This window comes from Ranitomeya variabilis, chromosome 6, assembly GCF_051348905.1.
Source record: "Ranitomeya variabilis isolate aRanVar5 chromosome 6, aRanVar5.hap1, whole genome shotgun sequence".
Taxonomy (NCBI): Eukaryota; Metazoa; Chordata; class Amphibia; order Anura; family Dendrobatidae; genus Ranitomeya; species Ranitomeya variabilis.
The window spans coordinates 56045654-56189832 of record NC_135237.1 but is presented as its reverse complement, the minus strand read 5'-3'; the positions used below and the strand labels follow the sequence as shown (position 1 = coordinate 56189832).

The 144179-nt window shown below is 46.6% G+C and overlaps 1 protein-coding gene across 1 annotated transcript; it reads left to right on the top strand.

Moving 5' to 3' along the window:
• The first annotated feature begins 36537 nt into the window (after nt 1-36537).
• CUL2 (cullin 2) lies at nt 36538-115572 on the top strand. The gene is made up of 21 exons (XM_077268531.1): nt 36538-37029; nt 56835-56976; nt 63714-63816; nt 64360-64454; nt 67806-67911; nt 69025-69107; nt 70240-70336; nt 70440-70550; nt 71915-72077; nt 74531-74655; nt 75348-75455; nt 79568-79627; nt 86921-87049; nt 90077-90163; nt 93303-93455; nt 96281-96358; nt 97177-97243; nt 97527-97729; nt 98618-98719; nt 101972-102088; nt 114910-115572. Exons 2-21 carry the CDS (start codon nt 56858-56860, stop codon nt 115039-115041), a joined length of 2238 nt encoding a protein of 745 aa, XP_077124646.1. The 5' UTR covers nt 36538-37029; nt 56835-56857; the 3' UTR covers nt 115042-115572.
• Nucleotides 115573-144179: the final 28607 nt, after the last annotated feature.

The window sequence follows — 144179 nt, the reverse complement described above, 5'->3', positions numbered from 1 at the left end:
GATTAGCTCTGATTTCAACGATGCCAGGCATTGAACTGAAGGTCCAGGGAGCTTATATAGCAACGCCCCTGAACTAACGGCCCAGGTGAGGATATAGGAAAAGACAGAAGCTCCAGAGTCAAATCACTAATGACCACTAGAGGGAGCAAAAAGCAAAATCACAACAGTACCCCCCCCCTTAGTGAGGGGTCACCGAACCCTCACCACGACCACCAGGGCGATCAGGACGAGCGGCGTGAAAGGCACGAACTAAATCGGCCGCATGAACATCAGAGGCGACCACCCAGGAATTATCTTCCTTACCATAGCCCTTCCACTTGACCAGGTACTGAAGCCTCCGCCTGGAGAGACGAGAATCCAAGATCTTCTCCACCACGTACTCCAACTCGCCCTCAACCAACACCGGAGCAGGAGGCTCAGCAGAAGGAACCACAGGCACAACGTACCGCTGCAACAAGGACCTATGAAACACGTTGTGGATAGCAAACGACACAGGAAGATCCAGGCGAAAGGATACAGGATTAAGGATTTCCAATATCTTGTAAGGACCAATAAAACGAGGTTTAAATTTGGGAGAGGAAACCTTCATAGGAACAAAGCGGGAAGAAAGCCACACCAAATCCCCAACACGTAGTCGGGGACCCACACCGCGGCGGCGGTTGGCAAAGCGCTGAGCCCTCTCCTGTGACAACTTCAAGTTGTCCACCACAAGATTCCAGATCCACAGCAACCTATCCACCACAGAATCCACCCCAGGGCAGTCAGAAGGTTCCACATGACCCGAAGAAAAACGAGGGTGGAAACCAGAGTTGCAGAAAAACGGCGAAACCAAGGTGGCGGAACTAGCCCGATTATTAAGGGCAAACTCAGCCAACGGCAAGAAGGTCACCCAATCGTCCTGATCAGCAGAGACAAAACACCTCAAATAAGCCTCCAAAGTCTGATTAGTTCGCTCCGTCTGTCCATTAGTCTGAGGATGGAAAGCAGACGAAAACGACAAGTCAATGCCCATCCTACTACAAAAGGATCGCCAGAATCTGGAAACGAACTGGGATCCTCTGTCTGACACAATATTCTCAGGGATGCCGTGCAAACGAACCACATTCTGGAAAAACACAGGAACCAGATCGGAAGAGGAAGGCAGCTTAGGCAAAGGAACCAAATGGACCATCTTGGAGAAGCGATCACATATCACCCAGATAACAGACATGCCTTGAGACACCGGAAGATCAGAAATGAAATCCATGGAGATATGTGTCCAAGGTCTCTTAGGGACAGGCAAGGGCAAGAGCAACCCGCTGGCACGAGAACAGCAAGGCTTAGCTCGAGCACAAGTCCCACAGGACTGTACAAATGACCGCACATCCCTAGACAAGGAAGGCCACCAAAAGGATCTGGCCACCAGATCTCTGGTGCCAAAAATTCCTGGGTGACCTGCCAACACCGAGGAATGAACCTCGGAAATGACTCTGCTGGTCCACTTATCAGGCACAAACAGTCTGTCAGGTGGACAAGAATCAGGCCTATCAGCCTGAAATCTCTGCAACACACGTCGCAGATCAGGAGAAATAGCTGACAAGATAATACCATCCTTAAGAATACCAACAGGTTCAGCGACTCCAGGAGCATCAGGCACAAAGCTCCTGGAAAGAGCATCGGCCTTCACATTTTTTGAACCTGGTAAATACGAGACAACAAAGTCAAAACGGGAGAAAAACAATGACCAGCGGGCCTGTCTAGGATTCAGGCGTTTAGCAGACTCGAGATACATCAGATTTTTGTGATCAGTCAAGACCACCACACGATGCTTAGCACCCTCGAGCCAATGACGCCACTCCTCAAATGCCCATTTCATGGCCAACAACTCCCGATTGCCCACATCATAATTTCGCTCAGCAGGCGAAAACTTCCTAGAGAAAAAGGCGCAAGGTCTCATAACAGAGCAACCAGGGTCTCTCTGCGACAAAACGGCCCCTGCTCCAATCTCTGAAGCATCCACCTCAACCTGAAAGGGAAGCGAGACATCAGGCTGGCACAAAACAGGCGCCGAAGTAAACCGACGTTTCAACTCCTGGAAAGCCTCCACGGCAGCAGGAGCCCAATTAACCACATCGGAGCCCTTCTTGGTCATATCCGTCAAAGGTTTCACAATGCTAGAAAAGTTAGCGATAAAACGACGGTAGAAGTTAGCGAAACCCAAGAACTTCTGAAGACTCTTAACTGACGAGGGCTGAGTCCAATCAAGAATAGCTCGGACCTTGACTGGGTCCATCTCCACAGCAGAAGGGGAAAAAATGAACCCCAAAAAGGGAACCTTCTGTACACCAAAAAGACACTTTGAGCCCTTGACAAACAAAGAATTTTCACGCAAAATTTTAAAGACCATCCTGACCTGCTCCACATGCGAGTCCCAATTATCAGAAAAAACCAGAATATCATCCAGATAAACGATCAAAAATTTATCCAGATAGTTCCGGAAAATGTCATGCATAAAGGACTGAAAAACTGAAGGGGCATTAGAGAGCCCAAAAGGCATCACCAAGTACTCAAAATGACCTTCGGGCGTATTGAATGCGGTTTTCCATTCATCCCCTTGCTTAATGCGCACAAGGTTGTACGCACCACGAAGGTCTATCTTGGTAAACCACTTGGCACCTTTAATCCGGGCAAACAAGTCAGACAACAGCGGCAAAGGATACTGAAATTTGACAGTGATCTTATTTAAAAGCCGATAGTCAATACAAGGCCTCAAAGATCCGTCCTTTTTAGCCACAAAAAAGAATCCCGCACCAAGAGGGGAAGAAGACGGACGGATGTGTCCTTTCTCCAGAGACTCCTTGATATATGAACGCATAGCGGTATGTTCAGGTATCGACAGATTAAAAAGTCTTCCCTTAGGAAATTTACTGCCTGGAATCAAATCTATTGCACAGTCACATTCCCTATGAGGAGGCAATGCACTGGACCTGGACTCGCTAAAGACATCCTGATAATCAGACAAATACTCCGGAACTTCCGAAGGCGTAGAAGAAGCAATAGACACAGGCAGGGAATCCTCATGAATACCACGACAGCCCCAACTAGACACTGACATAGCCTTCCAGTCAAGGACTGGATTATGGGTCTGTAACCATGGCAGCCCCAAAACAACCAAATCATGCATTTTATGTAGAACGAGAAAACGTATCACCTCGCGGTGTTCAGGAGTCATGCACATGGTAACCTGTGTCCAATACTGCGGTTTATTTTCTGCTAATGGCGTAGCATCAATACCCCTAAGAGGGATAGGATTTTCTAATGGTTCAAGAATAAAACCACAGCGCTTAGCAAATGAGAGATCCATAAGACTCAGGGCAGCACCTGAATCTACAAACGCCATGACAGGATAAGATGACAGTGAGCAAATCAAAGTTACAGACAGAATAAACTTAGGATGCAAATTACCAACGGTGACAGGACTAACAACCTTAGCTATACGTTTAGAGCATGCTGAGATAACATGTGTAGAATCACCACAGTAGTAGCACAAGCCATTCCGGCGTCTATGAATTTTCCTCTCATTTCTAGTCAGGATTCTATCACATTGCATCAAATCAGGTGTCCGTTCAGACAACACCATGAGGGAATTTGCGGTTTTTCTATCACATTGCATCACATCAGGTGTCTGTTCAGACAACAACATGAGGGAATTTGCGGTTTTGCGCTCCCGCAACCGCCGGTCAATTTGAATAGCCAGGGACATGGTATCATTCAGACCTGTGGGAATGGGAAAACCCACCATAACATTCTTAATGGCCTCAGAAAGGCCATTTCTAAAATTAGCGGCCAGTGCACACTCGTTCCAATGTGTCAGCACGGACCATTTCCGAAATTTTTGGCAATACACCTCAGCCTCGTCCTGGCCCTGAGACATAGCCAGCAAGGCTTTCTCTGCCTGAATCTCAAGATTGGGTTCCTCATAAAGTAAACCGAGCGCCAGAAAAAACGCATCAATATCAGCCAATGCCGGATCTCCTGGCGCCAACGAAAAAGCCCAATCTTGAGGGTCACCCCGTAAGAAGGAAATAACAATTTTTACTTGTTGAGCAGAGTCTCCAGACGAACAAGGTTTCAGGGACAAAAACAATTTACAATTATTCCTGAAATTCCTAAACTTAAATCGGTCTCCTGAAAACAGTTCAGGAATCGGAATCTTGGGTTCAGACCTAGGATTTCTGGTAACATAATCTTGTATACCCTGCACACGAGCGGCAAGCTGGTCCACACTTGTAATCAAGGTCTGGACATTCATGTCTGCAGCAAGCTTAAGCCACTCTGAGGTAAAGGGGAAAAGAAAAAAAAAAATGAGAGAGGAAAAAAAAAAAACTCAAAATTTTCTTTCTTATAATCCCACTTCTGCAATGCATTAAACATTTAATACTGGCCTGGCATACTGTTATGACCCCAGTGGACAGGGTCTCAGAGGAACGTGTAAGTCTGCGAGATTCAAAAATCCAGCTCATAGGGCTGTGGTAACTGGGTTGACCAAATAGCTACTCCTAACGCCAACACTAGAAGTAGCCGGGGATCATGCCTACGGATCGCTAGATGACTCGCGCCAGCCGGAGAATCTAACTACCCCTAGGAGAAGAAAACAAAGACCTCTCTTGCCTCCAGAGAAAGGGACCCCAAAGCAAGATACAAGCCCCCCACAAATAATAACGGTGAGGTAAGAGGAAATGACAAACACAGAAATGAACCAGGTTCAGCAAAGAGAGGCCAGCTTACTAATAGCAGAATATAGCAAGATAACTTATCTGGTCAACAAAAACCCTATAAAAATCCACGCTGGAGATTCAAGAACCCCCGAACCGTCTAACGGTCCGGGGGGAGGACACCAGCCCCCTAGAGCTTCCAGCAAAGGTCAAGATACAGATTGGAACAAGCTGGACAAAAATACCAAACAAAACAAAAGCAAAAAGCAAGGAACAGACTTAGCTTGAAATACAGGAACCAGGATCATAGGACAAGAGCACAACAGATTAGCTCTGATTTCAACGATGCCAGGCATTGAACTGAAGGTCCAGGGAGCTTATATAGCAACGCCCCTGAACTAACGGCCCAGGTGAGGATATAGGAAAAGACAGAAGCTCCAGAGTCAAATCACTAATGACCACTAGAGGGAGCAAAAAGCAAAATCACAACAGGGTAATTAGTCCTCCGGCTGTGTCGAGATGTCTAGGAGTGACAGGTACATTCCACGGCTACTTCTAGTTGCGGTGTTAAGTTCAGGGTCTGCGGTCAGTACAGGTACCACCTTCTCCAGAGTACGTCCCATGCTGCTCCTAGGCCACCAGTTCATAACAGTCCGCCACCAGCTGATGCAGTGTAACCTCCTGTAAGGATGAAAACCTCGGAACCACGAGTATGTAAATAGTTGATTGTTTGTTTCCCTGCTTTTTGCTTCTAATACCCGATCAGGGTTATTCTTAAAGGGATCCCTTTGTTTACCGGGGATCCCTATTGCTTTTTATTTTTGCTCTTGTTTTTATTTTTGCTTTTGTTCATCCATGTTACAAAGACTGCCGAATCATGGATGGTGAATGGTTCACAAACTGTATTGTAAATAGTTTGCACCTTCTTAAAGGTGCCCTTTACTGGTTTTACAAAGGAGAGAGCTTTTTGAAGAGACTGTTCCTGAGTACAGCATGGACGCTCTTGCCTTAACTGGACTTGCAGATAGAGAGAGTCTGCATTACCTCAAAGAGACTTGGTTCCCTCTTAAAGGGAAGGTTCACTAGTTGTACTTAAAGTATAATGTTGCCTTAAAGAAAGTAGATAGTAATAATGTTTTACATAGAAGTAATATGTAGTTAGCTAGATAGTTATAGAGAATGTTTGATAATGTTGCTAGAGATTGAGGACAGGAAAGAGTTGAAAGCCGAATTTCAGTAAAGTAAACCCGTAGGGGTTAGATAGTGAGTCCTCCTGAGAGCCATGAAGATATGGCTCATTGATCCTGTACTAAGAAAAGAGGCAGTAGGCCTGGGCAGATAGACAGGCGGTCCTATGAAAAATCAGAGAGTAAAAAGAAGAATGTTGCACTTAGAAAAAGAGAAATAAAGAAAAAGTTAATTTATATTTTAGAGTTTTATAGTCAGCCTTTAGTGGGTTCAGCTTACACGTCCTTAAAGGAAAAGTTAAATTATTGTTCAGAATTTGCACCTAGTAGAATACCTGGCTGGGTAATAGAAGTTATTTATAGTATGTTATTTAAAATATTTAACCATGTTTTGTTTGTAACATTCAAGAGTCCTCACCTCCCATAAAGGGAAGCACTGTTATATTTACTTGTTCATTGCATTTCAAAATTTTGTATGTCTTTTGCTGACATGTATTGTTGCTTTCTTCCCAGTCCGGGAGTACTGGATTTAACCGGGGGGGAGTGCAGCGCCCCAGAGTCCCGGTCGCTGCAGTACTGACGCTCCGCCACTAAGTGGAGTGATGGTACGTCTGATGGCACTTAAGGAGTTCACCTGACCAGGTATCACAGTCACACATTACACTTCACATTCTGGCCACCAGGGGGAGCAAAGGGTTCTATGTATTAGGCCACTCCTCACAATCTGGTAAAACTGGAGGCTGGATAGGAAGTTAGTGAGAAGCTGACTGGGTTGGATCCAGGCAACATCCTGTGGCAGAGGGTGTTGCGGGGGAAGATTCAGGGGGGTCTCTGTCAGGGTTGGGATCCTGACAGTGGCCTAGCGAACAGAACAGAACGTTACGGAGCCGCGCCTGCACCCGTTGCGGTGGCATCCTAAGAAAGGAAACGAAGCGAGGTTTATTGTGGAGAAGTGAGAAACGAGATCGCAGCAAAAAGGAGATAAAGCCAGTAGGAGTCGTGCCTTAAGATCGTGGCAACATCCTACTGAGGCGCCTAGCCGGTGGCCGGAACGCCGAGGAAGTATTGGGCTCCAAGCATTACTTCAAACAGCGGCAGGACAGTTAATTATAGGTTGGCTGTCTCACCTAAAACACCTAAGCAGACATAGGGGGCAATTGTGGGAGAGGGGCGACGCTAGGGTCCCGGAAGAACTCCAGGCCTACCCGTCATACGGGTGCGTCCTATCCATATCATCTGGGGGACGGAGAAGAACATCAGAACAGATACGAGTTGTGAGGAAGAACATCAGAAACAGACACAACAGTTGTGAGGACTATCCCGTGGTGCTCAGCAGGGAAGTACTACAACACACAGGCGCTAGAAGGTAGGCACTGATTTCCACCTGCAAAGGGAACTCTGGAGGTGCCATCGGACCGGCCGGTCTCAGCCAGCCCTGTTAGCCGTACTCTGGATTGCAGATCCTGAAGCCTTCAGTAAAGAGGTAAAGAGACTGCAACCCTGTGTCCTCGTTATTCATCGCACCTTGCACCACGCACCACCATCACACCTTTCATTGGACACCCCTTAGCAGGGTCATGGACCGGGTCTAGCCACCGTGACAACCCCAGGACCGAGACTGAGAGGCCCGGTACCGAGTACCCCGCGGCCCTGCGTCTGGGGGCGCTCCACTTCAGTGTATGAAGGGCCCATATAATGCTCCATATATAATGGGCCCCATATATGATGCTCCAATGTATGATAGGCCCAATATACAGTATGATGCTCCTGTATATGATGGTCTGCATATAATGCTCCAAACATAAAAAAATGACCTACGCACCTCTCCTCTCTGGCCGGTGCTCTGCTCCGGACTCCTCACCATCGCCGTCTTCCAGGTTTCTGCAATGTGACTGTTCACCCAGACGACACACATACGTCATCGCGCCCTCTGATCTGATCGTCACAGTCGGAAGACGCCGCAGCGGTGAAGTGGAGAGAGGTAAGAATGCAAGTGTCGGGGCCCTGAGCTAGCACTGGCACCGGGCCCCATAACATGCCAAGATCGGTCTTGGGACCATGTCCGGAGAAGAGACTAGTCCTCGGTTGTACCCGGCTGGCTTTTCGAAGCGCCGCTCCAAATGATTGACAGGTCTCTTCCATGTCAATCGCCTTCAGCACTGCTGGGAGAAGGCGTGAATCAGAACCTGGCTGCAAATGTGTGTTTTACTGCAAGGCTCCAGCATTTGTCAAAAAATATCATTTGAATATTCACCCTGGGACTATAGTCGGAGACTAGACTAGTCCGGCGCTAGACCCGGCTGGCTTTTCCAAGCACCACTCCAAGTTATTTACAGGTCTTTCCCTATGGAAGAAACCTATCAATCGCCTGCAGCACCGCTGAGAGAAGCCGGGCAGGATGTGGTTCTGATCTCATCTCTGCCTATGGTCCCCAAAATACGGTGGTTTGGACAACATGAATATAGTGACGGGTATTCCTATCCCAATATGTAGTAGGTGTAACAATAATAATAATAATAATAATATTCGTATATATCTCCAACTATAAATGTAGTATAGTTCTCCTGATAACTTTACGTCACTTAGCCTATCTGTAGGGCATTTCAGTAGCTTAGGTATGTATGGTTATGATCACTAAGAGCTGTCTGACTAACTGTCACTATATGAGTGGTTGTAATCACGGATACCTGAGCTACTGCAATGCCCTGCACATGGGGTAAGCGACATAGCGAATCAGAAGAACTGTACTACCTTTCTAATTGGAGGTTTTTGCTAATATTATTATTAGTACACCTGCTACATATAGGGATTGGATCTTAGAGATGGGAATACCTCTTTAAGACCTGAAATAGTAGTGTCATCATTTATTCACAAGATCCTTAGCAAGTCTGACTCAAGCTATGGTGGACAGCAGCAAATGACGAGCAAAGTACAAGAAATGCGTGAGCTCAGACTGCAGTGATGTCAGGGTGTACTGATACAGTAACAGGCGGGGTGCACAATATTAAACCCTACAATAAAGATCCCCAGCAGCAATTAAAGGCCCAGTCACACCTAGAAATGAATGCTAGTGCTAATGATTTTTAAATATTCCAATCATTGGCAACAGCAATTTCTAATTATACAAAATGTTGACTGATAAAACTATAAAACTCTTACTCTTTGATAGAGGCGGATCATCCATTCCGGTGATCACTGTTATTGTCTACAGGCATTACCTGAAAGTAGATCTGATATCAGATTTCACTATACAAACTGCCTACATTTATTAATAGATCTGTTAGACCTGATGCTCGAACTTTATAAACCAGTGCCATAATATCTGATCATTTTAAACTGGATTTTGAAAGTAAGTACACCATCCTCATCAGGTCTACGATATCTATTTAATAATGTATTCAGTTTGTTTTGTGAAATCTGGGGAATGATCTGTTTGACGCTCCTAGGACCCAATACAAAATCTGCACCTGGTCCATTACCTACTATGTACCCTTTATAATACTCCATATGTAGCAGAATACCCTTGTGACACATATGTGTGACTGCTATATGCACCCCTTATAGTCGTTCCCCATTGTCATAGCATACACCTCCAATTAGAAATGTAGTACAATTCTTCTGATTAGCTATGTCGCTTACTCCATGTGCAGGGCATTGCAGTAGATTAGGTATCCACGGTTATGATTACTAACAGCTAACTAACTGTCACTATATCAGTGACCGTAAGTGTAACCATAGATACCTAAGCTACTTCAATGCCATGCACATGGGGTAATCGACATAGCTAATCAGGAGAACTATACTACATTTCTAATTGGAGGTATTTGCTAATTTTATTTTTTATTACTACATATTGGGATAGGATATTGTAAATGGGAATACCCCTTTAAGTCAGATTTTCCACTTTCTGGAACTTTCTTAATGACGAGTCTGACTGTGACAATCGCTTTAAGGCTGGTTAAGATGACAATTTCTGGCATTTAACCTTGAGGCACAAGAACTAAATGAGATATTCCAACCTTAGACCCACAGAATATACTCTAAATGTCTAGGACCGCAGCTATTGAAGCATAAGGCCTAGAGTTGAGTGAAAATATTCACAGGACTCAGAAACCCGGAACAGAGCCCTGCACACCCATTAATACCTGCCAGCATCCCTGGTGCTTTTATGATTAGTCGCCCCGTTGAGCGTGACGTTGTGCCGGACCTACCAATCAGAAGAGGCACCTGGAATGCCGGCAGGTAGGAGCAGGTACTGAGGACTCTGGTCCGGTGCCCACAGACCAGAAATGTGGCCATTATACCAGGGTCTTACAAATCTTTTTTGTTCAACTGTAATAGGGTCCATACTTACTACAGGATAGTCAGGCGAACACATGGATTTTGGCGGTTGCGGCTCACTATCTAATATAACGTATATATGGAATCATGGAATAGAATACCGCAGCTCTCACTGGTCCTGGGGTCAGAAATTCCTTTATTCAAATGCAAGTATACATACAAATCTTCACGGCACGGGGGAGCAGGGCAGTGGAAGCAGTGCGCAGGAGGAGACGACGGCCGTTTCGCGCTTAACACAGCGCTTCTACGGGTCCCGATGTGCCAGAGTGCATGTGTATGGGGTAGTTGGAAGGAAATCTGAGGAGTATGGTCCTTCTATGTGATCCAACAACATGGTGGCACTGACATACTCCTTAGAAGTCACTGGGCACAATACAATCCATTCATTGACCTCTGTTGTAAGAAAAATCTGCATAAACTCACTAAGAACACTTGTCTGATAGACCTCACACCCATATAGTGATGATCCTACCCGGTGGCCGAGGAGGCCCTTCTGTGGGAGAAGCCGATGTAGGCATGGCGGACTGGGTCCCGTTCTCTGGACATTGCTCAGAACTCTCTTCGACTGCAGTGTCCTCAGAGGACCGATGCTTCAAAACGCCCCTAGATGACAAACAGAGGAGAAGGGATTTATCAAGGAATTAATGGAAGGAGTACGTAGAAAGAATGGCAAAATCCTTCATTATGAAACATTATTTAAAGTAAAACTTGGGCTTAGGTATCCATGGTTAAGACCTCATACAATTATCACTATGTAGAATAGCCGTAACCATGGATACCTAAGGTCCTGTAATGCCCTGCCCATGAGGTAAACGACATAGTGAATCAGAAGAACTATACTACATTTCTAATTGGAGGTATTTGTGACTATTATTATTATTACACCTACTACATATTGGGATAGGATCTTGGAAATGGGAATACTCCTTTAATTTTAACTTTTCCTCTCACACCACTACAATTAACCCGACTCAACTCATGAACTAACCTCACTAGAAATAACTACCTTTTAATCCAATTGTGTGATGAAGAACGTATATTATTCTCCGCATTTTGTACTTACTTATATGGATCACATTCTCTTCTATTATAGTCTGGTTCCGGTAATTCTAAAAACTTCCCAGGGTTTCTCGATTTTTACCTACAAAAAGGAATGTAGAAGCAAATGAACATACCAAGCGCAGACACAAAGACCTCAATTCGTCGAGTCGATTGTACCAGAATTCTGATGTAAATCGCTTAGAAAAGGTGCAAAAATGTTGGGACTTTTGGCCTTTTCACAGCAGTTTTGCCAAACTCCGAAAAAATGAGCAAAGCTGGGGTGGAACAGAAGCGGAATAGGGTGCGTGATGCCACAGCTCGTCTAATTCATGACGAATTGTGGCGTTTCTTACGCCAGAAATCTTAATCAAGTCTGTGACTGGAATAAGATTTGAGGCGAGGCGCACAGAGGTGCAGTCACTCGACAGATGCTCCTGATTCCTTAAGAGGCTCATGACAATTAATTAATTCGGTGCGTTTCACAAGTGACATGTGCAGCACCCCAGAGTCCTGGTTGTTGCAGTACTGTGGCTCCGCCACTATGGGGAGCTATGGTACGTCTGATTGCACTAAAGGAGTTTCTCTGACCAGGTAACACCTCACTACACTTCACACTCCGGCCACCAGGGGGGGCGGTCCTATCTAGTAGGCCACTCCTCACACTATGGTAAAACTGGGGGTTGGACAGGAAGACAGGGAGAAGTAGCTGGGAAGAGCTAGTGAGAGGACCTGTCAGGGATGGGATCCTGGCAGACTCCTCAGAGCAGAACTAACCAGTGCACAACGGGAATACAGTAAAGAAGTATTGGGACCAGAAGGAGTCGTGCTGTTAGACCGAGGCAACATCCTTCTGAGGCGCAAACAGTCGGTGGCCGGAACGCCGAGCAAGTAAGAGACTTTAAGTACACTGCAAACCACGGCCGGACAGCCAATTACAGGTTGGCTGTCTCACTTAACACCTAAGCAGACAACGGAGGCAGCTGTGGGAGAGGGGCAACTCTAGGGTCCCGGAAGAACTCCAGGCCTACCCCGTCATACGGGTGCGTCCTAGCCATATTATCTGGGGGACGAAGAGAACGAACAAATAGAGACAGACAGAAACAGTTGTGAGGACTATCCCGGGAGCTCAGCAGGGAAGAACTACAACACCCAGCGCTAGAAGGTAGACACTGATTCCCACCTGTAAAGAGGACTCCTGATGTGCCTTTGGACCGGCTGGTCTCTGACAACCCAGTTAACAGCGCTCTGGACTGAGGTCTCCAAAACCTTCAGTAAAGAGGTAAAGAGACTGCAACCTGGTTTCCTCGTTATTTACCGCGACTTGCACCCCACAACTGCACCATTATTACCGCTTATTGCACCGGACGTCCCCCACTGACAGACAGGGCCACGGACCGGGTCTAGCCACCGTGACAACCCCAGGACTGAGACCTAGAGGCCCGGCTCCAGGTACCCCTAGGCCCTGCGGCGGTGTGGGGGCGCTTCATTCTTGGCGTCACGAACAGGATCTACTTAAGCCTGAAGAATCAGGTCATGTGTGCCTTGGAACTGTGATTTATTGTGCTTGGACTGTACTTTATTGAAAAGACTGTGTGCTGTGCCATTTGCCGCCAAAATTCGCCATTGCCGCGCACGGAGGGAGGAGCCTTAGCTACGTGGGCGGAACCAGCCAAAAGAAGCGCGGAACGGAAAGTGCGGTAAGGCGCCAATCCCGGAAGAGGAACTCCGTCCTCCGGCAGGTTAGTGGGAGGAAGGTACAGCCATGTCCGAGTCGGGAGGAGAGGAGGTGGCAGCCGCGGACGCAGGGGCAGCTCCGGTCCACGCAGCGGGCGAAGCCGCGGCCCTAATACCACCATCGGTTGCCGCAGAACCCGCTGTTCCCCTCAGCCAGCCGGACACTGCCGCTAGCACAAAAGCCATAATGCCCTTTTCTATGCCGTACCTGCCTGGAGCGGCCTGGCTCCCACGATACTCTGGGGAGTCGCATACATTCACTGACTTTAAGGAAGGGCTCTGCAGCCTGCTCGAGTTCTATCCCCTGACAGAGCCCCAGAAGGTTCATATGATAATCGGCCAACTCTTTGGGGCGGCTCTGAGAGAATTGAAATCCTGGCCCGCTGAGGATAAAGGAACTGCACAACAGATTTTTGCCAAGCTTAAAGCCACCTTTGATACTCGCACTGCTACGGAAATTAAACTGACTTTTTATGGATGCAAACAGAGGCCACAGGATAGCTTGCGGGACTATGCCCTTAATCTCCAGGAGGCGATGCGGGCCATTAAGCAGAGTGACCCCGGCAGCATGCAGGATGAGGATAAACTTCTGAAGGAGCGGTTCATTGAGGGGCTCCTGTGCAGTCACCAGCGGGGCCAATTGCACTTTCTGGCCATGCAAAATCCAGACTTGACTTTTGCGCAGTTCAAAGATAAAGCTATCCAGGCATTGCAGGAGCGACAGCCCAGCCGCGCAATACCATCCAGGCGCCCCGCTCTCACATACCACCAGGAGGTGGCATCGGATACCCCAGTTGCCGCGGAGGCCGACGCCCAGAGCTTCGAGGACGACTCCCCTGCAGGACTCCGTCTTCAGATGCAGGAGCTGACCAAGAGCGTTGCTGCCCTAGCCCGGACGGTGCAGTCCCTACAGGAGGCCCCCAAGAAAAAGATCCAGCTAGCCTCCGGACCAGAGGATGTTCCTTGGACGTGACAGAAGAGGACCCCACCGACCAGAGGCCGGGACAGCGATCGTTTCCATCAGGACGGACGACCCATCTGCCGCCGATGTCACCAGGTGGGCCATCTTGCAAGGTACTGTCCTTTAAACGAGCAACCCCTGGGGCAAAGGGCCAACCCCCAGGAGTAGGACGGTCAGGCCCGCAGCATTGGAGAACCAAGTATATTGGAGGACGACCAGTTCTCCCTGTAGTGATTGATGGAATCCCCTTGAATGCTTTGCTGGACACCGGTTCTCAGGTGACGACTATACCTTACGTGCTCTACAAACGGTATTGGGAGGACGCTGATATTACTCGTGGCCCTGACGGTGATTTCACCATAATCGCCAGTAATGGTCAGCCGTTGCCACAAGTGGGGTATAAGGAGGTCACCATCAAAGTGGGGCGGGTGGAATTGAAAGCCCAAGGGATTGTGATTGTTGATATTGATCGTCGAGAATGTAATCCCATGATGACTCTTGGTACTAATGTTATAGAAAATTGTCTTGCAGAAGTGATTGTTTTGTTGCAACAGGTGGCAGAAACCGCTGGCCACAGTGAGCAACGTGCCCTGCAGAAGGAAATCAGAGCTCTGATGCAGAGACAACAGGTAGAGCTGACTGGTGGTGAGATTGGTCGTGTCACTGTGAGTGATTCAAACCCCATCGCGATACCCCCCAAGAGTGAAATGTTAATATGGTGTAGAGCAGCCATAGGCCTCAGGGGTAAGGACTACCAGGCCTTGGTAGAACCCGTATATTCAGACAATAGGCCTACTGTTCTGACAGCCCGGGGGGTGGTTGATGTCCGTCAGGGGAGAGTGCCCGTACGTGTCCTCAATTGTGGGGAGGAAGAGGTCCACCTAACCAAGTATACCACGCTCGCCAAACTGTTCACTGTCAATAATAGTGTAATACAGACACCTGAACCCTTGGCCCCGTCAAACGTGGCGGAGAACAAAGGTTCTGCAGAGCACTCGAAAGACTGGTGTCGGGAATTGCATGTGGGCACTGACTCTACCCCATCTCATCAAATACAGGGGGCTTACAGGGTGGTACACGAGTACGAACAGGTATTCAGCAAACACCCCTCAGATTTTGGGCAGGTGAAAGGGATCCAACATCACATCCCCACGGGAGATCACCGGCCCATAAAAGAGAGATATCGCCCTGTACCCCCAGCTCATTACCAGTGTGCCAAGGACATGTTGCGGGAAATGAAGGAGGCTGGGGTGGTGAGAGACAGCTGTAGCCCCTGGGCAGCTCCGTTAGTCCTTGTTAAAAAGAAAGATGGTACAATGAGGATGTGTGTTGATTACAGGCAGTTGAATCGCATTACACATAAGGACGCATACCCACTGCCCAGGATTGAGGAGTCTCTGGCTGCCTTAAAATCTGCTAACTACTTCTCTACCTTAGATCTCACCAGTGGGTACTGGCAGGTTCCTGTAGCGGAGGCGGACAAAGAGAAGACGGCCTTCACGACGCCAATGGGTCTCTGTGAGTTCAACTACATGCCCTTCGGATTGTGCAATGCTCCCGGAACGTTCCAGAGGATGATGGAGTGCTGCCTGGGACACCTGAACTTTGAAACCGTGCTGCTATATCTGGATGACGTCATAGTCTTCTCTAAAACCTACGAAGACCATCTGAAGCACCTGGCCGAGGTGTTTGAAGCCTTGTCCAACTTCGGCCTAAAAGTGAAACCGTCCAAGTGTCATCTGCTGAAACATAAAGTGCAGTACCTGGGCCATGTGGTGAGCGCTGAAGGAGTGGCCCCAGACCCCGACAAGGTCACAGTGATCAAGGACTGGCCAAAGCCCAGTGACCTCCACGAAGTCCGGCAGTTCCTCGGGCTGGTAGGCTATTACCGGAGGTTCATTAAAGACTTCACCAAGAAGGCCGCACCCTTGCAAAACCTGTTGGTGGGCCAACCAAAGAAGACCAAAGGGAAGAACACCCCCTTTGACTGGAACGGGGAGCTGGAGGAGTCCTTCACCTGCTTGAAGTCGGCGCTGACGGGAGAAGAGGTACTGGCTTACCCCGAATACGACCAACCGTTTGTGCTGTACACAGATGCCAGTAATGTGGGACTAGGAGCCGTGCTGTCTCAAGTCCAGAAAGGCAAAGAAAGAGTGATCGCTTACGCCAGCAGGAAACGTCCCACGGAAAGGAACCCTGACAACTACAGTTCCTTCAAACTGGAATTCCTTGCCCTTGTCTGGGCAGTGACAGAGAGGTTCAAGCACTACCTGGCCTCCGCGAAATTCACCGTCTTCACGGACAACAATCCGCTAACGCATCTGGGTACTGCCAAACTCGGGGCTTTGGAACAGCGGTGGATGGCCCGGCTGTCCAACTATGATTTCACCATCAAATATCGGGCAGGACACCAGAATGCCAATGCCGATGCCCTGTCCCGAATGCCCAATTTACCAGAAGTGGGAGAAGACCCGGAGGCACTTGAAGAGGTGGAGCTGCCTGCCTTCCATCGCCCCAAAGCCACTCAGAACTCCCACCATGTGAAGAACAGGCACAAGAACCAACCGGATGCCACGCTGAATCCCCTGCCCCACCACGGATGGGCAGAAACCCAGGATAGTGACCCCGCGGTCCGTCAGGTGAAGGAGCTCTTGACGCAGGCTGGGTTGCACCCTGGCCCAGATGATCCACAAGAAACCCAACAGCTGTGGAAGGGGAGAAGCAAACTGTTTATCCATGATGGCAAGCTGTGCAGGAGGAGCATCGATCCACGTACTCATGAATTGGTGTGGCAGATAGTGGTGCCAAGGCGAGATGCGCCCATGGTTCTGGGAGCCTACCATGATGGAGCCGGACACTTCGGATGGAGGAAGCTGGAGAAGCTGCTCCGAGGGAGGTTCTATTGGATTGGCATGAAGAGAACCATTGAGAAGTGGTGTCGGGAGTGTGGTCCATGTAGCCTGCGCAGGAAGGACCGTGACAGTCAACGGGCTCCTCTGCGGCCTATCGTCACCAAACGGCCGCTTGAACTGGTCGCGCTGGATCATGTGAAGCTGACACCTAGCCGGTCGGGCTATATCTACGCCCTTACCATCGTGGACCACTACTCCAGGTTTTTGGTGGTTGTGCCTGTCAAGGATCTAACGGCTAGGACTGCCGCCAGGGCCTTCCAGCAGCACTTTTGTAGGCCCCATGGCTACCCAGAGAAAGTACTGACCGATCAGGGGCCTGCATTCGAAGCGGAAGTGTTCCAAGAATTCTGCCAGCTGTACGGGTGTAAGAAGATCAGAACCACCCCGTACCATCCTCAAACCAACGGGATGTGCGAGAAGATGAACCAGGTAGTAATCGATTTATTGAAGACCTTGCCTGTGGAGGAACGGAACCTGTGGCCGACGAAGTTGCCTGATCTGGTGGATATGTACAACCACATCCCAGTAAGTTCCACCAACTGTACTCCAGCGTACCTGATGCGAGGAAGGTCTAGTCGGTTACCCGTTGATCTGGACATGGGGGTCCTAGTACCCGAAGATACCTCGCCGGAGGCAGATTGGGATACAGAAAGGCAGCGAAGATACCGCGAAGTACAGGAGTGTGTAGAGAGAAGTCTCGCCCAGGCTAGGCAGAAACAAGAAAGGGACTACAATCAACACGCTCCTGCGATTCCCCTGTCACCTGGTGAGCAAGTGCTTAAACGAAAGAGGAGGTTACACAAGCTCGATGACCAATGGGAAGCGGAACCGTATACCATCTTGCCATCCGACTTCGACAACACTAAGGTCTGTCTCATCAGCAAGGACAGAGGGGAGACCTCGACAGCGGTATCCAGGGATCACCTTAAGGTCTGCCCCGACAAGTTGAAAGAGAGGGGCACGGCCCCAGAAATCTCCCCGCCGGTGGGAAAGGAGAAAATGTTCCATACTGTCCTTGGTGACTTTCCCCAGTCCTGGACTCAGATAAACCAAGCCGTTGTGGTACCTGTCGTAATGTTTCAACAGCCGGACCCGCCAAAAACAATGGTGGTACCAGATCATCTGGCTCCACTACCTCAACAAGCCTTACCTGATGAAGCCCTGCCAATCGTTGAACCGACAAATCCTCCCTCTGCTATCGGTGAATCTGCTGTACCCACTGTTGATAGCAGCAGCTCTGAGAGCCCTAACCTGCCAGTGCTACCCCGACTCACTAGAAGTGTAGCTAGAAGACAGTGCACTACACCAGCGGTAGCAAGCATAGCGGGCCCTGTTAGGCCAATAGCAACCCCTGTGCTGCGAAGGTCCACACGCAGCACTCAAAACCAAACTCCCCTCCGCTACAAACCTTGGAGGTATTAATAAGGGCTGCTCTTTAGTTAAGAATGTTTTTTGTGTGTATTTTTGTTACAGGTTTTAAATGGACAATAGAGTAATGGACGGTGAATTGCTCAAAAACTTTCATAAGGGGGGACCCCTTTGTTTACCCGGGGTCCCCGCTGTTTCAACCACTGAACTGAGAGTCATAAACTGTGCATGACCTAACTTTTGCAACGTTCAAGAATCCTCACCTCCCGTAAAGGGAAGCATTGTTATGTTCAATTGTTATGCTATTTCAAAAATTTGTGTGTTTTCTGTTAACATGTATTATTGTTCCTGTTTTCCCAGTCCCGGAGTACTGGATTTAACCGGGGGGGAGTGCAGCACCCCAGAGTCCTGGTTGTTGCAGTACTGTGGCTCCGCCACTATGGGGAGCTATGGTACGTCTGATTGCACTAAAGGAGTTTCTCTGACCAGGTAACACCTCACTACACTTCACACTCCGGCCACCAGGGGGGGCGGTCCTATCTAGTAGGCCACTCCTCACACTATGGTAAAACTGGGGGTTGGACAGGAAGACAGGGAGAAGTAGCTGGGAAGAGCTAGTGAGAGGACCTGTCAGGGATGGGATCCTGGCAGACTCCTCAGAGCAGAACTAACCAGTGCACAACGGGAATACAGTAAAGAAGTATTGGGACCAGAAGGAGTCGTGCTGTTAGACCGAGGCAACATCCTTCTGAGGCGCAAACAGTCGGTGGCCGGAACGCCGAGCAAGTAAGAGACTTTAAGTACACTGCAAACCACGGCCGGACAGCTAATTACAGGTTGGCTGTCCCACTGAACACCTAAGCAGACAACGGAGGCAGCTGTGGGAGAGGGGCGACTCTAGGGTCCCGGAAGAACTCCAGGCCTACCCCGTCATACGGGTGCGTCCTACCATATCACCTGGAGGACGAAGAGAACGAACAAATAGAGACAGACAGAAACAGTTGTGAGGACTATCCCGGGAGCTCAGCAGGGAAGAACTACAACACCCAGCGCTAGAAGGTAGACACTGATTCCCACCTGTAAAGAGGACTCCTGATGTGCCTTTGGACCGGCTGGTCTCTGACAACCCAGTTAACAGCGCTCTGGACTGAGGTCTCCAAAACCTTCAGTAAAGAGGTAAAGAGACTGCAACCTGGTTTCCTCGTTATTTACCGCGACTTGCACCCCACAACTGCACCATTATTACCGCTTATTGCACCGGACGTCCCCCACTGACAGACAGGGCCACGGACCGGGTCTAGCCACCGTGACAACCCCAGGACTGAGACCTAGAGGCCCGGCTCCGGGTACCCCTAGGCCCTGCGGCGGTGTGGGGCGCTTCACATGAGCCTCTTCACAAATCTTACTCCAGTAAGATGGAGTATGATTTCTGGAGAAGGAACTCCACAAGTCATCATAAATTAGACGAACTGAGGTGTCACTGCCCCATTTCGCCCCAGCTCTGCTCGTTTTGGTGGAGCTTGGCGAAACTGACGTAAAAAGCCAAACCATGACTCTCTATCCAGTCCAGAAAAAGAGGGAAAGGCGGGAAAAGCTAGGAAATGGAACCACTATTCTAGTGATGGGTGGGAGACCCCCCAACAATTTATCACCTATTTTATAGACAGGTGATCCTTTTTGGGGGGGAAGGTGGAACTGGAAGAGGAGTGAGAAACCCTCTTTAAGGACCCTGTTAGTGCTGTCCTTAAAGGGATTTTCCAACTGTTTTTTAAAAAAAGAGTCAAAGTTATTTCTTGATTTTTCTTCTTCTCAGCATTAGGAAAACCATAGTTTTATTTTTACATTGACACAGTTGAGTCTTGTTTTTTTTTGTGGGACGTGTTGCATTCTTCAATGCCACCATTTTGGCGATACTTATATAACCTAATACATTTTATTAATTCTTTCTGGGATGAATGGTATGCCGTTGTTGTTTTGTTGCGTACTGCCTGAAACACAAGAATAAAACCACTGTTACCATAGGGATCATTAATTTCTGACAGAAATGCATTGTGAGAACCCATTTTCGTACTACATGTACTTGTAGCCCAGCAGGAAGCATTTATTGAAATGGGTCACATAAAAAAAGGAATTTTATGCATTATGTTTTTATGCATGATACTTCTCTGGTCAGTAGCTTAGTATCTTTAGTACAGAACTGTGGGGTATGCTGCAGCTTGTTATTATGTCGCAGGCTGGCCACTGACCCCACAGAAGCCAGATACTTCAGTAATCATCTCATCATCACAGACAGAATGACAATGACAGAGAACACCTATATACACAATAGATTATACAGGATCCACCCTTCAAGATAGAGGATTCCCTCTCTGCGCAATGACCTCTGCACAGATCACAGAGCATGCCCACTCTACTCTCCTATAGAAGTCTATGAGAATGTGTCAAGTTAAAGAAGACATTTCACCAGGTCAGAAGAGGCCAGTTTTGACTTAATTTATTCCTGCTCCTGATTATTTTGTTTTTGTTTTTTTCTTTAAATCAGCCATACGATTTCAAAGATATGGGTCTCTTTATCTAGTGCAAGTTTTAATGGTCTTTACTTAAGGGACTCCTGTGTATAGTGGCAGCTCTCTGCACACAGAATGACGAAGCGGCATCAGGCGGTTGCCGATGCTGACAGGTAAGGGAGATGAGAGCACACACAATGTCATACAGGGGGCGAGTGTGTGCACACAGTGTCTTATTTTTCTCGCTCTCATCCCCCTCTCTTGTGTATAGCAACCGCCCGCTACACTCAAGATCACACAGCAATGTGAGGACACTATATATAGGAGAGGGAGACTAGAGCATGCACACACTCACATTGTGTACGTTCTTATCGCTCTCCTGTCTTGCAGCTTTGTAATCCTGTGTGTAGGGCACGGACACCATTCACAGGAGAGGGGGGCTTGAGAACTCGGCCCCTGCACACACTGACGGTGTGTATGCAGGCGCTCTGCCGCTCCATTGTCATTATGAGTGTTACATACTTGTTTTGGATCCGAGCTTTGCTCCTCTCACCCTTATCCGCTGAATTTTGTTGTGCCCCACATCGGGCTTTGCAAGTGGCCCAGCGTGCTCCAATGTAATTGTCTGCCTGGGCCGATATAAGGATCACCAAGACACACATCTGTATCTTGGTATTAAAGGCTGAGTCACACATAACGATATCGTTAACGATATCGTTGCAACGTCACGCTTTTGGTGACGTAGCAACGATCCCGCTAACGATCTCGTTATGTGTGACAGCGACCAACGATCAGGCCCCTGCTGGGAGATCGTTGGTCGATGGGAATGATCAGGACCTTTTTTTGGTCGCTGATCACCCGTTGTCATCGCTGGATCGGCGTGTGTGACACCGATCCAGCGATGTGTTCACTTGTAACCAGGGTAAATATCGGGTTACTAAGTGCAGGGCCGCGCTTAGTAACCCGATATTTACCCTGGTTACCATTGTAAAAGTTAAAAAAAAAAAACAGTACATACTCACATTCTGATGTCTGTCACGTCCCCCGGCGTCCACAGGGTTGACTGTGTCAGCACCGGCCGTAAAGCAGAGCACAGCGGTGACGTCACCGCTGTGCTCTGCTTTATGGCCGGCGCTGACACATTCAGTGCAGGGAAGCTCTCGGCAGCAGCGCGCGCATTACCAGCGCTCCTGCCGAAAGCAGTTTTAACCCTGTGGACGCCGGCGGGGGACGTGACAGACATCAGAATGTGAGTATGTAGTGTTTTTTTTTTTTACTTTTACAATGGTAACCAGGGTAAATATCGGGTTACTAAGCGTGGCCCTGCACTTAGTAACCCGATGTTTACCCTGGTTACCCGGGTGCTGCAGGGGGACTTCGGCATCGTTGAAGACAGTTTAAACGATGCCGAAGTCGTTCCCCTGATCGTTGGTCGCTGGAGAGAGCTGTCTGTGTGACAGCTCCCCAGCAACCACACAACGACTTACCAACGATCACGGCCAGGTCGTATCGCTGGTCGTGATCGTTGGTAAGTCGTTTAGTGTAACGGTACCTTTAGACTTTTAAGTACCTGTGCTATCTGCTTCCCGGTCTCCTATCTGTCTGCAGCCTTCAGTACCTCTGCTATCTGCTTCCCGGTGTCCTATCTGCAGCCTCCAGTACCTCTGCTACCTGCTTCATGATCTCCTGTCTGCCTGCAGCCTTCAGTGCCTCTGCTTCCTGGTGTCCTGTCTGCCTGCAGCCTCCAGTACCTCTGCTACCTGCTTCCCGATCTCCTGTCTGCCTGCAGCTTCCAGTGCCTCTACTTCCCGGTCTCCTGTCTGCCTGCAGCTTCCAGTGCCTCTACTTCCCTGTCTCCTGTCTGTCTGCAGCCTCCAGTACCTCTGCTACCTGCTTCCCGATCTCCTGTCTGCCTGCTGCTTCCAGTGCCTCTACTTCCCAGTCTCCTGTCTGCCTGCAGCTGTCAGTGCCTCTGCTTCCTGGTGTCCTGTCTGCTGCCTGCAGCCTCCAGTACCTCTGCTACCTGCTTCCCGATCTCCTGTCGGCCTGCAGCTTCCAGTGCCTCTACTTTCCGGTCTCCTGTCTGTCTGCAGCCTCCAGTACCTCTGCCACCTGCTTCCCGATCTCCTGTCTGCCTGCAGCCTTCAGTGCCTCTGCTTCCTGGTATCCTGTCTGCCTGCGGCCTCCAGTACCTCTGCTACTTGCTTCCTGATCTCCTGTCTGCCTGCAGCTTCCAGTGCCTCTGCTTCGGTGTCCTGTCTGTCTGCAGCCTTCAGTGCCTCTGCTTCCTGGTGTCCTGTCTGCCTGCAGCCTACAGTGCCTCTGCTTCCTGGTCTCCTATCTGCCTGCAGCCTCCAATATCGCTTCTACCTGCTTCCTGGTCTCCTGTGTGCCTGCAGCCTCCAGTACCTCTACCTGCTTCCTGGTCTCCTGTGTGCCTGCAGCCTCCAGTACCTAAGCTACCTGCTTCTCAGTCTCCCGTTTGCCTGTGGCCTCCAGCGCTTCTGCTACCTGTTTCATGCGTGCCTTACCTCCCTGCTGCACTGAAGCCTCTGGCCCATGTGCCCACCCGGACCTTGGGCTTGGAGAATGCACCTCACCAGGAGTGCCCAAATAACATTCACAGCTCGAGAGTTAGCTCCAAAGCTAGCACTGCCAAAGACGATGAGCGGAGGAGTGTAGAAATTGTGCGGGTGGAAAGGTGCGGCGAGCCTTTGGTCACACCAAGGGTCCACCGAAGCTCCCTTATTTACATATGTAATAAAATTGTTTTTCTCTAAAACAAATTTACTAACGTCTAAGGTACGTACTGTATATAATTTTTATAGCGGCTGAGTCCTCTATTTGAAAGTATAAATAGTTCACTTTCAGTTTTGGGGGTGACAGACTCCCTGTAATAATGTTTCTTCTGAATCCTGATAAAATAGTTCAAGGTGTTATCTCCTGAAAAGAAAAACTGCTGATTCAGGAATACTACTATGGTGATCACCTATTCCGGCCAGTGAGACAGCGTGTAGATATATTTCCACTGCAGTGTCCACCATTCAAATGAATGGCCGGCCATGGAATGTGCCATTTCTGCCAGACAGACGCATAGCGAATGAGCACAGATTGCCATCGACTGTCCCTCACTGGTGCTTCCTATTTACAATTTTTTTTTTTAGATGCATTGGAGCAATGACAAATTGGTTCCAAAACGCAGAAAAGAGAATAACCAAGGATGGAGCTATGGATTGCCCTTGGCCTTGCTTATGACTCTGCTAAGAGCCTGTTATACACCTCCTACTCCCAGGAATATAAGTGAAGTTAAAAAAGGGGTCACATTTCTCGCCCTTGCGTTGTATTTCTTTCCCTACATCTGCTGGTGCATGCCTGACTACTGTGCCCTGCTTCCGTCACACGTGCCAATGTTGTAAATAGGATTTTGCATATTTTTAACTAAACACAAAAAGAAAAATATTATTATTTATTTTTAGAGCACCATTGATTCCATGGTGCTGTACATGAGAATGGGTTACATACAAAATACAGATATAAATGACAGAGAACAAACTAATAGTGACAGACTGGTACAGAAAGGAGAAGGCCCTGTCCCTGTGGGCTTACATTCTACAGGATGATGGGGAAGGAGACAGTAGGTTAGAAGGTTGCAGGAGCTCCGATGGTGTTGAGGTGGCAGCGTGGCCTGTGCAGGCTGTAAGTTTTCTTGAAGAGATGGGTTTTCAGGTTCCGTCTGAAGGTTCTGAATCTGGTGAATAGTCGGACGTGTTGAGGCCAAGAATTACAGAGGATGGGGGATACTCGGGAGAAGTCTTGGAGGCGGTTGGGTGAGGAGCGTATGAGTGTGGAGGAGAGGAGGCGGTCTTGGGAGGACTAGAGGTTACGTGTTGGAAGATATCAGGAGATTAGTTTGGTGCTATACAGAGGAGACAGATTATGGATGGCTTTGTAGGTCACTTTTAGTAGTCTGAACTGGATATGCTCGGGAATTGGGAGCCAATGAAGAGATTTCCAGAGGTGAGAAGCAGAGACATAGCAAGGCGAGAGGTGGATTAGTCGGGCAGCAGAGTTAAGGATGGACTGGAGAAGTGCGAGATTGTTAGCAGGGAGGCCACAGAGGAGGATATTGCAGTAGTCGAGGCGGGAGATGATGAGGGCATGCACTAACATATTAGTAGATTCAGTGTTGAGGAATTGACGGATTCTGGAAATATTTTTGAGTTGGAGGAGGTGGCAAGAGCTTGGATGTGCGGTTTAAAGGGTGGCAGAGTCCAGGGTTACTCTGTGGCAGTGGACTTGCGGTACAGAGAATAGGGTATGTAGTGTGGCGGTGCTCACACTGTGCGATTTAACAGGCAGTGACCCAAGAAAGTCGAACTTGAAGTCTTTATTGTCCAAAAACTCACACAGTTAAAGGTAGATTTATCCTCCGGATCGCAGCGGGGTCGTCCAAATACAGTCCGTATGGCACCTCGTTGCCGTGGCTTACAGCACCGCCGTTTCACCCTTGGGTGCATCAGAAGTCGTGTTGTCCTTGGCTCTGTGCTTAACCTTGGAGTGGATGGAGAGATTCGCCCCACTTCCAAACCTGCAAAGTCTCTCCAAAAATAAAAGCCCAAATCCAAACTCTTTTTTAGTCTGCAAAGACAGGCGTTGCTGTAGTCACAATGCACTCCAGCGGATTCAATGTGTCTCTCAGAGGCGTATCTAGGGTCTCTGGCACCCGGGGCAAGGATTCAGTTTGGCAGCCCCCCTCCCCCCCTTCCCGAACGTATGCGATTTTCACACTTAGTCATGTACCGACGAGCTCCTCTCCCTTAAGCTCTCAATGTTCAGTGAAAAACTGAGAGAAGCAGAAGAGAAGCTCGTTGTCACAGGACCACAAGTATGAAAGTCGCATATGAGTGAAGTGTCCATGTGACGACGACTGGAACCTGCAGAGCTGAATCCTGACATCGCAGCTTCTGAATTCTCACAACTAATGCACTGCACACTTTTAGGATTCTCCCTTGCCGGTGGACGGTTATGTCAGCACAAGCATGTGATTTGTATACTTCTGACCACATTCCGACCAGACGTGCCCGGCCTCACTCAGTTCATTATCATTGACTGAGGTCACACATGTCTAGTCAGCACATGACCGCATGTATGTAAATTGCCAGCACGAGAGAATCCTGACAGCGTGCAGTGCGCACTGTGAGAATTCAGAAGTCTGCAGTCACAAAGAATGACTGCAGACTCATCACAAACCTGGACATCCCCTTTAATGCTCCTAACATAAATAAAAACATGAGAGTTAGTTAGTATCACAAATAACATTTACATCCAGGTACCTTATAGATGACGTCGCCTCTGGAGCTGTTCTCCTTCATTTCTTCATCTTGTCCAGACCCCATGATGAGTTTTCTCATCCACAGTTCATCTCTGCAGACTTCCATCTTCTCCGCTCTTTTGCAGAAAATCTCCACATGACGCCCTTAAAGATACAAGTGTCATTAAAATGCTCCTGAATAAAAAATTGCCCCTCACTATATTGTCTGCATAAAATATGACCTCCACACTGTCCCTCTTATGGTACATGCTCTTTACACGGACCTCCCCTTTCCATACCGGCCCTCTCTTCACACTGTCCTCTCACACTGTGTCCCCCCTATAGGGCCCAGTATTTATACTGTACTCTCTCATCACACTCCCCCTCCTTGGTATACTATTCCCTCCTGGCTGTGCCCTCACAATGTCCCTCCATGCTACGCATGCGCACATCCCAACACCCTCACTCCCCGTACTCTGTCCACATATGTTTTTCACATCGCTACTCATACTGTGTCTGCATACATTCCCCCGTTTGCTCCCCAAACTGTCTGCACCCATCCCCCATACTGTTTCCTCATACATGCCCCCATCTCCCCCCTTTGCTCTTCATTTTGTGTCCTCAGATCTCCCCCACACATTAAATCCCCCCATCCCCATGACAAATCTCCCCCCCACACACATTCAATCCCCCATCTCCACTCCAATTCTCCCCACACACAATTAATACCCCCATCTGCACTAACATTAAATCTCCCCCCACAATAAATCCCCCCATCTCCACTCACATTAAATCTCCCCCCCACATTAAATCTCCCCCCCACAATAAATCCCCCCATCTCCACTCACATTAAATCTCCCCCCCCACAATAAATCCCCCCATCTCCACTCACATTAAATCTCCCCCCCACAATAAATCCCCCATCTCCACTCACATTAAATCTCCCCCCACAATAAATCCCCCCATCTCCACTCATATTAAATATCCCCCATCCAATAATATATCCCCCCCACCCCCCCTCACATTAAATCCCCCCCCACAATATATCCCCCCATCCCCACCCACATTAAATCCCCCCAAAAATATATCCCCCCCATCCCCACTCACATTTAATCCCCCCACAATATATCCCCCCCATCCCCACTCACATTAAATCCCCCCTGCACCTTCGGTGTCTTCAGCTCCACAGGAGCACTTACCACCGATCTGCATCTCCTGCTCTGCCTCTGCTCTGCCGCGCAGGTGAGTGACGTCAGCAGCGTGATCACATGACCTGATCACGCTGCTGGCGTCGCTCTGACCCGGCAGTACAATTGAACACTGGGAGCCGGGGCGCTGCAGCTTCTCTGTGCTGGCTGTCAGCTTGACAGTCGGCACAGAGAACAGCTGACTCCCAGTGCGGGGGGCGGCAGAATGCAGCCGCCGGGGGAGACACTACGGACCGCCGCTTTAGGCGGCCCGACTGCGCCCCCCTGCCGGCTGCGCCCGGGGCACATGCCCCCTAGATACGCCACTGATGTCTCTTTGCACATAGTAGGGGATACATATCGGTCCTCGTATATTATTCCCTTCACTGCCTCACAGATGATATAATTTATTGTGATAGATAGATCAGGAAGGGGAGTTAGGTGAGATGAAGGAAAGATGATGAGTTCAGTTTTGTCCTCATTGAGCTTTAGGAAGCGAGAGGAGAAGAAGGAGGATATGGCTCATAGACACTGCAGATTCTGGACAGCAGAGAGGCGATGTCTGGGCCAGAGAGGGAGATCTGAGTGTCATCAGTAGATAGATGGTTCTGCAAGCCATGGGACTTTATGAGTCGTCCCAGGCCAAAGGTATAAATTGAAACCAGTAGGGGTCCTAGGACAGAGCCTTGAGGGACACCAACAGAGAGAGCGGGATGAGGAGATAGTATGGGAGAGGGAGACGTTAAATGTGCGTTTGGAAAGATAGGAGATCCAGGAGAGGACAAGGTCTTTGATGCCAAAGGAGGAGAGGATCTGTAGTAGGAAGGACAGGTCTAGGAGGAGGAGTATAGAGAATTGTCTGTTAGTTTTGGCTGTAAGTCGTAATTTTGGTCGGGGTAGTTTCGATGGAATGGTGGGAATGGAAGCCGGACTGTAGGTCATCAAAGAGTGAGTTAGATGAGATATGGGAGGAAAGTTCAGCATGGACAAGCTGTTCGAGGAGTTTGGAGGTGAACAAGAGCAGCGATATGGGTTGATAGTTGGACGTAGAGGTCAGGTCGAGGGATGGCTTCTACAGGATAGGTGTGATCGTGGCATGCTTGAAAGCAGAAGGGAAGGTGCCAGAAGTTAGAAAGTCGCCCTAATATGTCAGATCCAAGATTTTTTTTTTTTTTTACTTGTCAAATATAAGTAGTAGCATTTATATCATAAAAGGAGCAATTGGGAATCCCATGGCTCTAAAAAAAAAATAAAAAAATGTGATGTTACTTTTCATGTGTAATGACCTTGAGAAATCTGTATGTTATCAATCTTACAAAAAGAGGAACATTGCTTGTCTTGCTAAAAGATAGGAAATTCTAAAACAGCACCTCTGCTCCATTCAGGACTGGACTCTATAGTTCTCTCTCTCTTTTTTTTTTAATGCTTGAGATAACAGGTGGTTAGATGCCCAGTGATCATAGATAAGGGATAGACTGTGATTTTGATAAAATCCCTTTAAGTTTATTGATTGTGTGATGAAAAGTGACGTTACATCACAATACACCGGTACTTTATGTTTTTAATCAGCAACGACTTAAGGACATCTGCTTCAATGTAATTATTCGCTGACAGCAGGCAGTTCTGGAACATGCTGATTAAGTGAAATATTGAAGATGACCCATCGTGGGTCCTTTATAAAGGAGTTGCTTGGGAGTTTTAAAAATTGGGCCAACATCAGGAAAAAAAAATAATACTCACCTATTTAATCTCCTGCAGTTCCATTGAGTCTATGAGATTGTGGAGCCAATCGTTAGACAATGAATGGAGCTGAGCACATCTGCGACCATTGCTCATTACTAATTCGGCAATTCAGAGCACTGCTCTCGGGATAGTTGGTGTCCCAGAAGTTGGACTCCAGCAATCCGCAACTTTATTATCTGAAATGATTTTCCCACAATGGATAATTATTAGTGATGAGCGAGTGTACTCGTTGATCGGGTTTTCCCGAGCACGCTCGGGTGGTCTCCGAGTATTTGTAACTGCTCGGACATTTAGTTTTCATCACCTCAGCTGGATGATTTACAGCTACTAGACAGCTTGATTACATGTGGGGATTCCCTAGCAACCAGGCAACCCCCACATGTACTCAGGCTGGCTAGTAGCTGTGAATCATTCAGCTGAGTCAACAAAAACTAAATCTCCGAGCAGTTAAAAATACTCGGAGGTCACCCGAGCGTGCTCGGGAAAACCCGGGCAACGAGTATACTCGCTCATCCCTAATAATTATTAGATATCTGAGCACCGGGATTCCACCATTGTGACACCCACTGATCACTAAAATGGGGGTTCAGAGACCAGCTGCACATGTTGAATCACCACCGCTGCACTCAAACTCTGCTCATGAAGTGATGAGGGATTGGGAGCTTGGGATCAGTACAGGTATCAGCAGTGGGGTTCCCTGATAGCTGACATTTAACACCTCAGGCTAGGTTCACACTGCATTAGAGGCATCCGTTAGACGGACTACGTTACACCGTGGCATAACGTGGTGTAACGTAGTCCGTTAACACCGCCATTAAGTCCTATGTCGGACGCATCGCTAGCGCACGCCCACAATGGGTTTGCGCTAGCTATGTGCCGTCATTGAGTGACGGACCCTGGGACGCGGGCTGCAGCGTTTCCGGGTCCGTCACTGCTAGCTCCATCTGCGCTAGCGCGACGACATATCGGCACTTGCATTAACAGCAGCCCGTAACTCATGTGTTGAATGGGCTGCTGTTAACGCAATGTGAACCCAGACTTATATTGGTGTAGCATTGGCTGCTAGCGTCTGGGTTAAGGCAAGAATTGTGCACCCCAACCCAGTAGTAAAGAATAACAAATAGTGCCCCCTTTAGAAAGTGTTAATGCACCTTTAGGGTCCCGTTAAACAGTAATAATGCCAAGTGCCTCATCCAAAAGTAGTAATGCCACCTTTGTGCTATCCCTCCACACAAAAAAAAAGTTTATCCTCACCTAGACCCTCTCCCTGGAGCACAGAGTGGGCACACCGCGGTCACATCATTGGGACGCTAGAGCCTTGCAGTCCATATGTCTATGGTCCCACCGCCCAGGAACAGGATCCAACTGTATCAGTCTCATATTGAGGCCAAAACAGTTTAAAATTGCACTTGCCCAGAGATCAAGGGCACCTGGGAAGATGTCAGGGGCCTGTGCAACCCCCCGGAACTTCAGCAATGGAGGCGTCACTTTTTTTTACTTTTGAAACGTTACATCCTTACAAATTCTGCGCCAGTCATGAGCCCAATACTCTGCCACTGCCGTCAACAGATAATAAATATCATTTGGTGGAAAAACACTTAAAAAGTGGGTGATCCGTAATTATCAAAATTAGGGCTGATCCAGACGTCAGGGCTTATTATACGAGGTATCTGCAGTTGTCACGTATGGGGTTGTGCACATGTACGATTTTTTTCCTCGGACTGAATGGTCCACAGAAAAGATCAGAGACATGTCCAATTATAATCCGAGCCTCGGGAATGTACATCCGTGTGCTGTCCGATTCACAGACTGTCACATACTGTAGGAAAATTTGGGGAATCTTTTTTCCCCTCCAATGAACTGATGACATCCGGACCATACTCTAAAGTCTTATCAAAATATTCGGACCGTTTTTCTCGTAAGTCTGAATGAGCCTTTAGGGTGCTGTCCGACGGCCGATAACATGGACGATGATCGCATCGCAGTGCACGGACTGGCCGGCGGCTCGCCTCACCGGAGCCCGACAGCTACATAGAGAAACCGGCTAGTACGCTTGGGTGAGGCGAGCCGCTGGACAGTCCGTGCACTGCGATGCGATCATCGTCCATGTTATCGGCCGTCTGACTGCGCCATTAGTTAGATAAACGTGTGACAAGTCTCCCGGACCGCACCAAAGCCTTCTAAAAAGCTGCATGTCTTATGTGTGATGCTGCAGAGCTCGGTGTTATCCATCATCCAAAGCAAATGGAGGCTGTGAGAGATATAGCCCGAAAAGGAGAGTAGTTCTGGGGGGAGTTTCGGCAGCAATCATTGCATCTGACCTGTGTTTCCCCAGAAGAGCATTCCCTAATGTCAGCAACGATGAATAGTAGAAAATATATATATATACAGGTCCTTCTCAAAAAATTAGCATATAGTGTTAAATTTCATTATTTACCATAATGTAATGATTACAATTAAACTTTCATATATTATAGATTCATTATCCACCAACTGAAATTTGTCAGGTCTTTTATTGTTTTAATACTGATGATTTTGGCATACAACTCCTGATAACCCAAAAAACCTGTCTCAATAAATTAGCATATCAAGAAAAGGTTCTCTAAACGACCTATTACCCTAATCTTCTGAATCAACTAATTAACTCTAAACACATGCAAAAGATACCTGAGGCTTTTAAAAACTCCCTGCCTGGTTCATTACTCAAAACCCCCATCATGGGTAAGACTAGCGACCTGACAGATGTCAAGAAGGCCATCATTGACACCCTCAAGCAAGAGGGTAAGACCCAGAAAGAAATTTCTCAACAAATAGGCTGTTCCCAGAGTGCTGTATCAAGGCACCTCAATGGTAAGTCTGTTGGAAGGAAACAATGTGGCAGAAAACGCTGTACAACGAGAAGAGGTGACCGGACCCTGAGGAAGATTGTGGAGAAGGACCGATTCCAGACCTTGGGGAACCTGAGGAAGCAGTGGACTGAGTCTGGTGTGGAAACATCCAGAGCCACCGTGCACAGGCGTGTGCAGGAAATGGGCTACAGGTGCCGCATTCCCCAGGTAAAGCCACTTTTGAACCATAAACAGCGGCAGAAGCGCCTGACCTGGGCTACAGAGAAGCAGCACTGGACTGTGGCTAAGTGGTCCCAAGTACTTTTTTCTGATGAAATCAAATTTTGCATGTCATTCGGAAATCAAGGTGCCAGAGTCTGGAGGAAGACTGGGGAGAAGGAAATGCCAAAATGCCTGAAGTCCAGTGTCAAGTACCCACAGTCAGTGATGGTGTGGGGTGCCATGTCAGCTGCTGGTGTTGGTCCACTGTGTTTCATCAAGGGCAGGGTCAATGCAGCTAGCTATCAGGAGATTTTGGAGCACTTCATGCTTCCATCGGCTGAAATGCTTTATGGAGATGAAGATTTCATTTTTCAGCACGACCTGGCACCTGCTCACAGTGCCAAAACCACTGGTAAATGGTTTACTGACCATGGTATTACTGTGCTCAATTGGCCTGCCAACTCTCCTGACCTGAACCCCATAGAGAATCTGTGGGATATTGTGAAGAGAAAGTTGAGAGACGCAAGACCCAACACTCTGGATGAGCTTAAGGCCGCTATTGAAGCATCCTGGGCCTCCATAACATCTCAGCAGTGTCACAGGCTGATTGCCTCCATGCCACGCCGCATTGAAGCAGTCATTTCTGCCAAAGGATTCCCGACCAAGTATTGAGTGCATAACTGAACATTATTATTTGATGGTTTTTTTGTTTGTTATTAAAAAACACTTTTATTTGATTGGACGGGTGAAATATGCTAATTTATTGAGACAGGTTTTTTGGGTTATCAGGAGTTGTATGCCAAAATCATCAGTATTAAAACAATAAAAGACCTGACAAATTTCAGTTGGTGGATAATGAATCTATAATATATGAAAGTTTAATTGTAATCATTACATTATGGTAAATAATGAAATTTAACACTATATGCTAATTTTTTGAGAAGGACCTGTATATACACGCACCGGTATGTATTCTGTATAGCAGAACTACAGGTATCAGGGAGCAATGGCTCCCTCTGGTGGAGCAGTGGTAATACTGCAGCCGCCCTCTCCCTGTGTATGAGGCACTACCGGCCTTGTCAGTGCTGCTATGTACGTCACACACGGCGGCTGTACGTCGGCGGCACGTCAGCTGGGGGGGCTGTGTCCGCTCCTGGGGAGGGGGCTGGCTGACACCACTGCTCTTTCCTGACAGAGCTTTGTTTTCCTGCAGTGACAGCGGTTTCTGCGCCTCTCCTAGCACCAGCCACCTAACAGCCCCTGCTCTGGCATGGCGTCAGTTATTGCCATGGATACCGCGGCTGCAGGTGGCCGCTTTGTAACCTATGCTGGGAGTTGTAGTTCCCTCCATGAGCTGCAGCCTGTGTGTGCTCCGGTGTACCCGGAGGTTTTCCACACTTCATATGCAAGGAGTCATTTTGGAATAAACATTGGCAAGATGAAAAAATGTCTTTTTTTTTTTTTGCAGACTTATTTGTATTTAAAAAATGTGAGAAAATCTGCCCATAAAAAGCTTAAAAAACGCTATTAAAAAATTAACAGAAAGCCTTAAAAAAGATTGGGACAAAAAAAACCACATTTCCTGAAGGTGTCCGCTTGAAAAAAACTCAGCATCTTTGCCTCCATTAGAAATGTAGTATAGTTCTTCTGATTCCACGATGCGGCTTAATTCGTGCAGGCATTGCAGTAGATTAGGTAAGCAACTAACTGTCACTATATGAGTGGTTGTAACCATGGATACCTAAGCTACTGCAATGCCCTGCACATGGGGTAAGTGATATAGCTAATCAGAAGAACTAAACTACATTTCTAATTGGAGGTATTTGTGACTATTATTATTATTACACCTACTACATATTGGGATAGGACCTTGGACATGGGAACACCCCTTTAATGAACGTCAATGTGGCCATTTAGTGGCAGATGACATCACCGGATATTTGCGGTGTAGTGTTTTTTGGTTGACTATGATAATAAAATGTACCTATTTCTTATATTAGTGGTGATCCCTTCATACAGCATGTTTCTTTCCCTGGTTCTTTTAGTGCTTTAATATTCATGCTTTAGGGCTCATTTCCAGTTGCGAGAAACACGTCGGTGTCTCGCATGTGGAAACCAAGCTGTGGCGCCAGTACCTTGGAGCAGAGTGTGCAGCTCCATGTGTTCCTATGCGGCCGCACGCTCCGCTCTGGAGTGCCGGCGCCACAGCTTGGTTTCCACATGCGAGATACGGACGTGTTTCTCGCAAGTGGAAATGAGCCCTCAGGTAGATCCCCTTTCGTTTTGTCTGTATTGCTAGATGGTGCCCTCCATTTTCTTGCTTTATAGTTTATCACCGGATATTTGGTTACAACTCTGCAATCATGACCACAATGTCACCTTTTCACTTGCAATTTTGGGATTTTTTTTGTTTTCTATGCAAATTAGAATATTTTTGCTCATGTGACTTGGATCCAGATTGCATGTAGGTAAAAACAGCGGAACTGCCTGCCCTATCCGTCTGACCCTGTACACACTGTGCCGGTCTTGTGCTGCCCTATCCGTCTGACCCTGTACACACTGTGCCGGTCTTGTGCTGCCCTATCCGTCTGACCCTGTACACACTGTGCCGGTCTTGTGCTGCCCTATCCGTCTGACCCTGTACACACTGTGCCGGCCTTGTGCTGCCCTTTCCCTGTCTGACCCTGTACACACTGTGCCGGCCTTGTCCTGCCCTTTCCCCGTCTGACCCTGTACACACTGTGCCGGCCTTGTGCTGCCCTTTCCCTGTCTGACCCTGTACACACTGTGCCGGCCTTGTGCTGCCCTTTCCCCGTCTGACCCTGTACACACTGTGCCGGCCTTGTGCTGCCCTTTCCCTGTCTGACCCTGTACACACTGTGCCGGCCTTGTGCTGCCCTTTCCCCGTCTGACCCTGTACACACTGTGCCGGCCTTGTGCTGCCCTTTCCCTGTCTGACCCTGTACACACTGTGCCGGCCTTGTGCTGCCCTTTCCCCGTCTGACCCTGTACACACTGTGCCGGCCTTGTGCTGCCCTATCCGTCTGACCCTGTACACACTGTGCCGGCCTTGTGCTGCCCTTTCCCTGTCTGACCCTGTACACACTGTGCCGGCCTTGTGCTGCCCTTTCCCTGTCTGACCCTGTACACACTGTGCCGGCCTTGTGCTGCCCTTTCCCTGTCTGACCCTGTACACACTGTGCCGGCCTTGTGCTGCCCTTTCCCTGTCTGACCCTGTACACACTGTGCCGGCCTTGTGCTGCCCTTTCCCCGTCTGACCCTGTACACACTGTGCCGGCCTTGTGCTGCCCTTTCCCTGTCTGACCCTGTACACACTGTGCCGGCCTTGTGCTGCCCTTTCCCCGTCTGACCCTGTACACACTGTGCCGGCCTTGTGCTGCCCTATCCGTCTGACCCTGTACACACTGTGCCGGCCTTGTGCTGCCCTTTCCCTGTCTGACCCTGTACACACTGTGCCGGCCTTGTGCTGCCCTTTCCCTGTCTGACCCTGTACACACTGTGCTGCCCTTTCCCTGTCTGACCCTGTACACACTGTGCCAGCCTTGTGCTGCCCTTTCCCTGTCTGACCCTGTACACACTGTGCCGGCCTTGTACTGCCCTTTCCCTGTCTGACCCTGTACACACTGTGCTGCCCTTTCCCTGTCTGACCCTGTACACACTGTGCCAGCCTTGTGCTGCCCTTTCCCTGTCTGACCCTGTACACACTGTGCCGGCCTTGTGCTGCCCTATCCCTGTCTGACCCTGTACACACTGTGCCGGCCTTGTGCTGTCCTTTCCCTGTCTGACCCTGTACACACTGTGCCGGCCTTGTCCTGCCCTATCCGTCTGACCCTGTACACACTGTGCCGGCCTTTTGCTGCCCTTTCCCTGTCTGACCCTGTACACACTGTGCCGGCCTTGTGCTGCCCTTTCCCTGTCTGACCCTGTACACACTGTGCCGGCCTTGTGCTGCCCTTTCCCTGTCTGACCCTGTACACACTGTGCCGGCCTTGTGCTGCCCTTTCCCTGTCTGACCCTGTACACACTGTGCCGGCCTTGTGCTGCCCTTTCCCCTTCTGACCCTGTACACACTGTGCCGGCCTTGTGCTGCCCTTTCCCCTTCTGACCCTGTACACACTGTGCCGGCCTTGTGCCGTCCTATCCCTGTCTGACCCTGTACACACTGTGCCGGCCTTGTGCTGTCCTTTCCCTGTCTGACCCTGTACACACTGTGCCGGGCTTGTGCTGTCCTTTCCCTGTCTGACCCTGTACACACTGTGCCGGCCTTGTTCTGTCCTTTCCCTGTCTGACCCTGTACACACTGTGCCGGCCTTGTGCCGCCCTTTCCCTGTCTGACCCTGTACACACTGTGCCGGCCTTGTTCTGTCCTTTCCCTGTCTGACCCTGTACACACTGTGCCGGCCTTCTCACACCTCATCAGCGGTCACAGACTTTACTTCTGTGAAGTGATTCAAACTCTGGTAGCTTTATTATCCGCCGCAGACAGCAGCAGACAGCATTGCTCTCCCATTGCTGCTGTCCGGGCGGACATGTTCCCTCAGGCGGTGCCTCTGCTCTCCTCAGTCCGGGCACTGGCCGCGCAGGAGCCGCCCACCACGGGCTTCCCCTTTCCTGCTTGTCATCAGGGCATGGACCCGAGGCCGCTTGAGCCTCCGCAGCTCCCGTACCTTGGACCAGTCTACTCCGCAGACGGGGGGACGGTAGATACGGCGGCCCCCATCTGCGCACGTACTCCCACTTTTTAGACCGACTCCTTGCCGGTGATTGGCGGGGAATAGTGAGGGCCTTAGTCTGTCCCGGTGCAGGGAAGGAGACCCACCTGGCTGGGGGTGCAGTAAGTAAATGTGCCTGCTCCCCCTCCATGAGCAGAGCGGATGGTACAGGCCGGCATCCCAGGTAATGGCAGCTGAGTGAGCGGCGTCGGTGACAGCTGATGATCTCCCCTGGAGGACTCCCAGGGCCCGTGTGACAGGTACCGGCCGCCCGCCTCTCGTCCTCCCTCCTCCCGGGGCAGCTGGCGCTCTGCAGCCGGAGTCTTCTCGTGCATCCCCCGGGAGCCGGCAGCTCCTCACCGGCCCATGCTCGGCACACATGTGTAGGCCTCTGTCCTCGGGCTGTGCGGCACCATGCCCCGGGCTGGCGTCTGTGAGGGCCCTGTGGGGTATACGGGCTGTCAGCCAGGGCCAGCAGGGCCGGAGTATGGAGGCCATGTACCGTAACCACTGCCCCCTCAGAATGCCCCGGCCTCTGCGTGTGAGGGGCACTTACTAATGAGCGCTGGCACATGTGCCGCCTGCGTGTGATGTGCCTGGATGTTACCTCAGTGTGACTGCAGCCGCGCAGTGCCACCGATGGGTCTGTGCCCACACACCGCCACCTGTAGTGCCACCGATGGGTCTGTGCCCACATACCGCCACCTGTAGTGCCACCGATGGGTCTGTGCCCACATACCGCCACCTGTAGTGCCACCGATGAGTCTGTGCCCACATACCGCCACCTGTAGTGCCACCGATGGGTCTGTGCCCACATACCGCCACCTGTAGTGCCACCGATGAGTCTGTGCCCACATACCGCCACCTGTAGTGCCACCGATGGGTCTGTGCCCACATACCGCCACCTGTAGTGCCACCGATGAGTCTGTGCCCACATACCGCCACCTGTAGTGCCACCGATGAGTCTGTGCCCACATACCGCCACCTGTAGTGCCACCGATGGGTCTGTGCCCACATACCGCCACCTGTAGTGCCACCGATGAGTCTGTGCCCACATACCGCCACCTGTAGTGCCACCGATGGGTCTGTGCCCACATACCGCCACCTGTAGTGCCACCGATGAGTCTGTGCCCACATACCGCCACCTGTAGTGCCACCGATGAGTCTGTGCCCACATACCGCCACCTGTAGTGCCACCGATGGGTCTGTGCCCACATACCGCCACCTGTAGTGCCACCGATGAGTCTGTGCCCACATACCGCCACCTGTAGTGCCACCGATGGGTCTGTACCTACAGACCGCCACCTGTAGTGCCACCGATGGGTCTGTGCCCACATGCCGCCACCTGTAGTGCCACCGATGGGTTTGTGCCCACATACCGCCACCTGTAGTGCCACCGATGAGTGTGCCCACATACCGCCACCTGTAGTGCCACCGATGAGTCTGTGCCCACATACCGCCACCTGTAGTGCCACCGATGGGTCTGTGCCCACACACCGCCACCTGTAGTGCCACCGATGGGTCTGTTCCCACACACCGCCACCTGTAGTGCCACCGATGGGTCTGTACCTACAGACCGCCACCTGTAGTGCCACCGATGGGTCTGTGCCCACATGCCGCCACCTGTAGTGCCACCGATGGGTCTGTGCCCACATGCCGCCACCTGTAGTGCCACCGATGAGTCTGTGCCCACATCCCGCCACCTGTAGTGCCACCGATGAGTCTGTGCCCACATACCGCCACCTGTAGTGCCACCGATGAGTCTGTGCCCACATACCGCCACCTGTAGTGCCACCGATGGGTCTGTGCCCACATGCCGCCACCTGTAGTGCCACCGATGGGTTTGTGCCCACATACCGCCACCTGTAGTGCCACCGATGAGTGTGCCCACATACCGCCACCTGTAGTGCCACCGATGAGTCTGTGCCCACATACCGCCACCTGTAGTGCCACCGATGGGTCTGTGCCCACACACCGCCACCTGTAGTGCCACCGATGGGTCTGTTCCCACACACCGCCACCTGTAGTGCCACCGATGGGTCTGTACCTACAGACCGCCACCTGTAGTGCCACCGATGGGTCTGTGCCCACATGCCGCCACCTGTAGTGCCACCGATGGGTCTGTGCCCACATGCCGCCACCTGTAGTGCCACCGATGAGTCTGTGCCCACATCCCGCCACCTGTAGTGCCACCGATGGGTCTGTGCCCACATGCCGCCACCTGTAGTGCCACCGATGGGTTTGTGCCCACATACCGCCACCTGTAGTGTCGCCGATGGGTCTGTGCCCACATACCGCCACCTGTAGTGTCACCGATGGGTCTGTGCCCACATGCCGCCACCTGTAGTGCCACCGATGGGTCTGTGCCCACATGCCGCCACCTGTAGTGCCACCGATGGGTCTGTGCCCACATACCGCCACCTGTAGTGTCACCGATGGGTCTGTACCCACATACCGCCACCTGTAGTGTCATCGAAGGGTCTGTACCCACATACCGCCACCTGTAGTGTCACCGATGGGTCTGTGCCCGCATCCTTAAGATACATAATTCATGTCTGATCGGTCGGGGTCCAACACCCGGCAACCCCCCTTATCAGCTGTTATTGGTGTCCGGAAGTACTTATTTACCGAGCTGCTCCATGTTCTGGTAGCGGCCAAGGATTGGTACTATAGAACCGACTCCTATTCACATCAATAGGAGGCAGATGTGCAGTTCCCTGCGGCGCCCATTATCAGAAGACGGAGCAGCTCGGCAAGTGAGGACTTCTGGCTGGGGGCTGCTGACACCAATAACAGCTGATCGGTGAGGGTGTTGGGTGGCGGACCCCGACCTATTAGACATTGGTGACATATCAGACATTGATGACCTATCCTAAGGATAGATCATCAATGTAAAAGTAGTGGACAACCCATTTAAAGGGGTATACCCATTTTCCAAGATCCTATCCCAATATGTATTAGGTGTAATAGTGCTATCAGTAAATGCCTCCAATTAGAAATGTAGTACAGTTCTTCAGATTCGCTATGTTGCTTGTACCATGTCCAGGGCATTGCAGTAGCTTAGGGACCCATGGGTATAACCATTCATATAGTGACAGTTAGCTAGTTGACCTGCACATGGGGGTAAGCGAAATAGCAAATCAGAAATGTAGTGTAGTTCCTCTGACTGGAAGTATTTGGTATTATTATTATTATTATTATTATTATTATTATTATTATTACTCCAACTACGTATTGGGATAGGATTTTGGAGATGGGAATACTGCTTTAAAGAGTATGGACACTTGGGGTGTAAGTATTATTAATTTTCCAAAGACATGTATTTTTAAAAAAAAATGTTTGCAATTGGACTGTTGCACCACTTGTCTTTTTCAGTTTGTTTCCCTACACATTGCTTGTTGCAATATGAGTTAACTGGGAATCCGTCAGTGAGCTAGTTCTGATGGAGAGTTTGTAACCCTTTTTATTTCTGTCTGAGGCTAGGGTCAGATGGATGTAGATTCTGTCTACTGAGAGAATCGGGCCGATTATCCAAATAACACCCTGATCATATTTTACTGTCTGTGGAAATTGGACTGCACTCATATGTCATCGGAGTGCAGTCTGATGGTTTCCATGCACCCATAGACTTGATTGGGTGAACAGCATCCGATTTCACAGTGAAATCTTTTTTTCACTGACCGATTCGGTCAGTGAAAAAAAAATCGATCATCGGCACTGCCCCAGTGAATAACATCGGTCCGAGAGCTTGCCGATAAAACATGGGCTAGCACTGGTCTGATGTATCCGCCGGTGTTAGCGAGCCCTTATACTAAGATTCTCTGAGCTTATTTGTAACCTAGTGAAAGTTTATCTGTACTGAGATGTGGTTTGTAGTCATAAGTCAGCAGAGAGGAGCTTAGAAAAATATTTTTTTTAAAAGTTACAAAGTCTCCATCAGCTCACTGAGAGATTCTCGGAGCACTCATTCACCAAGGCATTAAAGGGAACCTGTCACCCCAAAAATCGTATATGAGATAAGGCCACCGGCATCAGGGGCTCATCTACAGCATTCTGTAATGCTATAAATAAGCCCCCGATGTAACCTGAAAGGTAAGTAAAACAGGTTATATTATACTCACCCAGGGGTGGTCCGGGTCCGTTGGGTGACTACCTCTTGAAGCTCATGAAGAGAATGCCAAGAGTGCGCAAAACAGTCATCAAAGCAAAAGGAGGCTACTTTGAAGAACCTAGAATATAAGACATAATTTCAGTTGTTTCACACTTTTTTGTTAAGTATATAATTCCACATGTGTTATTTCATGGTTTTGATGCCTTCAGTGTGAATGTACAATTTTCATAGTCATGAAAATACAGAAAAATCTTTAAATGAGAAGGTGTGTCCAAACTTTTGCTCTGTAATGTGTGTGTGTATATATATATATATATATATATATATATATATATGTATATATATATATGTATATATATATATATATATATATATATATATATATATATATAATATTATATCATATCATATCATAATCACTTTTGTACTTAGCTTTGTTATTAAACTCCCCACATGTCTCCCTATCCTGCCATTTCCTGCCAGTTTGCGTGGAGTCTCAAACAAATGGGACATCACAGGAAGCTGGCACTGCACTCGCTTCTCTGAAGCTTCTATCACCCCTTCTGAAACAGGACGTCATCGGGGTGGCGCTGCGATCACTTACAAAAACTGCTGTCTTCTGCTTACATCCTGCTTTAGTAGAGGACCACAGTCGCCCTCAGTCACTCCTTCTAATACCACAGTGTCTTTCCCTGAAATGAGTTGTCATCAGGGAACGGTAATAGAAGCAAGGTGAGTGACCGTATCGCTGCCTCCTGTGATGATTCAATTGAGGGTGGTGATAGAAGCTGAGGAGCAGCGCTTCTGCCTGTCACTCACCCTTCTTTTATCACCAACCCCTGATGATGATTAATTTCAGGGAAAGTGACTGCATTGTTAGAAGCAGTGACTGTGATGGCGACTGAAGATGTGGTCACTTCTCGATCACGTCTATTGAACCAGGATATCATCAGAGGACAGCGGTATCAGTAGCTGTGGAAAGTAACTGCAGCACTGCCCTCTGATGACTTTTTTTTGTTTTAGGAAGGGAAATAGAGGGAATGGAGTTCAGTGCCAGCCTCCTGTTACAGTCCTGCTCGTCGTTATTAGCACCCATAAAGTTTAAGTACATAATGTGGAATATCTCCAGAAAAAAAATGAATCAAGTGAAAGTTTTTTTGTATAGAGCACTCGTGTTAAATACAAAAGAGCAAACGATAAACAATAATATATATATATATATATATATATATATATATATATAGCATCATGATTACTCGCTAATCCCACTCCCTGCACAGTAGCTCCACCCCCACACATCATCACACACAATCCCGCCCCACCACATTACCCCACACAATCCCGCCCCCTGCACAGTAGCTCCACCCCCACATCACCACACACAATCCCACCACATCACCACACACAATCCCCCCGCCCCACCACATCACCACACATAATCCCCCCCACCACATCACCACACATAATCCCCCCCACCACATCACCACACATAATCCCGCCCCCCACCACATTACCACACACAATCCCGCCCCCCACCACATTGCCACACATAATCCCGCCCCCCACCACATTACCACACATAATCCCGCCCCACACCACATTACCACACATAATCTCGCACCCCACCACATTACCACACATAATCCCGCCCCCCCACCACATTACCACACATAATCCCCCCACCACATTACCACACATAATCCCGCCCCCCCACCACATTACCACACATAATCCCGCCCCCATCACATCACCACACATAATCCCGCCCCCCACCACATCACCACACATAATCCTGCCCCCCACCACATTACCACACATAATCCTGCCCCCCACCACATTACCACACACAATCCCGCCCCCCCACCACATTACCACACACAATCCCGCCCCCACACCACATTACCACACATAATCTCGCACCCCACCACATTACCACACATAATCCCCCCCACCACATTACCACACATAATCCCGCCCCCCCACCACATTACCACAGATAATCCCCCCCACCACATTACCACACATAATCTCGCACCCCACCACATTACCACACATAATCCCGCCCCCCACCACATTACCACACATAATCCCCCCCACCACATTACCACACATAATCCCGCCCCCCCATCACATCACCACACATAATCCCGCCCCCCCATCACATCACCACACATAATTCCGCCCCCCACCACATCACCACACATAATCCCCCCACCACATCACCACACATAATCCCACCCCCCCACCACATTACCACACATAATCCCCCCCACCACATTACCACACACAATCCCGCCCCCACACCACATTACCACACATAATCTCGCACCCCACCACATTACCACACATAATCCCGCCCCCCCACCACATTACCACACATAATCCCGCCCCCCCACCACATTACCACACATAATCCCGCCCCCCCACCACATTACCACACATAATCCCGCCCCCACCACATTACCACACATAATCCCGCCCCCCCACCACATTACCACACATAATCTCGCACCCCACCACATTACCACACATAATCCCGCCCCCCCACCACATTACCACACATAATCCCGCCCCCCCACCACATTACCACACATAATCCCCCCCACCACATTACCACACATAATCCCACCCCCCCACCACATTACCACACATAATCCCCCCCACCACATTACCACACATAATCCCGCCCCCCACCACATTACCACACACAATCCCGCCCCCACACCACATTACCACACATAATCTCGCACCCCACCACATTACCACACACAATCCCGCCCCCCCACCACATTACCACACATAATCCCGCCCCCCCACCACATTACCACACATAATCCCGCCCCCCCACCACATTACCACACATAATCCCCCCCACCACATTACCACACATAATCCCCCCACCACATTACCACACATAATCCCGCCCCCCCACACCACATTACCACACATAATCCCCCACACCACATTACCACACATAATCTCGCATCCCACCACATTACCACACATAATCCCGCCCCCCCACCACATTACCACACATAATCCCCCCCACCACATTACCACACATAATCCCGCCCCCCCACCACACATAATCCTGCCCCCCACCACATCACCACACATAATCCCCCCACCACATCACCACACATAATCCCACCCCCCCACCACATTACCACACATAATCCCCCCCACCACATTACCACACATAATCCTGCCCCCCCACACCACATTACCACACATAATCCCCCACACCACATTACCACACATAATCTCGCATCCCACCACATTACCACACATAATCCCGCCCCCCCACCACATTACCACACATAATCCCCCCCACCACATTACCACACATAATCCCGCCCCCCCACCACACATAATCCTGCCCCCCACCACATCACCACACATAATCCCCCCACCACATCACCACACATAATCCCACCCCCCCACCACATTACCACACATAATCCCCCCCACCACATTACCACACATAATCCTGCCCCCCACCACATTACCACACACAATCCCGCCCCCCCACCACATTACCACACATAATCCCCCACACCACATTACCACACATAATCCCCCACACCACATTACCACACATAATCCCCCACACCACATTACCACACATAATCTCGCACCCCACCACATTACCACACATAACCCCACCCCCCCACCACATTACCACACATAATCCCCCCCACCACATTACCACACATAATCCCCCCCACCACATTACCACACATAATCCCCCCCACCACATTACCACACATAATCCTGCCCCCCACCACATTACCACACACAATCCCGCCCCCACACCACATTACCACACATAATCTCGCACCCCACCACATTACCACACACAATCCCGCCCCCCCACCACATTACCACACATAATCCCGCCCCCCCACCACATTACCACACATAATCCCGCCCCCCCACCACATTACCACACATATTCCCGCCCCCCCACACCACATTACCACACATAATCCCCCACACCACATTACCACACATAATCCCGCCCCCCCCACCACATTACCACACATAATCCCACCCCCCCACCACATTACCACACATAATCCCGCCCCCATCACATCACCACACATAATCCCGCCCCCACCACATCACCACACATAATCCCCCCACCACATCACCACACATAATCCCACCCCCCCACCACATTACCACACATAATCCCAGCCCCCCACCACATTACCACACACAATCCCGCCCCCACACCACATTACCACACATAATCTCGCACCCCACCACATTACCACACATAATCCCGCCCCCCCACCACATTACCACACATAATCCCGCCCCCCCACCACATTACCACACATAATCCCGCCCCCCATCACATTACCACACATAATCCCGCCCCCATCACATCACCACACACAATCCCGCCCCCCACCACATCACCACACATAATCCCCCCACCACATCACCACACATAATCCCGCCCCCCACCACATTACCACACATAATCCTGCCCCCCACCACATTACCACACACAATCCCGCCCCCACACCACATTACCACACATAATCTCGCACCCCACCACATTACCACACACAATCCCGCATCACCACACATAATCCCTCCCCCCCACATCACCACAGATAATCCCCACCACCACATCACTACACATAATCCCGCCCCCCCCCCACATTACCACACGATGCTCCATCCCCCCACATTACCACACGAGGTTCCGTTCCCCCACATTACCACACGAGGCTCCTGAGCGTGCCGAGCGTTAGCTGGCTGGAAACAGCTAGTTTAACCCCTTCCCGACCCATGACGCCTATGCGGCGTCATGGAATGATCGCATCCCTGCAGATCGGGTGAAAGGGTTAATTCCTATTTTACCCGATCTGCAGGGAGAGGGGGAGTTGTACTTCAGCCTAGGGGGGGTGGCTTTGCCCCCACGTGGCTACGATCGCTCTGATTGGCTGTTGAAAGTGCAACAGCCAATCAGAGCAATTTGCAATATTTCACCTATGAAAATGGTGAAATATTGCAATCCAGCCATGGCCGATGCTGCAATAGCATCTGCCATGGCTGGAAATCATGTACTGGCCCCCCCCCACCGCCCCCGATCTCCTCCCCAGTCGTCCGTTATGTGGCCCGGTCCTCTCCGTCCCCCTGTTCGCTCCCCCGTGCTCCTGTCCGCTCCCCCGTGCTCCTGTCCGCTCCCCCCGTCCTCCGATCCCCCCCCCGTGTGCTCCGATCCACCCCCCCCCCACCACCCCCTCATACTTACCGATCCTCCCGGTGTCCGGCCGTCTCCTCGCTGGGCGCCGCCATCTTGGAAAATGGCGGGCGCATGCTCAGTACGCCCGCCGAATCTGCAGGCTGGCAGATTCGTTACAGGTACATTTTGATCGCTGTGGTAGGTTCTACCACAGCGATCAAAATAAAAAAATAATAAATAAACCCCCCCCTTTATCACCCCCATAGGTAGGGACAATAATAAAATAAAGAAAATATTTTTTTTTTCTTTTACCACTAGGGTTAGGGTTAGAACTAGGGTTAGAACTAGGGTTAGAACTAGGGGTAGGGTTAGGGTTACGGGTAGGGTTAGGGGTAGGGTTATGGCATGTGCACACAGAGCGGATCGGCCGCGGATCCGCAGCGGATCGGCCGCGGATCGGCCGCGGATCCGCAGCGGATCGGCCGCGGATCTGCAGCGGATCCGCAGCGGATTGGCCGCGGATCCGCAGCGGATCGGCAGCGGATTGGCCGCGGATCCGCAGCGGATCGGCCGCGGATCCGCAGCGGATCGGCCGCGGATCGCAGCGGATCCGCAGCGGATCGGCCGCGGATCGCAGCGGATCCGCAGCGGATTGGCCGCGGATCTGCATCGGATCCGCAGCGGATTGGCAGCGGATTGGCAGCGGATTGGCCGCGGATCCGCAGCGGATTGGCAGCGGATTGGCCGCGGATCCGCAGCGGATTGGCCGCTGCGAATTCGAAGCAGTTTTCCATCAGGTTTACAGTACCATGTACACCTAAGGAAAACCAAATCTGCTGTGCCCATGGTGCGGAAAATTCCGTGCAGAAACGCTGCATTGTATTTTCCGCAGCATGTCAATTCTTTGTGCGGATTCCACAGCGGTTTACACCTGTTCCTCAATAGGAATCCGCAGGTGAAATCCGCACAAAAAAACACTGGAAATCTGCTGTAAATCCGCAGGCAAAACGCAGTGCCTTTTACCTGCAGATTTTTCAAAAATCGTGCGGAAAAATCTCTCACGAATCCGCAACGTGGGCACATACCCTTAGGGTTAGGGTTGGAATTAGGGCTAGGGTTGGAAATAGGGTTAAGAATAGGCTTGTGGTTAGGGTTACGGATAGGGTTAGGGGTGTGTTGGGGTTACAGTTGTGGTTAGGGTTGGGATTAGGGTTACGGTTGGGATTAGGGTTAGGATTAGGGTTGGAATTAGGGTTACGATTGTGTTGCGGTTAGGGTTGTGGTTAGGGGTGTGTTGGGGTTAGGGTTGTGATTAGGGTTATGGCTACAGTTGGGATTAGGATTAGGGGTGTGTTGGGGTAAGTGTTGAAGTTAGAATTGAGGGGTTTCCACTGTTTTAGGCACATCAGGGGTCTCCAAACGCAACATGGCGCCACCATTGATTCCAGCCAATCTTGCGTTCAAAAAGTCAAATGGTGCTCCCGCCCTTCCAAGCCCCGACGTGCGCCCAAACAGTGGTTTACCCCCACATTTGGGGTACCAGCGTACTCAGGACAAACTGGGCAACAACTGTTGGGGTCCAATTTCTCCTGTTACCCTTGCAAAAATAAAAAATTACTTGCTAAAACATAATTTTTGAGGAAAGAACAATTATTTTTTATTTTCACGGCTCTGCGTTATAAACTTCTGTGAAGCACTTGGGGGTTGAAAGTGCTCACCACACATCTAGATAAGTTCCTTCGGGGGTCTAGTTTCCAAAACGGGGTCACTTGTGGGGTGTTTCTACTGTTTAGGCACATCAGGGGCTCTGCAAATGCAATGTGACGCCCGCAGACCATTCCATCAAAGTCTGCATTTCAAATGTCACTACTTCCCTTCCGAGCCCTGACGTGTGCCCAAACAGTGGTTTACCCCCACATATGGGGTATCAGCGTACTCACAACAAACTGGGCAACAAATATTGGGGTCCAAATTCTCCTGTTACCCTTGTGAACATAAAAAATTGCTTGCTAAAACATCTTTTTTGAGGAAAGAAAAATGATTTTTTATTTTCACGGCTCTGCGTTGTAAACTTCTGTGAAGCACTTGGGGGTTGAACGTGCTCACCACACATCTAGATAAGTTCCTTGGGGGGTCTAGTTTCCAAAATGGGGTCACTTGTGGGGGGTTTCTACTGTTTAGGCATATCAGGGGCTCTGCAAACGTAACATGATGCCCGCAGACCATTCCATCAAAGTCTGCATTCCAAAACGTCACTACTTCCCTTCCGAGCCCCGGCGTGTGCCCAAACAGTGGTTTACCCCCACATATGGGGTATCAGCGTACTCAGGAGAAACTGGACAACAACTTTTGGGGTCCAATTTCTCCTGTTACTCTTGCAAAAATAAAAAATTCTGGGCTAAAAAAATATTTTTGAGGAAAGGAAACACATTTATTATTTTCACGGCTCTGCGTTATAAACTTCTGTGAAGCACTTGGGGGTTCAAAGTGCTCACCACACATCTAGATAAGTTCCCTTGGGGGTCTAGTTTCCAAAATGGAGTCACTTGTGGGGAGTTCCTACTGTTTAGGCACATCAGGGGCTCTGCAAATGCAACCTGATGCCCGCAGAGCATTCCATCAAAGTCTGCATTTCAAAACGTCACTACTTCCCTTCCGAACCCCGACGTGTGCCAAAACAGTGGTTTACCCCCACATATGGGGTATCAGCGTACTCAGGAGAAACTGGACAACAACTTTTGGGGTCCAATTTCTCCTGTTACTCTTGCAAAAATAAAAAAATTCTGGGCTAAAAAAATATTTTTGAGGAAAGGAAACACATTTTTTATTTTCACGGCTCTGCGTTATAAACTTCTGTGAAGCACTTGGGGGTTCAAAGTGCTCACTACACATCTAGATAAGTTCCCTTGGGGGTCTAGTTTCCAAAATGGAGTCAATTGTGGGGAGTTCCTACTGTTTAGGCACATCAGGGGCTCTGCAAACGCAACCTGACGCCCGCAGAGCATTCCATCAAAGTCTGCATTTCAAAACGTCACTACTTCCCTTCCGAACCCCGACGTGTGCCAAAACAGTGGTTTACCCCCACATATGGGGTATCATCGTACTCAGGAGAAACTGGAAAACAACTTTTGGGGTCCAATTTCTCCTATTACCCTTGGGAAAATAAAAAATTGTGGGCTAAAAAATCATTTTTGAGAAAAGAAAAATTATTTTTTATTTTCATGGCTCTGCGTTATAAACTTCTGTGAAGCACTTGGGGGTTCAAAGTGCTCACCACACATCTAGATTAGTTCCTTGGGAGGTCTAGTTTCCAAAATGGGGCCACTTGTGCGGGAGCTCCAATGTTTAGGCACACAGGGGCTCTCCAAACGCGACATGGTGTCCGCTAATGATTGGAGCTAATTTTCCATTCAAAAAGTCAAATGGCACGCCTCCCCTTCCGAGCCTTGCCGTGCACCCAAACAGTGGTTTACCCCCACATATGAGGTATCGGCATACTCAGGAGAAATTGCCCAACAAATTTTAGGATCCATTTTATCCTGTTGCCCATGTGAAAATGAAAGAATTGAGGCTAAAAGAAATTTTGTGTGAAAAAAAAGTACTTTTTCATTTTTGCGGATCAATTTGTGAAGCACCTGGGGGTTTAAAGTGCTCACTATGCCTCTAGATGAGTTCCTTGGGGGGTCTACTTTCCAAAATGGGGTCACTTGTGGAGGAGCTCCAATGTTTAGGCACACAGGGGCTTTCCAAACGCGACATGGTGTCCGCTAACGATGGAGATAATTTTTCATTCAAAAAGTCAAATGGCGCTCCTTCCCTTCCGAGCCTTACCATGTGCCCAAACAGTGGTTTACCCCCACATGTGAGGTATTGGTGTACTCAGGAGAAATTGCCCAACAAAATTTAGGATCCATTTTATCCTGTTGCCCATGTGAAAATGAAAAAATTGAGGCTAAAATAATTTTTTCGTGAAAAAAAAGTACTTTTTCATTTTTACGGATCAATTTGTGAAGCACCTGGGGGTTTAAAGTGCTCACTATGCTTCTAGATAAGTTCCTTGGGGGGTCTAGTTTCCAAAATGGGGTCACTTGTGGGGGAGCTCCAATGTTTAGGCACACGGGGGCTCTCCAAACGCGACATGGTGTCCGCTAAAGATTGGAGCCAATTTTTCATTGAAAAAGTCAAATGGCGCTCCTTCCCTTCCGAGCCCTGCCGTGCGCCCAAACAGTGGTTTACCCCCACATATGAGGTATCAGCGTACTCAGGACAAATTGGACAACAACGTCCGTGGTCCAGTTTCTCCTTTTACCCTTGGGAAAATAAAAAATTTTTTGCTAAAATATCATTTTTGTGACTAAAAAGTTAAATGTTCATTTTTTACTTCCATGTTGCTTCTGCTGCTGTCAAACACCTGAAGGGTTAATAAACTTCTTGAATGTGGTTTTGAGCACCTTGAGGGGTGCAGTTTTTAGAATGGTGTCACTTTTGGGTATTTTCAGCCATATAGAACCCTCAAACTGACTTCAAATGTGAGGTGATCCCTAAAAAAAATGGTTTTGTAAATTTTGTTGTAAAAATGAGAAATCACTGGTCAAATTTTAACCCTTATAACTTCCTAGCAAAAAAAAAATTTGTTTCCAAAATTGTGCTGATGTAAAGTAGACATGTGGGAAATGTTATTTATTAACTATTTTGTGTCACATAACTCTCTGGTTTAACAGAATAAAAATTCAAAATGTGAAAATTGCGAAATTTTCAAAATTTTTGCCAAATTTCCGTTTTTTTCACAAATAAACTCAGAAATTATCGACCTAAATTGACCACTAACATGAAGCCCAATATGTCACGAAAAAACAATCTCAGAATCGCTAGGATCCGTTGAAGCGTTCCTGAGTTATTACCTCATAAAGGGACACTGGTCAGAATTGCAAAAAACGGCAAGGTCATGAAGGGGTTAAAATAAAAACCAATGGGAGGGAAAAATAGAAAAACCTAAAGCTTGCTATGACACTGGTATTGGCACCCTTTACTTTAAATTAGTATGAAAACACATTTTCACTAGCCTGTGATAAATCACAAATGAGAATCAACTGTAATTAATTGTCGGTGCCCAATGTGGCATGAATTTGCCAATGAATGATGATTTCAGTGTTTTAAAAAGCCACATGGCAGGCCACATCACATTGTCACAATGGGGAAGATAAAAGAGCTGTTTAAGGACATCAGAACTGCTGCGTCTACATTCAAAGACCTGAAGGCCAACCTGGAACAATCTGGGGTCATGGTTCCAACAAGTACCATATGCCACACACTAAATCAAGCAGCGCTTTATGGGCGAAGGCCAAGGAAAAGACAATTGCTGAAGAAAAGTCATAAAAAAGAACAGTCTTTGCCAAAGAGTACCTTGACAAACCACAATCCTGCTTGGAAACCGTTCTGTGGACAGATGAAACAAAAATGGGGCTTTTTGGCAATGCAAAGCAACAGTTTGTTTACAGACGGTGCAATGAAGCTTATAAGGAAAAGAACACCCTACCAACAGATAAGCATGGTGGAGGATCCATAATGCTGTGGGGTTGCTTTGCTGCATCCGGTACTGGAGGCCTTGACTGTATCACAGAAATCATGAAATCAGAGAATTATCAAGAGATTTTAGGGTGACATGTCGTAGTATTAATTAGGGGTGCCTTTATTGCTGCACATGATGTTACAATTTCAAAGAATAAACAGACTAAACATGTAAGTTGAAAACAATGTTTTATGGTTATATTTAGATCACTAATTAAAAAATCCTGAGGATATAACCTTGGTACATTTTTCAATTTATTTCTGAAGATATTGTATTGTCTTTGAAAAAAAATGAAGTGGTGTCAGTAACGGTGAGCAGCACTGTACAGCCTGAGACTCCTCTCAAACTAAACGTCATAGGAGGAGAAGATAAAAGAAATGCATATAAAGAAATGGCAGGATAGGGAGAAGTGTAGGAAACTTAATAAATGCTAGTTACAAAAGTGGTTAAGGCTTAGCCCGGGTTCAAACGATCCGGAACTAGCAGCGCTTCGACACATGCTGCCGTCTATTGAACGCAAGTGAATTTGCATGTGATCTCTGAACTGTGCGGATTCACCAGGTTCAATACATTCTGTGGGTGAAACTTCTCTTGCAGAGATGGTAGAAATTCACGTGCTGCGGTCTGGAGAGATGCACCGCATGTCCTTCTCAGCGGGCGTCTCTGGACACGTAGAGGACATGAGATTTCTTGAAATCCCTTCCACTATGCTGTAACACCTAGCCAATGTGGGTTTGACACTGCATAAGTACGCAGCATCCAACCCGCGGGAACTCTGGATCGTGTGCACCTACCCCTAAAGATAGGTATTTATAAAGGGCTTTATATTTACAGGACCATCCCTTTAGCTTTTAAGTCCAAGTGGGCGTCTTCACTGGGGGCGAGGACTTCCCTCTGTATCAGTTGCTATCTGATATCATCCACTTGGACTTAACAAATGTTTACTCAGTAGGAGCAAAATACTTTGGTAATATCTCTGCAACAAAAAAGCAAAATAAAAAAATAAAACAAAGTACACACGAAAAGAAAAGTTTTTCCTGTTCTCAGCCACTATTATGTCGTGTGTTAGGCTCCACGTGAAAAATTGAAAAAATTGGTGAAAGGTCATCTTTAAAGAGGATCCATATTCAGGACACAGCGCCTTAAAGGGGTTTTCTGAACTTTCAGCCCCCCATCTTCCTGCTCCCTCTGCTTTTTGGCGGTTTGCAGCTGAGGCGTTCTTGTGCTGCAGGGCTGTGCCATCTCAGAGGTTGTAAACAATGGCAACTTTCCTCCGCTGCACCTGAGGAGCGCAGGGAGACTGACTCCGGCTGGATGTGTCGCTCCGTCCTGCTACAGAGCAGCGCTTACAAGCTTCCTGAAAGGGCTCCAGTCCTGAGACAACAAGCCATAAACTATAAAATTAAAAATCCCTCTAATCTTTAAAAATGCAGATTTATTATAACAAGTAATTTGCAAAGCTTCCTTGTTTTTACAAGCACTTTGCAAAATTAACTCTTTTTGATAATTGTCATTTTAACGCCTGTTGTAGTGTCAGAGGTGACTGCAGTATGCAACATTCCAAACCAAAGAAATGAGCCGGAGCACACGTGGGTATAAGTGCAATGTGTAGGTGGCCACTAACAGACAGAACCTAGGATAAAGGCAATGAGTAAATACCCTGCAGTAGGTAAATGAACAGTACAAGGAAATAACATGGGGGACTTAGCTGACACTATTCTGATCACAAGCGTATAAAAGCCATCCCACCACGACAAGGGGGCTGAGCAGGACCCAGACCCGACTGTTTAGCACATGACTGTGGAAATATGCAGCAGCAACATTGAGCTGGTTTGGCCAATAACAGACCACATGGCTACACGGAGGGATCGTCACAGCGGAGTGTCCAGATGCCGCCATGTGGTATATCAAGCTCCGCTTGTATTTTGCATTGGCATTTCCTGGTGACAGATTCCCACTTTATCACCTAGCTTTGTTTTTTTTTTTTTTTTTGTTTTTTTCTAATAAATTTAGAGGTAGATGATTACATCTTTTTTATTTTTGCTTATTTCCATTTTTGTATTTTTATTTTTTCTGTACATTATTGAGAGCAACCATCTTGCCTGAATTCCTGTTTTCTGCACTGAAATATTTGTTCTTTACAGCAGCCACATGAACCATAGACAATATCTGGATGTGTTCATTGACTTCTATGGGAAAGTGTGCTGGGCATGCTCTGTGATCTGTGTAGGGAGAGGATAAAGGTGAGCTGTGACACAAGCTAGTACACATGGTTTGCGCAGAATAAATCAGGGTATACTTCAGTCCAGAGCTGGGCAAACTGGGGGCCGAAGGCTACATCTGGTCCTCTGGCTGTTCCAGCCCGGCCCATGGACCGATTAAGCCAAAGGGCTGAACTAGCACCATGTTCTCCACCATCCGCTGTTTCCTGTTTACTCATCCTCAGGAATAGCTGTATGGGGGCTCATACTGTATGTAGGGGACTGTGTGTGGACTATTATGATATATAGGGGCTGTGTGCAGGCTCATATTGTATATAGGGGATGTTGCCATACTTAATTCTTGTCAATACTAAGTGATACAATTAATATCAAATAAATATTAATATTGAGCAGAATGAATTTAATCCTATTGGTTCGGCCCTCCACAACAGTCACAGGCTCTCATGTGGTCCCACAGGAAAATTGCCCACCCCTGCTCTACTCTGGTCCAGTTTTCATACAAGACTAGTGTGTTTTAAGGCTTGGCAGCTCCTACACTGCTGAGAGCGAGCACATGGAGCTTGGCTGGGCTGCTCCTATACCCATCTGCTATGAGAGCGAGCGCACTGAGGCAGTAATGTCCATTGTTTGATGTCATTATTCCGAGTTTTACTATATCTGTGTGAACGTGGCTAAAAGACATTCTAGGTTTGCAGTAGATGTAGATATCTACATACTATCGGGCCATTATGATGACCATGACTGGCACTCGTGTCAGTTCTGTACGTGTCTTGGTCTTCGCACCTCTCACAGATCGCATATGACCATTATTCCCAGATGTAATCACTACGGAAAGCTGTGGCCAGTAATTCATTTCCCCACAGCAGTGACATTACGTGCCAATTTCATGGCCATCTACTGTATGTAATGCGTGAGTTCACCAGGTCTGCCAGCGTGGCGGCCGCGTGTACTGGGACATAGTAAAAGCCCCTTCCATATAACTTCCAGATGCCCCCTCCATATAACCTCCAGATGCCCCCTCCATATAACCTCCAGATGCCCCCTCCATATAACTTCCAGATGCCCCCTCCATATAACCTCCAGATGCCCCCTCCATATAACCTCCAGATGCCCCCTCCATATAACCTCCAGATGCCCCCTCCATATAACCTCCAGATGCCCCCTCCAGATGCCCCCTCCATATAACCTCCAGATGCCCCCTCCATATAACCTCCAGATGCCCCCTCCATATAACCTCCAGATGCCCCCTCCAGATGCCCCCTCCATATAACCTCCAGATGCCCCCTCCATATAACCTCCAGATGCCCCCTCCATATAACCTCCAGGTGCCCCCTCCATATAACCTCCAGATGCCCCCTCCATATAACCTCCAGATGCCCCCTCCATATAACCTCCAGATGCCCCCTCCATATAACCTCCAGATGCCCCCTCCATATAACCTCCAGATGCCCCCTCCATATAACCTCCAGATGCCCCCTCCATATAACCTCCAGATGCCCCCTCCATATAACCTCCAGGTGCCCCCTCCATATAACCTCCAGGTGCCCCCTCCATATAACCTCCAGGTGCCCCCTCCATATAACCTCCAGATGCCCCCTCCATATAACCTCCAGATGCCCCCTCCATATAACCTCCAGATGCCACCTCCAGATGCCCCCTCCATATAACCTCCAGATGCCCCCTCCATATAACCTCCAGGTGCCCCCTCCATATAACCTCCAGGTGCCCCCTCCATATAACCTCCAGGTGCCTTATTTTGGCATATTACGTTTTGAAGTTCTTGAGGTAGGACTGCCTCTTTAAGTTGTGTGTGAGATATTTGCCTGGTGAATATTTTATGAGGTTTCACCCAGGACGGAATAAGAAATGAGCTGAGATTTCACAATTTTACTTAGCGCTGCATTTATTCCAGAGCTAGACCAAGATGAGCAGCCAAGTCACTAATTCATCTGAGTGTGTCACCGCTGTCTAACTTTGTAGGTTATCTTCTCTGTGCCGGCTGGATGGGAGCCCTGTGAACTGCGTCTTACCGGACGGCATCCCAGGCTCTTCTGATTAGTAGGCCTGGCGCGGCATCATTGCATGTGACTTTCACAAGGCAGGCTAATCAAAGGCAGAGTCCTGGATGCCATCACGTAGGTCTCCGTTCTCAGGGCTCTCATCCAGCCCACACAGATTACCAACATGGCTGATGGACCAGTTCCTGTCAATCAGTTCGCACCAGCTCTATTATCAATTTCTATTGAATTTCCTCTTGCTGGACTCTGTAGAGTTGTCTGGTGAACAAAACCCATTTTCATCTACACTATTGGGCTATGTGGTGCTATTTAAGGTGGGTGGGTTCCTCTCCCCGTCTCTTGGCCACAGTAGAGAGCAGTTAAAAAGAGCATCTCTTACACTGGAGGACCGGTCTGGTCCTTCATTACACAAATAACGCATTGATTTGAATGTGCCGTGGTGTAATTCTTCACTTCCCCTGCGGAGGAGCTGTAGGGACATGAAACACTTTGAGCAAATTTTTCCCACAGAATAAAGGTGATGACTGAGCGTGCCAGCAGGAGAACGCTTAGTGATCACCTTAATGTCAAGAATCCTCTCTAACAAGCAGTGGGTATCAAGTTTATAAAGAAGTTTCAGAGCAATACAAGCTGTTCACCATTCAGGAGTCACAGGGGTGAATCCTCTACTGTGAGAAGCCTTCTGGCTCGACAAACCAGCCGGGCTACAACCTCACAAGCCCGTTACAGCCGCGTCATGTGCTCTGTGCAGATGAAGCGGAGGACTAGCTTCACAGCAAATGCCGATGGAGCAGCCAGAGAGTCGTCAATCGAGTCTGTAAGGGGGCGTCCAGCAGGATTTATTGAGAAGCGAGAATAAGAGTAGGAATAAGACAAGAGGTAGAATAGCAGCAAATGTGGGTGATGGAATGGATTCTAATTTTTTATTTTTTATTTTTGCAGGTTTTAACATTTAAAACCCCACCATGTCATTGAAGCCACGAGTCGTGGATTTTGATGAGACATGGAACAAGCTTTTAACGACAATCAACGCAGTTGTCAAGTTGGATTACGTCGAGAGGGCAACATGGAATGACCGCTTCTCGTATCCTTCCCATAATATTCATGTCAGATTTTATAGTCCGGTGTGACTGTTGTTTTTTTGTTTTCTTTATAGACTGATACTACTTTTTCTTTAATATGTGGTAATACAAGAATTTGACAAAAATGCAAAAAAACTCTTCTATGTTTACACTCTGAACGTGTCGCTTCAAAAGCCAAATATTCCGGTGGACATTTAGGCTTAAGTCCTGCAAAAGTTATTGAGCGTTGTCACGTGTTTCCATTTTATGGTTCATAATTTTCTATCATTTTATTCTGCTCAACTTTACTTTAAATGAGAACTGTACTTTGAGCAAACTTTGCATAAATCAGTAGAATAGAAGGAACTTTGTAATCTATCTTATCAGATAATTCTCCTTCTTTCTCTTCCTCTGCCTCCTGACATCCTACTGTAGTCTGAAAAACAAACAGCGTTTCCCAAGGTGACATGTTTCCTTTAAAAGGGTTGTCTGGTCAAAACCACTAAGGGTACTGTCACACAGTGCAATTTTGATCGCTACGACGGCACGATCCGTGACGTCGCAGCGTCGTATGATTATCGCTCCAGCGTCGTAGACTGCGGTCACACTTTGCAATCACGGCGCTGGAGCGATGCCGAAGTCCCCGGGTAACCAGGGTAAACATTGGGTTACTAAGCGCAGGGCCGCGCTTAGTAACCCGATGTTTACCCTGGTTACCAGCGTAAACGTTAAAAAAACAAACAGTACATACTTACATTCCGGTGTCTGTCCCCCGGCGTTCTGCTTCTCTCCACTGTGTAAGCACCATAGCCGGAAAGCAGAGCGGTGACGTCACCACTGTGCCCGCTTTCCGGCCGGCAGGCGCTCACAGTGCAGAGAAGCTGAGACGCCGGAGGACAGACACCGGAATGTGAGTATGTACTGTTTGTTTTTTTTACGTTTACGCTGGTAACCAGGGTAAACATCGGGTTACTAAGCGCGGCCCTGCGCTTAGTTACCCGATGTTTACCCTGGTTACAAGCGAACACATCGCTGGATCGGTGTCACACACAACGATCCAGCGATGTCAGCAGGTGATCCAGCGACGAAAGAAAGTTCCAAACGATCTGCTACGACGTACGATTCTCAGCAGGGTCCCTGATCGCTGCTGCGTGTCAGACACTGCGATATCGTAACACTCTGTGTGACTGCAGACTGATGAATCCCCCCCAGCGCGTACACTGACCGGACAACCCCTTTTAAAGGCAGTCTCAGCACAGAATGACTGTTCAAACCAAGCACAGATGCTCGGTGCATTATGGCGGGGCCAGACATCTAAGTGCACCTTCCCACCTGCTTGTTTCTATCTTCTTCACCCTTCTCTGGGTCTATGAAGCAAGAGCTGTCGATCATAGAAGGGAAGGGTGGAGGTTGAGGGAAACCGAGCAGGTGGGAAGATTGGCCCCGCCATGGTGCACCAAGCGTCTGGACTGTGTTTGAACGCTGCATGTCGCAGCATACAGCCGCCGCTCAGAGTATAGTGATCTGTGACTGCAGCCGCCCTGTGCACCACCCCCATGACTGAAAGCTGTCCACTTCCAGGCGGAAATAAGTTCATTTTCTCCCAGTAGCCACACTTTCAGTAAGGTGGCCGAGCAGTGTTGTAACAACACTTACCTTTAGATTAACCCTATATCTGTATGTAAATGGCTTTTTTCGAGGTGACAGATTCTCTTTAATTCCATCTGGTCAAAACATGAAGGACTGTCAGCACATTGAGATGTCTGTGAGGGATACAGAAAGATCATGTTGAGATTTTTCACAAGTTTTTTTTGCCTTATCCTAGTGCTGACACTTGATGAGGCTAGTATACTTATTTTGAAAATTCATGTTAGAATAGCTGTGTAATCTTGGTATTAAAGCGAGCATTTTGGAAATACAGCAAAAGTATGAAAAGAACTGAGTCCAGATTATTCAGTTTTTTTTTCACATTCAAGCCTTCCTACGGCTGCAGCTTGTACTGAGCTGTGTGAGATTGCAGCAGGGAGGAGGAGCACTGAGGAGCTAGCAATAAGGCTAGATGGATTTAGATTGACTTTAAAGGTGTTGCCGAGTACTCGAACAACCCCTTTTTAAACATTCTGTTCCCCAGTGTCAAATAAAAATACTCTGTACTTGCCTCCCGTAGCAGCGCCAATTCAGCCATGTTGGACTGGTGTACTCCCAAGTCTTTAGTGGCCTTATTATGCCGTGTGTCCTGTAGCCAAATAATGGCCACTATTGAACGGCTGTGCTCTTCCCCTCGACACCTGAGGAGGAGGAAAGAAGGAAGTGTGAGCTCTGCAACCCATTAGCAACTGCAACATGGCATAACAATATCACGAGACCCTCGGGAGACGCGAAGCTGACATCGCTGGAGCGACACCGGAACGGGAGACGATTATGAGGTATTCTTATTTATACAAGGGAGAATATAGTATTTATGAAGGGGTTGATTGCAGAGAATTGGGAGCGCCATATGAAAAACAAAAAAATTCTGTTGTAAAAAAAATTTGTAAAAAAATAATGCACAGATATTTGGACTTAAAATCGACTTATTGTTAAAACGTGGATATTCACTAGAAAATAATTGTAATGTTTTACATGAGGACATAAGGTCACAAGTTCCGTCATCTCAGTTGTAGGCTTTGGACCCCATCCAGGGAACTGCGGAGCACTGAGCACGGTGTCTGGCAGAGCCGTCTGTGAGAAGCGGCCAAAGTGGTGGAAATCTTGGCAAATAAATCTTTCTTGTAAATTTTTTTGCTTTAATTCATTGCTCTTATTCACAAACAATGACTGAGCACTCCCTTTTTTTTATATATATATATATATATATATATATATATATATATATATATATATATATATATATATATATATATATATTTTATTTTTTTTTTACCTATTCATTTGGAAGTTTTACCACCCTCCATAGCGGGAAAAACATCTTATTTGTCAGAGTTTGTAAGTTACCGTAGATCAAGGTTACAGAGCTAAAAGCCTGGCATGGAAAATCTGGTCTGATTAAAAGGGTGATTGTAATGTGGATCTTTAACCAGATTTTACAATGCTTGCTTTATTAAGCAGACCTGATGAGGCTGGCATACTTACTGTGAAAATCCGTGTCTAAATGGCAGTATAATTCTGCTATTATTATAAATAATATAAACCCAATTTGCAATGAGGGTTTGTATCAAAGTTGACAAACTTTCTGCGGTTTACATTGTTCATGTTTGATTGATTTATTGCAAATAGCTCAATGCAACTAATATAACGAGGTTTGTCTAAATGCAGCTCAAATTGCTACTTTTAATGAACACTGCAGTTTCAAAATTATTTAACCCCTTTGTGACAAGTGTCCTTCGTACGTATTAGAGCACCTCTGGCTGTTATGACCTGCTGCAGATGTGATGGATAACTAGACGCCAGCTTCCGGTAGTGTCCCTGAAGAATATTAGTTGTCATGAGTAATGGCCTCCAGTTCACTAATATTCTTAGGATCACATGCTCCGGCTATTTTCTTCAAATCCACCAACTGTTCAAGTCTGATGACTTCGTCCTGAAGAATTCTTGGGGTCATTTTTTTTTTTTTTTTGCAAGGCCCAATGATTCCCAAGCTTCATATTCCTCACTGAAGACATGACATTTTCTCCTAGGATTTCCTGATACTTGATTGAATCCATCTTGTGAAAATCTAGACGCATCAAATTTGCGCAAAAAATGTGACTTCTCTCAAAATTTAAAATGGCCTCGAAAAGTGAGTGTGGTCTTTGCGCAGTTGGATTCTCTAAGTTTCATATATAAGGTGGCGCAACTTTTATTTTATTACTTGTGGACGGTCCCAGATGCACCAAAACTATTAAAGGGAATCTGTCCTGTCCAGAAATGCTATTTACCTGCAGATATGGGGTTAGTCTGCAAGTAAATAGCGTCAAAATCATGCCTACCTTACTAGAAGAGCAGCTTCAGGGAAAAAAGAACTTGTATCTTCCCTGTTGCTGCTTGCTTGCAGTCACTGGGGCGGTGCAGTTAATAATTATGGTCACATCTTACTAGAACGCCATTTATCTGAAAATTAACCCTATGTTTGTGACTGTATAGCGTTCCTGGATATCACCGGTTCCCTTTAAGAGCCTCTCATCTAGCATTGAGTTGCTTGCAGATCACTCCGACTATCTGACAGTGGCGTCAGGATACGTTCCACATAATCGCAATAAAGATAGATTAACAAGTTACCTAATTTATTTATTTTTTTATCTAAAAGTCAACCAAGAACCCAAAATAAAAGAAAAAAGCAAAAAAGAGGTTTCATTAAAAAGTTACCCCCAAATCACTCTGCAGCCCACCCTCACCACTGGAGAGAATAAACCGTGGCTCTGTGGCACAATGAGTAGCACGGTGGGCTTCTAGAATTCCTACATCAGTATTGCGATCACTGTTCATGTTTGCAGGGAGCTAAATAAGTGCGGAGTAGTGATGAGCGAGTGTACTCGTTGCTCAGGTTTTCCAGAGCACAGTCGGGTGACCTCTGCGTATTTATGACTGCTCGGAGATTTAGTTTTTGTTGACGCAGCTCCATGATTTACAGCTGCTAGCCAGGCTGAGCACATGTGGGGGTTGCCTGGTTGCTAGGGAATCCCCACATGTATTCAAGCTGTCTAGCAGCTTTAAATCATGGAGCCGCGTTGACAAAAACTAAATCTCCGAACGCTAACAAATACTCGGAGACCACATGAGTGTGCACGGGAAAACCTGAGCAACGAGTGTACTCGCTCATCGCTAGTGCTGAGAAATCCATAAGATCGCCTCGTTGTTGACGAGACCTCGTGTATGGATTTACCCCGGCTCTCCTGTGGATCCTTCTCCCATTACCGCACATCCGGTGACGTGTATGGATTACGCCAGCTCTCCTGTGGATCCTTCTCCCATTACCGCACATCCGGTGACGTGTATGGATTACCCCGGCTCTCCTGTGGATCCTTCTCCCATTACCGCACAGCCGGTGACGTGTATGGATTACACTAGCTCTCCTGTGGATCCTTCTCCCGTTACCGCACAGCCAGTGACTTGTATGTATTACTCTAGCTCTCCTGTGGATCCTTCTCCCGTTACCGCACAGCCGGTGACGTGTATGGATTACGCCAGCTCTCCTGTGGATCCTTCTCCCGTTACCGCACAGCCGGTGACGTGTATGGATTACCCCGGCTCTCCTGTGGATCCTTCTCCCATTACCGCACAGCCGGTGACGTGTATGGATTACGCCAGCTCTCCTGTGGATCCTTCTCCCGTTACCGCACAGCCGGTGACGTGTATGGATTACGCCAGCTCTCCTGTGGATCCTTCTCCCGTTACCGCACAGCCAGTGACGTGTATGGATTACACTGGCACTCCTGTGGATCCTTCTCCCATTACTGCACAGTCTGTGACGTGTATGGATTACACCAGCTCTCATGTGGATTCTTCTCCCATTACTGCATAGTCTTTGACGTGTATGGATTACACCGGCTCTCCTGTGGATCCTCCCATTACCGCACAGCCGGTGACGTGTATGGATTACATAGGCTCTCCTGTGGATCCTTCTCCCATTACTGCACAGCCGATGGCGTGTATGGATTACACCGGCTCTCCTGTGGATCCTTCTCCCATTACTGCACAGTCTTTGACGTGTATGGATTACACCGGCTCTCCTGTGGATCCTCCCATTACCGCACAGCCGGTGACGTGTATGGATTACATAGGCTCTCATGTGGATCCTTCTCCCATTACTGCACAGTCTGTGACTTGTATCGATTACACCGGCTCTCCTGTGGATCCTTCTCCTATTACCGCATAGCCGGTGACATGTATGGATTACACCAGCTCTCCTGTGGATCCTTCTCCCATTACCGCATAGCCGGTGACGTGTATGGATTACACCGGCTCTCCTGTGGATCCATCTCCCATTACTGCACAGTCTGTGACGTGTATGGATTACACCGGCTCTCCTGTGGATCCATCTCCCGTTACCGCACAGCCGGTGACGTGTATGGATTACACCGGCTCTCCTGTGGATCCTTCTCCCATTACTGCACAGTCTGTGACGTGTATGGATTACACCAGCTCTCCTGTGGATCCTTCTCCCATTACCGCATAGCCGGTGACGGCCTCTTGCCGGTAGGTTACGGTCTCACACGCTGCGGCTCCACCGGCTTCTGTCCGTCCTGTTGCCAGCACCTGTTCCCGTAAAGTGGCGCCTGGAGCGGATCTAATACTAGTTGATGAATGATCCGAGCGTCTGTGTGCGTTCCCATTCTGACGGCTTAGGTCGGGATCTGCTGGCAGGAGCTGCACATGTTGCTTTCTTCCAGGGCGGCTTTGATCTCTAACATGGTGCCAACATGCACTATTTTCAGACTGGCATATCTGTCGTTTCTCCGCCTGCGGGCATGCTGGCACGGCTGTGAGGTATTGGCAGTGCTTTGCTGGTACCTTAGGAAACCTTTTACATACGCTGGAGGCAACGGGTGTGTGCTCCATACTGTCAGATCGTGTAAACATTCCCTATGATAACACTTACTGTCACAGATGAATAAGCAGCCTTACAGTATAGGGGACGGTATGGCAGGGATGTTTTCAGCTGCTGCTTGGGAGGTCCGATAAAGACGCTCTCTTCAATGATTAGGGGTCCTCATCCATGTCTATGCCGGGCCGTCCAGGCCTGTATTTGCTTTTTTACCTGTTTTCTTTAATGGCCGCTCAGCGATATATATGCCCTCTGCGTCGCCTATCCAGAACCTCTTGGAGAAAAGCTGTACTCCGAAACCAAGACCTTCCTGGAGAATCATGTCCTGCAGTTACATGCGGTAAGAGACCTTCACTCTCCCGGTTTATAAAGCTGCAGCTATTATATAATCTTGGCCTGTTGTGTCCCCTTGGACCCCCTGTTTGCCCCCACCATTCCCTTCACAAGCCTATAGAGTGTTTTTACTAAGGTCCCCATCAGTCCTGGCACATCAGGGGTGCACTGGCTGATGTCAGACAGGGTGGGAACTGTTTTGCCGTCGCACCTTGTCCTTTTATTATTACGCACGAGCAGTGATACCATTCACCGTCCATAGACTAGTTGATTTTGTGGAAGAAAGTTGTCCTGTCTTTCTAATCGCATACAATCCCTTTAAGTAAGATTTCTGGACTCTTATTTAAGATACCTAATCGTAGTGAGCGAACATGCTCGTATAAGGTGTTATCTTAGCATGCTCGGGTGCGGTCGACCAGCCACAACATGCAGCCGCGGGGACACTTTTGAGCACGCCAAAGACACTGTTAACACATGAGCATGCTCAGATAACACCTTATCCACGCACCTTCACTCATCACTAATTAATAATTTACTTTGTATTTATCAGAAAGTTTTGGAGTCTGCAGAACAAGTTCTGGTGGTGTATCACCGGTCCTGGGAGGAATACAGTAGAGGAGCCGACTACATGGACTGCCTATATAGGTAAGGAATAGATTACAGTTTGTTATCCCAACTTAGTGTACCTGTTGTCCTTTTTGTTAACAAAAAAAAAAAAAAGGGGGATGGTCTTGCTGTCCTTGTCCCCAGCATCAACTTATAGGACTGGTATGTGTACCAAAATTAGTTTGATGTGCAGCAACTATTTTTATGCTTGTGTTAATTGCCACTCACTAATTTTGAATAGGCAGTTACCCTTTAATCAACATTCTTCCAGCACTATAGGTGTTGGGAGTGTCCTTTAACTTCCCAGCATACATTGCTTCTGTCATTGTCCAATGCTTTGCCTACTCTGAAGGGAAAGCCTTCCTCTCTTTTACGCAGTGTGCCAGAATGGAGAGCAGGTGCAGAGACACAGGGCAGCCCCCCTTGTAATCCTTCTTGGGGTCTCTGCCGCTAGAGACAGATGAGCCTTGGCAGCAGGCAGTGGACGGCAACTTGGAAGAGAGATTGCTCCAACAATGTGATTACTGATGTGTATTTATCATATTATCTGACGGCACTTTGGCCGTTTATACTGAGATCTTGCAAACAATCCAATGTGTTATTCACATGGGCTGTTGGGGAATTTAGCCATCTACCTGGTGCTTTACTTGTCAGTATTACCTGCACTAGGGAACAGTGTGAGAAACCTTCATATTTGTGGCCATCGTGAGACAATGACATGTTCTTCCTTGTAATAATGACAGACCCTAGCACAGTTAGAGGGGCTGTCCAGCATCAATGAAAACTTTACATGTGGCATGGAAGGCTTGGAAGTCACAACATCAGCCACACGTACGTCTAACCACTGGATCCAGTGCAGACCACTCTCGGGGTTCCACTCTTCAACCCCTTTATCTGGCCTGTGATTGGCTGTAGCAGACAGGTGGCTTTTTGTTCCTGACGCAGACCACCAGTGCTACCTGTGCTGGATCCACCAGGGTGACAGCAGGGGTGTTTCTGTGTTTGGGCACGGTAGCGCCTTTGATGACTGCGTTGGGTTTCTTTAGCTCTCACAAGCCAGCATTTCCAAACTTGTCTCTTTGTTCTTACCTGTGAACGCCTTCTCTCGTTCCATCCGTAAGGTAAAACTAGTATTTCCTTCGCTCCCCAGCTATACCCCTCCTACAGGGCCTGAACTTAAGTTTTAGCTTAGTATCTATAGGAGACAGACTTAAGCCCCCCATACACTTTAGATAGCTGTTGGCCAGACTTTGATTCCGGTGACCGCTATCTTTCCCGTCTCACTGCCTAGCACTGCTGTGCTCTCTATGAAAGAGCCGCTGCCAGACGTCTCTGGCGTTGGCTCATCTGTATGAGAGTAATAGGATCAGCAGTCCAAAATCTCCTCCCGAAAATCATCCATTGGGTGGCCCCCATGCGCTTTAGACTGTAACGTACCGATATTGGCAGGTTTGGTCTATGTTAGTCTAATATGTATGGGGAGCTTTTTAGGGTTATTTGACTGTTTCCGTGTTGGTGACTCTAGGTTCAGCACCTGTTCACACTTAGGATTATGGATTATAGCTTAAAAAAACTGACCATGACATCCAAACATAGACTATGTCCCCCACCAATGGTGTGGAGGAGTAATGTACAATCTTTAACTACTTTTGGACCCCCCTAAAGCCCCCGTCTCACTAAGCGAGATCGCTAGCGAGATCGCTGCTGAGTCACAAGTTTCGTGACGCAACAGCGACCTCAGTAGCGATCTCGCTTTGTGTGACACGTAGCAGCGACCAGGCCCCTGCTGTGAGATCGCTGGTCGTGTCGGAATGGCCTGGACCTTTTTTTGATCGTTGAGGTCCCGCTGGGTAGCACACATCGCTGTGTTTGACACCTTACCAACGACCTCGTTGACGACTCAGACACTGAATCGTCATAATAGCTCCCATGTGAGATCGTTGTACAGGTCGCTACAGGTCGCTGGTGAGATGTCAAACAGTGAGATCGCAGCTGCGATCGTTAGTAAGATCTCACTGTTTGACATCTCACCAGCGACCACATAGCGACGCAGCAACGATCCCTGACAGGTCGTATCGTTGTCGGGATCGCTTTAGCGTCGCTAAGTGAGACGGGGCCTTAAGATGTCAGTGTAGATTAAGCATCTTGCAGGAGATTGTGCCTTTGTTGGGGCAGGGAGCCGGCTGTCAAACACAGCCAGACTTCCCATACAGAAGGCAGAGACGGTTTATTACTGGCTGTCAGACACAGCCAGACTTCCCATACAGAAGGCAGAGACTGTTGATTACTGGCTGTCAGACACAGCCAGACTTTCCATACAGAAGGCAGAGACGGTTTATTACTGGCTGTCAGACACAGCCAGACTTCCCATACAGAAGGCAGAGACGGTTTATTACTGGCTGTCAGACACAGCCAGACTTCCCATACAGAGGGCAGAGACGGTTTATTACTGGCGGTCAGACACGGCCAGACTTCCCATACAGAAGGCAGAGACGGTTTATTACTCTTTCTGTCTGTCTGATCGCTCTGTAGACCGCACTGAACCAGCATTGTGTATATCGATTGGGCAATGCTGATGGCTGAGTCCTGGGAGGAAGCACTAACCTGTGATCACTGGGTGTAGGATCATAGGAGACTGTCAGCTCGGCTCTGCAGGCAGGAGGCTGAAGTTCCACTGCAACTGGGGTTATTATACCAGCCACAGTCACAAGGGAAATTGGCAGTAAAAATAATGTATTATGTTAAAATGTTCCCACAAAGGTTTTTTAAAGATTTTATGGGTGGGCAGAGTGTTTAAAATAAACTGAGAAAAGTAAAATAATAAGAAAAAAAACTAAAAAAAAAAAACAAAAAAAAAACACCACCAAACTGTAACTGAAATAGAGGCTGCAATTCCATTTTGCTGTCGATTTAAAAAAAAAAAAAAAAATTCCAGCATATAAAAATAATTTCTGTGGAGACAACCTAATCTAAAATGTATTTTAGCATTCCTTTTTTGGTTGTAAAAAAAAAAAAAATTAAATGTGTGAAATATATATTTCCCACTTTTTCTCCATGGAAGCAAAAAATAAAAAGGAATAGAAAAATGACTTACATATTAAGCCACATGTATCATAATAAAAAGGTAAAAACCATTAATGAGAACATTTAGAGCTGTTGAAAAATCCTGAAATCGTGCCTGGTCATGAGATTTAGATGTCGCCTTCCACCTTGAGGATTGCCAGAGTCGGTGCTGGGAGCCCTTGTCGCTTCCATATCTCTCCTGGGACCATTATTCTCCTAATCTCCTTCTGCAGCTCATTTTCCGAAGCTGTATAATAATAATGGACAGCGTCTGGTCGGGAGCAGCAGCACCGCGGTCTCGTGATGGTAATGATGTCTCCTCCACAGGTATCTCAACACTCAGTTCATAAAAAAGAACAAGCTGACGGAAGCAGATCTGCAGTACGGCTACGGCGGGGTGGACATGAACGAGCCGCTGATGGAGATTGGGGAGGTGAGTGTTGTAGTAGATATCCCAAGCAATGGCCGCGCGCAGGATGAAAACACGGCGTCTGTGCAGAAGGCAGGCAGGTAAATCATGGCCGCTCCATCTTGATGAATCGCTCCGTTATGGTTCTTGTCTTCGTACGAACGTTTCCAGCAACAGGCACGCTAAGTGGCTGTCACTATTGTGAGGGGAACACAGCTTAACTTCATCGGGTTTCCACTTAAAGAAAAAAAAAAACAGTGGTCCCTAAACATTCTTACTTGTAAAATACCAATAAAAGAAAGTCCTCACCCTCCATAGGTCCAGCACCGTCTCTCCAAGCTACTCCTGTCTCTGTGTCTTTGGCTGCAGTGGTTATGTTATGTTACCACTGCAGCCAATCACTGAGCTCAGCGGCTATGCTGATGAAGATTGCACAAGATGCCGAGCTTATTTATTGGCTGCAGCGGTGATGTACCTGTTCTTCTTGTTATTTTACAAGTATAAAAGAATTTAGGGACTGTTTTTGATTTGTTGGCTTTTTTTTTTTTTTAAGTAGAAAACCTTTTTTAATATTTTCATTATTTTTCAATTAATACAGTTACATTTTGATTTGGATTTACCAAGATTTAGAAAAAAATCCTTTTTTTATTTTAGATTATTATTTTGCAGAAACGGCGAAACTTGTCCAAAGGTTTTGTCTGTTATTGCAGTTTAATAATTTTCAAAGGAGGATTGGATGTGGGCCAGGGACAAAAATGACGCCGTCTCTTATAGGAGACTTGGTTCTGAGCTTTTGGCTGACCGCTATTTAATGATTGTAGTCGCATGTGTCTTAAAAAAACAAAAAACAAAACTCATTAGACATCACCACTAGTGAACGTGCTGGGATCAGGTGTTATCTGAGCATGCTCGGGTGCTAACAGAGTCCTTGCCGTGCTCGAATAATAGGTTCAAGTCCCCGCGGCTGCACGACTCACAAATGTTCAACAGCCAAAACAAATGCAGCAAAGACACTCGATTAGCACTGGAGCATGCTCAGATAACACCTGATCCCAGCACGTTCGCTCATCACGTTTTATTAATATGTTCCAATGTGTAATTAATGTAACTGATGAGCGGATCTCCTGCATGTTGCAGTTAGCGCTTGATATGTGGAGGAAGCTGATGATCGAGCCGCTGCAGGAAACCCTCCTTCGAATGCTTCTGAAAGAGATTAAAAGGTAGGTGCGCTCTGTGACTGCGCTGCCGACTCGCTTTTATTTTGCACTCATGAATATTTCGCCCCGGTGACCTGACTGACCGCTCCTGGCAGACATTTCGGAATAACCCTTTAGCTGCTGGGACAATTTTTATACTTTGGAGAGGCACAAATTTTACTCCTTTTTAAATTGCAAAAAAAAAAGGACAACTAGATCTCACAACACATGTATGAATATAAATGGAGGAGGGGGCTGTAAACTGCACATAATGCATGAGATCTGCCGTATCCAGGTGTATGGATAAGTTCAGAGCACTAGTTGGAGGCGCCCCGTAAAAGTCGGGGTCCCGCAGCTTTCTCCTTTCCTTAGTCATCGGCACTTGTCTCCGCCAACGTTCATGTCTGGAAGTCTTCAGTGGATCGTTTTATTAATATATTAGATTGGGCTCAGAAGATTATGCCTGTAAGCACACTTAAAGGGGTTGTCCACTGCTGAACAGACCATCCTTAAAGGGGTTTGCTCACGTACAAAAGTGCCTTTTGATCAATAGATCTTGGAATAATAACAAGTTCCACAATTGGATGTGTGTAAATAAAATGTTCCTGTGCTGCGATAATCTTATAAATGTTCCCTACTGTGTAATGGCTGTGTCTGACCGTACATGAACATGATCTGACAACCCATAACCAACAGGCCATCCCTGCAAGTGTTACAGCTGTCGAACATCCGTTAGACATGCAGCCGTGGGGACTTAACAGATTTCTTGAGCATGCCGAAGTCACTTAGTTAGCACCTGAGCAGAGCATGCGCAGATAACACTTTATCCTAGCACATCCGCTCATCACTATTCCTCACCAAAGTGAAGTCATTCATTCATGAAGTCCTATCATTTATACACTGCTGGACTGCCTTCCTCTGAATGGAGCGATGCCATACTCTGTATATGGGGCTGACGGAGAGCCCAGAGGAGGGGTATCGCCTTCCGCCCCCAGACAATGAGCAGAGCAGGGGCGCACGACTACAGGGGACACCACAGCGCCGTCCTCTGTATCTCACCCCCAGCAATCAGCGATTTTTTTTTTTTTTTCTTTAAGTCTGTTATTTTTCACCATTTTTCTCTTTTTTGTTTTTTGTTTTTTTCTTTACTTTTCAGTGATCGATGTGGGGAAGACCCAAATCGAAAAGTAATCCACGGGGTTATCAACTCCTTTGTTCATGTTGAACAGTATAAGAAAAAATTTCCCTTAAAGGTACTCGAGTCTCGTAGGTTTCTGCTTTTTGTGTATGTTTTGCTGTGTTCCTTCCAGTTTATGGCTTTGTCTTATCTGTTTTGTTTTTGTTTATTTTTTCCAGTTTTATCATGAAATTTTTGAGTGGCCTTTTCTGGCTGAAACAGGGGAGTATTACAAACAGGAAGCTTCAAATTTATTACAAGAGTCAAACTGCTCACAATATATGGAAAAAGTAGGTATTGCCACTATTTTTTTATTATTAACATGTAAACAGGATGATTTTATCTTGACCCATACTTTTCAGATTGGTGGAGGTCAGACTTCTGATACAATCCAGTTCATTTAAAGGGGTTTAAAAAAGGCTTGTCCCCAGACACAATTGTTTTTTTTTGTTTTTTTAAGTGCTTCACACACCCACCTTGGGTCCAGCACTGAGCTTCCACCGCTGCTCCTGTTGTCTGTTATTGTCTGCAGCACTGGTGTCATGGGGACTGTGCTGCAGCCAGTCTGTGAACTCACTGACTTATGCCATCTACTCAGGCAGAGGCACCAAGCTCACTGATTGGCTGCAGTGGAGAGCTGACCGTGGACCCAGGGAGGGTGAGTAAAGCTCAGTTTCAATTCAGAAAACAAACCATATTGGATACAGGATTTTTCTGGAGATAGATAAACGCTATAAGGGCCTGTAACGCCCCAGAAGTAACACCGCTGTATATGTTGTGTAGTGATGCTGCTTGCTGTCCCCGTTCACATGAATTGCAGTACCATTCATGGCCACTACATACTATATGGCGCTGTGCCACGTGCGTTATATCATAGATTCTTCATTCCGCAGCCGATCAGTGGAGATCATGGAGGTGCCAGGAGTCTTGAACAAACCAATATTGATCGGTTATCAATATTAAAGTGCCAGAGAATCTATTTAATGGTGGCATTATAGAAATGAGAAATTTTAAAATTGTTCGTAGAGTTCGTCAGTATACAATGGTGGAAATTATCTGAAAGCTGCAGCTGACCGTAAATGGTCCCAGGAGTCGTACAAACTAAATCTGAAAAGTTGTGATAGTTTTGCTGGACACAAAAATCCAGTCTGTTAGCGGCGACCTTACCACCTACCCTTTAAATGGAGAATGTGGAATGCAAACTTAAACGGGTATTCCCATCTCCAAGATCCTATCCCAGTATGTAGTAGGTATAATGGTTTTAGCAAATTCCTCCAGTTAGAAATGTAGTATAGTTCTTCTGATTCGCTATGTCGCTTACCCTATGTTCAGGGCATTGTGGTAGCTTTAGGTATCCATGGTTATGGCCACTCATAGTGACAGATACTTAGTTGCTAGTGGTCATAACCATAGATACCGTAATGCCCAGCACATGGGGTATCATAGCGAATCGGGAGAACTATACTAAATTTCTAGTTGGAGTTATTTGCTAATATTATTATCACACCTACTACTTATTGGGATAGGATCTTGGAGATGGGAATATCCCTTTAACAATACATATATATGCCTTTTTGTTTCCTTTTTATGAACTATTGTATTAGATTGATCTGCGTTTGTTGTGATGAGGTTTTTTGTTTATATATCCATTTAGATTTTAGGTAGATTAAAAGATGAAGAAATTCGATGTAGAAAGTATTTAAACCCCAGTTCGTATACTAAAGTGATTCATGAATGCCAACAGAGGATGGTCGCCGACCACTTGCAGTTCCTACATGCAGAATGTCACAATATCATTAGGCAAGAAAGGAGAAGTGGTAAGTGGAGCTTGTTGTGCTTATTACAGTGTTAGCAACGGTTGTCCAATGGGTAACTTTTTTTTTTTTTCTTTTGCCAAAAGTTTATATAGCTTTAAAAATATACAAAAGGAGCAATACGCACCTCGGCTGTCACCTACGCCTGTGCTTTAATGTTGACATTTCCCTTACTGTGCCCTACCTCCTGCCACAGTGATATTGTCCCAAATCATGGACCTGTGATCACTGCACAATCACTAACCAGTGGTAGGCGGCAGTGATTGGCAGCAGCCCTTTACAGGATCCTCTTTTTGTATACAATCGTTTATCAATCCAAAATGCCACACTGATTTCTTTCATTCTATTCTTGCTGTAGTCAGAGTTTCTGGTCCCCAGATGTAAACCATGATGCAGGGTGCCATCGCAAGAGATCTTCCTGTTAAATGGAATTTGTCAGCAGGTTTTTGCTATATCATCAGCATGATGTAGGGGCAGAGAGCCTGATTCCAGCAATGAATCATTTAGTTTACTTGCTGCTGCAGTTGTGAAAGAATCACCGTTTTCTGTGCTGCAGATCTAGCAGAGCTTGGAGTGCTGAGCTCTGTGTAACCCCTTACCACTTTACCCACTGTCAAAGTGACATAAATGTGAATTTGGGTCAAGCAGGATCGGGTCCTGAATATGGCAACCCAGCAGTGGGACGCTATGTAAGCGTAATGTCCACTCAAAGAAAGGCAGGCCGCACCCTTACCTGCACTGAGAGCCGAAACATGGAACTTAACCGAAAAAACTTATCTGGAATCTAAGTTGGTATGCGTGCGAAATATGAGTATGTTCACACTGGTCATTAAGCAGACAAAACCGAAGGTAGAAAAAAACATATACCCTGCTGTAAGTAAGTAAAAGCATTAGTGCTTGTAAATAACATTGGGTACTTGGTAAACAGTTTCTGATCACAAAAAGCGTAACAGCCATCCCACCAGCGTCAAGGTGTACCTAAATCGGGATGGTCCTAACCTCCAGTATTAAAACCTTGCTGTGAAGGATAACAGCCGAGGAGGGATCACAGAGATCTCACCGCTGGTACCACTTTGTCACAGATGACACCGGGAAAATCACACTGATCCACCCACTGTCACCAGTTTGTCAAGGGAACAAAACACTGCTGCCTCCAATCGTTAGGATAGTTATGCAATTGCTTGACGAGTGATGAACGCGGCTGCTTCCACTAGTAGGCCAGTTATTGGGGAACTTTAGTGTGCGTATGGTGTATACATTTCCAACACATGGAATGTGTGTGTACAATATCACACTTTTTTCATACAAAAATGTGGCGGAAAATGGAGGGTGCGTCTTATAGTCCAGATGTACCTTCTGTGGTGGGGTGAACAGTATCGGTGGAGCAACGGGTCACAGAGGCAGGAGCCGGCTGCTGCGGCTAACTCCTGTGCCTGCTGCTAAAGAGAAGTGAATAATCACTGCATTCCACGTGGAGGGCATTGAATATTCATTTCTCTTTTGATAGCATCCTCGTATGATTGGCTCCCATCCCCGTCCTGGTATGATTGGCCCTCACCCCCATCCTGGTATACATGGCCCCAGCCAAAAACCTAAAAAAAACCCAACAAACCATTACACTTACCTTCCTGGCGCTCCCTCGCAGCATCTTGTCCCAATGCCAGCAGCTACCGGTACTTTATGCTTGTAAAAGCAGCGCATGGCAGGGACATCATGCGCTGCTTGCAACCCGAAGGGAAGCTGCCGGAATACTCAATGCCGTACCCGCCGGGACTGTATGCGTGGAGGGCAGTGCGTATTCATTGCTCTTTAATAGTGAGCATAGTGTCAGCCGGAGCCTTCCTGCAGCTGCCGGCAGTTAAGTGTGCTGCTACTTAAGAGAAATTAATAATATATATAAAGAATCGGGAAAAAAAACGGCAGCACTCCAAAAATTAAAGTGAAAAAAGTGGCTTTACTGATACATTAGCAGCAACGTTTGTACAGGTTTCTCTGCCTTTCTCAAGCTTGTTCATATTATTCGAGCACGCCAAAGACACTGTTAGCATGCAAGCATGCTCAGATAACACCTTATCCAAGCACATTCACTCATCACTATTCCAAAACAAAAAGGGGTCTCCTCCTCTGTGTTGTCCCGTGACTAGTGATGTGAATGTAGGGGGCTAGCGAGCCACTAAATGCCCGAAGAACAGATTTAAAAAAAATAATCAGCACAAAAATGTGGATATATTTCAGGAAAGGAATTGTATTCACTCATTGTGTATGTCAAGGAAAAGATTTCTCATACAGATCCAATGAATCCTGTTAATGAAGATTTGGGGCTCTTGTTGTCCTCGCTCATTGGGAACGTGGCCATTTTGAAGACTGACTGTTGTAAATTGGCTTTACGGGTCCCAGTGTGTAACTCTTGTGGCCCTTCATCCTGAGTAACACGGGTCTATTCTTCCTATTTTCAGACATGGCCAATATGTACACCCTTCTTCGTGCTGTTTCTAATGGTTTACCTCACATGATTCAGGAACTACAGAACCATATCCACGATGAGGGCCTTAGAGCTGTTAGTAATCTTTCTCAGGAAAATGTGAGTATTTCCTAAGCGTAGTTATATTATCCACGTTGATCAGACTTTCATATCTTGGGCGTATTACGGTACTATATAGTTTTTTTTGGGGGAAGGGGGGTACATAAACATGCAACGTGCAGCGTTCTTACAGTATCTGCAATCTTCCTGGGGGATTTACTCCCACAGCTCAGTGAGTGCAGAGACCCCCATACACATTGGATGAGAAATGGCTGAACCCGCCTGATGTTTGGGAGTCTCCCACCTCTCCCCCAACAGATAATGTCAGGGGAGACACGTATGGAGCAGGCGGTGTTCCCACACTTGATCCTTTTCTTTTCAGGGCAGGTGTTTGACCAGTCGGGATCTCCTGTGTACTGCCTGCCTAAAATCCACTATAGAATGAAATAAGAAACCCATAATTTATGTAGTGGGCTGCAGACAAAGCCTATATGGTGTAATTATGGTGTTGGGAAGCTTCGCTTTAAGTAGGAGACACTCGACGTAAGACTACAGGATCAGACTACACAGGGATTGTTTGTTGTCTGGAACCGTAGAGACGCATGGATCTGCATGGGAGCTGTAGAAACAAAAAATACGATTTTTAAAAAAAACCACTGTCATCCATTTGTTCTATAAGCTGATAAAGATTTCAGTATTAGACTTTTATGTAAAATGTGTATTTGATTTTTTTTCTCCTGCCTTTTTTCCAGATGCCAACCCTGTTTGTGGAGTCTGTCTTAGAGGTCCACAGTAAATTTGTGCAGCTCGTCAACACCGTTTTAAATGGAGATCAACATTTTATGAGCGCACTAGACAAGGTACGTTCTTGAGCATTTGTCTTGATTGTAGTCAGCGGAGAAGATGGAGAAAGTATGTGAATGTCGGTCACATAATGGTAGAGCAGGGAAGCGGCACCTTTACTGGTCCATGTTGTCAGGCTGAACTAGTCCCATGGGCCGTAATAAATGGACAGTGGTATTATTATCTAAGACATTCATGGTGTGTCAAATATGTATGCCGTAACTGGCTCCATCTTCGGGAATCTCACCAGTCAGGAGAATGGCGGTCCTCTGCTTCGTCTCTTCTCCGGATTGCCGTCCAGAAAGGAAGAGCTGATGTGTGCAGCCATCTCCATTGTAGTTTATGCAAGTTACGGAAAAGCCCAAATATTTGACTGCATCCATAAAACTGAATGGAGCCAGCTGCACACTTGTATAGCCACCTTGCAAAGTTCCCTGATCGGTGCCCGTCCTGGTGGTCAGATCACCGTCCCGCAGATAGTAGATGACTTGTTTTCACTGGACAACTCCTTTTAATAGATCATTTCCAGCATTGAAAACTATTACCTATCCAGAGGGATGGGTGATAACTTTCTGATCAATGGTGGTCCGGCTTCTGGGTCACTGACTTATCCTGAGAACGAGGCACTGTCAGCATGTCGCGCGGCCTCCTCTATTTTGCGCCGTGCCCAGATTTCTCCACAGACAATGAATGGACCAGCCAATCTAGCGGTGAAATGATAATCTATTATTGGTCTTCCATCATATCTTTCTGTTCTTCAGTCCCATTTTCATGTCACTTGTTGTTTTACTGCTCGTACTTCCCCCGTCGGAGGGAAGAGTCGCCCCGTCGGTGTGCTATGTACCGCCTAAAGCTGACCGCTCTCTCCTGTACCTGTAAAAAAGTGTGCCGTTTTATCTGGTGGCAGCCCGATGTGTGCACTAATTGCATAACACAAAGCCATGACTCTTGCTGTCACCTTCCATATTTTTATCTCCACAGCCCAGACCCTCATTGTTGAGCAATGGCCATATCAATCCACTTCTACTGAAAGGGGTTTAATATAGGCAGACTTTTAGCCTAAAGTTCTGTCGACACCAACCGACCTGCAGCAGTACATGACTGCCGATCGGTATATATTTACCCATCGGCGGACGTTTTAATAGCGTTCTTACAGACAGACGGCGCTGAGCGATGCACACTGAGTGATCAGTGATAGATTGCGGAGTACACGTATGCAGCCATTGTTCTCTGCAGCACGAGTCCTGTCTACACCAGACGAATGCGGCCAAGAATGGTTAGATTTGTGCTGCAGGATAAATGATTTCTCCTGATGATTGCACAGCTGATCGGCCACCTGCTTAGGCCATGTTCACACAGTGCGTTTTTTACCGCGGAACCGCGGCGGTTTTGCCGCTGCGGTTCCGCAGCTGTTTTCCATGCAGGGTACAGTACACTGTACCCTATGGAAAACAGGACACACTGTGCACATGGTCCGGAAATTTTAAAAAAAAAGCCGTGCTGAATAGCTCCCGGAAAAAAGAAGGAGCATGTCAATTCTTCTTCCTGAACCGCAGCGGTTCTGCACCCATAGACCTCCATTGTGAGGTCAAAATCGCAGTAAAACCCGCAGATCAAAAATATATCTGCGGGTTTTACTGCGGTTTGTTGTGCAGAACCGCTGCAGCCGGAAGTGCGGGGAAGCCGGCGGAAGTGCGGGGCCGGAAGTGCGTGGGCGGAGAGACATGGAGGCATACCGGCGCATGGGGATCGTGTCGGCCGTTTGATTGATTTGGTATGTGTGTCTGTGTGTGTGTATGTGTATGTGTGTGTGTATGTGTATGCGTGTGTGTGTGCGTGTCCCCATGCGACGATAGTGCCTCCATTGTGCTAAGTCGCCGTATGGGACTACTACTCCCATCCGGTATTAGGATGGGAGAGTTGTCCCTGTGTCCGGCGACTTAGCACAATAGTAAAGTTACACCAAACACCTACACACAATACACATACATGACACACAGTACAGTACATACAACACATAACACAGAGTATATACTCACCAACAGCACACTTGTAGGCGAAGCCCTCGATCCTCCAGGAAAAAATCGCAAAATAATAAACCAAATCCATACTCCCTGTCCGCAGAATCCATAAAACGAGTGTCCCACGCCGATCGGCTGCTCTCCGGCGATACACTGCCAGGAGCAAAGCTCCTGGCAGTGTATCGCGTACTGTTCCGGAGTTCAATGACTCCGGCGTCTCGGTTAACAGCAGTACAGCTGCGTTGAACTTTCCCACGCAGCACTGCCGTTAAGCGAGAGTGCCGGGGTCAATGACCGCCGGTAAACTCGCTCGCGCATGCGCAGTGACACACCGACAGGAACTATGGCTCCTGTCAGTGTGTTGCTGCATCCGTGGAGAGCAGACATATCTCTGGATGTGTCTGTTCTCCATGGAAAATCTTCGTGGGATACGTGGCACTTAAATACGTGGCACTTAAATACGTGACACGTGTCACTTATACGTGATACGTGTCACTTAAATACGTGACACGTGTCACTTATACGTGATACGTGTCACTTAAATACATGATACGTGTCACTGAAATACGTGGCACGTGGCACTGAAATACGTGGCACGTGGCACTGAAATACGTGGCACGTGGCACTGAAATACGTGGCACGTGGCACTGAAATACGTGGCACGTGGCACTGAAATACGTGGCACGTGGCACTTAAATATGTTGCACGTGGCACTTAAATACGTGGCACGTGGCACTGAGATACGTGGCACGTGGCACTTAAATACGTGGCACGTGGCACTGAAATACGTGGCACGTGGCACTGAAATATGTGGCACGTGGCACTTAAATACGTGGCACGTGGCACTGAAATACGTGGCACGTGGCACTGAAATACGTGGCACGTGGCACTTAAATACGTGGCACGTGGCACTTAAATACGTGGCACGTGGCACTGAGATACGTGGCACGTGGCACTTAAATACGTGGCACGTGGCACTAAAATACGTGGCACTGAAATACGTGGCACGTGGCACTGAAATACGTGGCACGTGGCACTGAAATACGTGGCACGTGGCACTTAAATATGTGGCACGTGGCACTTAAATACGTGGCACGTGGCACTGAGATACGTGGCACGTGGCACTTAAATACGTGGCACGTGGCACTGAAATACGTGGCACGTGGCACTTAAATACGTGGCACGTGGCACTTAAATACGTGGCACGTGGCACTTAAATACGTGGCACGTGGCACTAAAATACGTGGCACTGAAATACGTGGCACTGAAATACGTGGCACGTGGCACTTAAATACGTGGCACTTAAATACGTGGCACGTGGCACTGAAATACGTGGCACTTAGGCTATGTTCACATTTGCGTTGTGCGCCGCAGCGTCGGCGCCGCAACACACAACGCAAAGTAAAACGCAGCAAAACGCATGCACAACGCTGCGTTTTGCGCCGCATGCGTCCTTTTTTTGATTGATTTTGGACGCAGCAAAAATGCAACTTGCTGCGTCCTCTGCGCCCGGATGCGTGCGCTGCAGTGACGCATGCGGCGCAAAACGCGGAGCGCTGTCATTCAAAACACGTCCACTCATTTTGGTGTTTAGTCCCAAAATGGAGGATGGAAGAAGAAAAGGGTTGGCCAAGGAAATGACATCATTTCTTTTTTTTTTTTCCCCCACTGCAGTTAAAGCTTTATTTGTGTCAAACACAGACAATTTGCAGAGAAAACTGCATACAAAACGCACAAAAAACCGCACTAAAAAACGCACCAAAAAACGCACCAAAAACGCACCAAAAACGCACCAAAAAACGCACCTGCGTTTTCTGCAGAGACCTGCAGATTCAGTCAGGAAAAAAAAAGGATGGAAATCCTGAACGTGTGAACATAGCCTTACACTGTAAGATAGTCGTGAGACGAGACCACTTAAGAACGCTCATTCACGGTTATGTTACAGTGTAAATGTAGCTTTAGTGTCAAAATATCAGACGAGATATAAAGCTGCGATGGAAATGGGGGGAAAAGCTGCCAGATTGGGTGAAATGATAGCAATGCGCAGATATCTCGCCGTCGCCCGGACAGTGCCTTTGGATTAATACTTTGATGCTTTTTCTATACAGGCTCTTACGTGTGTCGTCAACTACAAAGAGCCCAAATCCGTCTGCAAAGCCCCTGAATTGGTGAGTGCGCTGTTCCCAGACCAATAACGGGTTTCTGTTAGGCCGCCATGTTATGTTTTTTTACAGCAGCGGCTATTAATCATTTACACAACCATTTACTGTTTCCTATGTTAAAGAATTGCAATGTATCGGTAAAAAATGAATGCCATACTGTGGCGTCTGATTTATTTTTTCTTTATATGTACACACCTAGACCTAAATAAGTGAGTGTCATTTGATTTATGGAACAAACTAATGCACACTGCAACATTTTTATTTTTTTGCACACGCAGATTCAGTGCTTGAAAAAAATCGCTCCTCTGCACACCCCATTGAATAACATCGGTCTGAGTGGCGTTCATTTTTTTTTTTTTTTTTTTAACCCCTTCCCGACCCATGACGCCACATAGGCGTCATGAAAACCCGTGCCAATCCGACCCATGACGCCTATGTGGCGTCATGGAATGATCGCGTCCCTGCAGATCGGGTGAAGGGGTTAACTCCTATTTTACCCGATCTGCAGGGAGAGGGGGAGTGGTACTTCAGCCCAGGGGGGGTGGCTTCACCCCCCCGTGGCTACGATCGCTCTGATTGGCTGTTGAAAGTGAAACTGCCAATCAGAGCGATTTGTAATATTTCACCTAAAAAACTGGTGAAATATTACAATCCAGCCATGGCCGATGCTGCAATATCATCGGCCATGGCTGGAAACACTAATGTGACCCCCCCCCACCCCACCGATCGCCCCCCCAGTGCTCCGTTATAGGGTCCGGTCCCCTCCGTCCGCCTGCCGGCTCCCCCGTCCTGCTGTCCGCTCCCCCGTCCTCCTGCCCGCTCCCCCCCTGCTCCTATGTCACCCCCCCGTGCTCCGACGCCCCCCCGTGCCCCGATCTCCCCCCCCTTATACTTACCGAGGCTCCCGGTCCCCGTCCGCCTCCATCATGGGCGCCGCCATCTTCCAAAATGGCGGGCGCATGCTCAGTGCGCCCGCCGGCCGGCAGATTCATTAGAGGTACATTTTGATCGCTGTGGTAGGTTCTATCACAGCGATCAAAATAAAAAAATAATAAATAAACCCCCCCCTTTATCACCCCCATAGGTAGGGACAATAATAAAATAAAGAAAATATTTTTTTTTCTTTTTCCACTAGGGTTAGGGTTAGAACTAGGGTTAGAACTAGGGGTAGGGTTAGGGGTAGGGTTAGGGTTACGGGTAGGGTTAGGGGTAGGGTTATGGCATGTGCACACAGAGCGGATCGGCCGCGGATCCGCAGCGGATCGGCCGCGGATCGGCCGCGGATCGGCAGCGGATCGGCAGCGGATCGGCCGCGGATCGGCCGCGGATCGGCCGCGGATCCGCAGCGGATCGGCCGCGGATCGGCCGCGGATCCGCAGCGGATCGGCAGCGGATCGGCAGCGGATCCGCAGCGGATCCGCAGCGGATTGGCAGCGGATCCGCAGCGGATCGGCCGCGGATCCGCAGCGGATCGGCCGCGGATCCGCAGCGGATTGGCAGCGGATTGGCCGCGGATCCGCAGCGGATTGGCCGCTGCGAATTCGAAGCAGTTTTCCATCAGGTTTACAGTACCATGTACACCTAAGGAAAACCAAATCCGCTGTGCCCATGGTGCGGAAAATTCCGTGCAGAAACGCTGCGTTGTATTTTCCGCAGCATGTCAATTCTTTGTGCGGATTCCGCAGCGTTTTACACCTGTTCCTCAATAGGAATCCGCAGGTGAAATCTGCACAAAAAAACACTGGAAATCTGCTGTAAATCCGCAGGTAAAACGCAGTGCCTTGTACCTGCAGATTTTTCAAAAATCATGAGGAAAAATCTCACACGAATCCGCAACGTGGGCACATAGCCTTAGGGTTAGGGTTGGAATTAGAGTTAGGGTTGGAATTAGGGCTAGGGTTTGAAATAGGGTTAAGATTAGGCTTGTGGTTAGGGTTACGGATAGGGTTAGGGGTGTGTTGGGGTTACAGTTGTGGTTAGGGTTGGGATTAGGGTTACGGTTGGGATTAGGGTTAGGATTAGGGTTGGAATTAGGGTTACGGGTGTGTTGCGGTTAGGGTTGTGGTTAGGGGTGTGTTGGGGTTAAGGTTGTGATTAGGGTTATGGCTACAGTTGGGATTAGGATTAGGGGTGTGTTGGGGTTAGTGTTGAAGTTAGAATTGAGGGGTTTCCACTGTTTAGGCACATCAGGGGTCTCCAAACGCAACATGGCGCCACCATTGATTCCAGCCAATCTTGCGTTCAAAAAGTCAAATGGTGCTCCCGCCCTTCCAAGCCCCGACGTGCGCCCAAACAGTGGTTTACCCCCACATTTGGGGTACCAGCGTACTCAGGACAAACTGGGCAACAACTGCTGGGGTCTAATTTCTCCTGTTACCCTTGCAAAAATAAAAAATTACTTGCTAAAACATAATTTTTGAGGAAAGAACAATTATTTTTTATTTTCACGGCTCTGCGTTATAAACTTCTGTGAAGCACTTGGGGGTTGAAAGTGCTCACCACACATCTAGATAAGTTCCTTCGGGGGTCTAGTTTCCAAAATGGGGTCACTTGTGGGGTGTTTCTACTGTTTAGGTACATCAGGGGCTCTGCAAATGCAATGTGACGCCCGCAGACCATTCCATCAAAGTCTGCATTTCAAATGTCACTACTTCCCTTCCGAGCCCTGACGTGCGCCCAAACAGTGGTTTACCCCCACATATGGGGTATCAGCGTACTCACAACAAACTGGGCAACAAATATTGGGGTCCAAATTCTCCTGTTACCCTTGTGAAAATAAAAAATTGCTTGCTAAAACATCTTTTTTGAGGAAAGAAAAATGATTTTTTATTTTCACGGCTCTGCGTTGTAAACTTCTGTGAAGCACTTGGGGGTTGAACGTGCTCACCACACATCTAGATAAGTTCCTTGGGGGGTCTAGTTTCCAAAATGGGGTCACTTGTGGGGGGTTTCTACTGTTTAGGCATATCAGGGGCTCTGCAAACGCAACCTGACGCCCGCAGAGCATTCCATCAAAGTCTGCATTTCAAAACGTCACTACTTCCCTTCCGAACCCCGACGTGTGCCAAAACAGTGGTTTACCCCCACATATGGGGTATCAGCGTACTCACAACAAACTGGGCAACAAATATTGGGGTCCAAATTCTCCTGTTACCCTTGTGAAAATAAAAAATTGCTTGCTAAAACATCTTTTTTGAGGAAAGAAAAATGATTTTTTATTTTCACGGCTCTGCGTTGTAAACTTCTGTGAAGCACTTGGGGGTTGAACGTGCTCACCACACATCTAGATAAGTTCCTTGGGGGGTCTAGTTTCCAAAATGGGGTCACTTGTGGGGGGTTTCTACTGTTTAGGCATATCAGGGGCTCTGCAAACGCAACCTGACGCCCGCAGAGCATTCCATCAAAGTCTGCATTTCAAAACGTCACTACTTCCCTTCCGAACCCTGACGTGTGCCAAAACAGTGGTTTACCCCCACATATGGGGTATCAGCGTACTCAGGAGAAACTGGACAACAACTTTTGGGGTCCAATTTCTCCTGTTACCCTTGGGAAAATAAAAAATTGTGGGCTAAAAAATCATTTTTGAGAAAAGAAAAATTATTTTTTATTTTCATGGCTCTGCGTTATAAACTTCTGTGAAGCACTTGGGGGTTCAAAGTGCTCACCACACATCTAGATTAGTTCCTTGGGAGGTCTAGTTTCCAAAATGGGGTCACTTGTGCGGGAGCTCCAATGTTTAGGCACACAGGGGCTCTCCAAACGCGACATGGTGTCCGCTAATGATTGGAGCTAATTTTCCATTCAAAAAGCCAAATGGCGTGCCTTCCCTTCCGAGCCCTGCCGTGCGCCCAAACAGTGGTTTACCCCCACATATGGGGTATCATCGTACTCAGAACAAACTGGACAAAAACATTTGGGGTCCAATTTCTCCTATTACCCTTGGGAAAATAAAAAATTCTGGGCTAAAAATCATTTTTGAGGAAAGAAAAATTATTTTTTTATTTTCACGGCTCTGCGTTATAAACTTCTGTGAAGCACCTGGGGGTTATAAGTGCTCACTATGCATCTAGATAAGTTTCTTGGGGGGTCTAGTTTCCAAAATGGGGTCACTTGTAGGGGAGCTCCAATGTTTAGGCACACAGGGGCTCTCCAAACGCGACATGGTGTCCGCTAACGATTGGAGCTAATTTTCCATTCAAAAAGTCAAATGGCACGCCTCCCCTTCCGAGCCTTGCCGTGCACCCAAACAGTGGTTTACCCCCACATATGAGGTATCGGCATACTCAGGAGAAATTGCCCAACAAATTTTAGCATCCATTTTATCCTGTTGCCCATGTGAAAATGAAAGAATTGAGGCTAAAAGAAATTTTGTGTGAAAAAAAAGTACTTTTTCATTTTTGCGGATCAATTTGTGAAGCACCTGGGGGTTTAAAGTGCTCACTATGCCTCTGGATGAGTTCCTTGGGGGGTCTAGTTTCCAAAATGGGGTCACTTGTGGAGGAGCTCCAATGTTTAGGCACACAGGAGCTTTCCAAACGCGACATGGTGTCCGCTAACGATGGAGATAATTTTCCATTCTAAAAGTCAAATGGCGCTCCTTCCCTTCCGAGCCTTACCATGTGCCCAAACAGTGGTTTACCCCCACATGTGAGGTATTGGTGTACTCAGGAGAAATTGCCCAACAAAATTTAGGATCCATTTTATCCTGTTGCCCATGTGAAAATGAAAAAATTGAGGCTAAAATAATTTTTTTGTGAAAAAAAAGTACTTTTTCATTTTTACGGATCAATTTGTGAAGCACCTGGGGGTTTAAAGTGCTCACTATGCTTCTAGATAAGTTCCTTGGGGGGTCTAGTTTCCAAAATGTGGTCACTTGTGGGGGAGCTCCAATGTTTAGGCACACGGGGGCTCTCCAAACGCGACATGGTGTCCGCTAAAGATTGGAGCCAATTTTTCATTAAAAAAGTCAAATGGCGCTCCTTCCCTTCCGAGCCCTGCCGTGCGCCCAAACAGTGGTTTACCCCCACATATGAGGTATCAGCGTACTCAGGACAAATTGGACAACAACGTCCCTGGTCCAGTTTCTCCTTTTACCCTTGGGAAAATAAAAAAATTGTTGCTAAAAGATCATTTTTGTGACTAAAAAGTTAAATGTTCATTTTTTACTTCCATGTTGCTTCTGCTGCTGTGAAACACCTGAAGGGTTAATAAACTTCTTGAATGTGGTTTTGAGCACCTTGAGGGGTGCAGTTTTTAGAATGGTGTCACTTTTGGGTATTTTCAGCCATATAGAACCCTCAAAATGACTTCAAATGTGAGGTGGTCCCTAAAAAAAATGGTTTTGTAAATTTTGTTGTAAAAATGAGAAATCACTGGTCAAATTTTAACCCTTATAACTTCCTAGCAAAAAAAAAAATTGTTTCCAAAATTGTGCTGATGTAAAGTAGACATGTGGGAAACGTTATTTATTAACTATTTTGTGTCACATAACTCTCTGGTTTAACAGAATAAAAATTCAAAATGTGAAAATTGCGAAATTTTCAAATTTTTTGCCACATTTCCGTTTTTTTCACAAATAAACTCAAAAATTATCGACCTAAATTTACCACTAACATGAAGCCCAATATGTCACGAAAAAACAATCTCAGAATCGCTAGGATCCGTTGAAGCGTTCCTGAGTTATTACCTCATAAAGGGACACTGGTCAGAATTGCAAAAAACGGCAAGGTCATTAAGGCCAAAATAGGCTGGGTCATGAAGGGGTTAAAGGACAGCATTCGGTCCAACAATACGGTGGTGTGAAGGAGCCCTTAAAGTGAAGCTTCACATTAAACAACCTATGACCACATTTTTGCCACTTAAGTGTTTTCTAGGTAGTGGACCCCGCACAATTGGTGGTAAAGTGTTATAATAGCTGCCTGTTGTCGCCATCTTGGTACACCTTTTGAAGCCCAAAGCTTAAAGTTAATTTAAAAAAACAAAAACAAACGTGTCTCAGAAAATGGCAGAGATCAGTTTTTTAACTATTTTTTTGTCTGTCTTTTTCTGTGTTCAATTTTTAACCACTACAATTCCACCCCACTTCCAACCCCCTCCCCAAAATAAAAAAACAAACCCTACGGAACTTTGTATCACTACAATTATACTGATCGGGAGACTCCTCCTAACCAGGTCATTACAGTGCAATGAACGCCATAAGAACAGAACCCAAAAGACTATGATGGAATTGCTTTTTTTTTCACCAGTGCTGATGCAATGATATGTATGGCACAAGTGATCAGATATTTGCAGCTTCAAGTCCCCTAAGGGGACTATACAGTAAAAAGCTATTTTAAAAAAAGTTTTAAAAAAGTACAAGTTCAATATCACCAACAATTTAAAAATAAAATACTGCACATATTTGGTATTGCTGCATTCTTAAAAGTCCAAACTATCAAAAAATAAAGAAAATTAGACTGGTAAATGGCATAACAAGAAAAAAATTAAAATGCCAGAATTTTTTTTGTGCACCGCAGCGTTGCAATAAGAGGCAATCAAGACATTGTATCTCCCCCAAAATGGTATCCGAAAAGCAATACTCCAGGGTGCAAAAAATAAGCCCTCACACAGCCCCAGATCCCAAAAAATGAAAACATTACAGGTCTTGGAAAATGGCGACAAAAGCAAATTTTTTTTTTTTAATACAAATTTCTGCATTTTTTTTCAGCACCCCCCCAAAAAAAAACTATACATGTTTGTTATCTGCGCCCTCATACTGACCTGGGGAATCGTATTACCTGGTCAGATTTACCTTATAGTAAATATGCTAAATAAAATGCCCAAAAAACTCTTGTGGAAATGCACTTTTTTTTTGCAATTTCAACGCACTTGGAATTTTTATTCCCTGTCTTTCCAGTACACTGTGTGGAAGAGTGAATGTTGTCAGTCACAACTCCTCCTACAAAAAACAAGCCCTAATTTGGCTTTATTGATGGAAGCATAAAAATGTTATGGCTCTTGGAAGAAGACGAGGGAGAAAACAAACAAAAAAAACGGAAAAAGCCATGTCAGGAAGGGTTAAAGCACAAAAACTGAAAATGGCCTGGTCCTTGGGGGAATTAAAGACAGGACCTCATGAAAGGTCGTTGGGGGCATAAGGAGAGCGATTTCTTATGTTCTATATGAATGTGGCCCCAAATGTGGAATAGAGAACAATAAAGTAACATAAATGATTGGTTTTTTTCTCCGTAATCCAAGCAGCTGTCATCTGCAGTGTAAGACTAATGCCTTGTGTCCTCCATGTCTCCATAATCCACGCAGCTGGCCAAATACTGTGATAACATGCTGAAGAAATCAGCCAAAGGAATGACGGAGAATGAGGTGGAAGACAAGCTAACAAGTTTCATTACCGTCTTCAAGTACATAGATGATAAAGACGTTTTTCAGAAGGTATGTGCTACATCAGCGTAACACTTCTTCACTAGCAGGGACCCTGATTCCAGCGCTGGATCACTTACTGGACTCCTTGATTGTAGTTTTGCTAATAGCACTGTATTATACGCTGAAGCTTTGGTAGTCTTGCACCTACATCGTTGATTGACAGCTTTCTATGTGCACTCTGCATAGACAGAAAGCTGTCCATCAGGCGAGTAGAGTCAGAGGTCATGAATAATGAGGACTCTATAGGAGGACTTCATCACGGAGAGGACTAGTAGAGCTGCAGCAGATAACACAGTGATTTCATTACATGTACAGTAAGAAACCGATCAAGTGAATAATAATAAATAATAATAAAAGTGAAACACCGCGGAATCTGGGTCTCTCTCCCTACTTTATCCTTCGCCCGGGGCATCAAAAACATGGTGACCGATTTTATTTTTTTTTTCCCTGCAAAGTGTAAATGTCCGTTTTTTTAATTTTTATTTCCTAAATTTATAATACACATGAAAATAAAGAACTTTAAAATAGATCTTATCAGAGAAAACTGCTTTTTTTCCAACTCCAGGACTGATCATTAATTTTCCAAATGCTCAATTCACAGGTAAAGTCTGTATTCAGTGAAGGCAGATTGTTGTCATCTCCGATCACGGCAATGTAACAATCTCTCTTCACTGAATACACATTTTACCAGTGAAATGAGAATTTTTCAAAGTTAATCATCATTTCAGTAGGAAAAAGCTTTTTTTTCTGATGAGATATATTGCAAAGTTCATATTTTCATGCATACTAATGATTTATACAGCCATGGCCAAAAGGGTGGGCACTCTAAAAATTGTTTCAGAAAAGGAGAGCAGACCGCCAATCTTCACGTAAGTTATACGGCCGTCTTGTCTGTACCCTTGCAAATATTTTCTTATACACATGTTAATTTCCTTTTCTGTATTGGAACAACAACAAAAAACCCAGAGAATAAAAGGCAACTTGGACATAATTTCACACGAAACCCCCAAAAATGGGCCGGACAAAATTGTTGGCACCCTCAACTTAATATTTGGTTGCACCCCCTTTGAAATAAATAACTTCGATCAATCGCTTCCTATAACCATCAGCAAGCATCTTATACCTCTCAACTGGAATTTTGGAGCACTCCTCTTTTTCAAATTGTTCCAGGGCTCTCATATTTGAAGGTGCCTTCCCCCAACAGCAATTAAGATCTCTCCACATGTTTTACAAAGACTACAGAACTCTCCAGTGCTTTGTTTCCATACATTTCTGGATGCTTCTTGACTTATGTTTAGGGTCATTGTACTGCTTGAATCTAAAACGAAAGCCCAGCTGTCTAACACTGCGCATTACATTACGACCCAAAATGCTTTAATAATCCTCAGATTTCATGATGCCTTAAACACAGTCAAGGAACCCAGTGCCAGAGGCAGCAAAACAACCACAAAACATCTTTGAATCTCCACCATATTTTACTGTAGGTACTGTTCTTTTCTTTGTAGGCCTCATTCAGTTTTCCGTAAAGAGTAGAATGATGTGCTTTACCAAAAAGCTCTATCTTGGTCTCCTCTATCCATAATACGCTTTCCCCAGAAGGATATTGGCTTACTAAAGTACATACTGGCAAATTGCAGTCTAGCTTTTTTGTATGTCCTTCTGAGTCTTCTGCCACAGTGTTTCCTTTTATTCTAATGTTGATGGATAGTTTGCTCAGAACCCTGATGCACTCTGAGCCTGCAGGGCTTCTTGAATTTCTTTGATATTTGATTGGGGCTGCTTATCCACCATCCGGACTATCCTTCATTGTGACCTTTCATCAATTTTTCTCTGCCGTCCACGTTCAGGGAGATTAGCTACAGTGTCATGGGTTGTAAACTTCTTGATTATGTTGCACACCATGGACAAAGGAACATCAAGATCTCTGGAGATGGATTTGTAACCTTGTGATTGTTGAAAAAAATCAACAGTTTAGGATCTCAAGTCCTCAGACAATTCTCTTCTCCTCTTACTGTTCTTCATGCTTAGTATGGCAATCAGACACAAAATGCAAGGAGCAAGTCAACTTCTCCCTTTTTATCTGGTTTCAGGTGTTATTTTGATATTGCCCACGCCTGTTAGTTGCCACGGGTGAGTTTGAACGAGTATCACATGCTTGAAATAAAGTTGTTGGAAAGGTGCCAACAGTTTTGTCTGGCCCATTTTTGTAGTTCAGTCTGAAATTATGTCCAATTTGCTTGGTTTTTTGTGTTTTTTTTGCGGCGTTCCAATACATACAAAGGAAATAAACGTGTATAACAAAATGTGCAATTGTAATAATTTTCTTGAAGAAAAGCTTCATTTTCTAGAAAAATTTTAAGGGTGCCAACACTTTTGGCCATGACTGTAGAATAAACGTTAAAACAACGGTTACATTTTAAGATTTCCTCTCCAACTTCTATGTTTTGGGGCTGAAGTTAGAGAGAGTCTTTGCTTGAATGGGTTATCAGAGGTTTAATAAAACTGGGCAGGAAACGCCAAATATGAGTATCCACCTGAAACTGTTAACATTTTGCCCAACGTTACCAATATTCGCAGAAAAGCGTAACACAGCCAAAGACCACAATTCAGTGGAGCACAAACAAGAAATAAAGAAAAGTGCACGATTCTTTATATATGGGATCTGTTTAAGTCAATTCTCCTGTGGCTCACAATCAGTTTCCAGAGTTTGGAGCCAATTAAAGCTTCAGCTTTGAAAAGTCTCAAAATTGACGTTTGAATTGGCTCTGCTTGGAATGAGCGGAGCAGGGGATGGGGGCTGATGGCGTTTATCCATATGATGGTTGAGCTGTCGGATGTCTTTGTGTGCTTGGGTCACCGCACCCTGGTTACACAACGGACACATCCTCTGGAATTCCAGTTCTTCCGCTGATAGACATTGTAAGGATCAGAACATTTTCAGTGTAGATACGAAGATGTGTGTAATCTCATCCATTCGCTCGATGATTTGCTTCTTCCTGCGTGGTGTAATATGTGTTTGTGTCTCTTATTACTTAGTTCTATGCTAGAATGCTGGCAAAGCGACTGATTCACGGCCTGTCAATGTCCATGGACTCCGAAGAAACCATGATCAATAAATTAAAGGTAATGTTAGATTTCGTTTCTTTAGTCAAGCAGCATTTCAAAGTCAAAAACCTAAGTCTGACAGATGTGGATCCCACCTCCTCGAGAAGGGTGCCCTGTCTTGCTCTGCCGTGAGTGGAGAGATGGACGCACATAAGGATGGAGTAGTGCATTTACTTCTATGGGACTTAATAAATCAGTCAAGCAAATGCGCTTTGGTATTATCTGAGATGCGAATAGACCATGCCGCATGTGTATGGCCGTCTGTGCTGCACAACTGGGACCTACATCTATCTGACATTTATGCCATATTATGTGGATATGTAATAAATGTCTGTGATCGGAGTAACCCTTTAAACGGAATCTGTCAGCAGGACTTTAACACCTAATCTGAGAGCAGCATACTGGAGGTGCAGAGACCCTGATTCCAAAAATGTCATTTACTGGGCTGTTTGCTGTAGTTTTGATAGAATCACTGTTTTATCGGCAGGAGCTTATCACTACAGGATTAGTAAACCTTTTCCCATGTATTCCTCCATATTCATGGGCTTTGTATAACCCCATCCCCACCATTTATTGTCAGCTTTCTGCCTATGCACAGTGTACACAGAAAGCGACCAATCCGTGGGGAGGGCGGGGATATACAGAGCTCAGCAATCAGAGAACTGGGAGATCTGCCGCAGAGAAAACTTTCATCAAAACTGCAGCAAGCAGCCCAGTAAGTGACACGTCACTGGAATCAGAGTCTCTGCCCCTATATCAGGCTGGTGACAGATTCCTTTTACTGTAGTGATGAAAAACTCAAATTAGTAAATTATTCAGACCAGAGTTTTAGACCCTTCAAGACAAAAAGACATTCAAGGATGGGAAGTTAACAGTGATCTTGAGTCTTTCAGAAAGGTGGTGGTTGTCTTATAAATGGCCTGAACTGCTTATTTAGAAAAGTACTGTAAAACATAGGATGGGCGCTGTAAACATAGGATGCTTCATGAGAATCTTTGGTGCTAATTTCCTTCAGAGTTGTACACAGATCCACCTCTGACCATCTCCTGTGTTGCGTTAGTTTGGGGTAGTGTATCAATGGGCGAATACCGTACATATAGTAGCAGAGGCAGCTGGGGTCATCTACGAGAACACCTAAGCCGGCTTTAGAAGACTTGTATTAAAGGGACAGACAGCCAAAGTTGTGCATGTTTGTTTTTTTATATCCAAAGCTTGCACTATTGATCCTTGGGTAGCAGGGGGCCTTGAAACTTAGTGCAGGGATTAATAAATTGGGGTAATTTATAAAGTTATTATAGACACTGCTCAAAAAACTAAAGGGAACACTTAAACAATACAATATAACTCCAAGTCAATCACACTTCTGGGAAATCAACCTGTGCAGTTGTGAAGCAACAACAATAGTGAAAAGATTTCTCCTGCAGTTGTGCAAATGGCATAGACAACAGGTAGAAATGATAGGCAATTAGCAAGACAACCCCTATAATGGAGTGGTTCTGAAGGGGGTGACCACAGACCATTTCTGTTCTCATCCTTTTTTTTCTGTTGGTTTGGTCACTTTTGCATTTTCATTGCTCTCGCCCCTAGAGATACTGTACAGTGGCATGAGGCAGTGTCTATAACCCACAGAAGTTGGCAGATACCAGGAGACATGGAGGGGTTCCTAGGGGGGCAACAACCCAGCAGCAGGACTGCTACCTCCTCCTTTGTGCAAGGTGGAACAGGAAAAGCGGTGCCAGAGCCCTGCAAAATGACCTCCAGCAGGCAACAAATATCCATGTGTCACCTCCAACTGTCAGAAACCGACTCCACGAGGGCAGTATGAGAGCCCAACGTCCACAAGCCCAACACAGTGCATAGCGATTGGCATTTGTCAGAGAACACTATGTTTGGCAGATTCAACATTGGCACCCTGTCACCTTCACGGATGAGAGCAGTTTCACGCTGAGCACTTGTGACAGACATCAGAGTCTGGAGATGCCATGAAGAACATTCTGCTGCCTGCGGCATCTTCCAGAATGACCGGTTTGGCAGTGGGTCAGTAATGGTGTGGGGTGGCATTTCTTTGGAGGGCCACACAGCCCTCCATGTGCTAAACAGAGGTAGCCTGACTGCCTTTAGGAACTGGGATGAGATCCTCAGACCCCTTTTGAGACCATATTCTGGTGCCCTGGGTTCCTTCTGATGCAGGACAATGCCTGACCTCATGTGGCTGGAGTTTGTCAGCAGTTCCTGCAAGATGAAGGCATTGAAGCTATGGACTGGCCCGCCCGTTCCCCAGACCTGAATCCGATTGAGCACATCTGGGACATCATGTCTCGTTCCATCCACCAACGTCACACTGCACCACAGACTATCCAGGAGATCCCTCAGGAGACCATCTGACGCCTCATCAGGAGCATGTTGTACAGTAGGGAGATCATACAGGCACGTGGAGGCCACACACAATACTGAGCATCTTTTCCTTGTCATGAGGCATTTCCACTGAAGTTGGATCAGCCTGTAATTTGATTTTCCACTTTGATTTTGAGTATCATTCCAAATCCAGAACTTCACGGGGTATTAATTTTGATTTACATTGATCATTGTTATGTTTTATTGTTCTCAACACATTCCACTGTGTAATGAATAAAGATTTGCAAGTGTAATATTTCATTCAGCGATGTTTAGGATGTGGTATTTTAGTATTTTCTTTATTTTTTGAGCAGTGTATTTTATCTCTGTTGCCTCCTTTTGGACAATGGAGGTAGCATATTATCAAGGCTCTTGAGCAGAGGGGGCCAAGATTTGATGGGTCAAGTCCCTTCAATAAGTTATATAAAGACTTTGTAGGGGGCAACAAGCAGCATTCTCTATCGAGCACAATCCGGCACTCAACAAGGAGCTCTTTGATCTTTTCCATGTGCTCCCCTCTCTTCTATTTATTCCATTGTTTTAATAGTAAAACGTCTTAGATTAAAATACTCTAATAAAATGGTAGAGGTTGTCAGATTTGGGGCTGACTCAGAGGTCAGAACCCCCCACCCAGCGATCGGGAAGTTATCAGCTAGTGGATCATTTTAAAACTTGAATATTCACCTTTTTAGTGGTTTGATGATGTGAATAGTAATTCTCACCTGATCAGGAGTTCTAATCAGTGTTACATACTTTGTTACAGCAAGCGTGCGGGTATGAATTCACCAGCAAGCTGCATCGAATGTACACGGACATGAGCGTAAGTGCCGACCTAAATAACAAGTTTAACAACTTCATCAGAAACCAAGACACCGTGGTCGATCTGGGCATCAGCTTTCAGATCTATGTATTACAGGTGAGTTGTCCCTTCAGTTGTGTCCTATACTATGTCTAACCTACAGATCTGACCTTGGTGTTCCTACTGAAGGTGAAAAGAAGATCTACACTGTGGGTGGATGACAAGAAGGGGGCAAAAGTATCATAAATGGATGTCACAACTTTTTGTCTTCGTAGTTGGAGTTTAAATGGCTCAATTGGAGTAATTGATATATATCTTTTTTTTTTATATAGATCAGTACTAACAATGTAATTTCCCTCACATAAGAATTAAAAGCCGATCTATCACGAGATTTTACAAAACCCTAACTTGAAGTGACCTAATGAGACTGGTGTACTTCCTCTGATATTCCATCTAGGATTGGCCATTATTCGATTTTGAAAGTTTACAATCAGTCAGTGCCCACCTAACCTACCGTATATACTCTGTCTAATTATACTCACCTACTCCTGGCGCGGTCCCTGCAGGTCCCCGGCTACCTGGCACCCCAGCTTCTTCCTGTACTGAGCGGTCACATGGTACCGCTCATTACAGTAATGAATATGCGGCTCCACCTCCCATAGGGGTGGAGCCGCATATTCATTACTGTAATGAGCGGTAACGGTGACCATTCAATACAGGAAGAAGCTGCCGGGGAAGCAGGGACTGCACAGCGCCAGGAGCAGGTGAGTATAATGAGGAGGGGGAGAGCTGCGCGATATTCGCCTGCTCCTCATTCCGGCGCCGCTCCGTCTTCAGCGTCTTCTGCAGTGACGCTCAGGTCAGAGAGCGCGATGACGTGGTTAGTGCGCGCCCTCTGCCTGAACGTCAGTGCAGAAGACGCTGAAGATGGAGCGGCACCGGAACGAGGAGCAGGTGAATATTGAAAGTGCCGGGGGCCTGAATGACGGAGAGGTGAGTATGTGATTTTTTTTTTTTTCTATCGCAGCAACAGCAAATGGGGCAAGTGTCTGTATGGAGCATCTTTGGGGCCATAAGCCTTTGTGCAGCACTATGTGGGGCAAGTGTCTGTATGGGGCCATAATTTACGTTTGTGCAGCACTATATGGGGCAAATGTCTGTATGGGGCCATAATTAACATTTGTGGAGCATTACGGTATATGGGACAAGTGTCTGTATGGAGCATCTTATGGGGCCATAATCAAGGTTTGTGCAGCATTGTATGGGGCAAATATCTTTATGGAGCATCTTATGGGGCCATAATCAGCATTTGTGCAGCATTATATTGGGCAAATGTGTCTATGGAGCATCTTATGGGGCCATTATTAACCTTTATGCATGATTATATGGGGCATATTTTAATATGAAGCATCTTATGGGGCCATCATAAACTTTATGGAGCGTTATATGGGGCTCCTGATTCAATATGGATATTCAAAAACACTTAGCCTACTGATGTCTCAGTTAATTTTACTTTTATTGGTATCCATTTTTACTTTTGACATTTGCCGGTAGCTGCTGCATTTCCCACCCTAGGCTTATACTCGAGTTATTAAGTTTTCCCAGTTTTTTGTGGCAAACTTAGGAGGGTCGGCTTATACTCGGGTCGGCTTATACTCGAGTATATACGGTACTTGACAGCTCCTCAGTGTCCCTCCTCCTTCCTGCTGCTGAGATCTCCCACTGCTCCGTACAAGCTGCAGTTCTTGGGCTGGGTGGGAAAAGATTCAATGTACTTGGACTCATGAGCTCTTTATAGCTCAATTTATTATCAGTTTTCTTTTTTAAATGTTATTAATTGACTTGTGAACTTGATAACATAATCTGTGTACTGGCGGCACAGCCCAGGCTGACGGTGTATTTGTACTGCTGAACCTGGGTGATTGGCAAATAGGCGGCCGCACCGGTCTGACAGCTCTGGTGACTTCACCCACACCGGTAATGACAGCCGCACAATGCGAATCTGTCACCACCTGTAAGCTCCACTATCGGATCTGCAGCAGAACTGCCGGAAACTTTCCTCCCCAGCATGCAGCGGGCGATCATTGCTTCTGTACATATTTGCCCTGTTAGTATGATGTGTATGTGCAGGTTCACACATTGCATTTATAGTGCTCGCACAGCGCTAATTCATTACACTCCGGACCTTCCTCTGGAGCCAGAGCAATTAAACAATTCAAGTAATGTTCCTGGCCAAACAAGTTACCTGCTCACTTGTTACCGCTGTGGCCAGTGATTGGCTGCAGCTGTCACGAATCTGTTGGTCTGGAGCAGGATGTAAAAGACCAGTTCTGCACTAGCGGCTCGGTCCGGACGAACATGTGATCACTGCAACTACTGATCGGCTGACGTGTTCACATGATTCTTAAAGGGGTTGTCCAGTTATTCTATATTAATGGATTGATGGCTTATCTTTAGGATAGGTGATCAATATCAGATCATTTGGGCTGCAGTACCCAGCACCCCTGCCGTTCAGCTGGTGGCAGTGGTGGCCGGATGTGAGCAGTTGTGGAGCTGCACAGTTCTGACAACGCTTTAGTAGCCGCAGTGGGGTACAGGAGATCCACTCCTATTCAGCTCCACAACTGATGTGTTGCACCCCTACCCATCTGTCCATGTGTGGTCCGAGTCACTGATCAAAATTAGTCCATGGCTCGGTGAATGTAACAGTACCCTGACATCATCCAGTATAAACATTGTAATGGCTAGGCCAAGCTTTGCTTTTTGTTTTTTGACATGGACGAAAATCACAGACAAAGCACTGATGGTGAAAAGGCAGATACAATGACGAGAAATGGTCTTATTTTACGTATAAGAAAACCCATGTGAATGAGGCCTGGGGCAGTGTCCCACCTGTACCGTAGTGGAATTTAGTGTATAATTCCTGCGCACACTTATTTCAGGCTGGCGCATGGCCGCTGACTCAGGCTCCATCCTCCACATTTGCCATCCCTCAGGAACTGGAAAAGAGTGTTCAGATGGTAAGTGCCAGCTTTCAGAAGTTCTGCTGTTTTGTTATGTTTAGGATCACCTCAAGGATCGGTTTTAATTGTTGGGGGGTCCCTCTTGTATGAATGGAGTGGTGGTCTAGTAGGCACACTGACGCTCCAGTCAAACACTCTGGGACTGATGGGAAGTAGCTGGGTGTGACGCTAGGCTTTCTCTGAAACTCCCTAGAAGCCCCCGTACATACTAGACTAATAAGTTGAAGTCTGGGAGATAAGGATCTGGCCTGTCCAATATCTGGCTGCCGGTTCTTTTGTGAGATGACAGGCAGCCGCGCTCTCATAGAGAGCACAGGAGTAGTGATTAGCGAGCGTGCTGGGATAAGGTGTTATCTGAGCATGCTCGGGTGCTAAGAGTATGTTCGGACGTGCTCGAATACTATGTTCGAGTCCCCGCGGCTGCATGTCTCATATCTAGTCTACAGCCTCAGCTCATGCAGGGATTGCCTGTTTGTGAGTGACAGCAGCCATGCGTGACCAACGCTTCATTCAAACAGCATTTAGGACCCCTGTTCCTATGATCAATGTGACCCCTCCAGTGATGGCTCCCACAGCAATCCCTTACTACCTACACACCCCATACTCCCCCATAATCATGCACCTTCTGCTCAGCGGGGAGATTCCTTTTTCTTCCCCACTCCCAACATTTCCTATAAGGGTACAGTCAGATGGCTCCCACACCTGCTCTCAAACTTGTCAGCAATTTTCTATTTTTTTTTTTTTTTTTTATAAATTTTCTGCTAGAAATTCCCTGTGATTGATGCCATCCATGTGTGTTTTGCTTTTGTCTCCAGTTTGAATTATTTTACAACCAGCACTTCAGCGGCAGGAAGCTGACGTGGCTGCACTACTTGTGCACAGGTAAGATGGGTCGGAGGTGGTGCTGCAGCTGGGGCTTGGCAATGGGGAATATACGTATGTGCATCGCTGCATGTTGCGTTTATGTGAAGAGTTCGTAATATTGTGCATTTGTATAATGAGTGACTATTGACTTGATGGGTCAGATACAACCAAGACGAATCATGGCATGTTCTATTAGACGTTTTCTGTAATGGCAGTGCGGCTCATGTGCACGTTACGTAAAGATGAATTTATATATTTAAATATACATTTAATCAACTTTTTTTTTTTCCTTTCTGTACAGGTGAAGTGAAAATGAACTACTTGTCTAAACCCTACGTGGCTATGGTGACTACATACCAAATGGCCGTCCTGCTTGCCTTCAACAACAGCGAATCGGTCACCTATAAGGAGCTACAAGACAGCACTCAGATGAATGAGAAGGAGCTGACCAAGACCATCAAATCTCTGCTGGATGTGAAAATGTTAAACCACGATTCTGACAAGGTTAGTTTAATGATGTCGCAAGTCGAGTTTAAGAGAAGATCCCTCGTATCATCAGCTGGAGCCCGAGGATCGTACAGCGCTATGTTTTCCAGATAGGATAGATTTCTAATTGTTCTCATGGGCTTTAGATTGTAGTCAACAAATTGATTTATAGTCCAAAACCCATCTGGGCATCTATATATGTCCATCTGCTTAAAGGGGTTTTACTGGTGCAAAGATTAATGCTCCAAAGACTCCACGGAGGGCAATAAACCAAACTGAGCTAATACTCGCCCTACCAGAGTACAGGGTTGCTTCTCGTCGTTGCTCCAGTCTTTCTTGACTGAGCCAGCTACATTGGCGGCAGCGCTGAGCTCAGTGATTGGCTGCAGTGCTGTCAAAGTGAGATCAGACACATGACGCTGCAGCCTATTAACAAAGAGTGGAGGATCGGAGGCTCTGCTGGACCCTGGAGCAATAATCTTTCGAACAGGACAACCCCTTTACCTTGGCCAGGTATCCAGCACCCAATTCTTTTCTCTTGACATTTGTCTTCAAAGGGAAGTCTATACACCAGACACATTAGATGGTCAGCCAGTTTGCATTATTGTTTTACTTTCCTAAACTGAAAACATATTTTGGAATCCATGGTTGAGATGGAAGAAAACAAACAGCTTATCCTCCACTTTCTATTGGATTTGCTATGGTCTAATCTGACGCATGTAGAGATGAAGGATTGGCCATCGGGACAAGTAATGATTGATTCTAATTTATCCCACTAAGTGACACATTTTGTTTCCTTTCTTACGAGTCTCTGCTGTGATGTCGTTCTATACATGACTCCGTTACATGACTACAGGCTATAAAAAATCCATGAATCTTCTTTTTTTTTTTTTTATTCCACTGCAGGAAGATGTGGACGTCGAATCGATATTTTCATTAAATATGAATTTCAGCAGTAAAAGGACGAAATTCAAAATCACTACACCAATGCAAAAGGATACCCCACAGGTAAGTTTAATTTTTTACCAGTGGGTTACCTAGTTCTCGTTCACATCTAATTTGTGGAAATTCACATTTGTGTGCCAAAACGGTATCTATTGCCTAGCGATATTTACCGTACCAGAAGACTGATATGTTGCCATCATTGTTATGTGTGTGTGTGTGGGGGGGGGGGGGTGTATTTATTTTTTAATGGGCCTGCTGGACAATTCTGTCCTGTCAAAACCAACGGACCACTGATGGATAGATATGGACCATGTAGACGTGGATGTAAGTGTGCTTACATTGACAATATAAATGTGTAAATGCACTTGGGCATGGAAATCCTCAAAGTCTACTGCTGGCAGCTTCCTTTGCAATTGCCAGTCAATGATGGTCTCGATGGTAGAAAAGTCCAGAAACTCTGCAGGATATTGTTGCACATTAAGGCCATGCGGGGTGCGCCCTAAGCACAGTAACAGGCATAGTGCACCGCAGTATTGCAGGGTATTATTCAATGGCTTAAAGGGAACCTGTCGCCAGGCTTTTCCCCTATAAAGTAAGGCCAGCACCTGTATGCCCTCATACCGCATTCTAGAATGCTGTGTATATGTCCCAAATCCGCTCTGCAAGGCAAAAAAAATACCTACAGCTCGGTCCGGTCCAGTCGGCGTCCCTAGTCTTGACCCAGCGGCTCCTCTCTACTTGCGATCGCCGTTTTCCTTCCCTGTTCAAATCCTGAATAAAGTTTTTTTTGTTCTTTGAAATAACCCCTTTAATACAAATGTTTAATTGACCCTATCGTTCTTCTGAGTATACATAATATATCATCAGGCGCGATGTCCGCCACTAGCGGTGTACCACATCCACTATGACACTATGCGGCTGCATCGCTGTCATCACACTTCGGTCTCTACATCTGAAGATAGAAAACATTACATCCATTTTTATTTAACTGGGAAACAACTCGTTGTATGTTCACATCTGAATAAGGCAATCGCACCAGAATTACCAGCACTCCAAATCCATCAGAACCTGTCGTTATCGAGCGCGTTAAATACATATACCGGAGTCTTGCATTGTGTTAGCTTTCCTGTATGAGGATTTCATGTGGTCAATAAAGAAATTCTGTTTTAACACAAGAGCCAGCGCTCTCACTTCTCCTTTCCTTGGTACGCAGGCTGATCTGATTGTACACCCCTCCTTGACCTTGTGAGTAGAGCTGAAAATCTGCAAAGAATAATGGTGTATCTTAAAGGGGAATTATCACTTCTGAAAAAAACACAATAAAGAGAGAATACAAAATTATAAGACTTTTCTCAAAAGCATGAGCTTGGTAAATCATTAGATGATTTCATTCAGTATTACAGTGGTGCAGGTTTTATTTACATTTTACCGGCATAAGCATCAAATCTGGTGAGATTCCCTTTTGGGAGGGGAAGGTGATCCAATACAACATCTGAATAACAAAATGGGAAATATTTAGACACAATGAGGCACTTTTATTCCCTCTACAAAATAAATTGTCAGGTTGGATGCCCGACTACCACTCCGATCTATCTCTGTAGGGCTGCTAATAAAAGCAGAGTGCAGTGCTCGACCGCCCCATGAGGAATGACTGGAGCCATATCATTCTAATGGGGATTAAAGTGCCCTGTACTGCTTATCCGCTGAATAGATAAGTTGTTTTCAATAAAATCTTCAAGAGAAGGACATGGCTGCTTATAAAGGATTGATCTAGTAGATGAGGGCACAGCTGCTTCTAAAGGGTTTATTATCTCTCTACCTACACACAGACCACACTGAGTTGCTGTGGTATGTTATACCTCGATGTCTTCTAGCCTCTTGCATCTCCACTTGATGCACTGTAATACACAAGCATCCATGTTATACTGATCCTAATATACTGTAATTACAGATCTCCTATTCTTATGTGCTGTACACAACCCCACCCCACTGTACACTATAAATTGGAAAAGGTTTTTATACTGGTTGCTGAACAGCCGCAAGACTGAAACATATTATTCGAGCACGCCGAAGGCACCTGAGCATGCTGAGATAACACCTTATCCCAGCACGTTCGCTCATCACTAGTCTACTCTCTATTTTTGACCTATTTTATGCATTTGCCATGACTATATGAGATGGGAATACCACATTAATGAATTTGATATAATGGCTTGCTATCCATTGTCCATTCTTTTACTGCATCATTTACTTTCATTAATGTCCTAGAAATGAACCTGTGATATTTTTCTGGATTAATTGTAATCACGTGTTTGGCAGATAGTCTAACTATTTCATGTGACTACACTTCAAAGCTTTTTAGTGAGTGTAGATACACAGGGTTTGATGGCCGGCATGTGGATTCATATTAACCCAGGAGCTACTTTTGGCAGTAGTGCGGTTTGAGGGCAGTGAGCGCCCGTCTGTTGACCTAGTTTATCTATTAACCTTTGATTTTTCCTGGATTTTTTTGCATTGTTTTCAGCTTAGTGTATGCGAGGCTTTTAGTCTTACTAACATCATCTGAACCCACTGATATTGACTGGTTTTCCTACAGTCTAATGTGTATGGGGGCCCTGACCAGATGATATCATGGGAGGTCGGGACCTGGCATATCTGGTTTCGGACTGACGATCTTTTTCTTCTCCCTGAGATAAGCCACCGCCAGAAATGTCTGGCAGTGGCTTTTTCATGGAGAACGTAGGAGTGCTCGGCAAAGAGAGAGCTCCTGTGTATCATAAAGATAGGAGAAATGACTGTCGCTGTTACAAGTCCATTGAGGGCTTTAGAAAAAACAGAGCTGGTGGGTCATGGTTTGGGTGCGACTATGATGCTGCCATATACTGCTGAAGTTTTCAAATTACTCCATAAACATTAGTTTGACACTTGCGTTTGGAATGGTCGTTCCCTGCAAAATCAAGTGATGTGCTTTTTATACAATCACAAAAAACCCTGCAGCAGTGAAAGGTTTGTCGTGTCTTTTTGCCCGCTTCGTGGCTGCACCGCGCCTGCTTTGCCCGCTTCATGCCTCAGAAAGGAGTTTTTTTTGAATGAGGCAGAGTCGTGGCCACATCATTGTGGATTCGGGAGATCTGCTCTCAGAATTCAATCTGGTGTTTAACTCGAACTTATGGAAAAAATAAAGGGTTAAGTATCACCAATAGGGCGTGGGTTGTACTTCGTATCGTTTTCAGGGACACAGTGTGACGGTGAATGTAGGGAGGATGACGTGCCGCCATCACTACTCTGCCTAATTGCCTGTCCTTGTGTCTATAGGAAGTGGAACAGACCCGAAGTGCTGTAGACGAAGACCGAAAAATGTATCTTCAAGCTGCTATAGTCCGTATCATGAAAGCCCGCAAAATACTACGACACAACACATTGATCCAGGAGGTAAGGACTCATCTATGACGCTGAGAGCCATGTTGTGCTCCACAGAGCGGGGTGTCCTCATGGTGGTGGTTACTATGACCAAAAGCCGCACTTGTCACATTTTCATTTATTTTAATTTTTTCCTCTAATTCTCTCACCAATAACTGAAATTCCAATTAAAAGGTATTTTGAGTGACACTACTATTTTTTTTTTTTTTTTTACTTTTAAAAGCAGAATTCCACCAAACCAATAAGTGGTAATTAACAATTCTGTTGGTCTATCTGTTTAGAAATATCTTGTCAAAATCTGCTCTCCATAAGTTAATTTTCTGATAGGTGTGTTCTTGACATACCTCCTATCAGAAAAAGCAGCTGCAGTGTAAAGCATGGCCAGTGACAGATCAGCAGTTTATGAGGAGTAACCGGATCAGGAATTTATCATCTTTACGGTACAATTCCCATTATTCGTAGCTGCGTCCTAACTGCACAGGACTAAGAGGTGGCGGTCGCACCAACGTCTCTGGGTCCAGATCGCGACATCTGCGTGAGCGGAGCCGTGGGGAGACATCCATGAAAGTTCCACATTGTAAGATGGGGGAAAAATGTTCAACACATGTCCTGACCCCAATTCTGCAGATCTAAGAATTAACATAACCTCGTTTTCCACTTTGGACGCCATGACGTTCTCATTACACCACACAGCCTCCACTGTCTGCTCCTATGTGATGGTTATGGGGAGGTTGTCTTTAATCAGGAGAATAATTGAATGTCATGCCCATTTCCTTTTCTAGGTAGCGCTAGTTACAGTCCTGTCCCGTGACTCTCTCAGCTTAGTCTTTGAAACGCACAAGTGGAGACGTCTACAAATGTGAAGGTTACGACGGCCCATTACTAAAGGAAACCCCACTATGTTCACCCCCCTTTTAATGGAGAAAGCAGCTGCCAGACATCTCTGATGGTGGTTTGTCTCCTGCGAAACCAAAAAAGATCAGACATTCCACTTCCATCCCCAAATCTTTGATGGTTCGCCTTCTCCACCTAAAATCAGTCGGCTATTGCCGGATAGTGCTTGTAAAGACAATCAGGTCTGCAATTTACTGCTTGTTAAAATTTGCAGCCTTTCTTGAGATATTAACATTTTTCTTTAGTTTTATTGTTCGTTGCCTAGGAGACCGACCACTGCAGCTGTCAAACTTGTAAGCACTGCGCAGGATCCTATGATTTAGAGGCTGCAGATTTAGGGGTATGTTTTTGAGGCAATATAAGCAGTTTACTACTTTTAAGTAAAGCAGCAGCACTTAAAGGAATATCTCATCAAATTTTTGCTACTTAATCTGAGAACACCATGAGGTGGGAGCTGAGACACTGAATTCAGCAATGTGTCACTTACTATGCTTTGTGCTGCAGTTTTAGCACCGTCAGTGTATTATCAGCAGATTATCACTGCCAGACAAGCTTCCCTTGTACCTCCTGGTCCAACCCCGCTCCCAGCACTGATTAGCAGCTTACTGTCAATATACAATGTACATAGAAACCTGCTAATCAGCGCTGTAGATGGGATTCACTTTTTGAACACTTCTACATCCACAGCAGAGAAAACTCTCATTGCTTCACAACTGCTGCACCCAGTAAAGTAAGTGATACATTGCTGGAATCAGGGTCCCTTTCTCTACCTTATGCTACTCTCTGATGAGATAACACGAACCTGATGACAGATTTCCTGTAAAAGGGATTTATCATGAGGTTCTATAATACAAACTGAATTGGGTAGACCTCTTAGGCCTGAGTGTACTTACTTTCAAAATCATGACAGAATGGCTGTGTAATCCTGATATTAGGATGAGCATTTTGTGAGTCCAGTTATAGAGCAAGTGCGCTCATGAGTCCAAGTATGTTCAGTCTCCAGCTACCCAGCCTGACAGCTGCAGCTTGTACTGAGCAGTGTGAGATCTCCGCAGCAGGGAGGAGGAGCACTGAGGAGCTGTCAGAAAGAATTAGACTGCAATTCTGAGATGGATTTTTCACTGTAAGAACATCAGCCTCATCAGGTCTAATGTAAGTATTTTGTATGGATAAATCGGATGACGGATTTTCTTTAATGTCAAGTAGAGGCTGCAAAAGAAAAGGCAAAGTTATTGTGTAAGCGCTAAATATTAGTCCCCTCCTGCGCACAAATAAGTAATGCGACATGGCACAAACTATCGAACTGTTAGACTCCAATCGATAACATGAATTTGTTACTGAAATGTTTATCTTTTTCCTTTCTCAGATTTACTTTTAAAATAAGATTCAGCTATACAGAAAAATGATAAAAATTATACAGGCTTCTTTTTCTGTTCTGTTAAAGGGGTTATCCAGGACTTGCAAATTGACCTATTCTGTGATAGGTCTTCAATATGCGAAGCGTGGCACCTCCACTAGTCAGCTGATACACCGCTATTCCACTGATTTCTGTAGTAAAATCGTGACAAGTCCCCTTTTCGACTTATGATCTATTAGCGCATCATATGTCAGGTCCCTGTCTTTAAAGCAGGATCAGAAGCAGAGCCTGCAGTGTTGCTTGTTGTTCAGCCATCATCTGCCTCTAACCGTCAGCTTCTGAAATACTGTTGTCAATATCTGATAGTTGCATTTACATCGCTCGGCCAGGAGGTGCACCATTTCAATCATCATAGTCAACACCCCAACCCGCCTCCCACTCCATGACCCCATACCTTCTTCTGTTATGACCGTACTCCTATGAAAACCAGCCGGCTTAATTCCTTTTGAAGATCAAACCAGTTTTCTCCATCGCTTGGGTGTATGCTGCTGCCACTAGGAGGCTGACACTATGCACAAAAAAAGTTAGCTCCTCCTCTGCAGTGTACACCCCACCGACTGGCACTAGGATAATCAGTTTAGCTTAGTGTCAGTAGGAGGAGGACACGGGCCTTTCACTAGACCCATTTCTACCTCAGTGTGCATCGTTTCTTTTCAGGTACCTGGAGGGATACAGTGTGAATAGTCACAACTGTACTCCCACAAAGAGACTATGAGTACGACGTGTACTGCCACCCCGTATCCTCATATGTCTAGTCGACAGGACCCCAGCCCCTAACACAGAAGCGTGTTGAGGTGATCTGGACCCGGTCCTGCCTCGGGCTCCCACCCACTCGCCCACCAGAGCCTGTCGGTTGGAGGAGACGCGGGCATCCCACATCGCAAGCTCTTCGGACGTCCAAATTTTCCTGGACGGCGAGGTACTTTTCCCTTTTCCCCCCCAAGTGTCGGTGAAGAGGATAAGAAGAAAGATGAGAATTTTAGCTTAAAAAAAACCAAAAAAACAGATTCCCTTTATTTTACTAGAGGGCCTTAGGGGTCTTTCCCCTTAATTCAGGCATACCTTCGGCGTTTTAGAGCTTCCACGCCGCTTCCCCATACTCGGGCAGACATCAGCTGTAGCCTAGGTCCCAGCTTCTCTGGGGTCTAGCTGCAGCTTTCAATAATTGGGTCTTCCCCCTTTGATTCTGGGGGTATTGGGGCCCCGGTCGCTTTCGTTTTCGGTGTTCCAGGGCCCTCCGTGCCGCACCCCCACGTGCCGGTGGGCACCAGCTGCAAATCTAGGTCCCGGCTTCTCTCGGTCCTAGCTGCAGCGTTGACTCCGCCCTTTTCTTCCTGCTCTTCGGGCAGGCTTTTCTCCCTCCCGTCTCTTAGCTCCTTCCTTTCGGTGGTTAGCTCCGCCCCCCCCCCCCCCCCCCCGGAGCCAGCCCCTTCTTGCTGCCCCTGGACACAGCGTTTGGGCTCCGCCCCCTCTTCCGGTTTTCAAGAGCGGGCTTTTCAGTGCGCGCTTTCCCTGCTTGGACCTGGGCATCCTCTTGCGGCCACCATCTTTCTGAATTGCGCAGCCAGATAGTGCCTCCTTCTTGCGGAGTACCCTCTTCCTACACAGCAGCTGTGCACCCGAACGCTGAATCAGGATCACTGCACAGTACTGCCAGTAGCTCTGCTCTGCATTTTACTGTCCCCTAACCTGCTGGCATCACTTAGTGGGTCTGCTCATCATGTCTTATTCAAAGGGAGAACGTCCTCGTCTTCCTGCCTCCTCCTCCTCTTCTTCTTCTGCTCTGGTCGGACACTTTGTATGCTCTTCCTGTAAATGCAGGCTTCCCTCAGGTCAGTCCTCTCCCCTTTGTCAGGACTGCAGCAAACCCACTGTACCCACCACCCAGGAGCCCCGTTCTGTCCCAGGTGAGAGCGAAACCCCTATCCCAGGGTGGGCTTCCTCTCTGTCACAATCTGTGGCAGATCTCACCAGGGTGTCTCAGACCCTGGTGTCCGTACTTGATAGGTTGCCCCTGCAGACTCCCGCGGTAGCCATCTGGTCACAGGATGCTCTGGCCTTCAAATACAGGCCGCAAAAGATCCAGCAGGAGCGCCGGTCTGAGTCCTCTTCCAGTTTCATCTTGCCCCTTGGTCCATCTCGGCGGTCTACTTCTTCCTGATCCTCTTCTCCTGAGTCAGGCGAGGCGTTTTCGGACGCTCCATCAGAGGACGCTTTGGAGCTGGATTTGGACCAAATCGCTAACATAAGGGATATGGCTCAGAGTCTCATTGGACCTATCACCCACACCTTTGGCATCAAAGATACCTCTACGGAATCTGCAGATCAGGCGGTGTCATTTAGACGGTCTAAACCACCTTGCAAGGTCTTTGCACCTCATTCAGAATTTGAGGAGATTCTGGCCAGGGAAAGGCAGAATCCGACCAGATGCTTTCAAAGAGGGAAGCGCCTTGGCGTGTTATATTCCTTATCTCCGGAGCTCACCGCCAACTGGACAACTTCTCCCTCCGTGGACCTGCCAGTTTCTAGACTGTCTACCAACACGGTCCTCGTGCTTACTGATGGAGCATCTTTGAAGGATTTTAATGACAGAATTATAGAATCCTTTGCAAGGTCAGCATTTGAAGCGGCTGCGTCTACTCTGTCCGACTTTCGCTTCCACTTGGGTTTCAAAGTCCGTAGCCAAATGGGCCAAACAACTCCGTCAAGGCATTCTGGCCGGAGCTCAACCAGAACAGCTGGCGGATCTCCCCAACCAGATTTCTCACGCAGGGGAGTATTTGGTTTCTGCCTCCCTGGATGCCGCATCTTGCGCAGCTCAGGGTTCCAGTAATGTTGTGGCTATCTGGCGAACTGTTTGGCTTAAGGCCTGGCAGGCGGACTTGTCGTCAAAGAAGTCCTTCACCAGACTGCCTTTTCAAGGATCACGTCTTTTTGATTCCAGGATGGGCCAAATTATTAAAGACGCCACCGGGGGCACAAGCTCTCTTCTCCTCCAGTCCAAACCTCGCCATCCTCTTCCGAAGCGGCAATTTCGGTCCTTTCGTCATGTCCTTCTCCCAACAGCAGAGGCCTTCGGCTTGCCAGGATAAGAAAAAGGTCTCCTTTAGGCCCACACCTTCTTGGTGCTCCCGCTACACCCAAGGTAGATCCACCAGGTCTAGACCTGGAAGATCTACCTCAGCATAACTCTCACCGAGACCCCGGCGCATCTGTCCGAGACGTCTGGCTCGACTCGGTGGAGGACACATGGGTCAGGGAGGTTGTATCTTCAGGATACAAAATAGAATTCGTTTCTCGGCCCTGGGATCGATTCTTCGAATCCCGCCCTCCAAGAGACCCCGCTCTGGTACCGGGTTTCTTTGCATCCATCGCCTCCCTCCTCAAGTTACTGAACAGAAGGGTTCGCCTGCGACATTTCAGGATGGAATCCCTTCGTTCAGTAATCGCTTCCATAGAGGCTCAGGAATTTCTGTGCTCCATAGACATTCAGGACGCCTATCTTCATGTCCCTATATTCCCGGGACATCACAAATTCCTGTGTTTTGCGGTACATCAGGATCATTTCCAGTTTGCCGTTCGGTCTCGCAACCGCTCTCAGGGTTTTCACAAAGATCATTGCAGCGTTGATGGTCATTGTGAGGATCAGAGGTCTAGTGCTCTTTCCATACCTTGACGACATCCTCATCAAGCCTCTGTCTTTTTCCCAGGCTCACGAAAGTCAGTCCATCTTCCTCGATACCCTGTACCACTTCGGGTGGCTTGTCAACAGGAAGAAGTCCTGCCTTGTTCCGACTCAGCGCCTCGTGTTTCTAGGCATGCTGTTCGACACACATCAGTCACGGGTTTTCCTCCCCAAAGAGAAAAGAGCAATTCTCCGGCGGGAAGTTGGCTTGCTTCAGAGCCCTCGGCTTCTGTCCTTCCGATCAGCCATGAAGGTCCTAGGGAGGATTGTGGCAATGTCGGAGGCGATACCCTTCGTTCAATTCCACTCAAGACCACTTCAGCAGGCCATCCTTTGGCAGTGGGACAAGTTTGTCTTTTCTCTGGATCGTCCTATTCGGCTCCCGTCCCGGGTCAAACGGTCTCTCAATTGGTGGCTGACATCACCCCTCATCTTAGAGGGCCTGTCCTTCCTTCCCGTTCACTGGCAGGTGGTGACGACGGACGCCACCCTTCTCGGCGGTGGGTAGGTTTTTCGCCACCTGACTGTCCAGGGTCGTTGGTCAGCACAGGAGTCTGCTCTGCGGATCAACGTCCTCGAGATACGGGCCATCTTTCTGTCCTTCCTTCACTGGGAAAGGCTTCTCAATGGTCTGCCAATTCGAATTCAGACGGGCAATGCCACGGCAGTGGCATATGTCAACCACCAGGGAGGGACTCTGCGTTCCTTGGCGTTGGCCGAGGTATCAAAGATCCTCCTTTGGGCAGAGGTGACAGTTCCGACGATATCCGTGGTGCATATCCCCGGCGTGGACAACTGGGCTGCCCATTTTCTCAGCCGTGAGGGTCTCGCAGCAGGGGAATGGTCCCTGCATCAGGAGGTCTTCCATCAGATTTGCATTCAATGGGGAACTCCGGATGTGGACCTCATGGCATCCCGACTGAACAGGAAGGTCCCTCGGTTCGTCTCCAGGTCCCGCGATCCTCTCGCAGTGGGCGCTGATGATCTGGCCATTTTTTGGTCACAGTTCATGCTTCCCTATCTGTTCCTTCCCCTTCCTCTTCTTCCCAAGCTGCTGAAGATGATCAAGGTGGAGGGGGTGACAGTCATTCTGATCACACCGGATTGGCCCAGAAGGTCTTGGTTCGCGGAGATCGTCAACCTTCTCGTGGACGCACCCTGGCGGCTTCCTTACATATCCGATCTGCTGTCTCAAGGTGCGATCTGCCACCTGAATTCTCGGTCGCTCAGTTTGACAGCGTGGCTGTTGAAACCGCAGTTCTGAAAGCGTCCGGCTTTTCAGATCGGGTGATTCACACCATGATCCAGGCTAGGAAGCCGTCGTCCTCCAGGATCTACTATCGAACCTGGAGGGCCTATTTCAACTGGTGAGAGTCCAATCACATCCCACCTATGTCATTATCTCTCCCTTCTATTTTGGCGTTTCTCCAGGCGGGACTGGAGGCGGATCTTGCCCTTAGTTCTAAAGGGTCAAGTATCAGTTTTTTCCATTCGTTTTCAGAAGACGTTATCCTCCCGACCGCAGGTCAATACCTTCCATCAGGGAGTAGCGCCGTACCGGGCTCCCGTGGTTCCCTGGGATCTCAATCTAGTCCTGGAGGCCCTGAAGGGTTCTCCCTTTGAGCCTCTCAGAGAGGTTTCCCTGTCATTTCTGTCCTGGAAGGTGGCCTTTTCGTGGCCATCTTCTCCATCCGGCGCGTCTTGGAGTTGGCGGCCCTTTCTTTTCACCCTCCTTTCTTGGTTCTTCACCAGGATAAGGTGGTCCTGCGGCCTCCGCCTTCCTTACTTCCCAAAGTGGTGTCCACCTTCCACCTAAATGAGGACATCGTTCTACCTTCTTTTTGTCCTACTCCGACTCATCCTCTGGATTCTTCCCTGAACAAGCTAGACCTGGTCAGGGCAGTGAGGATCTATCTGGCTAGAACGGCTTCTTTTCAGAAGACGGATTCTTTTTTCGTCATTCCAAATGATATGCTTAGAGGCCTGCCGGCCTCCAAGGCGACTATTGCTCTCTGGATCAGAACGGCAATTTTGGAGGCTTACCGGATCACGAACAGAGTGCACCCTCCTGGAACTAAGGCTCACTCTGCCCGGGCAGTGGGCACCTCTTGGGCTGTGCACCACAGGGTTTCCACCCTACAGCTTTGGCGGATGCCAGCCTAGGCAGAAGGATTTTGCAGGCGGCAGTGGTGAGTTCTCCAACCTGATGGAAGTCTGCTTTTCCCTCCCAGGGACTACTTTGGGACATCCCATGGTTCCTGTGTCCCCCAATGAAGCGATGGAGGAAACAGGATTTTTGGTTGCTTACCGTAAAATCTGTTTCTCGGAGCCTTCATTGGGGGACACAGCAACAGGCGATGTTGATCTGTTCCTTTGTTTCTGTGTTATATGGTTACAGTTAAGATGTCTGTTTCGTGTTATTTCAATTTGTTGTTTCTCCTACTGCTTTCTCACTGATTATCATAGTGCCAGTTGGTGGGGTGTTCACTGCAGAGAAGGAGCTCACTTTTTTGTGCATAGTGACAGCCTCCTAGTGGCAGCAGCATACACCCATGGTTCCTGTGTCCCCCGATGAAGGCTCCGAGAAACAGATTTCACGGTAAGCAACCAAAAATCCTGTTTTTTCTCTGGAGGTGATATACTTGTCACTTCTCAGCCTCTTGAATACACCGAGTCCAGACCTCCTGTCTATCTCCAGCAGATATCCTACTTCAATTACCTGTTCACAGCAGGAGGTCACAATTCAATATGAGAGTGATAAGTCCCTTCTCTGTAGATTGTAGATCTGACAGTCACCATGGGCCAACAGGTTAGCACACATGTGACTTGTATGGACAGCTGCAATTATTTCTGTGCTGAATGTTGTAAGTATTAATGTACTGTATATATATTTTTTAATGTACAAAAGAAATAACCATTCATAACTGAACTCTTTGACTTCATATATAAAGTGAGTTTTTTTCAGAAAAATATATAATGAAAGAGATAATAATGCCATTATGAGCTGTACAATACAGAAGGCCGTCCTTGCCACCAAGGGCAGTGAGTGATTGCTTCGCTCGGTGAGATGTTGCCATTTGCACATTTCACTGCTTGGCTGTCTTCACTGTCCTTGGCTGCGTCCGTACATTTCTAGTTTTCACTTCTTGCATGGCTACACCCTGTATAATCAGCGCTCACTTCCCTGCCATTTCCATTTTCCTTCCACCATACCTCACAGATTGCAGGCTGGTAAGTGGTTGCTCGAGATATTTGCATGTGCTGATGCCGATGAAATGCAGATCAAGGAATGAATATACAACTTATTGGCTCCTTCCCAGCAATCCTGGATGTCTAGTTATTTGCGTTTTAGGTTTTCTTTTTCTGCATATGGAGCTTTTTCCACTAAAATAATTATTCTCGTTGTCTGATTCTGTCAGTTTCTTGACAAGGATCTGTCAGATCGCCAAGCATATTATGTGTTAGTAAAATACCTGTATTCCCCATGAAACACCAATTCTGTAACCTCCAGTTACCAAACTCTGCTCTGTTCTGTTCCTCTGTTATTACACCTGGAAAAGTATAACATTTAGGCTTTGTTCACACGATCCTTTTTTCGCTGCGGATTTTTCAGGTCCTGATTTGTGAAAACCGCAGTGCAAAACCTGCGGTGGTTTTCACTGCGGTTTTCAGTCCTTTTTCTACTGCGGATTCCACTGCGGGTTTCCAGCTGCTTTTTCCTATTGGTGCAGGTGGAAAACAGCAGCGGAATCCGCAGAAAGAATTGACATGGTACTTCTTTTTTTCCGCAGAAAATCAGCGCGGAGTTTCATGCTGAAAAAAGGAACGTGGGAACAGCGGATTTCGTTTTCCATAGGGTAACATTGTACTGTACCCTGCATGGAAAACGTCTGCGGATCCGCAGCTGCAAATCCGCTGCGGATCCGCAGCGAAAACCGCATCGTGTGAACATAGCCTAAAACAAAGTGGTCCGGGCAGAAAGAAAAGTTCCACAGGGACTTGGCGCTGTAAAATAATAAAGTAAGTGATATTCGCCTACTTGCACCAACCTGGCTCCAGCATAATCTCCTTCATGGTCTACGCGGACACAGGAAGAGATGTCGTCCACCAGGAGCAGGACGGCAGCGCCCTGTGATTAGCAGCAGGCAGGTTTCTTGAGCAGCACGTCATCAGAAGTCACCTGCCGGTGTTGCTGCTAGTGGAACGGTGACTTATTTTTGTGTCCGCTCAGACCACCACAAGGCACCCTGCACTGGATCTAGGTGGGTGCCTGTAGGTGAATATAACTTTATATTAGAACTTATATAGTATTTTTTATTACACTAAGCGCCTGGGGAGTTTTTGTTTTTACCTGGACAACCCCTTTTAAAGTGTAGCAGTCATTTCAGGTGACTTGTATCCTGCTTTTCTCTCCAGTTTTCCCCTCTGCAGCCTCGGTCTTCATCAACTAGCTTAGATACAACTGAAAATTGGAGAGCTGTTATGTGCCCCATTCACAGCTCACATAGAGATATTCCTGCCCACTTATTTAATAATAATCATCTTTATTTTCACAGCGCCAACATATTCCGCAGTGGGTTACACTACAGTTTCAAACACAACAGTCTAAGTAACAGTAAAGTTTCTATGTAGGACATGGTCAAAAGAAACAGGAGCATGGAGGACATTATAGACCAGTACTGAGTAGTGTAGCTGTGAATTCAGCACTGGAGTAAAGCACACACTTACTAGAAAGCAGCAGCACATTGTCTCTCACTCTGCTCTGCTCCATGTGTCCAGCTCCAGTGGTCACACATGCTGAGTAGATCAGTCCCACCTCCCGATCCCCTTGTACACAGTGGCGGAGAGATTTCTGCAGGCCAGCCAATAGGAATGTATGCTATAAGCGGATTTTCTCACCAGCATTCCAGATATTATGTGGATGTTCATTATCGAGACTTTTTCTCTTTAACGATTACATGTGAAAACTTGTTTTTGTCCTTGATGTAAGTGAATAATTCCGAGCCGGCCTCGGAGGGCTGCACAGTGCTGTGACACATGCACTTTAGTAGTAGAAGAATGTCGCTATAGGGCTCAGGTGACTCAGAAATGGGAAAGTGGGGCCGTGTGTGTCTTGAAGTAGAAAGCGTAAGGAGCTGCGGCAGATACATCTCCTCCTGGATGAGATTGCTCCTTGTGACGTGTCCTCTGCCCTCATCTGTGGTCACGTGTGTTGTGGAGAAGCTGTCCTTCTGCGTTCATTACATAAGCCATCACTCCACTACACTGTGCACAAAGCATCGCTCTCATCAAATATTCACCAGCTGCGTGTCCATGGCCCGTAGCGCACTCATTCATAGCCGATCGGCACGCAGCGCTGTCACCGGCCTGTGCTGGGACTCTGCTCTGTGTAACGCACATAGTGGTTTGATAATATTGTGGTTATATCATGGACGATATGCACTTGTTTAAGTCATGTTGTAAAAATGGACAGTTCCTGAATTTTCACTTTATCCAAATCTGCTAATATTTGGGTTGAATCCTGAATCTTACCTGCGTTGTTTAAACATGATCTTATGTCTGATTTAAGGAAATTTACAGCAGCAAATATTGATCAGTCACTGGATAAGGTGATAAAGGTCCGAGCGCATTCACACACCAAAATACCCTGCCCAGCCACTCGTCTCTTGGTACAAACTCATGCATGTCCGAGGCTGATAGTACAGACTCCTTTAACATAAAAAAATATATATTTTACATATATTAGTGCTATTTTCTGAAATAAAGTTAATCTAAGCTTCAATCCACAATCTTCATTCTTTCATTTATGTGCAACCTGATTTTTAGTGTCAGATTTTTCTCTCGTGGGAGTGTCTCTGCCTGTAATACGTGCTTTATCTGAGGTTTGTGTATCCAAGGTGTATCAATCTACAGTAGCTCCGATATCGGCACAGCTTCCGCCAGGCATTTATTTCCTTTTCATGTATGGTATTTTCCTCATCTGTAGCACGGTGTCTCTTCCCTTTCAATGATCGTACCTGCTTTCTCACCTGTCCACACTATGGATCTGTGTCCAGCCCCTATCCCTGCTGCTGTACCTAACACTAAGAGAAGGGAGAGCAGAAAGAGCTGTCAGGAGCCAAAGCTCTGATGGATTTGTATCTTTTTTGCTGTTCACTCACCTACGTAAGGCACTGGGCAATACTGCAGCCCCAAATTTAAATGGTAGAACATTTTTAAGGAAAGCAATTTGGAAAGTTTCTTAACTTAGCATGGTGGAAGCCAATGAACAATTAAAAAAAAAAAAAATTATGCAAGCTTTTATACTTTAATGGAGTCGTTCACTACCGGACAAACTAATCGTAAACAATTCAGTGCTGTATTTAAAATAAAAACAATATATACATTCCTCCTTCGATGACCACATTCCAGCACTGTCGGCGCTGCTGTTCCCGGTGAGTGGCGTGACTCTGTCATGTGGCGTGTGCAGCCAATAAGCTGCCACTCATCAATATTCCATCAGGGCAGATGTCCACTCTAATGGAATAGCTGCCGAGTGGCTGCTCATTGATTGCAGCCCCTACGCTACACAGCAATCACACGAGTCTCCTGGAACAGCAGCACTGACCACATCGCGGGAATGGCATCGCTACGGGAAGTTACTGTCCACTGTTTTTATTTTAATTGGTCCTGAATTGATTAAGTTGGCTGCAATTAGCCATTAGTGGACAACCCCTTCAAGCTGTAGACCAGAAGTCTAGATCCTACCGAACTTCTTCTGTATTTCTTTTTTCAGTGATTGTGGCGAAATGTTTCTTGTTGTCGCGACTGTAATATTCTGTTCCTGTCCTTCCGCAGGTCATCAGCCAGTCCCGAGCACGATTTAACCCAAGCATCAGTATGATAAAGAAGTGTATTGAGGTCCTCATAGACAAGCAGTACATAGAGCGCAGCCAAGCGTCAGCAGATGAATACAGCTACGTAGCATGATGGTGTCATCCCGTTGGCGCGTGTAAAAGGAAGTCATCACATCACTTTTCAGTGTGCTCCTGTTGGAAGAAGCTGGCCTTTGCCTCCATACTCTTATCACCTTGGCAGTCCCTGTTTTTCTGCTGTTTACAACATCACCAGTGCCACGTCATGAGCGTCAGTCAAAATGCCTCTAAATATTTCCAGCTCATGCCATTGTAACATTTCTTACAACTCTACTAAAAGGAATGAGTGAAGTATTTCTGGAATGTGGAATTTTTTTTTATCTTAGATTTTTTTTTTTTGAGTTGGGTAATTTTGTTTTGGAGTTTTTTTTTTTCTGTCCCTTCACCTTCCTCAACACGATTGCAGTTGTTTTTTTTTTTTTTTGTTTTTTTTTTTATGTATCTTAAAGGACCTAAGGTTGAAACTAAATATTGTAATATTAAAAAAAAAACAAATAACCTAATAATTGTATCTACTTTAAAATGTACAAAACAACAAACATGATATCGCTGCTTGTCGGATTAAAAAATAAAGACATGTACCGTGTAGCAAGAGGATTCCCTCCAGGTACCAGGAACGGTCTTTCAATTCGGCTCCTTGCCACTAGGATGCTATTACAAAAAAAATCTATAGATGTACTGCTTGATAGCACTAGTTAGCGCTTATTTTATAAAAAGAAAAAAAAAACCTATTCCTGCAGATTCTATGGATGATGTTTTATACCACAAGCCCACTGAAATCTGACCTGCAAATGTAATGGGAGATTTATCTGCTTTATAAGGCTTTGTCCACACACAGCTTGTGGAAGGGGGTAGAGTAATATTGAAATTTGTTTTCTGTGTGTGCTTGACGTTTCCTTAAGTCTGTGAGCGAAAATTTTAGAAGATGCAGCTGTAAATGCGAGAGCACATCTGGTTCCACTCCATATCAGAAGGTAAAAAGGACAAGACTACCACTACCTGGGAGGCTATGTGCCAACATGTCCCATTTCGGCAATTCTGAGACCAAAAACATCTGTGCTACTTGTCTGTGACTTGCTGTCACTAGTGATGCTCGCAAGCGCTCGTTACTCGAGTTTGCTTAGGGTGCTCGAGTGACATGTTTGAGTTCCCGCGCCTGCATGCTTTGCATCTGTTAGGCAGCTATAAAGCATGCAGGGATTGCCCATGTATGTCAGGCAATTCCCACATGTGTGACTAACAGCTGCGAAACGTGGGCACAGGTACTCGAACATGTCACACGAGCACCCTAGGCAAACTCAATTAACGATCACTGGCTGTCACATGATTGTCTAGATATGATTTTGCTGTGAAAACTGGCCAAATCGCAGTTGCACATAATGTTGCTGTCACCGCGGCACAGTTGACAGATCATAGGGCTAGGGGCTCCTTCGCTATTCCTAAAGCTAGGGGCACTCTCGCTATTTTTGCTCCTTGGATTACTTTCTGATTGTGAAGAGGCCGGGGCCAAGTGCATTGCTGAGCTCCTAAATCAGCCCTTTTCTGTCCCCTCCCCCACCCAGCGAAGTAGGAAATAGCAGTGTTTACGAATGCAGAAACCCGACTACCGGGAAGCCGTACAGGGATAAATGAGAATACCAATCATACAAATATGTGCACTCCCACTGGGAAGTAAAGGGAGGAAAAATTAAATAGGAGAGGATGAGGATACACTCTGAGACAAATCACTAAGCAACAGTCTTTAGAAAACACTCTAAACGCCTCCTAACAACACCTCCAACTCCAAAACCAGGCAGTATTAAAGGAACACTGGCAATCCCTGTTTGCCAATGGCCACTATATATAGCAGAAGGGAGTGGCCAACACTGAACACCTGAGAGCATGGAAAGATCCAGCAGCTCTCAACTGCACAGATTAACCCCTGCACTGTTTAATATGAAGGTGAAGTGCTTCTAATCAGTACAGGAGTATGAGAAATCACACACCGTGGTTTCCTTGCCCCTCTCAGTCACGGGAAACCAGTCAGTCACATGTGACTTGCATGGAAGTCTTTGAACAGTGAGTCATGTGCGACCAGCGACAGAAAATCATTTGGAATTGCTTTTTGAGTTTGTTGCAGCCGTAGGAGGTCACAACATAAAACCATAGATAGTTATTAGATGCGATTTCACAATGCAACACAGCGATTTTAGCTTAATGCTCGCTGCGGGTTGATGTGGATTGTGCCATGTTAGAGAGAAATTCTTCCCTATAAGCTAGCCTATTGCTGGCCTCACTATACAATTTCCTATGGCACGTGGTCTTGGGTTTCTTGCACTTATCCTGATTGACACTAGAATTGCAGTTACTGTGTGACAAAAGCATGCACATTTTACTGTTACATAGGCTGAAAAAAAAAACCTTTGTCCACCAATTGTACGTGGTTACTAAATTATCTTTAACTCCCAAATGTTATGTGGACTGAGGAAATCATGCTGCCCATGTATAAAAACTGTTATAGTGTCTGCCATTACTACCTCCTGTGGTCGGCATTCCGTATTCTGACTGCTCTAACTGTGAAGAACCCTTTCCTATTTAGCTGTCGGAATTGTCTTTCTTCCACTTGTAATGAGTATGAGTGCCCCCTGGTCCTTAGTATGGTGTTTGTAAGGAATAAGTCATGTGCCAGTGTACAGGTGAAGCAAATATATTAAACTTCTTTCAACTCTGGAGACATTGTCACCAAAACCTCACGAGCACAGCCCCTTTCACACTACAGTGTTTCAAATACATAACTTTGTTTTTCTCACCAGACTAATTGTCTGCAAATTAAATTGAGATGTCCAATTTTTAGCAGATTTAAAGTTAAAGCCGATCAACTGTTATTGGTGGTGGCGGACACTAGCTGGAAATACTCGTTTGCGGAGCAGTTCCATCTTCTGGTAGTGGCTGAGGATTGGTACTGCACCTATGTATCCTATTCAAATCAATAGACGGCGTATGTACAGTTCCCTGCCGTGGCCGCTACTAGATAAGAGTAGCTCTGCAAATGAGTATTTGCGGCCAGTGTTTCTGCCACCAATAACAGTTGATAGGCAGGGGTGCCGATCAGTCATTGATGACCTTTCCTAAGGATCGGTCCTCAATGAAAATGTAGTGGAAAACCTCTTTAAGGTCAGTTTCACACATTATGATATTTCCGGTAGCGGCAAAAAATGGTATGCGATATGTCACTGTCCGTGTGTGTGTAATACTTGCATCACACGTGTGCTGCATCAGTATGACATGCAGCGACGCCAGGGAACAGCGGTACAGTTAGGGCTGTTCCCCGACATCGGGTGCTGAAAACTGCTCGCATCATTCTCCCCTGTTCTACCGGTGATCAGCGCAAGAAGGGGACAATGATCAAAGTTGTATTCAAGTGATCACAATGACAGCAGGCAGCAGCTGATGGGAGTATTCATCACCCGCCGCCTGCGCTATAAACAAATAAAAAAAAAACATTGTGGGTTCCCCTGTATTTTTGTTCACCAGCCAGGCAAAACTGACAGCGGAGGGCTGCACTCCTCAGCTGTCAACTTCAGCAAGGCTGATTATCAAGAATAGAGGGGTTCCCACACTGCTTTTTTAATTATTTAAACCACGCTGCTTTTTTAATTATTTAAAGGAATAATTTAAAAATCAGCGTGGGGTCTACCCCACTTTTGACAACCAGCCTTGCTAAAGCTGAGGGCTGGTAAGGGGCCATGGATATTGACCCCTCCCCCAGCCTGAAAATAGCAGCCACAGCCACCTAGAAAAGGCACATCTATTGGATGCGCCAATTCTGGTGCTTTGCTCGGCTCTTCCCACTTGCCCTGTAGCAGTGGCAAGTGGGGTTCATATTTGTGGGGTTGATGTCACCTTTGTATGGTCAGGTGACCTCAAGCCCACTTGTTAGTAATGGAGAGGCATTTATAACACACCTATCTGTTACTAATCCTATAGTTACATGGTAAATAAAGACAGCCAGAATAAAGTCCATTACTAGAAATAAAACAAAACCCACTTTTACACTTTTATTTTAAAATAACAAACACTGTTAGGTGAGTATAACGCCTAATTCCACTGAATCCCTCGTCTCCTGTAATAAAATGAAAAAATCCCTCACCTGTCCATCACCATGCCGTAATCCATGTCTGGGGGATAAACCGTTTTCAAACTGCACTGTGCCGCGATGCGACCGTCCAAGATGAGAACCAAGATGAGATGTCATCGTCACCCGATCACAGCCGGGCTAAACTGTGCTGACCTCGGCACCATGGGACAAAGTCACTGAGTTCACTGCAGTTCAAGCTCAGTGACTTCACCTCAGAAGGAGATCTGCAGTATATACATCATGTAGGGGACACTGAGACTGCCCTAGGAGCAGTTTGGAGAAGACCGTTTTCTGTTCCTTAGTGCACAAGTCAAGGTCTACGAACGCATGGTTGGAGAAGTTTGGTGTGGAAAATCTTGACTGGTCTGCACAGAGCCCTGAACTCTGTGCCACTGATTACATATTGGACTGAACCAGAACAGAGATTGTGAGTCCAGTCTTCTCCTCATTCATCAATGTCTGACTTCATAAATGCTCTCCTGGATGAATGTACAAAAGTTATTATAAGCACGCTCCAAAATCTTGGAGAAAGTCTTCACAGAACAATGTAAGCTCTCATAGCTGCAAAGGGACCGACTTCATGTTAACGATTATGGATTTAGAATGGGAGGTCAGAAAAGCGTGTGAAGGTGTAATGGGCACAATACTTTTCTGCACATAGCTTGTGTACATTATACAGGTGCTTCTTACAATATTAGAATATCATAAAAAAGTTAATTTATTTCAGTTCTTCAATACAAAAAGTGAAACTCATGTATTATATAAAGTCATTACAAACAATATGTAAGTAGCCAAAAAGTATGAGAACAGAGAAATGGTCTGTGGTCACTCCCTGCAGAACTACGCCTTTACAGGGGTTGTCTTACTAATTGTTATTTCTACCTGTTGTTGTCTGTGCCATTTGCACAACAGCAGGAGACATTGATTCACGATCAGTGTTGCTTCATGACTGGACAGGTAGATTTCACAGAAATGTGATTGACTTGGAGTTACATTTTGTTGTTTTAAGTGTTCCCTTTATTTTTTTGAGCAGTGTATATTTGTAGAGCATTTGTAATCTACGTACACTGCTTTGCCCGTGTCCTGCATTGTACCCCATTCACAATTCTGTTGATTGTCATTGGAAACATTTAGCAAGCTTGTTGGGGACACTTCTGATTACTTTAGTTCTAAAATGTATGTCATCATTTCTGTAGTTAATATGTAGAATAATCCTCTATGTAGTCCCGTGATACTGTATGGAGGACTATGTGGAGTCCATTATACTGTATGGAGGACTATGTTAGGCACATTATACTGTATGGATGACTGCGTGGCACCTATTTTTCAATATGAAGGGCTATGCAAGGCCCATTTTTCTGTATGGAGGACTATTTAGGGTCCATTATTCTGTATTGAAGACTATGCGGGGCCCTTTATGCTGTATGGAGTATTATGTGCAGCCCATTATATTGTATATAGGACTATGTGTGTCCCAATATACTGTATGGAGTACTATGTGGGGCCCATTATTCTATACGGAGGGCTAGGCAAGGCCCATTATTCTGTATAGAGGGCTATGCTGGGCCCATTGTTCTGTATGGAGGACTACGTGGGACCCATTATACTGTATGGAGGACTATTTGGTGCCCATTATACTGTTTGGGGATCACATTGGGGCATCATACTGTGATGGGTAACCATACTTTGCTGGGGTGGTACAGTAGGATCTTCATACCTTCCGTGTAGAGGAATTCACTGTGGGGGTGTCATACTGTGTTTGGGGGTACATTTATTAGCATACTTTATATTATATATTAATTCAAGGTTATTTATCCTTTGTTATTACATGTATAAATTAGGCCAGTGGGCTGTATGTTTTATACAGCTCTTACATAACATATTATACTATTCCAGTATGCCCCATTTGTGCTAATTTTATTTTAAGGTTTATTAATTAAAATGTACTTTGTTCGTGGGACAACCATTTTAAGTTTGTTTACATATGAAGTTTTATCATTATATTTGATAAGGAAAATCTACCTCAATTGTAGACTTTTTTTTAATAAACATCAAGGGCAGCCTGTGTCTTTGTCCAAATTTTTAATTTTGGCCCTCTGTGTATTTGAGTTTGACATCCATGATGTAGACTATGGGATAATGGACATTTTTTTTACTTTAATACCGCAGCGTCTGTTTTCCTAACATTGCTGTTATGAGATGGCAAACATGGATACTTCTGTATGGGCTCATGCTAAGTTTTGGTTAAATACACTGCTCAAAAAAATAAAGGGAATACTAAAATACCACATCCTAAAGATCACTGAATAAAATATTCCAGTTGTAAATCTTTATTCACTGCATAGTGGAAAGCGTTGAGAACAATAAAACATAAAAATCATCAATGTAAATCAAAATGAATATCCCATGGAGGTCTGTATTTGGAACGATGCTCAAAATCATAGTGGAAAATCAAATTACAGGCTGATCCAACTTCAGTGGAAAAGCCTCAAGACAAGGAAATGATGCTCAGTAGTGTGTGTGGCCTCCACGTGCCTGTATGACCTCCATACAATACCTGGGCATGCTTCTGATGAGGCGACGGATTGTCTCCTGAGGGATCTCCTCCCAGACCTGGACTAAAGTATCTGCCAACTCCTGGACAGTCTGTGGTGCAATGTGATGTTGGTGGATGGTGCGAGACATGATGTCTCAGATGTGTTCAATCGGATTCAGGTCTGGGGAACGGACGGGCCAGTCCATAGCTTCAATGCCTTCATCTTGCAGGAATTGCTGACACACTTCAGCCACATAAGGTCTGGCATTGTCCTGCATTAGGAGGAACCCAGGGCCAACCGCACCATTATGTGGTCTCACAAAGGGTCTGATGATCTCATCTCGGTACCTAATGGCAGTCAGGCTACCTCTGGAGGGCTGTGCAGCACCAAAGAAATGCCACCCCACACCATTACTGACCCACTGCCAAACCGGTCATGCTGAAGTATGTTGCAGGCAGCAGATTGCTCTCCACGGCGTCTCCAGACTCAGTCACATCTGTCACATATGCTCAGTGTGGACCTGCTTTCATCTGTGAAGAGCACAGGGCACCAGTGGTGAATTTGCCAATCCTGGTATTCTGTGGCAAATGGCAAGAGTCCTGCACAGTGTTTGGCTGTGAGCACAACCCCCATCTGTGGATGTCGGGCACTCAGACCATCCTCATGGAGTCAGTTTCTAACCGGTTGTGCAGACACATGCACATTTGTGGCCTGCTGGAGGTCATTTTGCAGGGCTCTGGCAGTGCTCTTCCTGTTCCTCCTTGCATAAAGGCTGAGGTAGCAATCCTGCTGCTGGGTTGTTGCCCTCCTATGGCCCCCTCCACGTCTCCTGGTGTACTGGCCTGTCTCCTGGTAGCGCCTCCAGCCTCTGGACACTGCGCTGACAGACACAGCAAACCTTGCCACAGCTCGCATTGATGTGCCATCCTGGATGAGCTGCACTACCTGAGCTACTTGTGTGAGTTTTAGAGTCCGTCTCATGCTACCACGAGTGTGAAAGCACAACCAACATTCAAAAGTGACCAAAACATCAGCCAGAAAGCATTGGTACCGAGATGTGGTCTGTGGTCCCCACCTGCAGAACCACTCCTTTATTGAGTGTCTTGATAATTGCCAATAATTTCCATCTATTGTCTATTCCATGTGCACAACAGCATGTGAAATTGATTGTCAATCAGTGTTGCTTCCTAAGTGGACAGTTTGATTTCACAGAAGTTTGATTTACTTGGAGTTATATTCTGTTGTTTAAGTGTTCCCTTTATTTTTTTGAGCAGTATATATAAAAGTTGCTTACTTTGCTGCTTTCTACAATACCCCATAGACCTTAGCTAGATTTAGCCAGACAAATGTTTAGCCAGTGCCATATTATCTGTAACACAGAAGACGTCATTCACATGGATATCATTCATTCATGGTGTCTTAAAGAAAGACAATTGGGGAAATTGCAGGGATGGGGGCATTGATGGCTCAGACTCCTAACAATGGGTATTACTGTTACTTCCTGCTCTTGAGATATCTCACTTGTCTTGGAGGGGATTTAGAAAGCATCTAGTGATGACTTTATTGCTCCTTCTTAGGTCTACAGGAGACGCTCTGTTGTGCTCTCAGCAGAAATCCCAGGGGATTAAGGGTACCGTCTCATAGTGGCACTTTTGTCGCTACGACGGTACGATCCATGACGTTCCAGCGATATCCATATGATATCGCTGTGTCTGACACGCAGCAGCGATCAGGGACCCTGCTGAGAATCGTACGTCGTAGCAAATCGTTTGGAACTTTCTTTCGTCGCTGGATCTCCCGCTGTCATCATTGGATCGGTGTGTGTGACACCGATCCAACGATGCGTTCGCTTGTAACCAGGGTAAACATCGGGTTACTAAGCGCAGGGCCGCGCTTAGTAACCCGATGTTTACCCTGGTTACCGTCGTAAATGTAAAAAAAAACAAACAGTACATACTCACATTCCGGTGTCCGTCAGGTCCCTTGCCGTCTGCTTCCCGCACTGACTGACTGCCGGCCGTAAAGTGAAAGCAGATCACAGCGGTGATGTCACTGCTGTGCTCTGCTATTACTTTATGTTTTTAAGGAGCAATACTTTTCAGGTTTCGCCTAATCCTTTTGTCCTGAAGTGGCTTTTTGGTGTCTATTTGGTCATCTTATGCAATGTCTTTGGCCACCGCCTTTTTTTTCCCTTAAACTTGTAATGAATAAACTAGTGAATAATGGTCGGATCACTGCATTTACCGTTTACTTTGAAAACCTGAAGTGCTAAAAAAAAGGTCAGAAGACTAAACACATGAACTGCAAGTGTTTTTTACATTGCAGTGCACATGTTCTTTCTTTTGAGTGTTCCTCACTTTTTCAGATGGAATCAACTCTGTAAGCCATCTGAAAAAGATATTGTGCGCATGTACCCTACAGATTTGATTAACTCACTTTTTTGACCCAGGACAGAAGACGCAAGATGAAGTAGTGAACAGAGTGATCAGAAATTTTTTGGACTTCTTATCTGTAGACCTGGTGTAGAATATTTTGATTCTCATGAGCAGGATATGGAAAGTTGACCATACACATGCACAACCGATCAGGCATGGATAGCATATAGACAAATTTAAGCCTATGTGCTAATGTAAAGTGCGATCTGGCACTATACAGACAAGGGCTGTCCAGGTCCCAGTGTGTTGTAGGGTGTGAGGTGCATCACACTCAGTTGTAGGCCACAGTTGTCTGCTGTCGAAAGGATTCCAACCTCAGGAGCTGCCGCACACAATACATGAGGTACCAGTTTCTTCGCAACAGTCAAACTTTTACTCAACAGTCCAAGTTCATCAGGTGGGTATGGGGGGATAGGGTACAGCAATGCAGTCTTCCTTCCTCCTTAGCACAACTCTTCTGTCCCACCACATGTTCATTCTGGACACCCCAAACTCGCTGACTCCATCAGCCCCAGGGATTTGTTGTCCACTCCGAGAATGCATTGGGTCCAACCACCTGCCCTTCATGTAACTCCATGTCTGCTGACCTCATGATGTCGGAATACCAGACCCGCTCCATGGTACCTGGCCTGAACCCGAGGCTCCAGACACTGTTGGCATGTCCATCAAGGATCTCCATTTGGCTGCCCACTGCCCTGAACAATTGGCTCACGCTGCCCCTAGCAGCCCACCCAACCTGAACTTGGCCTTCACTAGGCAATTCACTGGCTCACACTAAACTCCCACTAGCCAAGAAATGACCCCCTTCTTATCAGCACTAGTGCCCTTTCACAGGGCTAGTGCTATCCTTAACCATATTCTATCTACCTGTTTTATATCCTATGCTGTCCTAGGCTTATTTTTATGCTATATTCACATTATGCATTAACACCTTATACACTTATACACCTCATCACTACAGAAGCTACCACCTCACCAACACCGGCGCTCCTGCAACCCCCAACCTACTGTCTCCTTCCCCATAATCCTGTAGAATGTAAGCTCACAAGGGCAGGGTCCTCGCCCCTCTGTATCAGTCTGTCATTGTTAGTTTGTTTACTGTAAGTGATATCTGTAACTTGTATGAAACCCCTTCTCATGTGCAGCACTATGGAATCAATGGTGCTATATAAATAAGTAATAATAATAATACCGTACATCACCATAATACGTTAGATTACACACACGTTACTTTCACAAATAAAACCGCACAACGGTATTCACACAGTGCGTCTCTTGTCTTCAGCGGCAGAAACAGGGTAAGACCGTCCACATCCCTACACTAGTGCACTTGGCCAATTTTCCACACTGACCTCTTCTTGGAAAAAATTGCATGTGTCAGTCTGGTCCAGTTTACATATCAACCTAGTGCATCATCTGAATTCAGCCTAAGGGTGCAGTCAAACGGCCGTATAAACATGGGCAATGATCGCAGCGCAATGTTTGGACTGGCTGGCAGCTCTACTGACCTGAACATGACAGCATGTATTTCTCTGTAGCTGTCACGCTCGAGTCAGGAGAGCCACCGGCCAGTCCGTGCATTGTGTTGCGATTGTCGTCTGTGTTATATGGACATCTGCCTGCGACCATGTGATATCCAAGGATCTTGACAGACCGTGGATAGCCTGACCTGAATTTGATAGCCTCATAGTCATATACAGTGCCTTGTGAAAGTATTCGGCTCCCTGGAACTTTTCAACCTTTTCTCGCATATCATGCTTCAAACATAAAGATACCAAATGTAAATTTTTGGTGAAGAATCAACAAGTGGAACACAATTGTGAAGTTGAACGAAATTTATTGGTTATTCAAAATTTTTGTGGAAATTCAAAAACTGAAAAGTGGGGCGTGCAATATTATTCGGCCCCTTTACTTTCAGTGAAGCAAACTCACTCCAGAAGTTCATTGTGGATCTCTGAATGATCAAATGTTGTCCTAAATGCCTAATGATGATAAATATAATCCACATGTGTGTAATCAAGTCTCCGTATAAATGCACCTGCTCTGTGATACTCTCAGGGTTCTGATTGAAGCACAGGGAGCATCATGAAGACCAAGGAAAACAACAGGCAGGTCCATGATACTGTATATTTGGATACAAAATGATTTCCAAATCTTTAAACATCCCAAGGAGCACTGTGCAAGCGATCATATTGAAATGGAAGGAGTATCATACCACTGCAAATCTACCAAGACCCAGCCTTCCCTCTAAACTTTCATCTCAAGCAAGGAGAAGACTGATCAGAGATGCAGCCAAGAGGCCCATGATCACTCTGGATGAACTGCAGAGATCTACAGCTGAGGTGGGACAGTCTGTCCATAGGACAACAATCAGTCGTACACTGCACAAATCTGGCCTTTATGGAAGAGTGGCAAGAAGAAAGCCATTTCTCAAAGATATCCATAAAAAGTGATGCTTAAAGTTTGCAACAAGCCACCTGGGATACACACCAAACATGTGGAAGAAGGTCCTCTGGTCAGATGAAACCAAAATCGAATTTTTTGGCAACAATGCCAAACAATATGTTTGGCGTAAAGGCAACACAGCTCATCACCCTGAACACACCATCCCCACTGTCAAACATGGTGGTGGCAGCATCATGGTTTGGGCCTGCTTTTCTTCAGCAGGGACAGGGAAGATGGTTAAAAATGATGGGAAGATGGATGGAGCCAAATACGGGACCATTCTCGAAGAAAACCTGTTGGAGTCTGCAAAAGACCTGAGACTGGGACTGAGATTTATCTTTCAACAAGACAATGATCCCAAACATAAAGCAAAATCTACAATGTAATGGTTCACAAATAAACGTATCCAGGTGTTAGAATGGCCAAGTCAGTTTCCAGACCTCAATCCAATCGAGAATCTGTGGAAAGAGCTGAAAACTGCTGTTCACAAACGATCTCCATCAAACCTCTCTGAGCTCGAGCTGTTTGCCAAGGAAGAATGGGCAAGAATTTCAGTCTCTTGATGTACAAAACTGATAGAGACATACCCCGAGCGACTTGCAGCTGTAATCGCAGCAAATGGTGGCAACAAAGTATTAAGTTAAAAGGCCGAATAATATTGCACGCCCCACTTTTCAGTTTTAGAATTTCCAAAAAAAAAAATTTAAAATAACCAATACACTTCGTTCAACTTCACAATTGTGATTCTTCACCAAAAATTTGCATTTGGTATCTTTAAGTTTGAAGCATGATAAAGGTTGAAAAGTTCCAGGGGGCCAAATACTTTCGCAAGACACTATATGAGGCTGCCAAGTTTAGATTGGGAGACACACGGTTGGTTTATGAATTGCAGTCCTTTCATACTTCCCTGAGTTTTCTCAAACGCAAAAGCACGCACCATTGTTCTTCAGTGTTTTGTATCTGATTTTTCAGCAGGATTTCATCTACAGTGGCATGTAAAAGTTTGGGCACTCCTCGTTAAAATTACTGTTATTGTGAACAGTTAAGCAAGTTGAAGATGAAATCATCTCCAAAAGGCCTAAAGATAAAGAGGACACATTTCCTTTGTAGTTTAGGAAAAAAAAAATATATTTTTTCTCATTTTTTACATTTCAAAAATTACCAAAAGGAAATTGGGCTTATGCAAATGTTTGGGCACCCTTGGAGATGTGTATGCTCAGAGATAACTTTGACCAATGTTTCAGACCTCACTTAGCCTGTTAGAGTTATGGCTTGTTCACTATCACCGTTAGGAAAGGCCAGGTAAAACAAATTTCCCAGCTTTATAAAAACTCAGCCTTCTCTAACCTTGTGCCAAAAAAACAGCAGCCATGGGTTATTCTGAGCATCTGCCTAGCAGTCTGAAAATGAAAATGGTGGAGGCCAGCAAAGCAGGAGAAGGCTATAAGCAGATAGCACAGCGTTTTCAAGTTGCCCTTTCCTAAGTTCAAAATGTAATTAAGAAATGTCAGTTTACAGGAACAGTGGAGGTCAAGAAAACGTCTGGAAGATGAAGCAAAATTTCAGTGAGACCTGCTCGTAGTATTGCTAGATAGGAAAATCGTAACCACTGCTTGACTGCAAGAGACCTTCAGAAAGTTTTAGCAGGCTCTGGAGTTCTGGAACATTGTTCTACTGTTCAGAGACACCTGCACAAATAAAGCCTTCATGAGAGTCATCAGAAGAAAACCTCTCCTGCATTCTCACCATAAAATTTAGAGTCAAAAGTATGCAAAAAAAATTCTAAACATTCATTGTGGAAACAAGTCCTGTGGACCGATGAAGTTAAAATAGAACTCTTTGGCCACAATGATTAAAGGTATGTGTGGAGAAAAAAGGACACAGTATTTCAGAAAAAGAACATCTCGCCAACCATTAAGCATGCGAGTGGATCAATCATGTTTTGGAGTTGTCTTGAAGCCAATGGGATGGGGAATATTTCACAGGTAGAGGGAAGAATGGATCAATGAAATTTAAACAAATTACTGATGCAAATATGTAAAAAAGCTGAATTTGAAAAGAGCATGGCTTCTACAAATGAATGATGATCCTAAACACGTGTCAAAATCCACAATAGACTACTCAAAAGGCGCAAGCTGAAGGTTTTACAATGGCCCTCACAGTCCCCTGATCTGAACATCACTGAAAATCTGTCGCTAGACCTCAAAATAGCAGTGCATGCAAGACGACCCAGGAATCACACAGAACTGCAAGAATTTTTCAAGGAAGAATGGAAAAAAATCCCTCAAACAAGAATTGAAAGACCCTTGTATGGCTGCAAAAAGCATTTGCAAGCTATAATAGTTTTAAAAGGGGGGCTACTAGGTACTAACATGCAGGATGCCTAAACTTTTGCATGAGCCCATTTTCATTTTTGTAATTTTTAAAATGTAAAGATGAAAAATATATATATATATATTTTTTACAAAAATACAAAGAAAATGTGTCATCTTAAACTTTAGGCCTTTTAGAGATAATTTAATCTTCAACATGCTTAACTGTTCACAATAACAGTAATTTTGACCAGGGGTGCCCAAACTTTTACATGCCACTGTATGTGTCAGTTTTTACCATTGGTGTTTTTATTTGTGATTTTCACTGACTGAAAAATAAATAAATGGCAAGGCTTTTCCTACCCAGTAAAATGTTACGCCGTCCATGTGATTTTGTATGGGTAAATTTCAGCTGTGATTAAAAAACACTTACTTTTTCCGTTATTTTTTTGGCGAATGCATAGTCCACAAAAGAGCACAGACATGTGAACAGTCCTATGGAATAATAGATAAATGATGAGTACCATGAAAAATTCAGCTACCATACGTGCATGATTCATGGTCGTCCGTATAATGCTTTTGGCAGAATGGAATTGTTTATTTCAAAGTGCTGCCATTTAGAGCTACACTAGGTTCTATGTGCAGAAACTGTTATCTAGGGGAGAATACTACAGTAATATGGCATATGTGTGAAATCAGTGGTAGGGCTCATTTCCACATGCGAGACATACGCCCGTGTCTCGCAGGTTAAAACCCTCTTCTGGCGCCGGCACTTGGGAGCAGAGCGTGCAGCTCCATGTGTTGCTGTGCGGCCGCATGCTCCGCTCTGGAGTGCCGGCGCCCGAAGAGGGTTTTAACCTGCGAGACACGGACGTATGTCTCGCATGTGGAAATGAGCCCGTAGAGTAGGAACCTATTTATTTCTCTGGGGTGCCCTGTTAAAATCCTTCTGCCGTGGGCCGTGGGAGTCCATTCATAGAATCAGATCTGTGGCCCTAAATCCATCGTAATCCACAATAAATGTACTTGCCTCTTAAATAAAATAATCTGGATGATAGATGGAACATTCTAAACACGAGATATCTCTCCATCAATTTTTTCCTGCCTCGGCAGAGAAGGGGTTAATATATATATATATTTTTTTTTTTTAAACAAGGGATTTGGAGAAGACGGTGGAATGACTGATTCGTGTAACCTGTCTAGCTGCGGCCTGTGTTTTGTCAGGCAGCCCCTGTGGTATCCTTCACAGAAATCCCAGCACACGCCCTTCCCTCAGGAGAAGGAGTCCCGGCCTTTTGGCTTTAGAACACTGATGAAATTACTGGCAGACTCACTCAGTAAGCTTGTAGCTCTCGGTAACAGCAGCGACCTGCGCGATGGATGTAGCGGTCAGCACACCACTGTGTATTGTGGCTCTGGCCTCTTATTTTTGGAGTTGGATTTGGCAGGTCTCAGTCTCTTTCCTAATTTTTATGAGCCATATTCACAGAAGGTTTTATGAAAGCTTTTAAGCCAAGATTTAGAGAGGATGAGGTTAACATTTGCCAAACGTACGTCCTTCAGCTTTAATAAGCAGAAAATGGGACCCTAGGCCGTCATGAATCCTCATGCCAGCTCTGTGTATGTAATTACTGCAGGGTATAGGCCGGTTCAGTGCTCGGCTCCACGCAGAGGTAATCCAGACGTCTGCACCACAAACTGCATTGGCCACTGCTCATCTTACTGTTACCGTATATTGTTTTTCTCTTTTTTTTTGTATTGGATTAAACACATGATGGAAAAATGTGCACCTCTCCAGCGTTTTGGGTCCATTCCTGGCAAAAGCCATCCTTGTGAAAATGGATAATGGCCTTATTCAGATGTCAGTGTTTGTCAACCATGTGCTGTAAGATTTTTCCACTGATGGCCACATGAACATCCTCTGGGCAACATTTATCAATATTATCTAATGTCTCAGCCAGACGTCCGTGAAACACGCTCTGAGCACGGACGACGATGCAGGGGCCATATGCAGGATTCCTGACCTGACCTTAACAGCTTCACATATGTCTATAAGGTTGTCTAGTAGGCCGTAGGAGGCCCATGGCCGGTCTGCGCATCGCAAGTTGTTCTAAGACCGTGTTTCACGGACATCTGAATGAGGCCTTAGACAATACTGATGAATGTTGCAACTTTTTACACAAGTTGTCCCCCATCTCCGCCAAAATAGGTGGACCTGGGGCGTGAAACCACAGCTCGTCTAATTGATGATGAGCTGTGGTGTTCCTTACACCAGAAATTTTACTCTAGTCCAGGAATGTCATACTCAAATACTCAGAAGGCCAAAATTAAAAGCTTGGACTAAGTCACAGGTCAACCTTGATATTTGTTAAAACAATGTCTACAATTGAGGACGATTTTTCTTCTCAAATATAATTGCAGCGCCCCAGAGTCCTGGTTGCTGCAGTAATGTCATTCCTCCACCAGGAGGAGTGGTATTACGTCTGATGGTACTAAAGGAGTTCACCTTGCCAGGTATCACAGTCACACACTACACTTCACACTCCAGTCCACCAGGGGGAGCAAAGGTACTATCTACTAGGCCACTCCTCACACACGGGTAAAACTGGTGGGTTGGATAGGAAGTTAGAGAGACGCTACCTGGGTTTGACCCAGAGAGGACCTGTCAGGCAGACAGGGGGAGAAGGAGGAACATCTGAGCTGCAGACAGAGGGTCCCTGTCAGGGGTGGGATCCTGACAGAGGCCAAGCACGAGATAGAACGTTACGGAGCTGCGCCTGCACCCATTGCGGCAGCATCCTAAGAAAGGACACGAATCGAATTGTATTGTGGAGTGTGAGAAACGAAGTCACAGCACAAGGAGATAATACCGGGAGGAGTTCTGCCCCAAAATCGGCAGCCTCCTTCTGAGGCGCGTAGCCGGTGGCCGGAACACCGAGGGAGTAATAGGCTCTATGCATTACTTCAGAGACCGGCAGGACAGTTGATTCCAAGTTGGCTGCCCGACCTTAATACTTATGAAGACACGGAGGCAAATTGTGGGAGAGGGGCGTCTCTAGGGTCCCTATAAAATAGCTCCAGGCCTACCCCGTCATACGGGTTGTCCTATCCATACCATCTGGGGGACAGAGAGAGAGAGAACATCAGAAACATCCACGAAAGTTGTGAGGACTATCCCGTGGTGCTCAGCAGGGAGGTACTACAACACACAGGCGCTAGTAGGAAGGCTACTGATTTCCACCTGGATAAGGGAACTCTGGATGTGCCTTCAGACCAGCAGGACTCTGCTTGCCCTGTGAACGGTACTCTGGACTGTGGACTCTGAAGTCTTCAGTAAAAGGTAAAGAGACTGCAACCTTTGTGTCCTCGTTATTCATTGCGCCTTACGACGTCCACCATCACCACCTATACAAATGGGAAGCCCTGGGGACATACTTCACCTGTGGAAGGTACACCATCTAGCTGCCATTCCATCACCCCAGCGGACCCCTAGCAGCGTCGGTCACCCTGACCGAATACCACAGGTGGCGTCACGAACACCGTACAAACTACTTCACTTTTAATTGGACGCCCCTCAGAAGGGCCACGGACCGGCTCGGGCCACCGTGACATCCCCAGAACCGAGAGAGATAGACCCGGTACCGAGTACCCCATTGCCCTACACGTGATTAACCTTTTCATATAGAAACAAACTTAAAAGAGTTGTCCCACAAACAAAGTACATCTCAATTAATAGATTTGAAGAGTTAGATCACATGACCAAAGCACTGGGTATTTCCTCGTGTGCAGGGACGTACATAGAAATAATGGGGCCCCATATCAAAAGTTATAATTGGGACCGACCCCCGATGAAAAAAACAAAAATTTTATATTCGGAGTGGTCATACAAGAGCACAACTCACAACTTTGCAGTCCTTACAAAGTAATTTTCCTCCTATTGAAGCCCCTAGAGTGCCCTTTCATTGCCCTGATGAAGTATGATACCAACAAAAGTGCCCCTCAAGCACAGTGTGATACCCTCACAGTGAATTCCTCCACAGTATCCTCCACACGCACAGTATAATGAATGTACTGTACCCCCATCTCAACCACCCCAGCAAAGTATGGTGACCCCAACAGAGTATGATTCCCCAACTATGATCTTCGCACAACCCTCCACACAGTAAAATGGTCATAGCCCTTTATACAGTATAATGGGCACCAGAAAGTCCTTCATACAGAATAATAGCTCCACATAGTCCTCCATCCTGAATAATGGCCCCACATAGTCCTCCTTATCGAATAATGGCACCACATAGTCCTCCATACAGAATAATGCGCCTCACATAGTCCTCCATAAAGTATTATGTGCTACACATAGTCCAGATGAAAGTGCTGGGGGAGTGGGGGTACCGGTGTGGTTTCCTAATATGATCACCCTGTGGGCCACAGTTTGACATGTATGCTTTAGTCCCTGAGTGGAATAAGATTTCTGGCTTTGCGCACGCCACTTGTCAGATGCTCCTGATTGATTAAAAGTTGTGCACCTCTTCATCAGTCAGAAACATCTGACTCCAGCATGTCCCCTCATAAAGACTGACAACCATGGAAACACAGAGGTCTTCATGAGAGCTGCAGACACAAAACGGCATTTTTTTTTAATAAAGACTAATTGCAAATTGTTGCAAAGATGGATAAGTATAAGTGTCCTTCATAGAGACATGGCAGAAGTTTTGATGAGTGGGGGTCAGAATCCTGAGAGATTCACTGATCGCTAAAATGAAAAAGGAGTGAGAACTGCTCTCTTTCGAAAACTGTCTCGTTAGACTCTACCAATCCTCCTGTCCTGGAGGAGAGTCGCACTTGGTTGAACGCTTATTTTTCTTCGGTTTAGTGATTGGTGGTGGTCTGGTGGTCTCAGCACCAAGACCCTCACTAATCTAAACTTCTGCAATGTCTCTATGAAATTTAAAAAACTTTCTTAAGATGATTGCTTTACTTTAATGCAATGTTCCTCCATTGATCCCTAGCTTTGGTCGAATTTGGCGTTGCTACATTCTGTGACAAGGGCAAAACGTTGTACCATTAAATATATTGCAAGAACCTCTTCATTTTAAGTTAACCTAAATAATAGAGCAATCCCTATGCGTTATTTTATTCTGAATACTTAATCACAACCTTGCTGGAATAATATATCGAATGTCATAAACTGGCAGCAGAGATCTTGGTCCGTCTCCAGGAACAGCACGGCTCTCGGGAGACCTGTACACCTGCATTATATGGCGCTATTATTTTAATGCCGGGTTCCTGGCGCATGTCCACTGCTTCCTTGTTATGTTTTAATAATATATATTAAGTGTATACAAACTGAGGACTACAAAGACGTTTTCTTGAAAATAGTCCAATGTATTTTATAGGTGGGGGAGTTGATACTCTGAAATTCCTGAACGCGCAGCTATTATTCACCATAAGGCAGGATATTTACAGGGGTATCGGGAGGGACAAATATAACAACAATTTAGGAGAGTGGGAAGCGGTAGGAAAGGAAAGGAAAATTTTAACCTCAGCATGCCCAAACTATACAAAGATGTCCTTGGTAATAGTCCATGTGTGCCATGAAGATTAGTGCTACGCTAAATGAGATGTGGAGTTTTCCAATTTTTATAACCGGTTACCGCCGTCCTCACAGTGGCTTCTAAAATCTTTTTTAACATCCAGTGAAGGTGGATTCATACAATTTACCAAAGCAAGAAAGTGGAAACTGGACATAGATCCAAGTGACTTTACAACAGAAGGGCCAACCAGGAGATATACGGGAAATGTTTTATTAAAAAATCACATCTTGTTAGCCATCAGAGAACTCATAGTCGGAAGAAGCCATTTTAACCCCTTAATGACCAAGCCCAAATATGACATGTAGCACGTTATTGTGGTCAAAACAATTTTTTTAAACATATTAGTTGTCGCGTGAATGGTTTTTTTTTTCCAGACACATTGTACTTTGTTATTAACTTTGGGTGTGGTGGGTTCCCCCGGGTTATATACTCAAGGTAACTATACCATTTGTATACCTATGTCCATTTAACCCCTTTCTGACGTCGAATGGGATAGTTCGTCTGACGTCAGAAGCCCTGCTTTGAGGTGGGCTTCGGCGGTGAGCCCACCTCAAAGCCGCGACGTGTCAGCTGTTGAAAACAGCTGACATGTGCCAGCAATAGGCGCGGGCGTTATCGTGATCCGCCCGCACCTATTAACTAGTTAAATGCCTCTTTCAAACTCTGACAGCGGCATTTAACAAGCGCTTCCGGCCATCGGGCCAGAAAAACGTGCCCTGCTGACCCCCGTCATGTGATCGGGGGTCAGCAGTGCATCGGCATGACAACCAGAGGTCTCCTGAATACCTCTATGGTTGTTGATATCAGATTGCTATGAGCGCCACCCTGTGACCGGCGCTCATAGCAGTGCTGTAATTCGGCTACATAGAGGTGATCTGAGCATCACTTCCATGTAGCAGAGGCGATCGAGTTGTAGCAGCTTCTAGCCTCCCTAGGAGACTATCCAAGCATGCCAAAAGTAAAAAAAAATGTATTTAAAAATATGAAAAAAATAAAAAAAATAAAAGTTCAAATCATCCCCCTTTTAAAATAAAACAATAAAAATAAAATCAAATATACACATATTTGGTATCGCCGCATTCAGAATCGCCCGATCTATCAATAAAGAAAGGATTAACCTGATCGCTAAACGGCGTAGCGAGAAAAAAAATCGAAACGCCAGAATTACGTTTCTTTGGTCGCCTCGACATTGCATTAAGATGTAATAACGGGCGATCAAAAGAACGTATCTGCACAAAAGTGGTATCAATAAAAATCCTATAGATTGTAAGCTTGCGAGCAGGGACCTCATTCCTACTGGTATCTGTTTTGATCTGTGATTATTGTTAGGCTGTAATGTCTATTGTCTGTACAAATCCCCTCTATAATTTGTAAAGCGCTGCGGAATATGTTGGCGCTATATAAATAAAATTATTATTATATACTAGGAGAGCCTGTCTGGTTATGGGCTGCCTTGTCTGCTATGTTTTTAACAAAATCAGTGTTCTCAAGACACCCATACTGTTAAGAGTTGTGATGGAGCACAAAGTCGCTGACTCCGTCACTTACCCCAGCAGGCCACAGGTATCATTTGAAATATTGGTCTTGTAGTAAATCTTCCTTTCCTCCATTCAGGGTAATATTAGTAATAAATCCCATCTGGTGTTTGGGGACAGGGGCAACATTGGCGTGTGTGATTTCAAATGCCAGGGCTGAATTTCAGCTCCAGTCAGTACCTGTTAGGAATCTTATACATGACAAAACATTTGGCGACAGGGAATTCCATAGATGTAGAGCTCCATGAACATGGCAAACCCTCTATGGAGGCAAATACACCCCCCACTCTATATGCATTGCCTCCAGTAGCCCCCTCACATTGTATGCATGGACCCACAGTAGTCCCCCCCACACTGTATGCATGGTCCCTAGTAGCCCCCCCACACTGTATGCATGGTCCCCAGTAGTGTGCCACACTGTGTGCATGGTCCCCAGTAGTCCCCCCACTGTATGCATGGTCCCCAGTAGCCCCCACACTGTATGCATTGCCACCAATAGCCCCCTCACATTGTATGCATGGACCCACAGTAGCCCCCACATTCTATGTATGGTCCCCAGTAGCCCCCCACACTGTATGTGGAGCACCCACCAGGGCCGTGGGGTACTCGGTACCGGGTCTAGTCGTCGTTAAAGGGGTGGTCACGGTGGCAGCAACCCGGTCCGTGGCCCTGGGTGTCCAAGTAAAAGGGACAGTCTTTAAAGAGGTTTTACTAAAGTTTTTAAAATAGGAAATGTTCGTGACGCTACCTGTAATACTCATTCAGGGGTGACCGACGCTGTTTAATGGGGTCCTCTGGGGGTGATGGTACAGCAGCAAAGATGGTGTCGCTTCCCACAGGAGAAGCTGGGTCCCCAGGGCTCCCGGTGTGTTTGGCAAGAATGGTGTAATGCCGGAAATAAACAGAGGACATAGGGTTGCAGTCTCTTTACCTGGTTTGTTGATAGTAGACAGTCTCAGTCCAGGGTACCAGCAACAGGTGTTGATGTGGTCCGGCCGGCCCGGAGGCAATGATGGATCCCTCTCCCAGGTGAGGTTTGTAAGCCTTCCTTCTTGTGCTTTGTGGCGAGTCCCTTGCTGCCTGTGACTTCTGTCAATGGCCTCTCTCTCCTGTCCTGGGACAGTACCTGTATGGTGATCAAAGCGAGCGTTTTTACAGGGTCTCTATCACGACCCGGGCTCTGTGTATTGCTGCACCTTTGGGGGTGGGTGTGGACAGATGACTTACAATCTCCTGTCCTTCTGGTTCTGCTGTGGGACGTGAAGTACTACACAGCCTCAGGCTCCCAGTGCATGGTTCCTGCGCTTCATCTCAGAGGGTGCCCGGTCACAGTTCCCCTCCAGCTCCTTTGTTCTCCTTTGCTTCTCCCCTGAATCAACAAGTGGAACACAATTGTGAAGTTGAACGAAATTTATTGGTTATTTTAAATTTTTGTGGAAATTCAAAAACTGAAAAGTGGGGCGTGCAATATTATTCGGCCCCTTTAACTTAGTACTTTGTTGCACCACCTTTTGCTGTGATTACAGCTGCAAGTCGCTTGGGGTATGTCTCTATCAGTTTTGTACATCGAGAGACTGAAATTCTTGCCCATTCTTCCTTGGCAAAGAGCTCGAGCTCAGTGAGGTTTGATGGAGATCGTTTGTGAACAGCAGTTTTCAGCTCTTTCCACAGATTCTCGATTGGATTGAGGTCTGGACTTTGAATTGGCCATTCTAACACCAGGATACTTTTATTTGTGAACCATTCCATTGTAGATTTTGCTTTATGTTTGGGATCATTGTCTTGTTGGAAGACAAATCTCCGTCCCAGTCTCAGGTCTTTTGTAGACTCCAACAGGTTTTCTTCAAGAATGGTCCTGTATTTGGCTCCATCCATCTTCCCATCAATTTTAACCATCTTCCCTGTCCCTGCTGAAGAAAAGCAGGCCCAAACCATGATGCTGCCACCACCATGTTTGACAGTGGGGATGGTGTGTTCAGGGTGATGAGCTGTGTTGGCTTTACACCAAACATATCGTTTGGCATTGTTGCCAAAAAGTTCGATTTTAGTTTCATCTGAATAGAGCACCTTCACATGTTTGGTTTGTCTCCCAGGTGGCTTGTTGCAAACTTTAAACAACACTTTTTATGGATATCTTTGAGAAATGGCTTTCTTCTTGCCACTCTTCCATAAAGGCCAGATTTGTGCAGTGTACGACTGATTGTTGTCCTATGGACAGACTGTCCCATCTCAGCTGTAGATCTCTGCAGTTCATCCAGAGTGATCATGGGCCTCTTTGCTGCATCTCTGATCAGTCTTCTCCCTGTTTGAGATGAAAGTTTAGAGGGATAGCCGGGTCTTGGTAGATTTGCAGTGGTATGATACTCCTTCCATTTCAATATGATCACTTGCACAGTGCTCCTTGGGATGTTTAAAGTTTTGGAAATCATTTTGCATCCAAATCCGGCTTTAAACTTCTCCACAACAGTATCACGGGCCTGCCTGTTGTGTTCCTTGGACTTCATGATGCCCACAGAGCAGGTGCATTTATACGGAGACTTGATTACACACAGGTGGACTATATTTATCATCATTAGGCATTTAGGACAACATTGGATCATTCGGAGATCCACAATGAACTTCTGGAGTGAGTTTGCTGCACTGAAAGTAAAGGGGCCGAATAATATTGCACGCCCCACTTTTCAGTTTTTGAATTTCCACAGAAATTTAAAATAACCAATAAATTTCGTTCAACTTCACAATTGTGCTCCACTTGTTGATTCTTCACCAAAAATTTACATTTGGTTGCTTTATGTTTGAAGCATGATATGTGGGAAAAGTTCCAGGAAGCCGAACACTTTCGCAGGGCACTGTATATATATGAAAAATGTGGATTTCTCTGGAATAACACATCAGAATATAGATATAATTTTATTCAACTTTTTATGACCCAGATGCCCATATATGGTTGATTCTACTGACAGATTCCCTTTAAGTAAGTTATTCATCAAACACATTGTGCATTTATATGATATTCAGGAAAATTCAGTTTCTGACTCAGTTCATTTCCAAATTTTGGAGGGTATTCTGTAACAAGATCAATATTGAGGTGCCTTTTTCTACTATGTATCACTCAGAGAGCAATGGTCAGACAGAGCGTATAAGGGAGTCACACCAGCGTATGACATCCGATGTGATATATTAATCACCGTCTTCTCCTGTTCTGGGAGCGGGAGCCGAGTGTCATGCTACTGTGCTTCGATGCTGTCACATGACAGGATCGGAGCACAGCTGCGGAGGAGATGGAGAAAGTAATTTCTCCATCTCCTCTGCTGCCGGTGTCGACGGGAATCGCACTGCACTCTGGTGATATCCAAGTGCAGTGTGATGTTTCACACAAACCCATAGACTTGTTTGGGTGCAAGTGAGCCAAATCTCGCTGCCAATAGTAGCATGCTGTGTATAATCTCACATGCGGATTTGGCATGAGAATAAATCGCTATCTGAGCTGCCCTATAGTATAACATGGGGCTGAGTGCTATGTGATGTTTTATCGCATAGCCCTCGGCCGTGTTGTACGGGAGTGTGACACCGGCCTTAATCAGACTCTGAAGCAATATCTTCGGTGCTATGTATCTGATCACCGGTCACACTGAGTGGAACTTCTCCCGTCAGCTAAATTTGCTATAAACAAATTCACAAACTTTGATGGAAGTTTATGTTATGTTCGGGAAGGAGTTTATGACCCATTACGTAGACTTATGCCATGGAGATCATACTGTGCCCACAAGATGGCTGTCGGGAGCTCTGCGTAAGTGATAGCAAGGCAGAAGAGAAAATCAGACTGCGGCTACGGTGGACAGGGAGCTTGGATATAGTGAGTATTAAGATTATTATTTGGGGGGCTATGGGGATACCATCATATTGTTTTGGGAACGCAATATATTGTATGTGGGACTATAGGGGCTACCGTACTGTGCTGTAGTGGGACCATCATGCTGTGGGGAAACCAATTTTCTGTGTGTGTCTGGAGGGCGAGTGCTGTGAGGTGAGCATTATACTATGTGGGGGAGCCTGGGATTTAAAAATATATTTTCTTAGAAAATTGCTGACATGTTAAATACTTATTTCACTCGCTGTTTGACATAATAATACCTCCTTACTTCACCCCCCATGTGTCGGAGTCCCGCAAGGTTCAGTCCTAGGGCCCCTGCTCTTCTCCATTTGCACCTTCGGTCTGGGACAGCTCATGGAATCTCATGGCTTTCAGTATCACCTCTATGCTGATGACACACAGATCTACCTGTATATTGTGGATGTCAAATACCCACGCACCGCAGGTCATTTTATACAGGGTATAAAAAAATTACAGTGGGCATGAGATTTCTATAAATCCCATCCACTTTGTTGGGACTGTAAGAAGATGCGTTTTTATGCAGTGAAAATACTCAATGTGAGAACGTAACCATATACTGCAATATTATTATTATGAAATCTTATATTGGAAATATAGATAATAGTAAATCATTGATTTCCTACAGGTGGAATAAAATTAGTATTAGAGACCTCAATCTAGGGAAGGGGGAGGTGACAGCATGGGCTTGTGTAGCGCCCCCACTGCCGCAGGGCCGAGGGGTACCCGGTACCGGGCCTCTGAGTCTCTGCTCTGGGATTATCACGGTGGCTAGACCCGGTCCGTGACCCTGCTGAGGGGCGTACAATGAAGGTGGTGGTATGGGATGTCGTTATGGTGTGGTGAAGTGCCGGTCGCGGTAAATAACGAGGACACCAGGTTGCAGTCTCTTTACCTCTTTACTGAAGGCTTCAGGGTCCTCAGTCCGGAATACGGTTAACCAGGCTGCGCAAGTCCGGCCGGTCCGATGGCACCTCCAGAGTTCCCTTTGCAGGTGGAAATCTGGGCCTACCTTCTAGCGCTTGTGTGTTGCGGTCCTCCCCTGCTGTGCTCACGGGATAGTCTTCACAACTGTTGTGTCTGTTTCTCGTGTTCCCTCACAACTCGATTCTGATGTTCTTCCACGTCCCCCAGATCTTATGGTTAGGACGCACCCGTATGACGGGGAGGCTCGGAGCTCTTCCGGGACTCTAGCGTCGCCCCACTCCTGTTGTTACCCCCCTTGTGTCTTCCTAGGTCAATTGGGTGAGACAGCCCGCCTATAACTGACTGTCCTGCCGTAGGTTTGAAGTTTGGCCTGGAGCTCTATACTTCCTCGGCGTTCCAGCCACCGGTTATGCGCCTCAGTAGGATGTTGCCTCGTCTTACAGCACGACTCCTACTGGTATTCTCCTTGTTGCGTTGATCTCGTTTCTCACTCAGCACAATAAACCTCGCTTCTTGTCCTTTCTTGGGGTACCGCCGCTATATCGTGCAGGCGCGGTCCCGTAACGTTCTCTCTGGTTGCTAGGCCTCTGTCAGGATCCCACCCCTGACAGGGACCCCTCTGAGTCTCTCCCCGCAACACCCCCTGCCACAGGGTGTTGCCTGTTCGATTCCCAGTCAGCTTTCTCATCTAACTTCCTGCCTAACCCCCAGTTTTACCAGATTGTGAGGAGTGGCCTAATACATAGAACCCTTAGCTCCCCCTGGAGGCCAGACTGTGAAGTGTATTGGTGTCTGTGATACCTGGTCAGATGAACTCCTTCAGTGCCATCAGACGTACCATAGCCCCCCTTAGCGGTGGAGCAACAGTACTGCAACGACCAGGACTCTGGGGCGCTGCACTCTCCCCCCGGTTAAATCCAGTACTCCTGGACTGGGAAGAAAACAACAATACATGTCAGCAAAAAAGACATACAATTTTGAAAATGCAAGTACAAGTAAACTTTTTAACAGAGCTTCCCTTTATGGGAGGTGAGGACACTTGAACGTTACAAACATGGTTAAATACTTTAAATAACATACTATAAATACTTTTCTTACCCAACCGGGTATTCTACTAAGTGCAAAATTTTTGAACAATAATTTAACATTGCCTTTAAGGACGTACTCGCTGAATCCACTAAAGACCTTCTTATAAAACATTATAAGGCTAATCAACTTTTCTGCATTCTCCTTCTTTACATCTGCAGGACCGCCTGTCCTAACTGCTCCAGGCCTACTGCCTCTCCTTTCTGTTACAGGACCGCCCCTTTCCGCCCGGGCCTACTGCCTTTCTACTACTATACATGGTATAGAACTTATCATCCATCTTTCAGTTCGGATTACTGAGCCAGCTCTGTATGGCTCCTAGGAGGACTCACTGACTAACCCCGTACGGGTTCACTTTCTGTCCTCATTCTTCTATCAACATCATTAAACATTTCTCACAATCAACTAGTTAGCTACATTTAACTTCTTCTTTCAAAACATTATTGCCATTTAACCATCTTAAGGCAACACGGTCCATAAGTGCAATATGTGAACATTTCCTTTAAGAGGGGACCAAGTCTCTATGAGGTAGTGCAACTTCTCAAGTCTGTTCGCAGTAAGGACTCCGGTGCTGGTTCCAAAACCAGTGTCTTCGCAAAGAGTCCTTTCCTTGTGTAAAACCAGTAGAGAACACCTTTAAGAAGGTGCAAACTATGTACAAAAAGTTTGTAATCATGCATTGTTCATGATTCAGCAGTTCTTTCAATGATGAATAAACAGGAAACAAAAACAAAAAGCAGAAGAAGGGAACCCGGGTAAACAAAGGGATCCCTTTAAGAGTTAACCCTAGTCGGGTTGTAGCAGCAAAACATCAGAAGGACAAAAAGTTAACTATATACATATTCAGAAGATCAGGATATTTACTTGAACCAATCAGGGGGGCAGCACCGGCGGAGGCAACCCCTTTGGATATTGCCCGCCGCCTGGTACTGCGTAAGGGGGAGTACTGTCCCATCTGGGGGTCTGCGTACCCACTGTCTTCCGTTCTGGGGCAGCTGGAGCACCGACCACCTGGGAGGACGCCCCCTTGGCCACGACAGTGGTTGAGGTGACAATGTTGCAGGTCGTGGTTTTAATGACGGTGTACGTCGGAGTGACCTCGGTGGTCTTGGTGACGATCAGGGGCTGACCACGAGGGGGTACCTTTGCCACGGGGGTCAGCTTCACTGGCACCTTAGTCGGGGGTGTCACGGGGCTCTGCTTCTTGTGGACATTCAGGGCGAACCACCCTTTTTCCCCAAAGTGCCTGGTGTAAATAACTTCGTCCCCCGGGCAGAGATCCCGGTCTGGGTGGCCCTCTCTGAGATGAGACTCCACATCCCGTCGGTTAACAAAGACTTTGGCGTACAGGCCCGGCTCTTTGATAAAGCCCCAGCCTCCACGGAGCTTGAAGGCAACAACGGTGCCCTGCCTGCGCGGGGCCTGGTGAGCGATGGGGTCCTTGCGGGCCCGGTCCTTGACCGCCAAGTCCTTTTGGTGGTAGGCCTCTAGCCCAACCTGGTACACCCTTTCTCCCTCCTCCCACTGCTGTTCCAGCTGGACCTGGTATTCCTCCCAGCTCAGGGCCTGTACCATCTCCCCTTTCCGTGTCTTCACCCCGGGGAACCCCATGAGGTCGGGTCCTAGGTTAACCAAGCGGCATACTGTACGCTCCGCATGGACCTCACTCAGCGGGGTAATTGGTGAAATCGGGGCTTTCAGGAAGTGTTCCATACCCGTTGTCTCCTCCCACGGTAACAAGCGCTGGAGTCTATAGGTCCCAGGGAGAGGGGGTGCCGTGACGGGGCCTATCAACAGACCCTCAGCCAGCGGGGCAGGGTCGGCGGACTCACCGGTCGGCGCGTGTCCCTCCAACTCGGTCGGCTCCGCCAGCGGTATGGTCAATGGGAGCATCGGCTGAGGTTCCGGCAGCAACGCAGGGTCCGATGTTAGAAAATCCTCCGCTGGCGTCTCCGTCCGCAGCTGGAGGAGTTGTTCGATCAAGCCCTCCATCTCCATTTGCAGGAGGCCGGTCCCAATCGTGGAGAGCTGGCCACTGGGCTCGTCCGGGTGGCTGGGGAAGTCTTCGGCTTCAACCCCGCATTCCTGGTCTGAGCGACTCATCATGGCGTCCTCCGCATGGGTCGCTTCCTGGTTCTTTTCCCGCTCTCTCCTTCGTGGGCGGTTTCGTTTTCTCTGTCTCCGCCCACCATTGAGAATCAGGAGGCGGATCTCGGCCGCTGACGGACACGTCCTCACGGTGCAGAAATATTTAGACTGGGCGGCCATTGTCTTTCGCACTCTTCAGCTGGTCCACGCCTACTCCACGCCCCT

What these genes read in the sequence shown, in the direction of transcription:
- CUL2 (XM_077268531.1), top strand. Translation starts at nt 56,858, where the DNA reads ATGTCATTGAAGCCACGAGTCGTGGATTTTGATGAGACATGGAACAAG. An exon ending in CTTCTGAAAGAGATTAAAAG is followed by an intron (nt 69,108 to 70,239) that starts GTAGGTGCGCTC and finishes TTTACTTTTCAG; the next exon opens with TGATCGATGTGGGGAAGACC. An exon ending in GCTCACAATATATGGAAAAA is followed by an intron (nt 70,551 to 71,914) that starts GTAGGTATTGCC and finishes ATATCCATTTAG; the next exon opens with ATTTTAGGTAGATTAAAAGA.